The 133881-nt window shown below is 42.9% G+C and overlaps 1 protein-coding gene across 1 annotated transcript; it reads left to right on the top strand.

Annotated features, from left to right (window-relative positions):
- The first annotated feature begins 31406 nt into the window (after positions 1-31406).
- Positions 31407-115237, top strand: tmtc2b (transmembrane O-mannosyltransferase targeting cadherins 2b). The gene is made up of 12 exons (XM_076082242.1): positions 31407-31918; positions 69050-69626; positions 86567-87413; positions 89147-89261; positions 89723-89808; positions 91576-91760; positions 92724-92802; positions 96890-97011; positions 102391-102472; positions 103985-104099; positions 108812-108875; positions 115058-115237. The coding sequence occupies exons 1-12, from the start codon at positions 31836-31838 to the stop codon at positions 115235-115237; spliced, it is 2535 nt and encodes an 844-aa protein (XP_075938357.1). The 5' UTR covers positions 31407-31835.
- The last annotated feature ends 18644 nt before the right edge of the window (positions 115238-133881 follow it).

Below are 133881 nucleotides of genomic sequence, written 5' to 3'. Positions count from 1 at the left end.
GCATTAAGTTATTTTTCTGATTCAGCAACTGCCTGGCTAGCTAACGTTAGCTTGCTGATACCACCGTGTTTTCATGGTAACATTTAAGACTGTGTCCCTGCTCACTGCTGCTAGAAGACTAGAGCTGTTAGTAGCTATTTTGGGAGCTACTGTAGCTGTCATATCTGTCAACTTCTGGTTCTGCAGAGTGAAGCCAATGCGGAAGTGTCTTAAAACTTGCATTCTCTCTACTCACCAGCAGGGGGCGACTCCTCCGGTTGCAAAACTAAGTAAAAGACACCATAAAGCGGAGTATGCTTTAGGGCGGGCTCAATGTGTTTGACATGTCGCTGCCGCTACTGGAGCCGTATACAAAATACGATATACCAAATATGGTAACTTCTGTTCATTGGTTGCGAAAAAAAACAACATGAAACTTGAGGCTTCAAAACGACAGTTCACAAAGCAATGGGTGACGTCATCTCTCAGCCCCTTGCCCACCTTTTCTCAAAATGATGTAGGGTGGACTTATAGGCTCAGACCTGGGGGTGAAGTTACACTTCAACCTCATCATCTTTTCACTTTCAACCATAACTGATGGTAGCCAATCCTTTAAGCAACAAAGCTGATTCCAACCTGATTAACTGTAATCTGAAGGACCAGATTCCCTTTTAGACCTATAATAAAGTACTTTTTGTTTCATAAAAGAACACTTTAGCCTTGCAGAATCGTTTCCCCATTTACTTACCAAGTGTGAGGTTTGACAAATGTTGTCTGTTGTAAATTCACTTGGTCTGCCACATCTCTTACTTCAATGCAATATACATGATCTTGAGGTCTATCACGAACAAATTGTCAAGGGATTTGATAGGGTCCTCTTGAGGATGATCAGATCAAAATCATATTGCTAAAAGATAAAGTAAGAAACTTAAAGCGGTGAATAAGATGAAATAAAGTACATGTCAATATAGCATGCAGAGGATACCTCAAACTGCACTACACATCTTGAAATGGTTGTGAAGTTCCCCTACAGTCAGCAGTGTTTCAGATGTCTGTGTGCCGCAGCACGCGTTAATTGTTCAACAAACTCAGCATGTGACAGCCCTCTCTTTAGAACAGGGTGTTTGTGAGTAGAGTGTTAAAAATGTCTAATTTTTCTGTGTTCTAGAAAGAAAAATGAGAGGCTGCTCAGAAGTTCTGTAAAGTCTCAGCGTTTTCTAGAATGAATTCCTTCGCAACTTTTAGCCAAAATAAATAGTTCATAAGCCGCTCCAGTGCTCGGAATGAAAGAACGAACTGAGCTAGCAGGCATCACCTCTCTGTTGCTGTAAGAGCATTAGTGATGATAATCAAGTTCAATTATCTTCCAAGAAATCATGTGAGAAAAACAAGAAACAAACTGAAAAAGTTAGCAAATAGCTGAAAAAGAAAGTGGTGAAAGTTAGCGGAGAGTTAAAAAGAGAGTATTAGACTGACATTCAACAGGCTGCCAGATACACGACAACAAGGGAACGCTAATGTTGTCGTTTATTTGTTGGATGTGTAGATAAGTGACTGTTTGCCAACACATTAGCCATAGCAACTTAAAAGATGATAATTCAATGTCATTTTTACAGCTGGTTTCTGCTGGTCATCAAAAAACAATTATTGCAGTTTTTCTTTTTTAAATTAGTGAATTTAAAGGTGCTAAATTCAATATTTAGAGTATTAATATAACAGCATACTTTTTAGTGCACTGGTTAGCTCATGGCCGCCGCTCTGCACTGCGATTACAGCTGATAAAGCAGGCCCGACCCACTTTTAGCTCTGTCAGCCCTTTTGCCTTAGTTTGCACTGTTAGCTAATGTTCAATAATGTGATATTTTTCATTTGTATTTTGTGTATAAATTAAGCTGTAAAATCACAAGCAAAACAGTTCAAAGCTTTGTTTCTTGTGGTAGGCAGAGAACATTATCATGTGTAAATGATACCTTTATCAATCTTGCTTATTTCTGGAACAGTATCTTGCGGCCGAATCCAGGGAGGAATTAATAATGCAGTAGTTGTTGGACAAACAGTTATGATAGTGCTACAAACAGATGTGGGCTTTATTTTTGTGTTGAATTTTATTGAAATGGAAGTGCATGTTTCCCTACTTTCTGGAAGCCACATTATACAGTTCATACCTTGTACAGAATATTAAAGAGACTTCTTTTTCTCTTGGTTTACCTTGAACCGTGAATGTGCAATTGATTTGCTCACTTCCAAACATAATTTCATATCATATTATACGTTCCTGGAAGTGAATTTCATTACATCTGGCTGCAGAGAAACACATTTACTATCTCCTGTGAGAAATGCCACAGTGTAAATGGTTTCAAAGTTCTCTCAATAAGTTTAAATTCACCCTGAAACTCCACAGGATAAGAGTGTGGTGAGAACTGTATCCTCCTCAAGGGATCAGGGGGCTTCAGTTTAGAGCTACAGCTTCTTTTCCACAGCCAGGCTCCGACTGATACTTTCCACCGTGGCACTCCGTAAACCGGAGGGTGTAGCGCAAATAGCGCAGCAGCCTCAGAGGCTTTTAGCTGTCTGCAGGGGGTTAAAACAGCTTTGACTTCTATAAAGGCAGGTGATATGGTGAGTTATTGAGTGCATAGGTTGTGTATTAGTCACACCTGATCTGAGGACTCAATGCCATTTTATATCTTATATTTTTCCACAGAGTCATAAGGAATGTATCTAGACACTGTCGGATAAGACATGCAATAAGAGAGGTAGACACTGGACCTCCCACTGATAATCACTATGATGAATGGGCACTGCCTTCTCACTGGGTGGCACGTCTTGTAAATGTCTGGTCCGACCAGAAGGCAAATACCACAGAAGTACCAGCCACGTGTTTTGCCAGGCTCTCTGAAGGCCGCGGCATCAGTCAGACCGAGGGGCAGGCCAGAGAAGAAAGGTTCCACAACCTGAAGTACAGCAGGTTGTTATTTTAACCGTCCTGTGGGAGGGTTGAATACTTGGACCTCTGAGTGCAGGGCGACTTTCATGGGCCTGTCAGACGTGAATTAACGCAAGAATCACACTAGATTTTAGTAAATGTTGATTTAAAGCTGATGAAATGTCTTCCAAATTTTAATTAATGGATACGATTCCAGATAAAGCTGAATTTCATTGACGTTATTCATTTCTGCACTAGATTTGAATGACTTCCCAACTCATCTGTCATTCACAGGAGCAAGGCATTCTATGAAGTCAGTCTATTTTCCAGAGAGCTCTTCTCTGCACCAGAAACGCGAGTCATGATTTAGGATAGTGTCCTTTGGTCCAACGGAGAACCTTAAAGATAATTTGATATATAACAATTGGATATATTAACTTTTGGCTTCGGATGACAACCGTAAATGTCAACCAGTGAGCCATAACTCAAAGATGTTTTCTGGATGAGCTTAGCAGAAGTGGTATGTAGCCTGCAGTATTTTACAGATGAGAGCAGCGGTATTAATCCTGCTTAATGTGTCTGCTTTTTTGTCGCTATCGGAAGCCCTGAAGAAGTCTTGTTCTTGTCCTGTTGAATCTTTAGTGAGCCACTCTGCTGCCAACTCCGCACAATGTTACCAAGGGGCTTTTAGGGGTGGCAGATGATGGCACACTTTTACTTTGCAGACTTAAATGGGTCACTGATTGTGCTTGGATCGGGATCAGTTTCAGAATCTTTATTCAACAAACTACAATAAAGTGATGTGAATCTTTGTATTTCTTATCTCCACTATTGGGAAAGTTACTTAACTGAGATTTACTAACTAAAAAAAAGAATTCCATTACTTTACTAATTACTCAGCAGCATGATATGAACTAAGTAAGGGCTTATACCCGACAAGTTGTGTGCTCCATGATTGTAATGGATGAGGCAGGGGCTAAGAATTACAACTATTACCATTACAAACGTGGAAAGTACAACTTGTCGCACTGGAGTAAAAACGAGACATTGTTTGAGACATTAGCATAAGCAGTTCGGAGCTATATTAACCGACTATTAATAGCTAGCTTAACGTTAGCTCTGGTGACTAGACGCAACTATCCAGAAGTCTTCACAGTAACCACAGCTTCACTGCGAGAACGTGACTTCGTAAGAAGACACAACATGTAATTAAAACAGTTTTGTAGTTACACATTCTCCATCTTATGGTAGAGGCTAACTGCCTCCCCACACCTCCAGCCTCCAACAAGCTGCCTTACTGCCAAGCACTGTCCATCAGCGTTTCTCGGAGCAGTGTAAATATGTTTTACACCCTTGATAGAGGTCCATCCCTATGTTCCCAGGGTCCTCACTGTAAGAGATTGGCATGGGCAAATCTTCACAGTTTAAATAGCAAAATAATGAAGGGAGATGGCTTTTGTAAATGACGTTTGAATGATAAAAATCCATTCAACCACGCAGGAGATACAGAAGTATTAAATTTGTAGCCTAGGCCATAAGCTGTAGATGGGTGATTATTGCATGTAGATCCAGGGAAACAGACATTGAACATTTGAACTAGGAAGAAAAAAAAGAAACATTGTTGAGAACCCTCTGAAAAGTCTCCTTAATGTGTCATTTTAAGAGGATATTGAGCTGGGGAACAGGACCCTGAAAACGTAAAAACACTCCCCTGACAGCTTGCTAGCTAGCTAGCTAACTACATTGACGTAATGTCAGGGATCCTCTGTGGAAGTGCCGAAAAGTGGCAGGACAAAATATTCGGAGCGTAAAAATGTCTATTCATGCATGAAAGAGACTTATTCAAGTACTGCTGCAGTGAGAGATTAAGTGCTCCAGGAGTGGCTTGTTTACTTCAGTTAAAGCAATTTTCAAAGCGTAACACTTATATGGTTAGACCGTTCAGACTCAGGGGGTCTGGACTGTCTCAGGGTATTATATTCAAAGCAAAAAGGGATATATGGTGAGCGATATAGATCTTGGTCAACATTTTACAGTAAATTCAGAGTACAATTAAAGCTGAATGTTTGATGTATTTCACGCCCGTCAAAGTGGGAAGTGAAATGGGAGCTGTCACAACTCTCCATCTCAAACCCCAAAGTCACTTAGCTGCGATTCCAGTCTGCCCTGAAATAAGTCGAACCTTTCTGTAGCCCACAACACTGTAGCTGTTGCAGATGTTCCTATGAATAGACTGCGTGTGAAGTATATCCTGGTACTTGTTATGGATTATTTTACATTTCTCCTTCCAGTCAATTTGAAACAGTGTTGTGCGGACTCATGTGTTTTACAAAGACAAGGAGGTGTTCTGTGCACAATTACTGAGCCATCCTCGAAACAGTAACAAAGCACTTGAGACCATGACATAATATCAAGAGAAATGCACCCATTTTCCAATTAATGAGCCTTTTCGATTTTCTCAATTCAAGAATTATAGCGGTTGTTTTCCCTCCGTTACAGAATGTAATGTGAAGAGAATCTAATGCAATTAAGCTGGCAGGCAAACATTTTTTAAATATTGTGGTGTTTTGCATTCCATATGTGTATATCATTGATATCACATCCTCCGTTAGTGTTAAACAGGGATTTTTGACTCTGGTGATTAGACCCTGATTCAATTTGTGTAATAATCAATTCATATTCTGGACTCAAAATTCTGAGTCCATTTAACTGTAATATATCCACGCTGCATGGCGATGCAGCTGGCAAGGGTGTCCAGCAACTGCTAAATGAACCAGGTTGATGTATAACTGTGTAACAGAAATCATCTGTTGCTTATTTGACGTTCATGGTGTTCCGTGCTTTGAGTTTCACCGTCTGAAACCTGCTTCATGCCTTTACTCATATGTTCACACTATAGCCATACATATCACATTACATATTCTGAACATGCTGTACAGTCGACCTTGGAATAAAACATTTTAAATGAATGCAATAAATATCTGCAGGGGGAGAAATATGTGTAGCTATGCAGAGCACATACACATAAGATCCCTCCAAGTGATCTCCTGAAATGTAATCATTTTTAACCCATGATGGATGACATGTTCTCGACTTCAGTTTCTGCTCCTTAACTTTTGTTAATGGCAGAGTTGTGCTGGCCCCTCTCAGTATATTAATCATTTTTGAGTGTTGCTAGTACAGGGACCACTTTAGAACTGGTTTTAAACAAGCTCTAGTTCTGGCAGAGGAAGTTCAAATGCTGTGAAATAAACTGAGAGGAATGATAATCTGATGGCGGAGGAGTCGGTTTTTGGCTTCAATCAGCAGCCAATCTCACTGGAACGAAAAATTCTATAAACAAAAACTAAAATCTCAGCATCCACCATGAGTTTTTCTCAGCAAATCCAGATTTGCAGATGCCGGTAGTTTAATGGAAAGTTTGTGAACATGTTTGTTATACTGTACATTCCTCTTCGTCCATTCATTCATTTCATTCCCATAAACACCCAGAGACAATGGAAAAATCAGCAAAGTGTGTCTGGATGTTGAGATGTATTTCCTATTTCTTGAAATCCTTTTTCGTGCACATTTTCCACAGTGGAGTATACTGTTTATCATCAACCATCCTTCCCTAACATTCAAGAAATACTAATAGTTCATAGCTGAATTAATATCTTTGAAATTAATGAGATTATCTGACTTTTTTTCAAGCGTTTCTTTGTTTAAAGGCCGATTTGGTCGTCATTGGCCTCATTCTTGGTCATGATACTCACCTCCCAAAACATAACAAATAATAAATGTGATATTAATTATTGCCTTTACAAGAATTAACTGCCATTTCTTTATTTTTTTCCATATTTCAACAGCTGACTAAAGGACTACATTGCCTGGAAAATTGATTTTTGTTTCCTGCTTTGAAAGATAAAGTGATTGAGAAAGTGCGTCCATCTCCACATTGACGAAAACGGAGTAGTGTGGATGTAGCCTGAGTGTGCTGTTGACAGATGATCCGAGGGCCTCGGGCACTAGCAAATTAAAAGCTGTTTCTCTTTAATTGGCACAATTTAAATCCCCAATGGGGCAAAAGTAACCAACCCATCTTTCAACCTTTCAACCAAATTACTCCATCAATCACTTTATGACCACTGCTTTTTTTAGATGAAGATTACATCATTCTCATCGCCTCAATCATACAATGCACACATTGATCCAATAAATAAATTAAGAAGGCATTTGAAAACAAATGGTCTTTGGTGGCTGAACGGGGAGAGCGCAGCAGGTCACTTTGGTTTCGTTCTCGCCATATGTTTCCACTTTTTATTGTTTTGGTTTTGAAAAGCAAAGACCGCTGTCAGAAAAAAAAGATAAGAGCCATCAAGCTGAGCAAGAAACCATGAATCAAACCTCTTCTTTTCCAGCGTATGACGAAGTATTGTATGAATCTGCGCACCACATGGCCGATAAATTCTCGGACTGTACCTGGATGAAAAGGCTCGGCATGCATGTAGTCCCTGTTTGTTTTCTTTCTGGGTGGAGAGGGGTCAGCTAGATGAAGGATGCAGAATAAGATTTGTTGCCCAACTATCATGCAAATAACAACAAAAAAAGGACATTCTTTAATGCTTGCATACTTTTTTGATGGGAAGTTCTCGTTTTTGTTCTGCAGCACACAAACTAGTGTTTGTGGATTTGTTCCAGGCTCTCTGCTGTGTTATCGGCCTTAGATGTCCTCTGGGGAGTTTTTTTCTTTCTTTCTATGATGCCATGAGTTGTGCACATGGGTCACTGTTCTCAAAGAACATTAACATACAGTACAACATGGGAGCTAATTATCCCCCTGAGGATGTTGCATTGTCAGGACTCATTGCCAGCATTCAATTTGATTCTGCGTCACAGTAAACCAAAGTACAACTATCTGCTATTGCAGTCTGTTTATTGCATCAACAAGTCCTGAAAAAATACCAGATTGAGAACAAAAGTTATGTACAATGTTTGCCAGACTAAACATGCTTCTGCCATGTAGTGAACATTTAATTTATATTTGAAAGCCAGACATCAATCACACTGGAAGAATGTTTGGGATGCTTACAACTAGCTCAACATTACAGAATCCCTATTGATTTTTTTCATGCCAACCATCCTTACAGACACATAATTAAAGGCCTAACTTTGGTTAGTGGGAGCTTTGAATACAGGAAAATGTTCAAAAAGACTCCTCGCGGCTCTAAAAGGCGCATTAACTATTATTTCGAGAACATATACTCTTAAATTGGGGCTATTGTGTTGCAGCTACCATGCATGAGTTGATCATTAACTAAGTTTCGGGGGCTTAGAAGTTTGAAGCCAATGACTTTCAGATGGTAACGCTAAGGCGATGTGGCTTTTCATGAAGTCCCCGGAGAAGGGAATGTTTGGGCTGACTGTGACGCTCCTGTGGGCTCACCATGCATGTGTCAAGCAGTTGTTGTCTTACTCAAGGTTGTCATTACCATCCGAGTAGATCATTTTAAGTCTGACTGCACTTTGTTGTGACAGATTGTAAACGTCTGTGAACCCTGCTCCAGACATGGAGAATAGAAAGAGAGGAATGGTGACATGCAAAAAGAAGTTTCAGTTAAGAATGTGAATGTTTTTTTGTTACTCAGAGTGTAGATATGAGAAAAGATAAATATGTTGCTGAACAGAGCCTGATGATTTCAGATGTTTGTCACTGTCACAGTGACATATAGCTATCACTTTATCAATACACTCTCTGATAAACCAAGATCCGTAGGGTGTCTTTTACTTTGAGAAATGCTGTGGTTGCAGGTTTCCCTCAATTTAATGCTATAGACACACGTCTATTTGTCTATAGTGCTTTGCTTGAGAATAGATCAAAGAAAAAATAAAGTACTAATGAAATGGGCATTTTATTAATATAATGTATACAGTATATGAGTAATCTCTTTTTTTATGTATTGGATTCTTGTTTTTGTGGAAAGCATGCATTTTTAAAGTAGATTTATTATGACTGCCATATTTGAAGATGTAAATAAGTATATTTTTCATCTTTTATTTTTTAAATGTCCTGCTACAGTGATGAGGGTGGAATGCATCAAAGCAAAGGGGAAAATATGGATGCTTTCAAGTTTCCCTTATCTGTCATCTGTTTAAAGCTCAAAGCCATAGTCCAGTCTTATAATAGATCACATGTGAACTTTTTTTTTTCAATGTTTCATGGCTAAAGTTTACGATATGGGGACTGTTACGTGTAAACAGCAAGATAGATGACGAGAGTGGTTGATATGTGTTACATGTGGGTGTGTAGTAAAATAAAACTTGGCTCAGGAGACGCCCATTGGCTGAACTCTCCGACAAACAGACACACAGGGTGAGAAGGTAAATCATGTTTGGGAGTCTGCTTTGCTTTTCAAATCCTTCACATGAATGCAGTGTTCACATGCAGTGTGGAGCTGTGCACAAATGATCCCTAGCACAGTCCAGCTAAAAGGTTTTCTTTTGTTTAGTTTTTTTCTTTTCACTAAAGATATGGATGATTTCCTGGACGCCCGGCTTTCATCAGACTTTGAAACAAAAGATGTTTAGGAAAAAGAGAAGAAACACACTATAACCCCCCCCCCCCCCCCAATGCTGTTACTTTGCAACGGTTTGGTGTGAAATTAAATTATCCTAAACACAGGAAATTGTACCATTTGATCTAGATTAAATACACAGTTCTACTTGTGATGTATTGCACATACAGCTAATGAGCGAGGGGGTTAGTGATTATGAGTCATTGCTTTCTCTCATGTGCAATCATCTGAGCTCTGATCCGTTTGCCATACGCAGAGCGCCACGCCTCCAGACAGATTTTACTGTTGTACCAAATCTTATGTGACTGGCTGCAAAAATCCTCTGCTATAGTGAGCTTTCTCCTTCCTAAACTCCTAAATGACATCATTGAATTGCACCATTACAACTCAAGAGAAGCTACGTAAAGACTTAAGTTATGTGTAAATTGGTTTCTGAGAGACAAATGTAGCGCTGTCCAATCAAAAACAACCGGGAAGTCACAGTAGCATCTGTAGCTGTTACCTGACTACCAAACATTTGTTTTAGGGGGGCGCTAAAGGATATATTAAGGCTAACTGACAATCCTTTGTAAATTTAGGTGTGACTGTTTTATCCAAGGAGAAAGATTTGTGTTTTTGTTTTTCAGGCTTTTTAGAATGAGTGGGAAGTATCTCACCAAATACCGTTAGCTAACCGATTAGCTAATGGAATATATTCCATCATTTAGTCGAACAATATTGGCGTCACATTTTGTAATAGGAGATATATTGTGTCATGGTTGTAATTCCACATTTTTTAAGTTTACTTCATTATTAAACATTTAAACAACATTTCATTCAACATTTTATCAGGAGTCAGACCAGATGTGTCGACCATAGTCTATAGGCGCTTTGAAGACATTCTTGTCAAGATAAGACTAGCTCCTTTGCGCTTTCTCTACGAAAAAAAACCTTCTTTCTTTTTTTTTATTTCATGAAAATCTTCATATCAGCTTAAGTTTAACACACTCACGCTCAGAATTGAGAGCGAGTGACGGGAGGACTCACGTGTGTCGTAAGGCATATCTTTTCCCGCTGAGGTTGAAAGGGATTTGTCTATATCCCATCCAGACCTTCCTGCCACAACGGATCGACACTGACTTCTTTCTATGGATAACAGCATATAAGACATGTGGTTCACCCCCAAAATGTCACTGTTGAGTTAAAGCTCCTCCAAACAACTGCTTTTGAATTGCAAAGCAGACTCTTTTCGTATCACTCACTGACGCACACTGTCGTATCGAAAGTTAAAACTGCTGGCAGCAGCTCATTTTCTTTGTTGCTGTTTGCATCACTTGCTCACAATGCTGTCTGGTCAGTGTGTTAAAGGAAGGTGCGGCTCTGTGTTTATGACAGCAAACATCTGGCTTTAAAGCAAACACCTATCCACCATCAAAAAAATGCCTTAATTATCTTAATTGATTTTTTTGTGTAGATCATCGTTTTTTCCTTATACTCACATTTCTTCTCGTATAGTTAATTAAGCACTACATGGCGTGAGTTCATGACATACCTCCACAAATTGTAACTTTGTTTTGAAAGGTACGATATAAATAACATTATTATTAGTATTGTATATGTGTTTGTTTGTGGAAAAACATACATTTACCATTTACCTTTCTCTCAGGTAATCTAATGCATGGCTTACATTCTGGCACATACTTGTGTGGCAGCATATGGTACTTTTAACCCATTGGTACTTTTCCTCAGAGCATCCACATTGTGGCAGATCCATGGTACATAACCACAGGTTATGTGACACATTAGCACAGCATTTACTCTTAATGAGCCACAGTAAGTTTTATGACTCTAAACGGTCACAAATTAGCTAGCTAACGTTAGTTTCGTTAGCTACGAAACAGATAGACGTTGCAGGTGGAAAGTACAAGTTTGCTGACTCAAAGCCACGATGGCCTCTGGCCGTTCCGGTAACCCCACACCCAGTGTATCCATGGTTGATGAGTGCATGGGGAGCTGTGGGAGTGGGCTGTAATCGACTTGTCAAACGAGTGAGGGAAGAGATCAGGTCCTCAGAACTGTTCTGTATGGGGAGAAAATGCTGCGTGTCCTCGTGGGAGGCTACCACGCTGCATATCATTAATTAAACTGATATACCGGCCTTTTGAAAGACATAAACACAACTGCGAAAGCAGAAACCCTGCCTTTCATTGTGGAGGCTGAATTCGAATTATAATACTAGCGCTTGAGACAAATTGTCTGTGCATCCAAGCAAATCAAATCAGAAACACGTGAGCCCCCTATTGTAGATTATTTTGTGTGATTTAGCTTGTTTAGCAGAGGATGGTGTGTGGCTCTCTGTCAGCACTCTAGCAGATGTTCTTTGATTCCATGAAGTGATTATTAAAACATACGTTTCCACCAGGGTGTGGCGGCTGCTGTCAAAAATGTGTCTAATGAAACCGAGGATCTGGGTTGTTTTATTATTATTTATGTCATGAGGTTTATGTTTCCCACCGAGAACACATGATTATCTGCACCAACGGTTCTGAGGTATTGTAGCCCGGGGAAAGGAACAGCCACTTATTTTTCATTCATGCATCTTACGAGTTATTTCATGTCCCCAATTAACATCAACGTGTTATTGTCAGATACATTTCAGTTCAGCAGATGGGACAGATTCACCACTGGTGTTCATTCTTTATCTTTGTATGTACGCATTTCGATTCTTTATTCCTCAAGTCACTTATAAATGTCTTTTCTGGTGAAAGAAATCTAGGAGTAGCTGCTGTGATTTGACAGTTGTTTCCTTTTTTCGATGACGATTGGCTTTCACATAGACTGAAATAACATTTACTGGACGGATTGACACTAAACTTGGTACAGATATTCATAGTTCCCAGATGATGAATTGATCCCCTGACTTTACATCCATAAACTTCACATATATTGGATGTGTTGTCATGAATTTTGGTTCAGGCATTTATGAATTATGATAACTTTCGTGATCTTTTAACTTTTAATCTAGGGCCGTCATCGAAATCAAAATTCTAAATTATTTAAATTTTTTAATTATAATTCATACCTGCAAAATATGTGATTTTCCCATCTACCTCAACTGCACTTTGTGTTAAGCGCTAATTAGCGAATGTTAGTATGCTGACACACTGAAAGTAAAGGTTAAACACGGGTTCCAATAAACCTGCTATTCGTCAGCATTTTAGCATCAATTGTGTGTTTTCGCGGGCTGACAGCTCAAAGGGCCGCTGTGCCCAAGTGCAACCTCAAAGCCGCTTGCATGGCTGTAGACTGGGCATCTACATTAAAAGTGAGTCGTGAGCTGCGTGTAAGCACTTCTGAAGCGTTCTTCTGACTCCCACCTCTATTCGGCCATCTCTGTTGTCAAAACCAGCTTTATCTTTGCCAGCATAGCTCCGCCAGGCTGACTGGTATTAGAAATGTACTGAACAAAAGCCATTTTCCAGTAGGCTGTGGGAGGATTTTACAGGGAGTAAACAGCATTGTTTTTTCATGATTCTGTTGATTTCATTTCTGTCTACAGTGAAACCAACAAGTTCATAGCCACACTTGGGAGCCACACCTTGATCAATCATTAAACATACTGTGAATAAATTCACAACACACACACAGCAGGAGCGTGTTATGATTTACACAGCTGTGTTCTGTGGAGATAAGGCTTCACGGAACACGCCAGAGGTTAAGAAAAATGGATCGACTCAGAGCGTTAAAAAAACTCCACGGTGTCCTGGGGTGACGTGCATCCCACAAGCATGTCTCGGAGTCATTGTGGATACATTGATAAAATGGAAGTGTATCTGTTCCATAAGACAGGCGAGTGACGGACATCAAAAACACTATCATGAGCACAATGTCGCTCACAGTTATGGCCCTTTAAAGCACTTTCATGTGGATCAGCATAACCATCATAGGCTTTATCGTTTCTCATTTAGGTACAGTACATTCAGACCAGATTTTTTTTTGCAGGTCAGGTCAGATGTTTCTCAATATGTACAGTATCTATCCTTCACTTTTACGGCTGATGGTCTCATGGATTTCATTGTGTGGAATTTCCTGTAGGCTAACGCATTAAAGATGGCTAAGCTACAACAAATCAACTCCACAGCTGAAACTTTAATAGGCATAACTTTTCCATGTTACAAAGGCAGAATCGTGATTCATCAATTGCTGTGTCGACCAAATAAGGCTAAATATTCCTGTTGGAGAGATATATTGATGGCTCATGGTTGTGACAAGGCAAAACAGCCACCTGACATTTTTCTGAATACATAACGCTGCCGGACGCTTTTCCTGACTACAGCCTAAGTCACGGGGGAACGGCACACATCACAAGCGAACCCATTACGGTTGAAAGCTTGCTGTTCTGCAGGCCACTATGACAGTGCCTCTGATACTAAGGGAATTCACTCTGTCACATAATAAACACACTCACACCTGGGACATTGGTGTTTCCAAACCCGCTGTGAGTGAAGCTGAACCTCCTCTCGTGTATTGAAGTTCATACATTACCTCATAGGCTCTTAGAAGGACATTCGATTGCTGTGTGGGAGTATGAGTGTTGAGTTATGGACATGATGCAATGCCACAGAGAGGCGATGGCTCCCACATGGCCTCTGATTTAAAGTCCCTCCTCAGCCTGCTGCATTGTTTGCATGTCCTCGGGACTGGGTTCTTGGTCTGAATAGGAAAAAGTCGAGGTAGGTTGATTTCATCCCCCCCAAGGCTTGAATCTTGTGAATCCGTCCATCACAAATAATGACAACGGAGCTGTTATTGATTTTCAGTGTGTATGGTTCTTTCTGGGTAGATGTAACAGCACCACAATGGGTCACTACTATAGATGTATCTTTCTGTAGCGGCAATAAAGCCTGACAGAAAGGAACTTCTTTGCACAGTGCCGCAAAGCTTTCAAACACAGCTGAAATGTGTTTGTGTTTTCTCTTTACTTCGTACTCACGCACTGTACTTACTCACTACCGCTGTACTCAAGACAGCTCCTTTATACTTCTACTCCACTACATTTCAGGAGGAATTAGTTTAGTTGTAACTTAATTCATTTGAGAGCTTCAGTTACCATATCGTCATTATGACCTCTCACAACAAAGCAGTGTGAGGTTTGGGCTGCTTGTCACATTTCAGAAGTCTATGAGTTGTTCACGTGGTCTTATTTAAATGACCATTCACTGCCCAAAGAGGTCCAATCATCCATTATTTCCCAAAACAAGGCAGAAGTTCTATCAAAAAAATGTATACAAATTTGTTTACCAAAACTTGTTTTTTGCTTTTTCCCTCTCCCATTATTCATCCTATGATCCCCCAGTGTGACCCTTTGGAGGGGTCTTCACCCCCAGGTTGGGAACCACTGGACTAAACTACCTTGCTGTGTATCAAGAAAGTTAAAACTGGCTACCCGATCTTTGACCCGCTACAACTGTGACTACGCTACCTACAGTACACACTGATGCATCAGTATTAACAGCTGAATATTGTCATACATCAGCCTGCTCTCACTGCATATGAATGACGCAACAATACGTAAGTCATTTTGCATGCAATAAGAAGACCTTTCTTACTTTTCACAGTTAATTTGTACGCTATGTAGTCTATATTGAATATGCTATGCTCTACGTTTGTGATGGATTATCCTATTAAATTGTTAATAGTTTTGTTTTTCATACGCCTTCCCATGAAATTGGGTCTCAAATATAATATGTTAGTCGGAGAGACGAAACAAGTACTTTTACTTTATAATTTAAGTTTCTTGCCAAAACTTTACTATACTTAAGTAGGATTTCTCATGCAGAACCTTTACTTGTAGTGTGTTTACATTGCCGTATTGGTACTTTTACGGATGTGAAGGATCAGAATACTTCTTCCACCACTGCAAGCCGGGGAACACAGTGGAGCATAAAGAGCCACACGCACACACACACACACACACACACGGAGAAATAAAGGAGAGGTGATACATCAGTCAGTATAACATTCACAGTAATTACAGAACCCATTGTAAAGGCTTATTTACTGCAGAGAAGACATTCATCTTTACGTGTCCTTTGAAGGTCACTGCATCTGTTCTGTCTGCGAGATACAACCTCGTACCACAGGTGCTGAATCCTGATAGTTTTGTTTCAAATGCGGATCAGCTCACTTCAGATGGGTACCATTTTGTCAGTACATTAGCATATCATTTACATTCATTTACATCAGTGTTTGGTCATCATCCCCTGGGTCCCGTTGATCAATAGCACTCTATGAACAATACAAGCGAATAAATAAAAGGGAAAAGGTGCACCTGTCCATCAAATGTGTCACATGACCTGTTGCTTGATTTGAGTGAACAACATTAACATGCTGCCATTGTACAATTTTGTCTGTATTTTTGTGCTTTTCATTTTTGTCTTTTGAAGAGTGAGTTTATCCAAATTACAAAAAAGTCTCCATTTTGCCTACAGGCTATTTCTTAGATAGAAAGTAGTTCCAATGAATGAAAGCTGTCTGATTTACTGCTTTTATTAATTGTGGTAAACTTTAAAATGTGTGTTACCATTCAACATTATGGCAATCAGTAATGAAGGATATTGAAAAAGTTACATATGAAGGATATTGCAGTGTGATTGTTTTAATTCCTATATATTTTTCACTCTAATTATTTAATTGAACACTTAAATCTCTTTTAAAACAGGTTGTTCGAAATGTGTTATTTTATGAATTATATTGTATTGTAATACTTTTAATAAATAGGCTTGATTTCACTTGACTTTGTTTGTGGATTAATGTGTGAATTTCTACATTCTGGTAGAAACGCTAAACAGTTTCTCCAGTTGTGCAGTTACACCATAGAGACCATTGATGTTTACTCTTATTGTAGCTGTAATAGAGAGCGAAGAGGACGGGTGAAAGTGAACGCCGAATGTTTTGTCCTTCACTGAGCACTGCAAAAACATCAAGAAACAGCTTTTCGGTGCCAGCTCCAGCATCCCTACATCCACTGTGGGCACCTTCTGATGTTCATGTGTTAACACAGCTCTGCTTTCACATAAACTCCTGTCTTCGATAGGTTTTTTAAAAATGATTTATATGGCAGTTCAGAGGCTTTACTTTGAGCAACAGTCTAACATTCCTGCATGCTTTTCCATTTTGGTGTACCGCCAGGACCGGCACCTGTTGGCTTTACTTGAAAATATGAAACATTGGTCTGCGAAACCGTCAAAGTAAAATGCAGCTCGCTAGCAGGAGACTTTGAAACTGAGATAAGCGAATAGCTGCCTGACACACATCAAGATGCGCGTTACTCAAACCCAAAAGCCAGCGTCGAACCCAACTTACTGAGTCAAACTCTTCTTTGAAGCGTAGAAATGCGATGCTTGACTTTCCACTCTTAAGTCATCTCACCGTTTGCTGCACGAACCCTCCCCTCTGCTCCACTGTCTGCAGTGCACGTGCACGCATGTGTGCATTGTACATGTACCTTATAATGTAGAACGTCCACGTGTGTACACAGATGAGCCTATGTTTGTACAGTGAGATACACCGGAGTGATATCATTCTGAGTCTCTCGTACATGGGACTTGTGCGATTGAGGTCAATGCCTGTGAGAGGGAGTGTGAAGATGTGCTCCAGATGGCTGGATGGTGGAGATTTATGGACAAACGGTGGCTTTGTAATGTGAGTGTGTGGGACGGGGGAGAGATCTGAGACCTCAGCGCTGCTGCTTCCACACTGCGATGAGTCTGTCTCCAGGTTTTCTCTGCCTGGGACTCCTTGTGATTGTCCATCCCTAAGCTCTTCTCTGGGACACTGGGAGCAGGAGAAAGAAACACTTCTGGCAGTGATTATGAAGCTAGTGAGAAATAAATCCACCGTATTCTACAGCCTCGCTTCAGTTTTTGTGGAGTGAATTTTACTGTGTCACTGTGGAGCACTTTTTTCTCTGCAGTCCTAATTCATCCATCCAAAACACTACACCTGCATTCACTCTCATTCTCCTCACTACATTTCTCCTGCAGGAGGTGCTGTTTTCTATCTTCCAGAACAGTTCCTCCGCTATGTCCCTACCATGTGGACAAACCCCATAGTTATTATCATCAAAAGGACTTAGCCAGAGGCTAATTGGTTTCTCACCGGCCTCGGTTCACACTTTCTGGGAATGCCGCATATGGGTGGAGTGTGTTGAGTCCAGCCGGCCCGCCACTTCTAAAAGAGAGCGGCTGCATGAGGAGAAAAAGAAAAGAAGCCTTGATGAGATTAAGCGCTACAAGATGTTCGCATGTTGGTTTAAAGCCGAGAAGGAGAGAGAGAGAGAGAGAGAGGGCCACTTGGGGCATTGCATTGTCACACATCCTGTTGATTGTAGTGTTGTGCGCTCTCCCGCTCTCCGATACTCACACAAAGCATGCAGATATACAATGGCAACACTGTCTTCGTGTGAGTCTGGCGGTCGTAAACAATCTCCATCAATCTTCAGAGACATGAATAAAAGTATGAATATTGGAAGAGATGCACTTGACAACTTTTGCTGGAACCCTTTATTGGAAGTGGAAAGTGGGGAACTTGTTGCACAAATAGAGTGGAAAATGTGTCCGATTGGCTGTCAGAGGACATCTTTAACAACTTAAACACATTAGCTACCTGCTCCAAAGACATAAAACGTTTCCGAGTCATATTAGTACATGGCAGGATTTTCACATTCAGTCATGGTTTCAAAGCAAAGAGTCAAAGTCCAAAACAAATGCAGTCGGGTTAGCTAATTTATAGGCACGCATAGCAGCGCACTGCACACAACATTGACATATTGACACAGCCTGAGGCGAGGCTTTGTGTCCTGATTTGTGTCCCGCCAAAGCTTTCTAAAATAGCATGCGTTTCGTTTCACTATGCAAAAGCTCATTACCCCTCTTCCTTCCAGTAGAAAAAGGGGAACTACAGTAGAATGCCTTTTTTGTGCTTGTGTTATTGGCGTTATTGCATGCTGAGAGTGAAAATGACTGTTTTAGAGCATGAGGCTCAGACGCACACACTTACAGAAGGCCAGGGCAGCAACCACAGCTAACAGAGAGCTGGAAGCAGCAGTGATGAAAGGGCTTCTTTGCAAACACTATTCACTTATAGTATAAGGATTGCTATACTATTTATATAGCTTTGTAATGTAATCTCTCAACTTTCTTTATGTTTGCATTTATCCATTTCATTCCTATTATCTTTCTTTAATTGGAGGTAAAGGGTCCACATATTGTTGGCCAAATACTGTGTGTGTGTGTGTGTGTGTGTGCGTGTGTGTGCGTGTGTGTGTGTGCGTGTGTGTGTGTGTGTGTGTGTGTGTGTGTGTGTGTGTGTGTGTGTGTGTGTGCGTGCGTGTGTGTGCGTGTGTGTCTGTGTATGTACTGAAAAGTACATATTGTCCATTTTGACTTTGGGTAGAAGTGGAAAAAAGTTTTCCGTTTTTTGTCTTCATTAAAGTTTATCTTTTATTCTTCTTCCATTATGAAAACAATCTGTTAACCTGAACTTTGCGTAACCCACTCTAAATGATTACAGCAAGGACAGAACATTGCTTCGAAGATTTAATGTGTCATCATCAATGAAAAATTCAAGGCTGATCCACCCACTGATCATCATCATCATCATTAAGCTGATAATTCTTCCACGCATGCAAAGTCTGGAATTCACAGCCTGCCGTTAGTATTCACAGCATCAATCCAGTGATGAATTGGTGACACTCCGACTTTAACAGCAAACTAAACCTGGCCAATTTCAAATGGAAAAAACATTAACAATCTACCTGTAAAGGGCAGCTTACACTAAATGAGAATCAATATGACTGATGCTAGTTCAATCTAATCAGCTGTGTCTGCTTTGTTGCTATTGGCTTAATGGTTTAGGTTGCATTCATCACCACTGTGACCTTTGTTACTAATCCAAATCACAGCCTCCAGGGTAGCTCTCAGAAACACTGGAGAGAATGTGATTGTTAGATCTTGAAGTTCAGTTAACCTGTTCATGTTAAAGGGGTTTTTCCAACGATTTTGCATTGCACTAGCATAGAGTTGGGACAGAGAGACAGAAAAATGGTCTTGATATCCTGACTTTTTGCCAGGATATCAACCACCTGACAGGCAATCAATGGAACTTTCAAAAAAACACTTGGCAGGTGATTGGATGGACCATCTGTCAATCAAACTCTTACCGAAGCGAAAAACCTCCGCTCTGGCTTGCTGGACACAAACGCATTATTGAAGCCTGACAAGATAGATTTTTGTTTGATATGTGATCCACGATTATTCCCGTTTGATCTCGTGACATCGCGAGAATCCAGCTGCCGCGCAACGTAATACAATTTCCATAATGCAACAAAATAGTGTCTTTCGTTAAACCCTTGTGACATTATCAGAGTGCATTTTTTAACACAATTCATATGCCATCATATGCATCAGTGTGTACTTAACGAGAGACAAGCATCATCATAACAGAGGGCTTGAAAGCAAATTGTACATAGTGGCCAAACAGTGGAATTTCCATTTCTGGGTCGGTGACATGATGCCATGGGGCCCAATATGACTTGCATCGTAAACTTGCATTGGGAAAGAGACGTCTGTAACACAGCGGCAACATTTTTTTTGTTTTATAGAAAATCAACTTCCCAGTACGAACACATGAATAGGCCTTATTTAAATCATTAGACCCTACAAGTTGTAAAATGCACTACTAGCTGAATCCAGAGCTATTTTCCTTCCTCTGTTCAAGTCAATGAGTCCGTACGTAGCTGGACCGAGGGCTGGGAGGCACTAGTGGGCATGCTCTACGGGCCCCAGAGATGCAGATGGATTGCCAGAAGGACTGGGTATTTATATATATATATATATATGAATTTCATACTCGGAAGTCAAACTTTTTTTGCTTCATGCAACGGTAAAGCCTCCAGAGGACAAATGATAAAGAACTGTCAGAGGCTTAGAACATTTTATTGATCAACATATAGAGTTTTGACCCGACAAGGATGCATTGAAAATCTGTGCCTTTGAGTCTATAAGGGTGCTGGATGTAAGATCAGGACCTTTCCAGTGGTGTATTGTGAGAATGAAATCCACTGGACATACAGTTGAAGAGGGTATGTTGGGTCCATCTTAGTGGCAGGGAAATTCCCTGTGGGGAATTCCCCATTGTAACCTCAGTGGGCAATTCACCTAGGTGTCTCAAAATGTGCAATCAGGCTGCATGTTGATATTGTTGGCTGTAACCTTTAAAAGAAAGTTGCAGGGTGATGTTTGTGCGAACAAATCGCACATTTTATTGACCGCATTAAAACTCTTTAAATAAAATAAAAGGAACTGGAACCAGTTGATCTCTGTACATAAAAAGCTTAAATTCTTCCTTGAATCACTTCCAGATGTCCAGGACAGAAACAAAGTCAAACAAACACATAGACCTGCACAACCCAATCTCCTTCAAAATTGAAATGTTGCAGAAAATGTCCAAACATTATCAAGCCACTGTTTATCACCAGTCAAAATATTTCCCTCCACATCCTCCACATCTGTCCCCACCCATGTGTGCTGCGCCCGGCTGCGCTGTTGAAAGGATGTGCAGATTAAAGGGCCCGTTAGAGCCTCAGTGACACTGTATCCTATATCACAGGGGAGTGTGGTGGAATCGCAGAGCAAAGGGCCTGCGTAATCCTAGTTGACGATACAAACAGTTTGAAATATCTCGGGCGCCCGAAGCGCAGCGAGGACAAAAGACAATCATTATGCGTGTGGAGGAATTTCACTCACGGTCATTATTTGTGATATGAGGCTGCAGAGCTGCGGTATCAGAGCGCTCTCTGTAATTTCATATGGGAGTTGGAACCATTTTTCTCTGCTCATTATCTCCCAGGCTTTGGCGATGGTAGTCTGTGTATGGCCTGTTTACTACTTTAAATGCGCTCTCTCTCTCTTTTACAATGTTACTGACTGTCACTGATTCAGTGCTGATTAACAATAATGGGCTACTGCACTTATCACACCAGTATGCTGGAAGTATACTACAAAACAGTCTAATATCTGTTTCAGGGGCACATACAAAGCAGATTTTCATTTTTAAACACTGGGCTGGAGATGGACTGCTTGCCAGCTTTGGGCACTGGGAGTAATGGCAATCAGTGGCAAACAGCATCTGCTGCACCCCATTCTTTCCCCCTGAAAACCAGAAATTATAATGGTGGAAGATAGCCTTCAGTGAGTGCCATGTGATTCGCCAAAATAGCAAGGGACTGAGTTGGAAAACACGTTCTTAGTTTACTGAAAAAAAAATAGATTTTAACTGAATCACATGATATCGAGTCCAAGTGGGCTAGGCACGTTTCTGTCCATGCAACATTTAAATCCAATTGCATTACATTTGACGGAAAGTATGTAGAGGCTGCTTGTGGTATTCTGAGCGCTCGGGCTTTGTTTAGGATCTGTCATCTCTTTTCCTCGCATTTCGTGAGCTGGCAAACATGACTGCACTGAGAACCCCATGTGCTGTTGTCCTCGGCTTGTTTTACAAAATGCACCGTGGAACTCAGACTTGCCAGACAAGAAGACATCTTCAACGAATGCAAAAAGGCCTGGTTGCATCTTGTTACATCAAGGCTGATCTTTCAGCATTGATCTCATTTGCAGTCGCTCAAGATGCAAAGGTCACATTTCTTTTCATTCTGCTGTGTTAGAAGCCCAACACAATGCCACTGTGACTGAGATCTGTCACCATGGTCCACAAGAGCTAAGTTCTAGTGGAGCACGCTGTCGTGTCACTTCCATTCTGTTGAATTTGGCTCTGCTATTTCCTTTGATCATTGAGCAACAAATTTAAATGGTATTATGGTATTAAATGGAGTTATGTTTGATCAGGGTCCTGAGTAGTGGCCTTAATAACGTACATTCTTGCCAACAAGGAAAGGACAAAATCATTGCAATATGTCGCTAAATCCCAGAATTAAAGCAATGACACATGAAACTTATTAAGTATTTAGGAAAACAGCTGACTTTTGAACGGTTTCTGCTTGATGTGTTTTATCCCACTTGCTTGTCTCTGATGGCACTGGTCTCTGTTCTGTCATACGTGTAATGACATTATTACCAGTGTAAAAGATGTGGGTTCCCTCTGATGTATAATAACACATAATCACCTAGACCACATTATATGGACAAATTGCAGCCTGAGTGCAGTGTCTTTTAGCCCCCAAACAGAGTTGACTGTGTGTCTCCTCCATATCTCTCCAGTCTGAAACCCTGGTGTGTGGCTCCACTTCAACACTGAGGCACCATGTGAATATATTGGCTCTGAACACCACTGCAGCTGAGGGGGAAAAGAAAGCAGAAGGAGAACAAAGGGAAACTTTGGAGCCCGCTTGCTTGCTTTTCCTTGCTTTTGCGTGTTGTCCTCACCACTGAAACTGTTCCACTACGTAGAAAGCACGAGAGCGGCCCAACAACAATTTGTCAACTGAGTGTTGCGTCCCTAGAGAGAGCGGAAATGTAAGCCAGAGCGACAGCAAGAGCCGGAGAGCGGGCACAGAAAAAGAGAAAAGGCAAAGACGGAAGAAAGAAATAGTGCGAGAAGTGTGTTGGCAAAGGCGAGAGGGGGACGACATTTGTATGCAAGGCTTAACTTTGGCACATTAGCATTCAGTGACTAGTCACTCTCCACCATGTGCTCACCCCACTATAAATCAAACAGCATGTTTACTGCGTAGGAGCGCAACGACGGAGGAGTTATTGCTGATGCAATGCACACCATGAGAACACTCTGAGCGCTTCACATTTGATTTTGATTTTATGTGCAAAGCCTGCAGTCTAAGCTGGTTTCTCTATGCAAATTACATTCAGGAGAAGAACATCTTGATAAAAGTTGATTTGACTGAAAATTGGCATCCGACAGACAATAAAACCTCCTTTTTGCCAGCAACGACTTCCAGTAATTTATGCAATTCAATCAACTGTCTGGGAGTTCTCTGTGATAGCATCTATGGCTGCTCTTAGCAAATATCAACTCATTCACAAGTTTAACAGGATCTCACTGTTCGTCACGCAAGGCTCCCAGTCTGTCCCATTGTTCCTTTAATCCACTGAATGAATTCTAACGGAACATCGGAGAGTCACTGATCAGAGTTGGATGTCCAAAGTAGCATTAGCTGGCCTGAGGTGTGGTGAATGACTCTGATGTGCTAACTCAATAGAATACCTACGCCTGCAATAACCTTCTCTTGGGGTCGTGGAAAGAAGCTGTTATCACAACAAACTTTTCCAGACTTCAGCTACTTTAGCATGAGCAGTGTTTCTGGTCTAATATTTACTCTGTTTTTAGTCTCCACCAACCCTAACTGTGTCTGTATGCTGCTCGGTGTTGAGCAGATAGTGTACATTGGGTTTTTAGAGTTTTTCTTTTTATTGAAAACATCTGTGGATGAAAAAGGACACCATGAGAGCGGTGAGACTGAACCAAAACCGCGAAGTTGAGGGTCAGAAAATCTAAACTAAGAGCTGAAAGACGCATAAAACTCCATAAAGCTTTTGTAAAACCACACCGCTGTTTTCACTTAATTTGACTGACTAGACCTCCTCAGAAAGTTGTGGATGTGAAGAGACTTTGCAACTGTTATTGGGGAATTTGGCGACTTCGACCAACTTCAACCTGAGCAGAGGTCTAATCATACATGTGCAGGACCTTAAACACGTTTCAGAAATAAGAAATTGTCTTTCTCACAGTAGAAAAAGCACAGGTACAAATAATATGATAGTTGCATTCTATTTAGCTGCTTTAGTTTCAAGGTGCTGGTGTTGTGCATGCTTGCTCACTCTCACACCGTCATGGCTTACTGGGAGACGTCGTTAGTGTGATTAGTGACAACTGTGCTTTTTGTTATAACAAGCCAAAATGTCCGCTGTAAAAAAAACAGGCCTGCTGTAAAAGAATGTTACAAAAAATGTTTTTTTTTTCCTTGGTGGTAATTTTAGTAACTGGCAATTCATGTACATGTTCCCTCATTTCTTTCCTCTGGATGTCTATCTATGTCATCTTCAGAAAATACGGCTCCGTCAAACATCTGCCAAACTGCAGCTGAGCCAGGAGACCGGCGACCATGTAATTCTGTCTAACTCTGTCTCGAGACATGACATCAAAAAAATACACAATTCCTTAACATCAATGAAACCTTTATTTGTAGTCAGCCCTCCTCTGGTGTGCACTTACCAGAGGAGTGCAGGCCGAGAGCAAGAGGAGCAGGCGGAGGAGACCCGAGCTGACGTTTTAAAGGATCCCTGGACTCGGCTCTCCTCTCCAATCCTCTGCAGAACACATTAACTCCAGATCAGCTGCGGTTCTCATCAGAGACAGGCTGAGGACCAAATGTCGCACATCAAAAAACGACTGGGATGGGCGTATAAACACACACACACACTGGTTCATGTGTGTGTGTGTGCAAAACAGACGCACAGAACCTGTCTTTCTAGCACACACCGCATCGTATTCCAGTTCTTTGAACACACACTCACACAGCTATACAGCTCTGGGAATCCCAGCCTGCTCATGTTGCAGGAACAGATTCGGCGAGTGTTCATTAAAGCGGCTGTAAACATCATCTCATTGAACACATTCATGGTGTCTAGGAGAGAGATGCGCTAGCCCGTTGGGTCTCATTAAAATGATCGTTCATGATGCAGGTTGTTGCTAAAGATCAAGTTTTTACAGATAATCATCGTTTACTCTCATTTCGTGTATCACTTGAAATGTTCCTTTATTGCTTGTGTTTCAACAATCTCTCTGTTTTATTGCACTTATTCGTACAGCGAGGCACAATGTTATCGACTCTTCGAGCATAAAATGGGAAGTCTACTACCAAGAAAAGCCTCGCGTGTGACTGCATCCAATGTCTGCAGGATATGTTGAAGGAAAAACAAATCTTACTGCAGCAGAAAGGCGGTAAGATAACCGTCCCTTTGTCCATGAAGTGTCCTTCTAGTTGTTCTATAAAGGTTACACAAGGATCCAATGTGCAGGGGAGAGGCAGAGGTTAGGAATAACAGAGGTTTCAGCGATTGTCTCTGGAGTGGGTAGCTTGATTCATCCGTGGAAAGACCTTGCTCCGGGTAATTTCATTATGCAGATGACTATGAGTGCTCCTGTGTCCGTGACCACGCTGAAAAGGACACGGGCGGCGGGCGGCTGGCAGGAACACGTATGGGCTGGCAGAGTTATCCATGCACCACAGTGATCTCCTGATCACTTGCAGTTATCCCCTTTCCCTGATTTAACAGGGGGAAAATGGCATTCTGAAGAAAGAAAGCCACAGCATTCCTCTGACAATGCCTATGTCTGTATAGCATAAACAGATGGCAGTTCTTGGCTTTGCTGAGCCGCCGCTTAACTTTGGTCGAAGATCTATTGTTGTCATTTATTGCAGGCTGCTGCTGTGTTGGCATTTTTTATCCTGTGGAGACTTTGGCGCTCAATCAAAAAGAATTGGAAGGAACTGAGACCTTTGTTGCTAATGATAACAAAAATGAAAGTGGACATTTAATATAACGGGCTTCATACGACGCGTTGAAATGCACCATGGAAACTCTTCATTTTGTTGATGATTTGTTGGTTTTCTGTTCTTGGAGGCAGCTTTTATTGTTCTCTTTCCCTTCTTTCTTTGTGCCGTAAATAATCACCCTCTTCCCTCTTGCTATTAAATCGTAACCATTTCTGCCGCTGTGAAATGCGTGCACTGATCCTTCCGAGCTTCCCTTTGCATGTGATTGGTTAACTGCGCAAACGTACGCTGAATTCTCTCCTGCTTATCAGTTGAGGTGGCGGGTGATGTGTGGGTAAAATAAGGTGAAAAATCAAAGTCAGTCATCCATGGCTTACCCACTCCAGCTTGCTTTCATTTTGGGTTGATAGCAAGAATCCGCCTCAGAACTTGTGAGTTAAAATAGAAGAGACAGGGTTGGTTCCCTTCCACGCCAGAGATCAAGACTTTCCCTCTCTGCTTTGACTTGTGAGACAGATAGCAGCGTGGCTGCCGCCGCAGGGGGCATCGGGGCTCAAAAGCAAGATGCAGACTGTGCTGATGGACTCCTAAAAGGGTGGTGGTTACTTGAAGAGAAAAAAAAAGAAGCAGTGCAGCCATAGAACCTTGAACTGATTTTAGACAATATAAAATAATGGCTGCCCCCTCTTAGCCGATCAGTGGACTAATCAGTTGTTTTGGGCTTAGTTGACCAAGATTTATTATGTTGATTATCCGTTTTTTATGCTTAATAACTTATTTTTAAGAATCCTATCAACACAACATTCAAAGTGGTGCATCTGTGTGACATTTTTTGTGGGCGAAGCTCAGTTTTACCGATCTCTCGATTAAATCAACTAATCGATAGGTCGTATGAGTTGTAGTCAACAACGAATTTCTTTGGCAGACAGCCCTATAATAGCAAGCTGCAGTCGGGCGCTTCGATGACACAGTTGATTCTTTGATTTAATTGCTTTTTAAATTGGAAGTGTACTTCTCAACGCACCATCGCACACTGATGTGGGAAGATAAGCGTGTGAGAGTGCACATGTTGGCACGTTATCTCCATATATATTTAGAGGGACCAGGTTCAATCTAGTCTTCCTAACATCACACCACCAGGCACTTTGAATCTCCTTTCTCCCAACAGCAGAAGTCCAAAGTCTCGTCACAGTTAATGGACCTGCCACACGGACTCGCTTATTCTCTAATGAAAAAAGAGACAAATTATATTAATGGAAATGCCACAGCGTCCTGTTTGACGGACACATGCTTCTTCCACCTCCACTCGACCTGTCCATCAGCGCTACGTTTTCTCTGACTGCGTCATCAACTCCGAAGTGAAAAGTAATTTGCTGATGATGGTTTACTGCTGAGTAAGCTGCGTCGAGATGAATATTCGGAGCCTCAAACTAACGATCTTGTGTGTTTTTTTCCTGATTGCTGAAGTGTCTCTTTTGCAGTAGCCTACTGGTTGAAAAGCAGACGTATGAGCAGACTCTCATCACATCTCACTTGATATTCTGCTGAATGTCAGTCCCTCCGAATCGGCCACAAAGTCGATTAAGCCTCATGGCTTCGTGCGAAGCCGTATTTAAGAGAGCCTGCGTTAAGCATCACTTTCTGTTTTACCGCACTCGCGTTTCTTCTTCATTTTTTTTTTTTTTTTCACCCATGCAGAAGTGATTTGGCCCTCAGACGCGGGTCTGAACCTGTAATTATCTAACAGCCAGAGCAGTGTCCCTGTAATTCTTTTAAACCGTCTAGGATCCCAAGACATTCAGGGAGGTCTTCCTCTGTCACACACGTCAGGCTAAAGGCCCCCAGTGCCCCCTCTTCACCCACACACACACACACACACACACACACACACACACACACACACACGCACACACACACACACACGTGTTTTCACTTTGGTGGACACTTTATATGCGTGAAGCTGTGAACTTATCTCCATAAAGTACAGTCACCGGGATTCCTGCACACAGAAGCTCCAGTGTAAATACTTTTTACAATACTTTAATCTAAAGGATATATATTTAACACAGTTAACACAAGGATCCAGTAGAAAGTAGCGTAAAAAGTATTCAGATTGTTTAAGTAAAAGTAGCAATCGCACAATGTAAATACGATATATATTACAGCTTATGAATATCCTATTGTAAGTAAAAGTATTATTGTGCAGCAGAAAGGGTGTTATTATAATATTATATTTTTGCAAATGCATCAACATGTAGGCAGCATTTTAATGTAGTGGTTGGTCAAGGTGGACCTAATATTAAAAATAAGTACTTCACTTCATACATGATTATTGCCACATTGACTCCCACAGTTCAGACATATTCCACGACATTTATTTGACAGCTGTTGTTACTTTTTAGATTACGATTTTACAAAACAAATGATGAGCTTGTTGAGTATGATGATCATATGATATTTATGAACGATTAGCTGATTAATCAGTTTGTTAAATGACAGTAAAACACATCAGCTATCATAGCTGGATGAGTTTGATTTATTTTTCATTCAACATTTCATGGTTCCCGCCTCTCAAATGTCAGGATGTGCTGCTGACTGGAATGCATCTGACTTTTGTTTGGACAACAGCAGTGCAAATGCATCAGTAAGAATAATCTGATGAGATCATATTTAATAATATAACAGTGACAAAATCCATGTTGGCCTCCAGTACTTTCTACGCTTCAAGTACATTGTTCTAACATGACGTACTTTTACTTGAGTACAATTTTCAATGCAGGTGCATGTGGTATTTTTTACTTAAGTAAATCTGAATACTTCCTCCACGACTGATATGTTTTAAGCTCTCGACATGTTTTTAATGTGACGTGTAAAGTATAGGGCTGCAACAGACACTTATTTTCATTATTGATTATGTTCATTTTCGATCAAATAAAAAAAAATGATTCATTGCTTTATTGTTGTATGAAATGTACAAGAAAAACCACAACAAACGGCTAGATATATATATTTCACCATCACACATGACAAAGATAAGCACATTCTTACAAATGATTGTATGGAACCATCAAATATTTTGTTTGGAAAATCACTTAAATGAAGAATTGATTATCAGAAGAGTCGGCATTTTCTGTCAGTCAACTATAACTGAATGAATGCGGTGGAATAAAAAGTACAATATTTCCCTCAGAAATGGATTGGAGTAGAAATAAAGATACTCAAGCAAAGTACACATCCCTCTAAATGTTACTGTGGTGCAGTACTGGATTAAATGTACTTAGTTACTTGCCACCTCTGCCAGTGGTAGATAATAAAGTTATCAGCGAGACAGTGAGACAGTGTAGCACATGTGCACATGCTTTGAACCTGTAGGGTGGGGTCATTCATGTTTGGATATCTAATCAGTCCTCAGTGAGTTGTGGACCAGAAGCAAAAACCTTGTGCCGGTCGCTCTGATCAGTCTAATTAATTCCTGAAATCTGTTACGGCGTAGTGTCCTGCTGCTGTCCCGTGAAAGGCTGCATTGAGGTCTGCTCCGACAGATGGGGTCGGTCTATTGAAACAACTCTGAATCAATATGCAGTGGGCCAGGCTACATGCGTTCGTCTGTGGAGCACTTTTACAAAGATTCTTTTTCTTTTTCTCCTTTCTTTGTTTCTGTTCTCTTACCTCTTTGTGTGCAATGTGGAAGCGAGTCAAAGAACATTTCAACAGTCGTGAAGAGTGGAACACTTTGATTTTAATATGCGGTATATTGCTTTTGGAAATCCAAACTTTCCAAAGGATGTTCCTGCTGAAATTCACGAAACAAGACCCAATCTACAAAAGTATCGCAGGCCGACTAACCAGACAGCGAAGCTACACATAATGTAAATTAACACTCACTTTTGTTATTTTACTCCATCAGTGCTTTAAATGGGTAATTTTGGAACAATGAGAAAATCATTGTTTTGTTTTTTATTGAAGGACAATGGATGTAGTTTTACAACAGAGACTGCAGTATTAAGTATTTGAGTTGTACTGTCTCCCCACAGACATCATGCACTGTGAGCCCTCTACTGGTCACACGTCTCCTCATTGTGAGCCTGCTCACACCTAAAGCAATAAAAAGCAATTACTGGAATGACATTGACAAGACGTTTAGTAGCCAGCGTGATAAACATGTCACATATTCTTCACATCAACTAAAGGGAAAGTCCCCCCCCCCCCCCGTCCCCCCCTCATTATGATTTAATCAGACAACCAGTCTTTTTGATCAAGTGGTCTCTATACTCAGACAGAATCTAGTCGGTGGACTGATAGAAGTCCAGCGACAAAACTGATGATGATTTGATTGATTTTTAAAAACTTAAAACAGACTATTAAGTAGCTTTAGATAAACAATTGAGAATCTTCCACCTTTTTACAGATATGCCAAATCACATACAATGTTCTTTTCATATTTATTTTCTGCAGCTGTGATCATGTAGTTTATTGACCTATCAGTACTAGAATAAAAGTTGTTGGATTTACTAAAATTATTTTACAACACACTGCTTTTTTTGAGCAATGCTTTTGTATTTTACATAACCTCAGCACTTTTCTAATTCATATAATTCAATAAAGATCATTTCGATAATTACCTTAATTAGGGAGTAGGAGTGTACATACTAAACTATATCTTAATTCACTCATAAGACGGTGTTTGGTAAATTGGAAGAGGGACACCTCTGATGGAGATAATATTCCATTCATTAATAAGGTGGTAACCCTTAGGGAATAAAATGATAGTCAAATGAAATGAAATATTCATGATGATACTCTGAGAATTCATGGTACCCACCTGCAATAACTCCTAGATGTCCCAGAACGTCACTCTGAGGACCACCTCCCTATTATTGACTACTGTTAGTGGTAGGAAATGACCCTTACCAACGGGTCTCGGCATCATGTAGTGTGATTTATTCCCGTCTCCGGAGCAGGGGCAGTGCGCATGCGCTCAAGATCTCCCAACCACATGCGTTTGAATAACGCCTGCATCAATTTACCAGAGACACGAGGAGCAGGAGCGGAAGTGATGCAGATGTGTCTCAGTATTAAAGCATGAGATCGATTATGGAATGAGAGACCACTACTAGGAAAACAAATATATGTAGAAGCTATAATATAAATAACTTATATAAATAATCGTTTTGGCCAATTGCTGTTTTAGGTGAGAATAAAACAACATGACACACATCAACGACCAGATAATGCCGAAATGGATGATTTTTTGTCTCCAAAAAAAGGCTCCATATTATTTGTGTTGAAGCCTACAGTTAGCAGAACACTTCCTCGTGTATAATTTCTGATATGCACTTATATACGGTCTATTATTGCTCGTGAACGATAACGCTAGTCAGCGAGCTTTATTTTGTAAAGCCTAACCGGAAGTCGTAGGTGAGGTTGCGGGTGACTTGAGAGCGGTCCGTCCAGCATCGGCCGCTGAGCATCAGAGCGCTGATCCTCTCCTCTGTGTCGGGGAGGCGTGCAGCAGACGCTGTCAGGAGATCCACTGAACGCGCTGCTCGTGTTTTATTTTCTGCCCAACTCTCAGCCGGAGATATATAAAGCGCTCCAGCTCGGACCCAACATGGGTTAGAGAGGAAGCGACCTATGGATTAGCCACTTTGTGCACTTCGCCGAGGATGATGGGGGGGGGGGGGGGGAAGAGACTTGTTTTCGCTGAGACATCCTGACAAAGACGGGGACGGAACAGAGATCGGGATTTCGCTGCTCTCTCGCTTTGCATCGTTGTCCTCTTTTTGATTTTCCTGTTTTTGCATTTTTTAAAAATTTTATTTTATACATTTATTTTTTTCCCGCGTGTGTGCGAGGCAGAGAAATGTTTGCAGAATTGCTGTGCGGCGCCGTGGCTCTGGTCCTGTATGTCAACACTCTGGACGCCGATTTCTGCTACGATGACAGGTACTTGGGTGAATGAATGAATGACGTGCAGCTCCGGTGCCGCTAACGTCCCTTGTCTCCTGCTGCTGTCCTCACCTGTAACCGTTATCGATTCTGGATATGAATAAAGGGGCTTCATTCATCATGTTTGCAATAACTCCGAATGAGCAGTTGGCTATTTCACTGCAGCTGCAGCAGCAACACTGGCAGCTGACCCGTGTGAAGCTTTTTCATTAACACGAGCAGTCTGCCCTCAGGACAGTATCGATTCATCAATAGAGCAGGGTGCTTTGACGGCCCTGCTGGTCATCCTTACCCAAAGCTACAGTGTGTAAGAAACTTTTGAATCACTGTAGCATTCCTACAGACACGTGTGTGTGTTGGATCATGATCATACAGTATTTTCACACCCCCTGTCATATTCCTGCTATCTTTCCAGGACCACTATCTCGGATGAACACAGTGACACCAGGACTAAACAGGCAGTGTGCTCGGATGCCTCAGTGCAAAGTGTTGCAGCCTCCAGAGTTTTGGACTTGCTCTCAAGTCTTGAGTTGTGCTGAGGAAATAATTGATCTCTGGAGGACAAATGTGTCCGACAGTAGAAGTCCCCTTTCCCCCCTGAAAAACAGATCCGACTTTGCAGCCTTGCTGGAACTTTGAGCAAAGTATTTCTTTATTTGTATTTAGGAAATAGGGAGTAAGTCGTCACCCTGCACTTGGGAACCATCAGTTTGAGGAGGCGAGGGCGGTGCTCGGTTCAGCCCGCTGCTGTAACGCCGAGTAATGCATCACTCATAGCTGGCCATTTGGTATTTGGCTGAATGGTTGTCGGTGCCTCAGGCTCATTTATGCAGCATCCACGCTCTCATGTAGGTCAGACGCACCGTCGTAGTCCTGCCGCCCCCCCATGTTGCGTCTTGCTGTCGTTGTACATGTACACATTGTACACGGTTTGTGTGTGTGTGTGTATAACAGGTGCAGCCTTTCAAAGCACACCCAGAGGATACATCTTAGTGAGCTAACACTACATTAACACCCTCCACATCAACCGGTGGTGTATTTCCTTTACAGCCTAGCTCTGAACACTTCCTGCTCAACACGTCCCCAAAGGCCTTTAAAAAAAAAAAAAAAAAAAAAGATTTTGCTGAAAGTCTTGATAGGTTTCTTGTGTTAAAGTCGCTTGTGTCTTTGCACTTTGTGTTATGGTCAGGTGGTTCAGGGAGAGAGATGGTGTTCTGTGTCCATAAAGCTGTCAGGGAGTGGCCGTGCTGTGCAGAGGTGAGAGGCTATACCTACCGCTGCTGCTGCTGCTGCTGATGTCAGCCGCTGTGTGGCTGCTGGAGAGCCTCAAGCCTCCGAGCTTTAATGCAAGACAGAAAGCCTAATTGTTCTGTGAAGAGATGTTAAAACATAGTGTTATTTATTAACATTTGAGTTTTTTGGCCCAAGTTACTGCAGGCTTCCTATGAAACAGATGAGTCCTCCAGTCCAGGCTCTCTGACATGCTTTTTTTTATTGCGGCCTATATATCTCATCCGGCGCTATCTGTTTTTAACACCATGTGTTCGGTTCGGGCTTGCAATTAGCAGCCGTCTCCTGTCCCCCTTGGGCTCCACTGAGGGAGGGAGGGTTGCGACAGCGATAATATTGCGAGGGGGGAAAAGCAACCCTGGACACACAGACTGATCTAACTCTAATGCTGCATTCTCGTGGAGGAAATACTGAACGTGTGAGAGACGATAAATCAAACTGCACGCTTGCCATCACCCCAACGCCCTGCAGCTCGTATCGGCAGGATTTATTTTAACTGCGAGTCTGACGGTAATTTATGTTTTTCAAAGGACATCAGTAGTACAGAATGTAAAGGCCTCTAGCTCCAAAAACAACGACCGATAGGTGGATGTTTTCTTCGTTTTGCATTTAAAAGTGAAAGTAAACTCTTCTTCTGAGTGTTCACGATGAATAGCTGCAGAAGTATTAAATATGGGTATTTTGTCACAGTGCAACATTGATTCCTCTCCGTGAGAAGACGGATTGTGCTACTTTCTTTGTTGTTGCTCCTGGCTGTGAAACCGATGCATTGACTTAACTCGGCGAGTGATTAAAAGTTAGGATCCGAAAGTGTGGCGTGTGTGTGTTTGTTTTGGGTGCGTGTAAAAGGACTAAGAGCTACAGAGCCTCAGAAGAGACATCTGGGGATTTTGCAATCGATTGGCTGGTATAGTCTCGTACGGCGGCGGAATACTTAATGTCGCTTTCTCTTTGTGTATTCTTCTGGTGGTGAAAGGAGTGTTTGAGAAACATGAAACTGTTAAGGGCTTCTTATCACTAACTCGGCTGGTCACACATTCATTTGAGCAAACTGTGTAGGCCATGAGGAGGTCACAGTTAAAGGGGAAACAAGTTTACGCGTGTTACAAGAAATACCCTCCAAGATGTAAAAAAATGACAGCACGACAGTTTCTTGACTCTGCAGCCAGTCACAATCCCTCCCTGGATAAAAAAAAACTACAGCCTGAAAGAGTAACCAATCTCCCAGGGAGCTTTTCCTCCAGGACACACTCATCATTAACACATACACAGCTTTGACACCTGCGCCTGGAAAATGGGAATCGTACGTCATGCAGTTCATATCTCTGCTGCTATATAATCCACAGCTAGGGCCGAGTGAAGGAACGGGAGAGCCCAGATAAATGTCAGAGGAGAAATACTGCCGCAATAGTGTGTAAGACTGGCCGTGAGCCTGCACACCTGCGGCACAACAGCGAAAACCCGGTGAAGGCATCGGGGCGTTATTAGCTTGATTGCAGGTGGCGGAATTTATGTCACAGCCCCTTTTTAAAAGTTTCTCAATGATGAAGCTTCCTGTGCCTCAGGTTAACCGAGGGGAGCGCACGAGTAGTGAAGTTAAAAACAAAGAAAAGAAAAGGCGGCCACTCTTTCCATTGAACAGCAGAAAACATTGAGCTGTTTTCAAGGTATATTTCAGCCTGCCCACACACACACACACACACACTGGCTCTATGGATTATCGTTCCCTGTCAGGAGCTTTGACAGATGTGGTGAACTGCGCCCAGCCCCGGCGTGATGTCTTATGGTTTCGACTGTGTGAGGATGTGTGAAGGTCGCATCCTCCCTGGCCATGGCCGATGATTTATAACGCTCAGACAGTCGGTGAGAAGGCGAGCTGGCGCTTTCTGCTCCGTGGCCCCGAGAGCTTTATTTAGAGAAGTCGGGATCGGGGGCACAACCGAACGCTTCACGCTGATGCGGTTTGATGTGAGCTTCGAGTCGATGACGGCAAAGAAGCCACACAGCGCTCTGGGAAGTGACTCATGTTGCTTTAATGATCTACCAACCGGGTTACGGAGAAAACAACAACAGTAGGGGATCTTTATTAATGTATTTTGGTACTTTTTTTTCCATTTTCGCTTATTTTATTCCACTTTCTATCATAGCGGTTTCCTCAAAGATGCGCACACAAACAAAAGTAGGCCGGATACTTCGACTTATTGTCTAATGACAAGAAGGTCTTTGCAGAATCTTCATACAGGGCTCTGTGTGGTCCTGCCGGCCTGTTGACCTACCTGGCCTGACGTGGGCTCGGCCGCCGTCTGTGCCCATGGCCGCCTCCTCCTCCTCCTTGGCACTGTGTGTCAGTGCGCTGATCTGGAACCCTTCTCTCACGGCCTATACTGCAGGATGGGCTGTCTGCGGTCATGTTGAGGGCCCAAGGGCGGCAACCCAGCAGTTTGAGTATCTCTGCTTTTTTTCCCCTCCCAGTCAGGCTCTCTCTGTCTGCTCCCTGTAATTACCGTCCTGCCTGCAGAGAGGGACTCAAGACATGGTTTGGTAGACGTTCTCTCTCTCCCTCTCTCTCTCTCTCCCTCCCAAAACCCTTTAGTCCTCCAGCTCCCATCACCCAACGACTGCCTCCAGATGGTCCCGTTTGGTAAGCAGTTTAGGGTTTTTCTCCCTTCTGCAGTTTGAAGGGGAAGGTTTTGAAATGGAGGATGTCGTGTTTGCTTGTCGTTGCCAGGGTGGACACATCAAAGTGCCCAATGACACAGACGGTGCGTTACGGAGCCAGTGAAGAGGGCCTCATGGCAAAAGCACATGCAGCCATATTGTCATATGTCAAATTGTCAAATGGCAGTGAGTAGTATGAAAGGGCTCACTCATAGTAGACAAAGAAAAAGCTACGGAGAATTAGCTTTGTATCATCTTTCACCTAATTGGTTTTAAGACCAGCATGGTTCACTCTCACCTCTCTCATAGCGTTTTTAGGCCACAACAAGTAGCTGTTTTCAGTGAAAAAGCTCTAAGTACCCACTCGACACTACCTTCCCTGCACCAAACGCCTACTACTCCAAAGGAACGCTAATGTCGCTCTGTATCTGCTGGATGTGTTTAAACTGTTTGCTAACAAGTTAGCCTTAGCAACTAATAAGGTGATACTGTAGCTAGTGTTTGATAGCTTGGTTCTGCAAGCAAGTGGCTAATTGAATCAGGGTCTGCAGGTTAATTTAATATCAATTATCAAATACAAATACCAACAAATTATGAAAATGATTGATGATGGTGGTAGTGGCTATTTTCAAAGTGCAACGGATTTGTTGTCTTGAGGAGGAAGCTTTGGTGTTCCTGCATTTCCTTCCCTTAAATCACCCGGGAGTACGATCTGTTGGCAGGAGAGGAAGGAGGTGTGTGGGAGGCACCGTGCCCACCCTTGTTGGCGCACACACTTTCTCAGATAGAGTCTCTCAGATGAGGGGGAAGACGGTGTTTGTGATTTCTGACCAAAGTTTACAGATTAAACCCAAATTCCATGTGCCAAATTGAGACTGTTTCGCATACCATGCACATTAGCTGTTGACACGTGTCAACACACTTGTAGAGGTAAAAAGTTATTTTCATCCCAGTTCCCACTTTTTAATGTTTCTCTCAAGATGATTAAACGTCACAGAAACAATAACTGATCTCCTGCCATCGAGTCATTCACAGAAATGGATTCCTCTCTGTTAATGTGCCGCCACTGGGGCCATCTTTAGTTGAGCTCCAGCAGCCCGGAAAGATCAGCTCAGTGTCTAACCACAGACAGATCGGATCTTCTCTTTTCCTAAGCTCTCATCCTCCGACAGTTAGCCGATGAGGGTAGAAATTGTTATTTTCACCCTTGCCACCAATGCAAGACATTTAGGTCAATTGGAAACAGCTGACTAGATATGATGCTCCTTTTTCTCCCTCACTGTCATCAGACCCAGAATAGGGCTTCAATAGACTATATCTTGGTTGTTGAATTGTACCTCCCAAAGTTCATAAGACATTTTTGTACTGCGTTCCCTGTGATGAGGGCAGAACACTGAAATCCTGTTGCCTGACTGTGGACTTCCTTTTCCCTACCTTTACCTTTCCATTCTGGGTCGCCACAGGTTTCTCAGTGACTGTCAAAACAGTGAAATTAGCTCCTCAGACTCCTGCGTGGCCCAGAGTGGGGCCGCAGCCTCCACTGTGTGAGCTGAGTATTGGCGGGTGTGACTTTCTCCTACCAGCACCTCTCGATATGTCAAGGCTTGAGCATTATTATTTTTTTACACAAGAAACTGAGAAAATATGTTATATATATCTTGGCAATTATATAACTGCTGTACAGAAATGCTTCAGATATGTTTAAATAAACAATAAAAAAGACGAGGGAGGGATCTTATAGTAATGGGACACAAAGGAGGTGCTCCTAATGCGGAGGCATAATACTGTATAGATAGAGACACCAAAGAGCACTGAAGCTACACCGAAGTACAGCAATTATAGTCTTTATTATCACGGTTACATGATGCAACACGGCCTATGCATATTCATCCAAACAGCGACACTTTTACACTAACAAGGTTATTAGCCTCGCTAGCAGCATGGCTCTACGGCAGTTTCAGTAGGTCAGTTCAGCACTTTAGTCCAGACTGAAATATCTCACCAACTGATGGATTTCCATTAAGCTTTGTACAGACATTCATGGTCCCCATAGGATGAATACTACTTACTTTGACTTTTCCTCTAATGCCCTCATCAGGTAAAAATGTAACTTTTGCCAATAGTTTGGTTTATGGCCCAATACCTGCAGAAATAATGATATTACCAACACCTGAAAACTGTAAAGTGCCACCTTTTGGTCACGATTTTAAAGATACATAAATAAATGTTTGTTTATGTTATGCATTTAAGTAAAATCTCCTGGGACCCGCCAGTGGGTCCTGACCCAGTCTTTGGGAATGACTGATATGGTTTATATACACTATGCTGCAACTGAAAGACACGTTTTAAACAACTGCATTCAAATCTGATTAGCGTGTGAACAGAAGCAGGTTGAACAAAGTAGCACCACTAAGCCGCAGTTCAAGTTTTTCACCTCGTCACAGTAATCCTGAACGAGACTTTACAAAGGTAAACACACTACCGGACACCCGTAATCTCCAGGTCCAGAGGATTTCTAGACTCTGGTTTTGATTACCGGATAAAACTGCGATCGGCATTTGATGAAACTGAATATGTGCTGAATCACTCCGGTGATTGCCCGCTTCGGCTGATTGTCATTTGTGATACTCTACTGCTATTATAGGTTACTTTTCTCACTGTGGAATTGAGAGCTGCTCACCATGACCATGGTTTTATGAAAGCCCTCGCTGTGCTCCAGCCTGGCCAAGGCAAGCTGCTTCAAAGCTGCATTAATCAGGCTCTAATGCTTTATAATCACCCGACTGGTATGCGGTGGGATGAGAAATGTAGCCATATGTAGATGTCTGGTTGGCTGCCTGGTGGTGGATTGAAGCATTAGAGATAGTCTTCGCTGCCCTGCGCAAGACATTGACCGTAGTCCTATTTGGTATTCTCAGTGCTGCTTGCCTGGCCATTTAATTAAAAGCCAGCGGATTATCTCTTCTAATACATCATGCGGTTATAGCAGCACACACACATACAGTATACTGCACACAGACAGACAGACAGACAGACAATAATCGCCTTAAAATGGGAATGATGTTTAATACCGGACTGAATCATCCAATAAGAAAATCCCTCACATGGTCAGTATTGCGTCGCAGATGTTCAACACAGCTACTCAATAATGTGAGAACGGCGTTAAAGCTGCCAAGGAACGCACCAAGTCAAAATGATGGATCAAATGTGCCGTTGGACCAACCGAATGAGATTAGTGGGATTTATAATCGAATAACATGATGCATCTGGTGTGTTGAAAACAATGTTTTGATCGTGTGCAGTGATTGGTAAATGCTGGCTGTAGGTTATGCTCCCATCATTAGACGTGGGTCTCAAATGATTTGACTCTGCCAGGCTAAATTCTTAATGGGTCTAGACAACGGTTTGGATTTCGAGAGCTAATGCTGGCTGATGGCTCTTAAGCCGTGGCCACTCTCAGGCTCTTGGCCCTCTTCATATTAATGGGATTAACAGGACTGTGGATGAGAGGGGGCACGACGTGTAAGCAGAGAACCCCAAGCCATTAGAAACAAAAACTCCCCTGTCCCCCATATCCAACTGGGATGCTATAGTTCCCCCTTTTCAGTAAAGAAGACTACCCCTCTTCCCCGGGCCTCTCCATCTCGGTGGCCTTATTCTCTGACAAGGAGCACTGGCTCGTTTCGATAGGGTTATGACACAAGTTGGCCAGTTCGGGGGCAATGCTTTTGTCCATTGTGAGAAGAAGGGGGGCTGTGTGGTCCCTCTGTTCTCCCTGGACCCAATGAAGGAGGCCATTTGTCCCTAAATAGAAGGGAATTAAGCCCTGGTTGTGTTGCTCTGTTGTTTATGAAGGACAAAGAAGCAAGACCTCAGTGTTCCCTGTTTGGACAGAGCCGAAAACTGCTTGCGAACCAAACCTGTCAGAACCAATCAGGTGAACTGATTACGGTCGTACGCGCTCTGGTTGGGGTTTTCAAGTGGCGAGACAGAGGACGGAGGGCAAAGGACTCCCAGTTGGTGAGCTAACAGAGGCTTATTTGTGTTATGAATATGCCAGCTCAACTTGTTAGCTTTGGGTGGCATGGATGGAAAGATGATGCGCCGGTCAATGCACTCGGAGAAATGTGGCCCGACAAGTTTTTGGAGCTGGTTGCCAAGCTGGAAAGCAGCCATCAGCTTTTGGTTGCCAATGCTGCCAGAATGGTTGCCATATTCAATTTAGGATTGGAGTAATTAAATTGCTTTTTAATTAAAAGCCATATTTTATTCATGAAAAAGTGGAATCAAGAATGCTTCAACCTGTTTTACATAACCCAAAACCACTTGTTGGTGCTCTCACTGTGAAGGGTTTTGGTGTTTTTGAGAACGAATTTAACGGTTGTGAAGCTTTTGTGAAAAACCTGACTTGCCGCATTTATATTCATATGCGCAGTCGTGCACTGCTGCCTCTCAGTATTTGAGGTTGTTTCTCTTTTATTTAGCTGTTGACAGTACTGGCTTAAGGGTTAAATCAGTGCAACAGCAGCACTCACTCGCCTCTTTGGAAAATTCCCCACCGAGGGCTTTTGAGACTGTCCTCCCAAGAAGAACGACAGAAAAAGTTGTTTCAGCAAGTTCCCCCTTAACCATAACCATATTTTTAGTATTGTAACATGACAACGAAGCTCTCCTAACTGTAGTTTTTGTGCCACATCCTTCAACCATATTGTTGTCACATCATAATTTATTGATTTTCTTTTGATGCTGTCCTGCTGATATTGGGCATCACATCAGAAAACAACACAACTATGCGTCTTACTAAAGGGCAGTCACACGCAACGTATTTTGTCGCTTCATTTGAAGGACTTATTTGGACTTTATTTACCAAAGTAGCAGTGGCACCCAAACCAAATGGCTAACCGTGAATTTAATTATCGGGGCTACTGGTGCGGCGTGGCAATTGCTGCAGTTGAACCCAGTGGAAGAAACGTATAACTCAGACTTGTAGCGCTGTATAGCGGGCCATCACTGAATATACAGAATGTTGTGCTACATCTTCTATTAATTTGACAATAGCATCTGTTAGGACTGCTTCCCCTTTCTTCTGAGGTTCAGGTTCAGTCCTTAAAGGACACAAGTGTTGGAATGTCTCTGACTTGTGTTATTATTGTGGTTAAAGCGGTTTTCAAGTATGATTACAGTATCTGGTGTTTCCTAAGTGTGGTAAGTGAGTCAAATGCAGCACAGAAGGGCCTGTGGTCTGCACAGTTTAGCCACTGTGGCTAACCTGTTGCTCCCCTCAGGCTTGTAACACCGGGAACACAAGAAGACTTGTGCCCCTTGTGGCCTTTATTCTGATGCCGTGTGCTGTCTCAAGTCACGGAGTTGATGTCTCTATAGAGAGGGAACAATATTGTACACTTTAGGTGAGAGAAACAGGTGTGTTGTAGTACAGTTGTCTTTATTTGTGGACTTGTGAACAGGCTGACGGAGCAAACTGGAAGACTGAAATCTTGATAGGACCCACCTCCTCCCTCTCTCTCCCCCTCGCTTCCTACCTCTGACCAGACCACAGCCACGGAGGAAGCACATCTTTTTCACAAGCTGCCTCTAATTGATACTGTCGAGCCCTGGGAACCCAGTGTGTGGTTTTAATACCCTGCAAAATGCGTGCAAAGCACAACAGCCTGCAGTGTGCCACCCTCTGGGACACCACAGGTTATTTACAACCAGACGACCAGTCTGGCCCAGGTCTTCGCATAGTTTCATTTAAGTAAGTTAAAAAAAAAAAAATACCCACCGCACTTGGATGTGACCCTTGCCAAACCTTTCATCAAATAGCTACACTGAGAGAGGGTAAGAGTTGAATCCAATCCAGAGCTGTAATTTCAGCCTTAGGGGTCTTTTCCCTCAATGGCTGTGTGGGTTAAGAAAGATTGAAACCAGTTCTATCTGTAGGTTAAGTTCCTACTGTTGGTGCTGACTTGATGCTGCTGTCTCCGTTAGTACTTTTGCGTTTCCTTACCAGCTACACCTGCAGAGTTGTTAAAATCGAATGATTATATTTCTAGTTAGCGATGCAGAAGTAAGGCCCATACATTTTGTTGGTGTTTCGATACATTCATGTGGCTTTACCAAATCCAATCAAATGGGGTGTAAATTGACTAGTTCTAATGTAGCTTGTCATGGCTTGGTGAGACAGACGTGTCTGACATCTCTCCAGATGGAGAACAGCTTGTGTTGTATTGTGTTTCACAGACGGAGCCAACTCTCCCGTTCGCTCCCTTCTCTCTCTCTCTCTCTCTCTCTCTCTCTCTCTCTCTCTCTCTCTCTCTCTCTCTCTCTCTCTCTCCGTCACCATGAATAAAATCATGCTGGTGACAGATTGATGGAATCATGATGGTTTACGGGGTTGATTTCACTGGTTTATTTTGGCTGAGCGCTGACCCTCAGTATCTCTGGCCGCGGTGTTTCCCCTCATCTTTGACCTTCTGGCTGTTTTGCCAAGTGAGGTCTTCCTCTACGGCTGGAGACGGATACACACAATTGGAGTTTATTTTTGATCCGAGGAGGAAGTTTGGGTTTGGGAGAAAAGTGTGCGCAACTGTTTTGCCGTTACCAACCGCTGAGGTTTGAGGATCTGGAGAGAAGCGCTCTGACAGAATAACGAGACTCCTTTAAAGGCGCTCTCAAGAAAAATACATGTATAATCTGGGAGGGATTGAGGTTTTGCAACAAAAAAAAAAGGAAAGAGAAAAGAGCAGAGCTGGCAAGAACAAATGACTGATGGGGCATTATGGAATTAGATGGAAGGTCTGTTTAAGTGTGACTGTGAAGGCCTCGGGGCTGATCTCTTTCATTCTGCGGTGAGCACGTGTTGTCCTGACTGTGAACTCCGGCCGCTTTTGGGGTCTTACAACATCTACCTGATGAGATGTTAAGAGGGCTCAAAACCACACCGGATCCCCCAGGCGGCTCCTCCAAACGTGTCCGGCCTGTAGTAGACACATATCTCGATATCACATGGTAGAAACATCAGCGGCTGCTTTAATTACATAGCAGTTCAAGGGAAATCCGTCCACGGTCTTGCTGGCTCACAAGCTTTGTTTTCATACGTGTGAGTGACATGCCTGGGGTCCCCGATGAAGACCCTAACCTTCAGACACAAGAGGCTCACGACTGTTCAAACAAGCTGTCACTCAAGGCTTCTTTTTCTGCCAAAACAGTGTTGGCCTTAGCAAGTATTCTAGCCTCATGCTCAGGCTTAATGTTTGATTTTATGAAAACAAGCACCATTATCTTGGAAAAAAGACGCCGTGAGGAGAATGACACTTTTTCCCCCCAAGAAACTTCTTGAGGCGAGACGATTTCTGTGTGGGAAGGAGTGAAATGACGTTACCCTGCTGGCGTATTTCCATTGCTTGTGTAAAGAAAAAGACATCATCAGCACTAAACACGAGATTAAAGGACTTGCTCTCCCTGCCGCCGCTTCTCCTTTTAGCACTACCCAGTCTGAAACACTTGCTAATGCAGTGCGCCCGTCACTCCACTTGATTGATGGAGCTGATGACTCTCCCTCATGACAGCCGACGCAGAGCAGGCAGGCCTCGGGGGGGACCTGCCATGTGGGCTCGTACGTCCCCCGGGGACCCGGCCCTTTTGTTGGGAGACGATGGACCTTGATTGCCGCTGTGATTATGGCACCTCCTAAACCGCACGTCCCACAGCTCATATTCTCACTCTCCCCAGTAGCTCGCAAACTAACACCGGCAGCTCATTCAGAGGTTATTGATTTCTAGCCACGGAACAATCCACCACAGTTTCCCCGTGAGCATGCAGCTGGCAGGACCTTTATTAGGTGAATAAGAATTTCATTAATTTCTTCCTGCAGCCGTTGCAAAGCCCATTCATTCAATGAAATATGAATCAATACAGGACAATAAGAATGACTTGTGTGTCTATTGCCTGCAGTTTCACAGCAGTATACGTTTTTATGTAGAATATATTCTCTCTGGGTTAAGTTCAGTATTAAGACGTAGTAACATGCATGTGGCCAACAAGTACAGTTCAGATTTATGTGGGAGATGATGGTGCATCTCACACTCCACCGGTGGAGGCGTCATGTGGACGAGTGATGGATATAGGTTGTCACAATGAACAGATGAGTTGGCAGGACGCACGCTGGCATGTTTGCCTGCTCAATGAGCTTTTAATTTGTGGTAACAACATGACGTCAGTATATGAGATTCAGCATTGGAAATCAGAACATCTGACTTCTGTGGGAGAATAAAGGACATGTTTCTAAGATGCACCTGTTTTCAAGGTGATCTGAGCTGCACACAAAATGACTAATTGACTTTTTGGAAGAAAGGCACAGAAACGGTGTTCGTGGAACTTTTCATGCAAAGTATAGACATTACAAAATAAATGTTCAATAGAAGAGTGTTTGGCTGCATTTGGGAGAAAGCTCTTTGGCACAAGGCATAAGTGAAATTATCTTTTTGTCTGTTGTGCCAGTATTGTTAAACCCTTTGACTTATTTCAAGACAATTTGCAGTTGCATCCATGGCTACTTTATTAATATTTAACACGCATAATTATCCCTCAGTTCTCAGTTTGGCTTTGGTTACTAGTTTGCTGTGATTCAGCTGTGCTTGGTTTCCACAACCTGCTCAACGCAAGGCGAGGCCTCCTGTTGGTAGTTAGTCAAAAGTATGTTTTGGAAATGGAAATGGAAATGATGTGCACTTCCTCAGTCATTCCGATTTGTGTCTTGAGAGTCATACTGCGTAATACCAAAGCCTAATAGTTTTACAATACACCGTCTGACTGAGTATATTGTTGGAAAGGACAGTATGTGTAGCTTTGCCATAATCACATAATCATCATTATGAATGATCTCATGGCATTTAGACCAGCAAAGCTCACATCATGTCCAGTATCTGATCGATGGAGGTAATCGCTGAATGAAATATAGCTTATTACATCTTGGAAGCCATCGGTGGTCATGTTTTTCACAGTGTTGCATTTCCAGTGTTCAACCTAACCAATACGTCTCCATTCAAATGTCATCATTATGAGCAGGGGAATCCTTGGCCTGGGAATGAATGGCGGTGAGGGGGAACCTGAGCAGAGCTGAAGAAGATCCGCGGGTCCTTTTAACTGCAAAACAATCAAAAACGCAACCCCACAGATAATACTGTTATTAGCAAAGGTACCTAAAACAATTTAACAGATGGATACTGCATGTTTTTCTCATGCAAACAGCTGCATCCTCAAAGATTTAGAATGAATTAATTAATAAAACAAGAGGATTCTCCCAAAAGCTTTAATTACTTGCAGATTTGTCTGATTTTGGAGGCTTTCTGTGTAACCGTCAGTGGACTCCCAAGGGTGAGTCGGCTGCTGCAGACCAAGCCTATAGTCTAAACCAGATTACGAATTTAAACCTTTTAGTCCCCTGTCGAGAGGATGCTAAGCTTTACCTAATTTAGACCCATACCTTTATTTCTGCATGCAAAGTTAAACATAATGGTTACTAGATGATTCATGACTGAACTGAAAGCTATAAAAAGAAGAGCTTTGAAGGCGATGTGCATTTGATCTTGAGCAGAGAATTCGTGAAAAAAAGATTATTGAGATGAAAGTGCATCAAAACTGGTCAAACATCTTGATCTTATTGATCTTGGTTTTATCTCCAGCATTGCAGCTGGAGATAAAACCCAGTTCTCCCCCCAACGAGTGCGTGCACAATGTTTTCACCTCAGCACTTTTACACTTTCTGACAGCTCTAAACCTTGAAGCGAGAGGTCACTTGCATATTCATAAAGCTTGTGCCGTTGACTTGATGTCTGCCGGGGATGCTCAGCTCTAAACATTCTCACATGTCTGCAGATGATGCAGTGCGGTTGTTGCGTCGCTGAGGACAAACTGCAACAAAATAAGCGGCAGCTGCTCTCTACTTCTTCTACATCGCGGTGCTGTACATTGTGCGCCATAATGAGTCCAGAGTTGTAAGTCTCGGCACACTAAGTGAACACTCTCCGTGAAAACGCTGGATGCAGCATGACAATGCCCTGATGTAAAATGTGGAGCAGCTAGGACCTTTGACTTTGTTGATCCAATAGAGCCACTGTGATGCAAGTTTAGCTGTGTGCGGTGCAACCTTTGGCTGATCTATGAGTCCTTCTCCCTGCCAGCTTTGTGCAGTAGCCAACATCAGCTTTACTGGAACACTCGCCTTCGGCTATATCACACATTCAAATGTTGAGCGGCCTTCCTCATTTTCTTGCACTTTAAAAAAAAAAAATTTTAAGGAATACAAATGCTCTTTTGCTAAAGCCCTCATTAGCAAATACTCTGAAGGTCAACCACACTTTATTCCCAGAAAAATATAATATGAAATAACACCTGATGCCTTACGGTGTGCAAATGATGCAGGATAATGAGGCAATGCCAAATCAACATGTACTGACTCTTCTATAAATCAGTCATAGCTGGATCCAGTGCGATGGACAAACATCCTGGCATATCTCCAGCATCAGTCAACCGAAAAGCAGAAGTAAACACAGTTTCCTCATTCTGAATATGTCTGCTAGGATGGACAGCATGCACTTTCATTATTTTCAGCAGCTTCGGTTTGGGTTATTAGCTCCGTTGCGGATGTGTTTATGGCTGTTGGAGCTGTGTTTATTTGAGCAGGATTTAAGGCTGTTTATTTGGGACCAGCTTTTGCAGTGTACGGTAGGCCCAGTCAGATAATTGTGAGATGTATTAGCTGAATACAACACCAGCTCAGTGTTCAGCAGTGTTTACCTCAATAGTTTCGGTACAGCTAAAACATCTGCTACCTTTACGGAACACCATGAAATTATTATGCCTGGTTTAGAATGCACAGAAAGCACCTGCTGATTTTTCCCTGAATGCTGTCTGATTGTGAGGAACTGCACGTGTGGCTGACTTAGTGCAGAGTAATTATCCTGCTGCTTTTTTAACCCAGCTTGCTCTGTAAAAAGACAAAAATATGTGCAACATCAGGCATTTTTTCTTCATGTTACATTCCAAGCATCCACATTAATGTCTTACTTTTGCATCCATTGAAGTCATAAACATGATCCACATTATCTTTGTAAGCGTTTATAGTCATATCCCTGATCCTTGTGATATGGTCACAAATATACCCTTTTATTTACCTCATTAAACAGCTGAGCACTATAGTTTCTAGTAAAAGTTACCTAAACACGAGTGAATAAGGCCCTTTTTGGTGACTACTTTCAGTCGAGGATTAATACGCATATGTGCTGCCCTAGCGAGCGTAAACGCCAGCTGGACGATGTACATGTAATTGAAACTGAACTAAAGTGCCGAGTCGATACTAATGGTGATGATGGAACATGTCACCCAGTGCAACGGTGTGGCTCATTTACGTGTTTTTAATAGCGTTTGGACAACAACAGCATTCTATGGCACAGAGAAGGAATCTATATCTGGCTTTGACTACACAGACGGTACTTGTCAGCTGCATCAATTCATTATTGGTTCTGGTCTGTTGGTGGGATTTGGGAGAACAATAGATAGCGTTGCCAGCCTCGTTCTGAGATGAGATATTATGAACTGTAAAAAGTATTTTGTCAGCCAGCACTGGTGGAGCTTCATGGGTTTGAATGACTCAAGCATAGAGCAGTATCGGCTGGTATAGCATAGTGTTTTGCCCCAAAACCAGGGGCCGGTGGTAACCAGCATTAGACTGGTAATTGATTTGTTTCAGACCCTCTACTGGCCTGCTGAAATGAGATGACAAGTACAGTCCTGAGGCGTAGCTGCGTGGGGAGCGAGGGATGGGGGGGAGAGAGGTCCATGACCCACAGGGAGATCAATACTACATGATGAGGTCGTGGAAATGGTGCCGCAGCCTTTTGTTCTCATCCAGGCCTTGGCTATAAACCAACCATTTTGCCACACTACTCTTGTGATGTTATTAGAAGAAAAAAAAAAACATATCTAAGTGACACAGGCCATTTGTTTTTACTGGCCATATGTTTGACCATGTGGGTTTTCCACGCTGCAGGCAGAGAATAGTTCTTTTTAACTGCCTATCATTGTAAGCGATATCAAGGACATAAAATGCAATGTGGATCCCAGATAAAAGGCTCTTGGTATCCCATAGTCCCACTACAAAGGAATGGACACGTCACTCACTTACTTATGCTGTGTTTCGTGTTTCAAATCCCATATTAGAAGACGTTGCAAAGATTAATAACCACAGTTCTGCTCTTTTGGAAAAAGATGAGCTCACGTCTTTGGGATGTGGGCTTGATTGCAGCGTACAATACCTGCCTGATGTGTGGGGGAAATGGTCTCCATTAATCCCACAAAATACTGGCATTTGCTCGGGGCAAGGCCTAAATAATTTGTTGGTATAACGTGAATAATGCAATCGGAGGACACTACTGCAGAGATGATGTGAGCCTGTTTCTTCTTCCTGGGTTGTGGATCCGACTTTGAAACCAGCTGTAGTGCTTCATCCATCTGTTTGCATTTACAGTGTACAATCCATGCAGTGCAGCATTTGGCGGCTATCGCCTTCCCAACTTAGCTTGTCCCCAGCCAAAAGAGGGAATAGGTCAATTGCAAGTACACCTTTCGAGTCATAAAAATCCATATACAAGTATTTTTCTTTGGGGTTTAGAGAGAATTCCTTGCCCTCAGGAAAGACGGCTGAAGGGTTGGAGGGAATAATAGCTCACTTTGCACCTCGTAAAAAAACCTGTGAGCACACCTCGAGTGCTGCTGCTGCTGAAGGCCTCTCACTGAAAGTCCCATGCTTGCAGCCCTCACAGCAGTCCCTGAGGTTAATAGAAGTGATGGGGAGTGCAGTGGAGAGGATGATATCTGCCTTCACACCACTGACGTTTGTGCTTAGCCCTCTTCCCACCATCCCTCACCATAAACCACCAAGTGTCGTACAAGAATGACAGGGCATCATGAATACCTTCTTGGCTTCACTTCTTTTTTTAAAGTTGAGCAGCTTTTTTCCCCCTGCTGGCTCCTCTGGACGGCCACAGCTTCCAGTCGACACTCCAAAGTGCTGATAGTGTGTTTCTTTGCCACTAGATGCAAGAGTCTGGCCTGAACCCTTGGATGTGTGCACGGTGTGGCGTTTTAACCCAGTTTGCGTGACTTGAATTTTTAATACCTGCTAAGCTCCAGGAATGCACTCTGTGGCGCTGGCATAACAGGCATGGCAGAGAGCGGGGGGTCTCCATTGCATCCACTACTTTTGGGCAACGATAGGAGACTGAGCTAGAAGTGAACTGCAGTGGATGAATTATAAGGGGATGAACGGACGGATGAGCGCTTTGTTTCGTCCTCACTCTCAACAGATTGTACCTGCTGTATTGGCCCTAGCTGTGTGGTTGGAGTCATTTTATTACACTGGCGGAAATAGTTGTCGGAGGACAATAGTCATATTGATTATCTGTGCTCTGATGAACAAAACCAAGAAACTATATTTGATTATTTGTACTGAAACATAAAAGACCACAACTAGCACAGATTTATGAGCTCTGATGGCAGGGGCTTGGTGTTATTGTCATGAAGCAGTTCAGTCATTTTATTGGTTAATTGATTAGCAAACATGTTGAAAGCTAACCTTTTTAAACATAGAGCAATTTATCAAGCAACAAGACTAAGAGTCTACAGCCATGCTAGCAACTCTGTGAAGCTGTCATTAGCAGCAGTGCTTTGAGCTAAATGCTAATGTCAGTGTGCTAACATGCTCACAGTGACAATGCTAATAATTTTATGATATCATTAATCAAAGTCACCTTAATCTCAGTTTAGCCCGTTAGCATGCCAGCGTTTGCTAACCAGCAAAGTGTTGAGGCTGAAGGGCTATAGTTTTGCTTGCTTAATGGCAAAGGGTGGAAAGTTAGGGGAATCACTAAAGTCTCATGCATTAATCATCGAGGGACTTTAAATATTTGAAGCACTTATCATTGCAATCCATCCAGTCGTAGATCAGGGGAGCAGACAAATCTGTTGTCGGAGTCATCCACTGGGGACCATGCATGTCTGTACAAAATGTCATAGCAACCCACAGATTTGTTATACTTCAGTCTGGACCAAAGTGGCAGACGACCAAGAAACATTGCCATCCGTCGAGCCAAACCGCTAGCGTGGCTAATAAAATATTGTAATATTTTTTAAGATAAATGTATTGCTCTGCAGCTGAGCCATAAATAATCAAAAGCTGAAGGGGAGATGGACTAGGGTATGCAGTACGTAGCCAAAAATGTTTGACTGAACCGTAATTCTGGATTGTATATGGCTCACTAGGTAGGAGTCTGAAATGAGTCCTGACTGCACTCTTAATTCACTGACTTCTTCTCGGTCAAACAGGGCGGTAAATCTCTCCTCTGAGAAGGCCCGTCCTCCTCTGAACTCTGTTATCTGGGATCCGACATGCTAGCAGGTTCATGTAATTAAAGCCCACTGCTTTGCTCACATCTGCATGCAGCTGTGTCTCACATGAGCCGTCTCTGTCTCTCTTTCGCCTCAATACGTTTTGGCCTCCCTTGTGTCCCTCGTTCGCTCATAATTAAGCACATCAGTGAATTGAGGGCTCACTGGTGCTGATTTGTTTCGGGGGTACGCTGGAGATGACGCTGTGTCTCACGCTCATGCACGGATATGTAAACACAAACCCACGGCAACCCATGCAGCTCTTCTGAGGCTGATTGGACCGATGGCCTAGTATTTGGAGAGCACCTGAGCTGAGCGTAGTGAGACTGCGTCACAAAGAGCCCGTTGAGACGTCACAAGCAGCAGGTGTTCTTGAAGAATTCATGTCACATTATGACTGTTTTTTAAGGACAAAGCTGTGTTTATTTAGGTGAATTATTTTTTGTAGTTTGTGTGAATTTCATTATTTACCTTTTCAGTGTTTTGGTGGAATTCACCTGGTTTCTGTAATTTCTTTTGCTGATTGCACTTCTTAAGCGGAGGCTTGAATCACCATGTTTTATGATGTTCTGCATTTAGCTCCTTACAAATCAATTGCTCTGATGCTTTTTAGCCGTGCTAACCTCATGACTCTGGATATCGAAGTCCGTCGGTCCACCACTGAAATAACGCAACAACGATTGGATAATTTGCTTTTAATTTGGTACAGAAACTCAGCTTCTCCTCAGGCTGAAAGGTAATCATTTTTTTATGATCGTTTCACTTTTCATCATCTTTATGATCTTTTTTATCACTTTAGTTTATGAACAAATACCAGCAAAACTGCTGACATTACGATCAGCCTCAGCTGTACTTTGTGTTTATTACTAATAAACAATGTTAGCATGCTAACATGCTAAGATGGTGAAGATGGTAAATGTTATACCTGTTTAGCATAAACACCTTATGCATTATGTTTGCTTTTGTTGACTATCATAAGCTACTACATTAGGTGGTTGGTAGTTTATTAATTTCCACAGTAGTCTTGAATATTTCCTCATTACTAATCTTCCACTGTGAGTCACAGGATTGCAAATCGAGGCCAATGTAATTCATCGCCACTTCGCTGTTTTGGTCATCGCCACAGAACTAGTGAGAAGCTGAACACACCTTCTGTCAACATGTAATTCTTTTGAGATTATGGCTTCCCTGCTCCTTCATGAGGAAATTGGGTTGACACAGTGAAATTCTTTCCATTTAAGCAGCCTTAATACTTAATGCTGTTTTGTCTGCCCCTGGGGCCCGCTGAGTGCGCTTTGCACTTTTCTGGGCTGGCACAGATTCTCATTACCTCTGGAAAAACTTCCTGTGTTCATGTGAAACAGTGTAACCTGATACCCCGAGACTCTAAATTGTTTGCGGGAGACACGATCTGGTGGAGGCGACGCTAGCTCCCAAGACGAGTCGCACGAATAGAAAACGGTAGAGCAGGCGATGTAAAGAAACAGCGTGTGCTTGTTTAACACCTATAAATACCTGAGGCGAGGTAAGCATTATCTGTTCGCTCTAGTGAGAGGAATTAGGGGTAATTAAAGAAGACAAAGGGGCTTGCAGAGTGATGCTATCTCAGCTATTTTTATTTGGCTATGTGCTCTTTCTTACATGGTAATGTCTTTAAATCCTGTGGGGTACGGCATGACTTATGGTGGTAAAAAAAAAAAAAAAACTGACATCTTTAGAAGTTATGTCTTTGGCTTATAGATTTCTGTCTGATGGATGTGTTCCCACACAGTCTTACAGTTACTGTAGTGCTGGAAACCAGTAAACGCTGACAACATATACTCCATCAGAAGAACGGGATCGCAAAATGTCTACAAGACGTCATCTGTTTTGTGCTGGAGGACGTTGTTTCTTATTCCCCGGCGAGATGATCTATTTTCACTGGCAACTTTCCACACCGGAGCCACCTGAAGAGCAAATCAAATACCAACCCGCTGGATAATGATTATTTGAGTCTTTCAGGACTGTTGATAGTGATTGCCTCTGGGTTCATTGGAACGCGGCTCAAATTCTGCAATGCGTGTTGTTCGGGGCTGTGTGTGTGTGTGTGTGTGTAAACGCTTGTGTGTGTGTGTGTGTGTGCCTTTTTTATGAGCTTGTCTGAGTGATTTCCCAGTGAGAGTGCGTTTAACAGCCAGATTCCTCCAAGATGAGTCTGACTGTTTGATAGAAAAGCCCCATGGCGGCCTCCCAGTATCCAGCCTAATGAGCATCAAGTCTAACAGGTGGTCTATCAGAGCACTGAGTACAAGAGGAATTAGGCTGTTTGCATTTAAGTTGCTTTATTTCATACCGGTAGTGCTACTCTTTTCTCCATCCAGAGAGGAAATGGAATTCTAAACACTTTCCTTGGATCAGCGATTGGCAGCCTGAGATCCTCTGTGGTTTGTGGTTGTAAATTACCAAACAGTTTCAGAAAAGCTGTGAGTTCGTCCCCGTTGATTGAATGGTTTCAGGATGATGACGTCACAGTGTCTGACTTGTACGGTGAAAAAGCTGCTTTGTTTTATGATCCTGAACTTATAAAACGGGGGCACAATTTAAACAGCTGGAATGAAAATAGCTGTAATATAGTGTTAATTGTTTCCAGTTGCACTTCCAGTTTATGTTATATGCACTACATGGGTTTATTATATACTTTGTGAAAATTATTCGCATGATATTAAGCAGTAGTTGACTAACGGAATTATTCCGAAACCCAGTGGTCTATAAGTGAAGCCTGGACATTATTAGCAGCCATCCATTGTAGTTTTATGTACATTTTTTTAAACTTTTAATGGCAATTTTACTAACACACAGAAAGCTGAATTCTACAACCAGACTAGGTTCCCTTGCTGTTGCCTTTTACTGTTAATGAAAGTCACAATAATATAACTATATTTTTGAAGTGCTTAACCAGCTGAGTTTACAAAGTAATTTTATCTGCTAGCAACGTGGGCGTGCCAATGTTGGTCGATCCATCACTTTGGTGCAGAGTGAAATGCAACGGGGTTTATGTACAGACGTTCCTGTTCCCCAGAGGATGAATCCTAATGTCTTCCGAAATCCCCTGACTTATTTCTGGCACCACTACAACTTGTAGTTGTGAATGTAACATCTAGTGCCATCAACAGGTCGACATTTCAATTTGTCCGATACACAAAATACTTTGTGTTTAGTGCTAATAAGCAAACGTTAGCGTGCTAACACACTAAACTAAGACGGTGAACATGGTAAACATTATACCTGCTGAACATTAGCATGGCATCATTGCGGGTGAGCATGTGTGCATACTGGTGTTAACACTTGGTTCATAGCTTCACTGAACATTAGAAAAGGTGCTTGCCTTTCTCTCCAGTACATGTCCACGACTAAAAGACATAAGACAGATAATGTTATTTTCTACCATTTGACACAGGGCAACATCTTGTTTACATTTTTATTTATTTCGGTTTTTTCTTGCTGAATTCATTAAGTTTCTAGAATTACAAATCTTGAAAGGATATGAGAAACATGACAAGAGGTTTAGCTCTACTTCCAGCTGTATTTGCTGCTTTGTGAAATGTCTCGGTCACGATGAATCATTTTATTGTTCATTAGCCTTCAAAGTCTACTGATTCATCTGCTTTATGTGCAACTGTGTTTTTTAGGGTTTTTTTCAGCAAGGTTCTTATCTCAAATTACACTCATTGCACAGTATTAATTGGGTTTAGTTAGGTTAATTACTTATATCATACTTATATCTAATCATAATAGGATCTATTTTTATGCTAATTACTCAGCCAGAAGAAAAGATAAATATGGTCGAGAAAAAATATCACGTCATCTGTCATTAATGCTAATGTGTCTTCTACTTTTTTTTTTTTGCTGCTACAACTTTTTTGTTTCCCCTTTTTATTGATTTATATTAGTATCTGTGTTGTACTCCCTCCACTGGATTACCAATATACAGTATTTTGGAAACAAAGCAGCATTGTTTAGCATGACCCCCCCCCCCCCTGCTTTGCTGCTGCAGCTGACTTTTAATGCAATCTGATTTAAAAGCTTGTGAATAATTCCTGTGGGGTTGTGGTTTGTAGGTCATTGTGCCATTATGGTGTGTTCCTGGTCCGTCTGAGGGAATATACATACATGCATGTGTGAGTGTGTGTTGGTGGGGGAGGGGGAGCGAGTCAGGGAGGCTTCTCTCCTGCTTGTCTGGTTGAAGCATCCTAGCTTCTCTCTCACTACTGTAGATGGTCACAGACTGAACCCATCCTCCCCCCTCAGGCTTCCCCCACAAATCCCTTCCTCTGGGCAACAAATGGGATTATGGGAAAAATAGACAAATCTGCGTGTTTACTTATGCAAAGTGTCTGCAACACAAGCCCCTGACAGCCTGATCTTGGAAAGCAAAAAAAAAAATCAGGGACATTTAATTCAATTTTTTTTATTCCTTAATCATCCAAAACTGCACTTTTTCTATTTAATGCTTTCTGTGCAGAGCAAAGAAAGAAAGCGCTGCATTTCCAATCTGAGGGCCTTTTGTTTTCTTTATTTGGGAGACTTGAGAAGGAACGGCTTGTAAGGGGCCACCTGCGATAACAAATTACTCCCCAGTGTGTAGTCTTTGATTTTTTAATATACTGCATATGCCTGAGGGTTATCCCTGAAATATAGCTAGAGGTGTCGCGAGATGAAAAATACGACTTTGCGAAGGGCTTCCCAGCCAGTCGCATTCAGTAGCACATACCAGAAAGGACAGTTTGGTACCTGGACAAATGCTTGGAGAGCAACTTTTTCACCTCCGAATGGTATTTCTGGCCCGGCTCAACTCCAAACATCTTTGATCTCCTCCCCTTCGGTTTATATCTGGACGTCGTGTCTTTATCTGCCGGCGAGGTGGGAGTGGAGTGACGGTGAGTGGAGAAGGCTGAACGAGGATGAACTTATCACCTTCTCTTCGGGTGAAGGATTTCACCATAGCTGGCTCTGTTTCACGTGTTTAAATGTTCCTGTCTTGATGGTGTGATACGGCGTATATCTCAGGATATTTCAGTCCGGGGAGAAATAAGCCAAGGGATTTTCTGCAGTGAAGGTTTGCACGCCGGAGTGGCTGGAAGCAGATAGAATAAAAGCTTCTTGGCAGTGATCGCGTTATGGTTCCACCTCAGACTTCCCTAGACGTTCGGAAATTAGCCTTTATGTTTGCACATTCTGTAAAACGATTCTTTCCTTCGCCACATTTGGCCCGGCGATGAAAAGAGCGTGTGATATTCTTTGTTGGCCGATATTTATCTTAGAAGGAAGAGCTTTGATTGTTGCGCCACAGGAAGAACATGTGGTTGTTAGTCTTTGTGTTGCACAGCGCCGGACTGTGCTTGACTCATTTCCAGACTCGATCCCAGATGCTGGACCTGGGTGGTCACACCCATCGCGATGTTGCACAATGTCTGTTTGCTGCCTCTTGTTTGCTAACCAACCGTTGTCTCTGCGTGTCCAGGGGTCTTGGAAAAATCAGCCCCGCCCATCAGAGGCGTTTCACTGGTTGACCAAACCCTTTAACAGGCAAAGCCACTCAACTGTCATAGAGATGTTTCCTTTACAGATGTTCTGATGATAGTCTCATCAGCTCTCACCACCTCCGTGTTCACAATGTGAGCCAGATGGGGTTGCTCTCTTCTGAGGGTGGAGCTGGTCCGGCAGCATGGATGTTGGGACACCCTGTGTTATCATACTGGCCAGAATATAAAACGATTTTTGATTATAAGACATCCCCGCTTTTCCAACTCATATTTTTGACGATTAGACTCCTCTTGGAAGTTTCCCTGAGATATTGTAAAACACTGTTTAAATACCTCCTTTAAGCAGAACCTAAATCTGTATTTGTAGGTGTGTCCTTGTCTGTAAGACGAACTATAAACAGACTTGAAGAAACTAACTAGCAACAGTGCGTAAACGTCCTCAAATATAATATGAACCCACCTTTTTAAAACAAGGAGAGCATGAAAATCTGTTTGCTGCTAATGGCCGATGTCCTTGAAAGGTTCCGACGTGGGGACTTTTCTCAGCCTGCCAGGCTTCTCGCGCAAGGTTCAGTTTGGCTTCTCTCTCGGCTCTCTGTAAACAATAAATGGCCCTCTGGTGACTTGTTGATCTTGTTACTCACAGTGTGATCGCACGGTTAGACTGACTTGTTCATTTTATCACTTAAAAGATACCACGGGAGCAGCCTGGATTCCCCCCCCCCCCTAAAGAAATCTTGCTTTGACAGCTGCGTAACATTAACTATCATATTTCACAACAGTGAGACACGCCACTCTGTCCGGGAGCGAAAAGCATATTCTGTGTTGCAGCTCATTCAACCTTATCTGAGCTGATTTCTAAACATGGCCCGTTGCGTGGAAACAAGAGGCACTGTTCAGCTTCTCGAGCACATGGCGGCCGCTCCCAGGCATCCATCACAGGCTGTAACGAGCTGCAGAGTGCCGTGTGAAACGTGCGTGTTTATGTGCCGTACGTGCTCGGCACTGACAGATATGCAGTGACAGTTGTGAGATATGGCCTGCTGGACATCCAGGACGGGGATCGTGGAGTCTGATGAGTGGCATCTCTCTGAACCCTCCTCCTTCTCATCTGCTGTTAGCAACGGATAATGCAGCTCTAAAGCCTCTTGTGTAAGGGATCTGGTCACCGAAGACGGGGGCGGAAGGAGTACAGGGAATGACGTAAGTGTCCTCCCGTTCTCCCTTCCTTTCTCCCCCCCCGATCTCCGATCTTGAGCTCTCGGGAGGTCAGCGGAAGCAGAGCCACTGACCCTAATTCCTTAAGGAAAGGTTTCCTGAGAAAAGTCGCCGCCTGCTCCCCCGCTCCCTTTTGGCGGCTGACCTGGAAAAGGCGCAAAAGGCGGCTGACGCAGAAGGAGGCTGCGTGTTTGTAGAGGCTTCAGACAAGGCCCTGGAGGGCCTGAACTGCCTCCCTGGCTTTTTTTTTGATCTGATGAAGGACACGGCTCCATCTGTTTCCTGCTCCCGAGGGCTGCGGCTGCGGCATTCGCATCGGATGAAGACAAATGAACAAACGGGAAGGATGAGTCACAGCTTTTTTCCCCCGTGTTATGACAATGACTTCTGCTTGAGTGCCTGAGCCTGGAAATATTGGCATGTTTGTTAAATGACTGCGATGCTGGTCAGGGATCAGGTGTCATGATAAGCAGATGAGCACAAACAGTAGACGGTTCCGCTGACAACGTTTCGGTCTCTAGCTGTTTACCAATTCAACATCGGCACGTTTACTCGGCAAGCTTCCATTGTTCGCTCCGTCAATAAACAAGCCAACTCAAGATGTAGGACATAAATGCTCGTTGTGCTCTCCACAGGAAGCCAGTGTCTCCCCTTCATCCACCACCACACTCAAACCCACCAGTCTCCTTTCTCTGTGCTCTGTCCTCTTGTCTGTCTTCCTCCAGCACCTGTCAGCTCCATTGTCCTCTCCTGAAGACGAGTAAACCCATCCAGGCATGCTCCTGCGACCTTTTTCAATGGCTCTCTCCCAACGGGGCCGGCGCCTTTTGTTCCTGGAGCCTTTTTTTACCAGGTTTCGGGGGCAATCAGCGAGGGGGCATCCGTCTTCCCATTGAGGGAGGCGTGGTGCTTGCTGGTTGCCATAATGGACCACACATGGTCGTGCTCCAGCGGCTCACCAAGACCCACGGCCTCGGTGCGTGGGCACAGGCCCCCGGCTCCGCATCCTCTCCCTCCAGCCGGCCCATAAAGCACTCTTCTTCTCAGCCTTTTGTCAGGGCCCTTTTCACTTAGCCTGAGCTCTGCCTTTGTCCTCCTATCTGGGGGCCCAGTGCCTCAGCATCCACTCCCTCAGCTTTGTTCACTCCACCTACAATATGCCACCAACAAGTATTCCAGAAATGCAATGAATGCAAGTCTTTCTGTCAGTGTGAATGTGCCTAAGTAAAGACCGAGAAAGGGTCTTTTTTGATTTCATGTTGCTCAGGAGGATTCGCTGACGATTTGGGCAGTTTATTGGGCTGATGATGTAGATAAATTCATTGGGGGGGGGGGGGGTCCTTGCATTCTTTCCCTATTGTTAGAGAAAACAAAAACGAGATTTTTTCTTTTAATTAATTAACATTTTTACTATATGAGGTGTTTACGTGGTACAGTGTTATTAGTGAATTAAAGCCTCATGTATGGTTTTAATGGCAGTGAAGTCAGCAATACAGAGCAGACCTCAGTCCCAGGAGTCCCCAACGGTTGAGTTACCTCCATCACAGACCACATGAATCTCAGAAAGGGCTATTTTGATCAGACCTGTAGACATATTTATCATACTTGACCGAATTACAGAGCCAAAAAAACAGGCGTCAGAAGTCTGGATAGCACACTAAAAACGTAATATATGTCCCTCTGTCTCCACGTCCACCAACGGGTCTGACTTTGCATCAATAAATCTTTATATGTGAGGCTTATTAAGTTTCCTTTTTATCTGTAGAGTGGAGCTTTTTGATGTTTGACACACATGTCAGTGAGGTTTCTTTCTTCTCCCTTTCATTATACTGGAGGCCTCGCTAATTTAGAAAACTTCTGTCAAGGCCCGTGGTGATGGTACCACCCTGACACTTTATTAACATGGGGCATGTCGGATGGTAATGATGCAAATTTAATGAAATCCCCATCCTTCTTTGACTCGGATTTCAAAGTAACTATTTTAAACTATAAAAGGGATGTCATTTTATATACCTCATGGATTCATTCGGCTCTGGTTTACCAGACGGATGGCATTGATTTGTTGGTGCTGCTATGCTGCGTTCACAGACCTGCAAGGCCGATGCGTAACGTTCAGTTGTTAATGCCGGTCCGCTCAAGTAATAAGTCCTCTGCACCACATGGTCCTTTGTTGTTTTGCTGCTAACCAGGAATACAGTATGGGGAAACATCAAAGGGAAACCGCTACCTCTTGGGTAACATTACCAGAGGCCTTGAATTATAATTTTTTCCCCCTGTTTCACTCATTCAGGTCAGCGTACTGCCTGTAGTATTTAAAATAGTTATTTCAGTCCAAGTTTTTGAGGTATCGCTGGGTTGAAAAGTTTCCATCTGCAGAGCCGGCTTGGATTCATGATATCTATCTGACCCGTGTAAAATTTTCAACCGTCTTTACTGAGCGTCATTTTATTGCCACTAAATCTCTGTAACATCAGATCTCAGCCGTGCCAAACTTTTACAACCCCTCATCAAAAAAATACGAGCTCCAAAACACTGAGGCCCAGTGTGCTGCCCATGCTTCCACATTCGTAGCAGGAATTTTAAACAATGTTTTTGCTACTCACAGCACCGGCTAAATTTGAAATGTCAACGTGCGCTCAGTTATCACCACCTGGGACTGTTTCTCACCTTCAACACCAGCCTCTCAGGGAAATATTGAAATTGAGCTGCTCTCCCTGTGGAGTCACATGACCGTGATCATTTGGGCCGGCCAGTTAGGAACGAGAAAACAAGCAGCTGTCTGTTTAACAACCAGGACTGCCCTCAGGACCCAGAAACTATGGATTTGCCGCTGTTGTGTGATACCTGCTCTCAGACGAGGAGACTCGACCAAACACATCGATCGCCGCCCACATTATCCAATTGATTCTGTTCACCTCATCCCACAGTAATTCAAAGCTGATGCTACAGCCTCATCAACATATATACAGTTCATCTGAATGTTGTTATTATTTGATTTCTTGCATTGTGTATATTGTACAATGTGGCAAATCCAATAGTGCTGACTGTTGCAGTACATGTTGTGTCTTAGTTCGGAATTCAATTCAGCTCCACAATGGGAACTGAAGGAAATTGCCTCCATCTCTGAGTCAATAACAGTCAGAGATTAGCTCGGGGGAAGTCTTTTGTGGTGCAGTGACGGGGATGACAATACAATAGAGAGACGACATGAAGACGCAGGAGGAAACATAACTTAATACAGCAGGTTTTCCATTTGTGTCCATTTCAGGGCACAAAGACTTATTGGATGCAATACGAGCTGAGTAAAATGTCTGATTTGTACGCAATTGTTTCAGATTGGTGGTGTAATTTTTCCTTCCCTTTGTCATCAGTTGACTTTGCTGAATACTTGAATATTCTGTTCATACCATATATGTTACAGCTGGGTTGAACAGTTTTGCACTCGTCTGAAATGGAGAGCAAAGAGTTTGCGTGACGTAAAAGAGCGGCTGTGTGTGAAGATAGCGAGCACTTAAAAAGCTTTCTGGCAATTATTCGAACAGATGGAATCAACTTCTGTGTTTACGTGTGTTGATTTATGTATTTCAGAGATTCTACACTTTCTAAATGGAAAACTAGGCGAGAAAATCCAGAGTCTGTGAAGAGCACTGGTTTACGGAGGAGGTGCGGTTTTGTGTGATTTGGCGGCCATAAACTTTCACATGCGTAAATGAGCTCCTTTGCAAAAATATAAATTGACACCATGTGGAAGGCGAGGCATTTAAAAACACGTAAGAGGCTATTTGGTTTCCTCTTGGACATGTTTATAGGTTCACAAGTCAGTGTCTCACGCAAGGATATTTAAGGTTCTTTCACTTTAATAGTGGGCTCACTGTTACTCTCCTTTTTTTGGTTCGTCTGTTCAAAGTTCAACTTTTTCAGTTGCACATTTAAACACTGTTTTTAAACAGGGTTATTCTAAAGTAAAGATGATCTTTCATCTCATTTCGTAACATATAAGCATCAACCCCCTAAAGCCTTGTTTTCCGGTTCCAGTTTAAGCTAAAATAAATGCCTGATTAGCATCGCGCCTTAGCTTGATTTCCTCCCTGTGTACCAGCTCACATTGGCCTTGACTATCTGAGATCAAGCAAAAGGTAATGAGGCAGCAATATCGGCTATCGGAGGTGCATCAGTCCAGTCTGTCACGGAAAAACCTCGCTGATCCCAGAGGGAGCACCGACCCCCCCCCCCCCCCCCCTTCCCGTCCTTCCACTGTCGACCACCACACACCCACGTGGCTGTCGATGGGGGCCCTCGATCTCTGTGTGAGCAGACTACATGTGCCTTCAATTAGGGCCTGGAACTGGAGCCCAAATGGGAGAACGAAGAAAAAAAAGCCGTGTGAGAACACTGGCCTGTTGTGATAGCATCTAATGAGATCACTCAGAGCTGCATCCTTGAACGCTGCCATTCATTAATGTAATGATTCTTTGTGTATGCGCGCGTGTCCCAATTCATCCAAGGGAGCTTTCATGCTGTGTTGTGGTTGCTGCCTTGTGGTGAGCAGAGAGAAGCAACAATGAGCCTGCATTAGAGGTTTATAAGTAGCTAATGGCGGGAGGATCTGAGCAAAGTAATCAATTGATCTCTTTCTCCTGGTCTCCATCTGCCTCTCTCCTGTGCCGTTAGTGCCTGTAGCTCTCATACTTGTTTGTTTGATTGATTGCACAGGGCTTTCTAGAAAATGGCCTCTAATCGCACCGCCTGCAGGAAGACCAGCTCCCGGAGTCCTCCTGCACTCCGGCAGCATCTTCATATTTAAACAGAAGAGCCTCCAAAGCTGTGAGGAGAACTGGGACGACACACAGCTGTTTCAAATGCTGCAGATATAAGATGGTCGGGCCACTAAAGATGTCTTCTCCTTTCTGCACCACTGGTATTCTCAAAGGCTCTTCCTGTACTTAAGCCCCCCCCCCCCCATGCAATAAACATCAGTGAGCGGAGGCCTCTGCGTTGACTTGCCATGATTCAGGCTCATCCTTCAGGGCTGCTGTGCCTCGTAAAGCCCCTCCATGCAGAAAGGTTTGGGAAGAAGGACGGCAAAATGTTGGCCGGGCAATCCTGTTCGCTCATTCGTTGACCTCTGGCTCGCGAAAAAGATGTTTCCATCCCACTCTGCTGGTCCTCTCTATCTGGCGAGGGTCTCGCTGAAGCGCGCCGTGGGTCAACATCTTCCGAGCCCAAATCCGAACACTGCCCAGTGGTTGGCCAGGCCGGATGGGTCTTGCGTGCTACATGGCCATAAGCCCAGGAAGGGTGGCCTCCCCCTGCATTGATCTCTGACTCCATGTGGAAGAGAAGCACTCTAAACAGGAGAGGAGGAACAAATCAAACACTTTTATTACCACATGGCTGAAAAGGTCAGAGCGTGACAAAAGCCCTCCTGTTGTGAGGAGGAGTGCTGTGGAGTGGCCCCCTCCGAGCAGAGCCTGGGTGACCGCCGCGGCATTAGCCATGGGTCAGGCTGCGGGGAAACACGGGAGGTACAACTAGCTGGAGAACAAAGACCGTGTTCTTCATTCTTGTTGAGCTGTGACGCTCATTTAATAAGAACCTGTGTGGTTACATTTTCCACTTAAGTGTTTAAGCGGATAAAAAGACACTGAGAAATGAAATCAATCAATTTGGTGACCATTATTTGACCATTTTGAGAAATTCAACAAATAGTAAACAGTTAAGAATATTTAAGTTTGTAAGAAATGTAGTGCTATGTTATTGTAATAAAGCGTTCTCAAGCGATTACTTTTCATCCTTATTTAATAGCATTTTTAGCTTTTATTAGGAATTATCAAAAGGGGATACATACAGTGCCTACATCAGTCTGCGTGTCGGATGTTCCCCTCTTTTACTTCAGACTGAGATATCTCAAAAAACGTTTGGATTAATTGCTTCGAAAGCATACAGGCGCGTACTGCGTGCATCATTATGTGCAAGTGCAGGGGTTCCATTTAAATTTCACCTAACTCTTGTGATAAACATTTGATGAAAAGTTCTGAACTCTGACTGCTCACCACACTTTCCCAACGAGGCAGCCTGTTGAAGATAGAAGTATAGTGACGGATACAAAGACAGAAGAGAAGAGAAGAGTTAGTGCATGAGAAAGAGGTGCGTGCGTGCGTGCGTGCGTGCGTGCGTGCGTGCGTGCGTGCGTGCGTGCGTGCGTGGCCTACAGGAGTGACCAGCAGCCCTGCACATGCTGACAGATTTACTGGATACAATAATCGGAGTGTATCACCCTGCTGTGCGGTGCACATGCAGCTCCTGTAATTGGCTCTTACACCTGGAATGGCCCATAAACATCAGATAACTTTACACTTCGACATTTAGGTGATTTGCTCACAACACTCCTGGTTTGGACAGTGATCAACAGGCTTTTCTCAAAGTTTGCTTTAACATGGGGAGCCGCAATAACGTTGTTGAAATATAGTTTGGGATTTTTGTATCCTTGTTATTTCAGTGTTGGTGAGTTGTTTTGATGTCTGGTTGGTCAGGAAGTAATGGAAACAGACTTCCAGACAGCTCCATCAAAGAGAGCAGTGGCCCGAAGGCCTTTTTGCTGGACATCAGAGGTTTGAGCAGGACTCATTCGTGCCCCTGGCAACTTTACACCATGCGATTCAATGCCGGGCTGCCAGGATTCTGCCAGCCCGGGGGTTGGCTGGATAGAAGTGTGGCTCGCTGGTTGGTTGGTTCGCTGGCTGGCTGGTTAGCTCTCGGGGATCAGCATTCAGGTCGTGCCCTACTGTGCCCATCCCGCGCAGCACAAAAGGCTGATCAGGGATGCTAGACAGCAGGCACGGGCATTCACCGAGCTAATGCACACCGCGGTGCTGGACGGGCCTGCCCCGCTCCAGACTCCGAGTCTCAGTGTCGCAGTGTTTGCTTGTCTACTGTGCCTTGAAATGGAGCGAGTGTGTATGACTGTGCCAGTGGAGCAATGCAAATACCCTCCCAGAGGGGAAGACTTATTCCACTTAGTTAGGGAACGCTGCTGGATGAATTGGACACGGTGTTGCATGTTGCACTCTGAACGAAACACTTTGATCCTTTTTTTTTTACTCTTTCGAGTCTTTAGTGAGATCCCTTGTTGTGCATTTTATGTGGCAGCAGGTTTGCAATATGGTAATGAATGTTACAAAAACAGACACTCAACACTTTTACAAAAATTCTTGATTGAATGGATGAGTTACAACCTGAAAAAAAAGGTGCACGCATACACAATTTGGCATGTTTAACAAAGTGTATTTTCCTTTTGTAAAAGTCGGCAGAATGCAGGAAACAAAGTCTCTGAAATTACTTTTTTTTTTTTTTTTTCAGAGATCCTGCTTTGTTTTCGAAATTGTTGAGGTCTCAAAATTGCCAGTTACGCCTCATCACGTTACACCACATCATACTGTATAAACATCCTAATTTAAAAGAAGCAGGTAGAGGAAAACCTGCTACTGTGCACACACAAAGGATCTGTATACAACGCAGCAATGACGAATAGATTTTGAGGAATATTTAAGGAAGGAATTGTTCCATTAGGAGAACACAGAGTAAATTCAGTGTAGATCCACAATTAATTAATGACCTTTATCCTGATTGTCCATCGCAACGAGCTCATCCGTCTTTACTCTGCTGCCTTTCATCAATTACAATGATGGAGGGGAGGCGTCACACAGCCGGGGATAATATTGTAACAGCCTCCGCTTCATTTGCTCGAAGGAAAGGTGAAGAGGACAGCTTGGTTTGTTTTCCTTGTACTGTAAATGAATATAATATTGGTTAGTTTGACAGGAAAAAAAGTACAACTGTTATATTTCTCACTCAGACATTTGCAGAACAGGTTATATTAAGGTCAGTAAATTAAGATGTAATAGCATGAGATATTTCCTCTGCCTAACAAATTCAAATTGTAAAAAAAAATATGCTCTTCGACGTTTCCTTGAGGCCGTTTCCTTTTATTAATAGCTTTTATTATAGGCTTACTAATCACATGTCAAAAGGAGGAAAGCAGCAATTCATTCTTGACAATAGGGATTTTACGGCGGCCTCAGTGGTGGTGTGTTGGCTACAGTGAGCGACCCCACAACCACTTTCTCTCTTTGTCCTCTCTAGCCTCCCTCGTCTTTCATTCACTGCTTCCCCTCTTGTTCAAGCTAGGATGTCAAAACATTCAGGGACACTGTGCTACTGGAGTTATTAATCACATTTTAGCCGAAAAATGCAGAAACGGATAGTTTTGATCACAAGCCTAAAAATAATTTGGACTTTTTCTCCATGTTGAATGGGACCCAGGTGCTTTTTTTTCCTCCCTGCCTGAGCTAGTCTTAGAATGTTAACGCTTGATTACATTTTATCTTGCTTGGCGTCCATTGCCGTTGGCTGGTGGGACTCGTCCATCTCCCCCAGCTTTAGCAGGCTATTAGTAACAATGCCCCAAAATAGTCATGTTTCACTTTCTCTCATTTGACAAATTATCAACCCATCATTGTGCATTTCATCTTCATCACCCTCTGCATTAATCATTTATGTTTTAAAATGAGCTTATTGAGAGTTGGGTTGAACACAAGTAATCACAGCAGAATTATTTATCTTTCATTTCCTGAAAAGACAATACTTTGTTAAATGAGCTGTTACAATTTTGTTAAGACGTTATTTTAACCGTATTTGCTTTTGTGTTGTGAAACTTTTCAGTAAAGAAAACCGATTGAATAAATGCTCTTAGGCAAAGGAAAAAACTTTTTTTCCTTTATTAGGTACCATATAAGTGCGGTGGAGGTATGCCATTAATGGTCGGCTAGCATGCCCATGGGAATAGACATTAGACAAAAGAGCTTGCCGGAAACACTGAGTGGACTCCCCCGGTGTCTCTGTGGGCAGTCTAAAAATACTACTGTGCCTCTTTCAGATATTGAAGCCGGGCGGAGACACATAGTTGGCAGACCTTCGATCACTTTCTCCCAAACTCCCACCAGAGTTGATTTTCTTTTCATACGCTGTCACAAATGGAAATCTTCATATGGCGTGTGTGTGTGTTTTAAAGGGCTGACTTTCTCCTCAGCGTTTCAATATCCATAACAAGCTCGTCTGGTACCACTGTGTGATTTGCGGATAGACGCCCCCAGCATATGCATTCTTTGTTGAGAATAGTTTGCCTATTCTTTTGGAAGGATTTACGAAATGTGTTATTCTGCTCATGGGTCCATTTCACTCACAGCCTCGTCTCAAATTCATGGAGTAGTAGTATAGGGGAGAATCCTGAAGACAATGTCCTCTGTTTTCAATCTCCGTTCTAATATCCCGTCTCATCTCCTGCGTGTGTGTGCACCCACCGCATGGACGCCGATCAATCTCCAATTTTAGATCGCCTCTTCTTTTCCGTGGGATCCTGTCGTCTTTGCGTTGCTCTCCACCCTGCTGGTGCGTTCACATTATACATGAAACTGTTCCAGGAGGTGAAGAGGTTAGCTCGCTCACGTGATTATTCCTCATCTTAGGAGATAAGGAGGTAGCAGGGAGCATTTTTCATGGAAATGCTTTTGAACTCCGCAAAAAGGGTTCAAGGTACGCCCACTCAGGAAATTGTTTTACTCTGGCTTTATGATTACACGGTCGACGGCTGTGGGTGAGCAATTGTCCCTCATTAGAGGCTCATTTATGCAAATACTGAATTTCATAGAGTATTAAAAGCAAGGCTTTTTTTTAAAGCAGTTTAAAAACAGTAGGAGGAATGGGAGGTTGTCAGTGTGCTTGTGTTAGAGTAAAAGTGACTTAGTCAGGCCTTTGATAGGAGCAACAGACACCATGTTGCCTTTGTTTTCTCTGTACACATGTCTAGGGTCTCTGGGTTCACCACAGTTATTCCAGTCAGTGGTATTGTCTACAGTGTAATGCATAGGCACAGAAGGCTAACTTAGCATTATGCTCCTTGCAATTGTGATTTTGGGCGATACAAAAATACATTGAATTTAATTGAATATTCCATACCTACATAAGTACATAAGCCTTTACTTTAGTTTGTGATTCCACCCCTGCAGTTTCAGTCCACATTGTGACAGATTGAGATCCAGACGAGTTGTGGAGGAATAGAGGCCGGCAGCAAGAGGTAGATGTTTTTCAGGGGCTCCTCTCTTGTTAGCGGCCACACGATTCCCCTCGCTCCCCAGGGAGTCGGCGTACGGGTGCGCGGTCGGGGGAGGAATGTGCTCCCAGGCTGGAAAAGGTTTGCAGTGCACAGAGAGGTCCTCCTCGCCTCCGGCTCTGCTGAGAAATGGGCCCGGCCCGAGCCGCAGAAACTCAATCCACCTCTCCTGGCCCCTTAGCTGGGTCCGATGACAGTGATCGAGGCCTGCAGTGGATTAATGATTTGCCATAGATTGGGGAAGACTGCCCACGACTCGTTGGACTACGACGCAAATGTGTTAATTCAGTTGTGGTTGTTTCCCATTCAACCGCTCTGAGCCGTTGTCGCAGAGCGATTAAGAGGTTGCACTTGTCTCCAAAATGGCTTTTGAGATGTAATTGAACCATAATGCTTCTTATGTGAGCATCTTGTAGCGCAATGAAGATCTCACTTGACAAATGGGCCAGAGAAAACAAACCCGGCATATCTGAGTCATGAAGTGGAGAGTTGGGCTCTTAATAAGCCGGGCTGGTGGAGAGCTGGAGCCTCCGTCAGTCTGACCAGAGACCCTGTAGAGAAACCAAATCATCTGTGCGCTGACAGCCAAGGCATTTCTATTATATCCCAGCTGATTATTTCTATGCCTCTTCCAACATCCCGAGGCCAGGCAGTATTTATTTCCCTTAGCTGCTTTTTAAGTTTTGTCTTTTTTCATTTTCCTCACATTTACGTTATTTTATACACGGATACAAATACTGATTGTCCTTCTTGTCTGTGACTCCCTCCCACCTTTTCTGCACCCGTCTCTCTTTGCCGTGAGGACACATTACGATCTGGCGCACTTGGCTTCTTATCACGTGTCATGTCCTTTTAATTACACCTCTGCGCTGCTATAGCCCACGACCTTGTCTCTGCAGAGGCTCATTCTGTTGCCCTCAAATCATCAGCGTGCCCCCCCCCCCCCCCCCCCCAGTTTAACGGCCTGACGCCTCAGATCATGGCGGAAAAGACGGGAATAACATTTAACATTTAGGGACTCCTGTAGGGAGAAACGTGCCTTCTCTTTTGCCCCTCCCTTGACCCCTGTTGTCCGTCCCCCTCAGCCACTGACACGCACAGCTTGTGGCTGATGTAGCGGCATTAGGTTAGGTCACGCAGGTTCATCCCTGACAGAGAGGAGGTCAAACTGGCCCCTTACTTAGTGGCCATGCCTGCCAAGAAAGCCTGGTAGTACACATGTTTAAAATGTTTTCAACCATGGACGTAGAGCTCTGTTTTGCACCACTGCTGCTTCGTCCCCAGACAGACTCTGAGCTGCCATGTCGATTGTCACCACAGGTCACCTTCTCTCCAAGCTGCATTTTGCCAACATGGCGTTCCCCTTATTGCGTGTCAGTTTTTGTTTGGGGCTCAGGGTGTGGTGCTCTTACTTAAGCCCCACAGATTCCCCAGCTGTAAGAGCTGTAACAGCCGCGGTGGCAAAGCTGCCCAGAGCTTGAAGCTCACCCTCTGATTTTCTGTTAGTCAACGCCACATGACCACACTCTGGGAGTAAAGCTGTGAGCAAATGCAAAGTTTCATTTCGCAGAAAATTGTATTTTGTGCTTAGTCCGCACTGGTGAAGAATAGCTATACGTACATCCTCCTCGGGGGAATCAGCAGTGCGTTGCCAGTGGAAATACTGTATACCCTAAACACTGTATTCACACGTAGCATTTTATTGAATGTGGCAGGGCGGTGGTGGCCAGGCAGTGAAGCAGTGTGACAGTAATTGAATTGACATAAATTCAGCAAAGTATCCAAGATTCCTTTTCTAACCGTTTTCTTTTTTTATTCTCTTTCCAGCCGTGCAATCAAGACCAATCAGGATCTGCTTCCAGAGACCCCTTGGACAAATATCTTCTACGATGACTTTTGGGGCACCTTACTCACACACAGTGGCAGCCACAAGTCCTACAGGCCCCTCTGCACCCTCTCCTTCCGCCTCAACCATGCTGTGGGTGGGCTGGAGCCCTGGGGTTACCACCTGGTTAACGTGGCCCTCCACGGGGCCGTGACGGGCCTGTTTACCTCCCTGGCTCGCCTGCTGCTCGGAGGAGGCCTGTGGAGCCTGCTCGCCGGCCTGCTCTTCGCCTCTCACCCCATCCACACCGAGGCGGTGGCGGGCGTCGTGGGCCGGGCCGACGAAGGGGCCGCCCTGTTCTTCTTGCTGTCGCTGCTGTGCTACATGCGTCACTGCGAGCTGCGCGGCCACGCCGGGCCCTGGCGACTCGTGGCCTGGTTCCTGGGCAGCCTGGGCTGCGCTGCGTGCAGCATGCTGTGGAAGGAGCTCGGGGTGACCGTCCTGGCTGTGTCGGCGCTGTACGACGTCTGCGTTTTCCACAAGCTCAAGCTGCGACAGGTCATCATGCTCCTCTACAAGGTAAACAGTTTGCTCTCGCCCCCCCCCCCCGTGGTGCTGCTTTTTCCACTTCTATCATTTCCTGCAGCCGCTCCTCTGGCTCGCAAGAATATGACAAACGGCATTGGAAAATTGTGTATATATAGGTGTGTGTGCGCCTGTGTGCGCGCTATATGTGTTTGCTTTTCATCACAATATGATTTGAAAAACATTTGTGAGTGTATGCACAGATGTCAGATTATTGTGTTTCCCATCAAATGCAAGGAAGCACATGTTGAGACAGGAAAGCGACCAGAACAGAGAGAACAAACAATAGGTCATCTGAGAGGAATCTCATTGATCATTATCATCATGAAAAACCATTATAGCAGTCGGTAGGAAGGAGTTCATTGCTTGAATTTAAAAACACGTAATCTTAATCTATTCAGCCTCAGGACTAAATGCAAAACCCACATGTATATGTGTGTTTCTTTGCCTACATTTGCTCGTATATTCACATTACACACTGCAAAAGACAGCGAAAACCAGCTGAGATGGCAAAAAGTGATGGCCATTTTATATTTTCTTGTTGCTTTTGAAGCATTCAGCTATTAAGAAGCCTTTGTTTCCCCCAACAGCTCCTGTCACAAGTATTTACTGTTTGCTGTCTAGTCAATATGACATCCACACTCTCTACCCATCAAAACAAATTCAACAAGACGTGTGCACCAACGTGACAAAAGGGCTCCAGAGCAGCCAATGGCTATCCGGCACGCCCCAGCAAAGAACAACACTTTGAGAGATGTTGTGTGGCAAGTGGGTTGGGGGGGGTCGGAGGGGTCGGAGGGGTCGGAGAGAATAGAGGCTAAAACCAAGAGGGACACACACGGAGAAGGAAACAAAGAGAAAATGGTTTAATTGAAGAGCAAATCCTGTCCGTCCCTTTCATTGCTCAGCATAGTGAGGAAGTGAAGAGCGAGGTCTTCTCCACGCTGTCCTCTCTTGATTCAAGCCTCATCTGACTCCCTGTGTCCTCTGGAGCTAGGCCCCTCCATTGCTGCAGGCAGACAGGCCTTTTAATGGCTTGTCAGGCATGGCTAGACTAAAGAGGAAACAGGGCCAAAAGGGCCGAGGGAGATGATGCCTCATAGCTGACAGTTTTTCAACCTTTTGATCGAAATTCCACAAAGTTTGCTGATCCAAATGTTTTTTTGGGGGGGAAAAACAGACTGGCAAGATAGTTATACTTCTGGCACGGGGCAAGCCGTACAGTTTTCTTTCATGGCTTGCCATCATGGTTAACTGAATTGGCAAGTTCAGTTTCAGTAAAATAAGTGAAGCAACTAGAAACTACATGAAAGCAAGATTCAAAAGTCTCAATGTCTCTTGAAGGAATGTTTTGCAGTTGCATGTGGAATGTTACTGGCAGGTTTGGTCAATAATAATAAGTAAAGTCTTTGTCCTAACTGTTTGTTCGATGACCGATTATAAGGCAGGAGCTGTGAGTATAGAGGGACAGACTGGTGACTGAGTCAACCGTTTAGATTCTTGTGAACTTGTAAGCTACGGCGAAAAGATTTCGTCCCTCCAAAGTAATTTGTTCGATGAACAATATCGATGATTTAATTGTTAATGTGGATGCATTGCAAAAAAAAAAAAAAAGAAGTATGAAGGTGAACCTTCACCAAACCCCTGAATGTGTCAGTCTTACTTTAACAAAATGTTCAATTTAGCACAACATAGAAGGCTGCAGGTATGTTTCCAACACTGCAAACTGCAACCGTCCAATATCTATATTTGCACACTTAAATCTTAAAGAAAAAGGAAAAAGCCAATATCGCGTTCAACAAGTTTGAAGTGAAATTGGCCACACTCCCTGGTGTAATGACACATTCAAACTAACACACTAGATAGAGTCCAGGGGAAGAGGAAGAGGAGAACTCACAATGGGTTTCTGTACTTTACAAAGACAAATATGGAACTGCGTGGTTTGTCGGGCACTTTTGGAAACGCTCTGCAAAACAGATAACTGTTTTTGTCTCTGTGGAGAGAAGGCGGTAAAGCAGCTGGAAGAGAGACTGCCGTATATGGCACCATATTATACAATTGTCATTATCCTAGCGTGTCATTTACTCGCACCACAGACGACATAAAAGGCAGCACAAACTGTCATCATCACGTCAGTCATGTTTACTTGGGAGGTTTCTTGCTCTGTGATCATAGGTCCGTATGTATGAGTGGCGAGACCTTGATCTGTCATCGTCACGGTAAACAGTCCTCATCGGCAGCGTGCGCATTCGTCCCCCTTTTGTCCCCGTTGAGGGAGGCGGTCACTTTGACTGATGATAAGCAGAGGGAGTTATTCCTTCAGGGCGGTGTTGAGCCTTCGGCCGCCTGCATAAACAATTAGTTGTGTGCGGAGCTGATCACGGTGAAAATAAATGCAGTTCCCTCCCTTTAAGTTGGGGTTTGAGATCCATCGGGTGCTGATAAACGTGGTCACCCGAACTGTCGTTTATGAATGGGAAAGCGGCATAAGAGGGAGACGCATGAAAGCCATGTCCAGCCTTTCCTTTGTTTGAGAACATAAAACCCATTGTTCAGCCGGACGAATGAGCCCGGCTTGTTGCATGACTTGACGGGCCACAGTGGGGGGGCCCGGCGCTACGTTTTATCACCGAGCTCTCCACTCAGCCGCAGCCGTTTGACATTTAACGTTGGAAACGGTGAAATGGGGGCCTGCTTATCTGATCGTGGCGCAGAGTCAATTACATTACAGTTTTATGTCTGCTGCAAATCTCCCGTTGTGCCATTACGGCTTCTGTGTGCGGGTTTGAAGGTTGTGTAGGCAGGCGAGAGTGGGAGCTTCACTGTAATTCCATGTCGGTTCATAACTCATTTTATCAAGACTTTTAAGTATATAGGCTCTCTGCATGCAAATCTGAGGGAAGAGGTAATGCATGGATATTATCTGGATTTATTGGTCATATGTTGCATAATGGATCTTGGAACAGGAGAAGCACTCGGTACAATTAATCATATGCAAAAATCAACCAAGGAAATAATAGCTTTTAAAGAGCAAAATCAAAGGTTACATGCTGTATTAGGTCAGAATATATTGCCACTGTGAATGGACTATAATTTCTTTGTGTACTGTGCGTGTGTCTCTCTACTTGCAGGCTTTTGTCTGTGTGATGCCGGCTCCAGAGCTGACATGGATCCAATTATTCCATTCATCAAATTTAATAGTCTCCGGGTAATACAGTATAAAGTTCTGAAAAGGATTAGACAAATGCATGTCAACTTTAATTACACAATGCATTCAGCGTAACAGCTAATACGAGGTTAGGACTGCTTCTGCTCTTGTTCATGTTAGTGGTACAGGATCCGCTCTGGCTAGAAGAATTAAAGAGCGGCGGCGAGAGGGAAACAATAGTGCCTGGACAGTAATTGAATAAGCACACGTTGGGTTTTACGGGTGGCGCTGGAGTCAAAGCTCTTGGCATCCTCTGACATCTCTGGGGAAAGCTTTTATTAAGAGATCTGGTGCAACCTTTGCATGCACGAATAACCTTTCTAAGAAAAACATAATGCCCTTTAGATGAATCCATGTCACCCATCTGCACTTTTAGATGATGTTTTTATGAATATATATACACACAAAACACCTGGTTCTTACAGAACCTGCCTGCACTAGCTTGCAACTTAACTTTGTATGACCTATAATCTCCTATATACCTTTCAACAGTCATTACCCGCTTCCTTTTTCCTTCCTCCAGTCATTAGCCTGAGCCCACCAGCACATATAGTGCTGATAACCAGTGTAAGTCTACAGCTACAGCCACTTATTTCGAAGACATGTGCTGTCTTCAAATGTGGGGGAAAAAAGCATTATTAAATTGTTTACTGGGTTCTTATGCATCGAGCTACTCCCAAGCAATGAGTTTACGGCGCACAAATGTGACATAGTTGGCGATCGTGAGGGTGCGGTGTTACCACGATTAATGTGGAAAAACGTGCTTTTTACGAGACCGTTTCCTGCACAGTAATAGCCTCATTTTCATTAAGAGATACTGAAACACAATTAGAGCTCCTAACTTAGTATAGGAAGGAATGCTTTTTAATAAGAACTCGCCGTCCTGAGGACTGAGCTGTTCTTTCTTTGTTAGTTTCCCATTCAAATAAATGTTTGGACAGTTGAAGACAGTTTACTTTGCCTGAACACAGACTCTAGCAAAAACAAGACCAACGTTAACATTTTCACTCCAGCTTGACTCCTTTTCTTTTATTTAGTCATGAGCATCCATTCTTCTTCTGTTTGACAGTGCTGCCCACATAATGCTACTCTCCGTGTCCATATGTTTACCCAGAGAGAGAAAATGTCAGTGAGTTCCTTTCACACTGCAGAGACAATGCTGGGAACATGCAGGAGCCGTATGACACGCAGTCCCCAACGGGGCTGACACGTCTTACATGACGATGACGAGTACAACCCTTTGGAAACACAATGCAGAAATCTGATGCTTTGAAAAGTGCAAACTGGACACAGAGGAATAATATCTCGGTGATGTAACTTCAAGGCTGTACATCAATCAGTACACAGGGGCTCAGATGTGTCTTCAGAGAAGCTCGTGGTGTTCCTCTGTGATCGCTCTTTGTTCACGTCCGGTGACGCTGCCGCTGGAAAATGATTTCCAAAATCTGGGACAGGACCCAGCTGGCCCTTGGTGAATGTCAAGCTTACACAGTTTATCTTTTCACACCTCCCATTTTCTGTTCACACTTTGGCTATTAGTGCAAGGTCACTGCTTTTGACGTGTGTGTGTGTTTGTGTGTGTGTGTGTGTGTGTGTGTCTGTGTTATGTGTCTGGAGGGAGAGAGAGCTCAGGTGTCGTGGAGCTGGTGAGGCCGGCGAGTTCTGAACTCAGGGAGGGAAGATGTGAGAAGTGAGTTCCCTCGGAACATATGTATGTGTGCCAGGTTACACTCCAAGGTGTGTGTGTGTGAGTGTGTGAGAGATATACACCCTGCATACGAAATATGACGCCCATACATACCCTTGCTGTGTATTAGATGAGGTGAAAGGAAACACAGCCCAGACAATACATTCTTACCTGGGGCTCCACAGATGCTCCTCCGTGCTCTAATGGCTCCCATCACTGTGTGATGGATTGGGCCTGGTGGGCTCAGCTTGTGCCCCCTGCCCTCACCCACCTGCCTCTCTCACGGGGATACACACCACCGCTTCTGGTTTGGACATGGAAATGGGTGGGAGGCATGCATAATGGAACGACACTCGTAGGAAAACAAAAAGGTCATGCAGGTCGATGTTTAGGTTGTATAACTTTAAGGAATAGTAAGCAGTTTGCTACTATAGAATGGAAACAGGGGGGAATAGCTAGCCTGGTGTCTTGCAGTCACTGTGAGCTTGAAAAGAAACCAGAAGAGACTGTACGGCACAAAACTACGTGTTTTTCATTCTTAGGTTATTGTTCGGATAAAACAAAAGAGATATGACTTATTTATTGAGCTTTAGAGTCACTGGTATGCAGATGTTGGTACCTTTGGACTGGGCAGGGGTTAGCTGTTCCCCCCCCCCCGGTTTCCAGTCTTTATGCTAAGCTAACCATGTCAAGCCTCAGCTGCACATTTAGCAGACAGTCGTTCGAGTTTTACCGATCTCCTCATCTTACACAAAATGTCAAACTACTCCGTTAAATATGTTTTTTGAAACTCACTTCACGTCTCTCATTCTGAAGAACATCGCGTACAGAAGCAGGGCCATAGTGAAGACGTTCCAAACACCGATGATTGGGCAGGTCTTCCGACCCCTGAATGTCTACGCTGTGGGGTAAAATGAGGCAAGTGCAACACGCGGTGATAGAAAGTGACTTGAGCTGGGTTTTGCTTCAGCCGACCGCTCATCACGTCTAAGTGAACCTGACAGGCAGGGTGCCGGCGACAGCCAGCACAGTGACCCTGCACTTTGCCTGCTGTGAGACGATGGAAGCGGAGAGAAAGGATGAAAAATCCCTGAAACAAAGCCTCACGTCGGTATCGGAAACAAATCGTGAAATACAGCACGAGGCCTGAATATATGTAACACGGTGCCCCTTGTTTCGCTTCTCGCTGTAAATGATTGTATACCCCGTTCTTTTTATAGCCAGCGTGTCTGTGAATCTATAGTGGCATGTTATGTAAGATCTCGGTCCAGGAAAGGAACGTCCCACAGCACCGCTGTCCTGCAGCATCGGGGTTGTCTTAATGGAGACACGTATATAGATTTGCTGGGTTTCCCGGAATCGTTAAGCTTTCACAAGGGATAATTCACCCAGATATTACAGCAAATAACACACTCACGGTGGAGAAAATCCCCTCATTTTAATTACTGAGACATGCTTCCGGTGTGTTTTTTTTTATTCTTTAGTCTTGATCCGCATTGGACCTACTCTTCTGGTGGTAGGAACAGCTACTGGAACAGCTGAAAGCCGTATGACAGCTTTACAGAACTCTTGGGAATTCTCTCATGCTCGTTGTTTGTATTTTTAGTACAGTAAATATGTCTTTTAGGAATTCTTTTCAAAGCAAACAACCAGACAGCCAATAAACTATAAACTGCCAGCAAAAACTTCCTGATTGATAAGAGAACTGAAGTCGTTCACATGTGGAATGGGCAAACTGCCACTTTCAACAAACAGAGGGAAGGGAACCAAACGAAGGGCCAAATGCATCGTCTCATCGCGTCCTGTATTCACGAAAGGCTCCTGAAGGCAGACCGCTCCAGCCTATTACCTGAATAGGTCGAGTCCCAGCAGAAATCCCCCCTCGTGCGTGCTGCTACAAAGGACCACTGCGTTTTCCAGCAGAGGTCCTGTCATCACCGTGGGCGCTCCCAGCTCAGAGGGCGAGAACTGAGGAGGGATGGTCTATGTGCGAAAGAGACGCTGCAAGAATGTGTTGAAGAGGAGGGACATTAATGGATGAGGGTCCAAGGGACAGAGACAGAGAGAGAGAGAGAGTCTGCTGTAGACTTTTTCAGTGTGATCACATGATCCATGATCCCATGGCCTGTTAGTCACCGGATGCTCTATTTTGGGATATACAGACGGGAATAGGTTCTACTCTGAGCACCCTTATCGCTACTTTTTACTGATTTATTTGTGCCAACATTAAGTCTTTGTTGAAGTGTAGTGTATTCAGTGTTGAGGTGTGTCACTTACAGTGCTGTAAACCTTAACATAAATCAGTATTGTTGGGTTCAATAAAATGTTATGTTGAAGAGGTGTAAAAAATTGGGAAAATATATTTATATATTTGTTTTTGCTACATGAAAATGGTGATTCAAAAGAGTAAATATACTGATTCTAGGCCTGTAATATTAATTTATGTTAGTTTTGGTATTGACTTCGGTCATGTTCCCCATCTGTGTTCAATATGCATTCACGAGGAACACCTCTCGAGTACAACCCAAGAATTCAATAAAGGCAAGTTGCTGTGACAAAAAAAAAGTCCCATGATGTAGTCTTAAAGAAGACACATTCAGGACACGGTCCAGGAATTATTGAAAGTCAGCAACCACTTTGGTGTCCTCTGGCTGGTCGGGACAGGTTGTGCTGTATTTAATGGCTGTTTTATCCACTATATCCAGACATGATGTTATGATCAAGAATGTGTTTCTTCTTTGAGATGAACACAAAGACGCCATTGTGAATTTTCCCAAATTATTTTTTTCCAAAATTATCTTCCAGTCAAAATTCTCAACTTGTCCATTTCTTTTTTTCTTTTTTTTCTCCAATTTCTCAACCCATAGGGCAAGCGAGCCATGAAAGACAGAGTGCTGCTTTCCAGCCATGTCCCCCTCATTTCTGCTCCTACAGTGCTTTTTAATTGTTTTCAAATGCCTTCTTGTTTTGCTGCTGAGTTGCAGTTTTTTGTCTTTAAACATCCAGTCGACCGTGTGGACTAAATAGACTCTGGCCCACGCCCAACTCTAATTTCTCCTCTGACACATTGGAGCGATTATCACAGCAGTAAAGCAAAGCCACACGGGACGATCTACCGGTTGTAAACATGGATGCCAAATTGTGGAAAGAATCCTCAATAGGATCTGTAAAAGGAAATTCAGTAGTACTGAGAGTCGTTATACGTGATCAAGTCTTGGTTTTGTGAGCAATAACATATTAACTTAGCCCATAATATAACTAATATTTTACCTCAGGATTAATAATTAATTAACATCCTGGCTGTGAAAACCCGTCACCGTCTTGTCACAGAAGGATTGAGTGTTCCTCAGCAAGGAGACATGCAGGTGCTTGATTTCTGCACCAGCACATCTGGGAGATTCTCCTCCCGATCCCCAGATTCATTGGTAATCTCGGAGCGTACCGGTGTAGAATTGAGTTATCATGCCCTTGTGGGAGTTCAAGTCTGCATGGAGACATGTGGAGGCACAGTGCCCTTTTGGTATTCTAAGATAATTCTACCTGCTGGATATTCTGTGAAAGCGTCATGTTTTTAATTGGATTCAGGATCAAGAACAGCATCATCCGTAGGTGCGTATTCTCTTCATTTCTGTCTGAAGAGGTAGTGTACAGTGGGGGTTTTGGAGCATTTTTGCACAATGAGAAAGGTGAGAGTGAAACAAAACAGTAAAGTGAGGTGTCGGACACTTTAACAATGAAGCTGTAACTCTCTTTAAAGCTCTGTAAAGCTGAGCGAAGCTAGGATGTGAGAATCATTACAAATGAACCCTTTCACATCGTAACATTGTTTTGGCATTGTTATAGTAAAAATATGGATTCCAGCAGCTTTGCAGCCTTGTGGCTGTAGTCTGGTTTCACACAGAGACACTCCCTCTGTCTTTAGATTGCTTTTCAATTATCCGTGAAAAAACATTCAAGGTTCCAATGGTAAAAAATTTGGAACGCTATCATGTGATGATGAATCTCGAACCTGACTGCTTTATGGTTGTTTCTGCAGTTTGTCATTATCCCACACACCACAAGTCATCTTTTTTTTTTAACATTTCCCCGAGTCCCTATCGTGCTTGTTACTAGCCAGTACAAACATCAACAAAAAAGCTCATGCTGTCACTGAGACGTGGTGGTCAACGTAATGTGACACACCAGAGAGCTATTTTCAAAAAGTGGTTCAGAGGAAATATGCAATCGGAGCAATTTTGCTACTTCCAGCTTCTGACATTTCTCTTGACAGTTCATCCGCTTAGCTTTGGACTCCGGCTTTGTGCGTCTCATTCATGCATGCTCCGCAGTAGCTTACCGCCTCTCTAAAACCCTGCAATACAAAGGCTCTGATCTCCCAAATGCACAGTAATGACTGTGAATCCATGCATGGACAGGACTAATCTAGTTTGGTTACAAACTGGCAAAATGCTTCAGAAAAGCTACAGAGTCCGTGAGCAGCATGGAGCATAAAGCGCATCTAACCCTAACTCACATTTCATCCCCCCTCCGTAGAGCAGTAGTGGTCACACAGTCTAGTTGGCCCTCTCAGTACAAATAAATATGTGGAACGAAAGACCCGATATAAGGAACACTCGGTTTATTTTTCAAACCATTACTGTGGTTTCACTCAATAAATACGTCTTATGAAATGTTAAGGGGTTTTGAGTTGACTTTGGTTTTCCCATTGTCATCATGTCCTTATTGTTTGGTCTGCCTTTTCCCGAATGTGACAGTTTGTATTGAGTGCTAATGAAGATGGATTTAGAGCGCTTTCATCTTCGGGACTTTCCGGTTCCTCTGCTAAATCACAATGCATGACCTTGATTGAGGCTGTGTGACCTGGCAAACGCACTTTGAAAAATAACAGAAAACAAAATGGCACAGGCTCAAGTTGGTGCTTGAGTTGAACTTGGATAGGGCAAACTGTTGTGACATTCGGAAACAATATAGTGCGAAGTTTCGTTGCTTTTCCGTACATTTGATCAACTCAAGTTCTCAGCAACCGCTGAGAACTTGGCAAAGTGTAAGAATTTCCATTGATGAGCTGTTTATGTTCCTTGCCTCAGGCCCTCCTTCATCTTCCTCCTGCCTACCTATAACACACTTCTCCATTTAAACTCAACCAGAAGTTTGGATTCCATCCCCTGAAGAGGCACCCTCTGGTTGACAGAATGAGATATGTTTTTTCCTGTGCCGTTATAAATCTATAGATGCCTGATTGCCACTGATGACAAAATAAATGTACTCTGATTGTGGCATCAGGAGAGGGAGACCCTTTCTGACCCCTAAACAAGGATCATCTGGCTTCCAGCATGAAGCGAAGAACATTTTGCAGCGTGATTGGGACATCTTAAATAAGTGTGCGTCAAAGTGAGACGGGGTGAGACGAGCTGGAATGTCGAGTGAAGGTTTTAAAAAGAAATGTATCCCGTGTTGGTTCAATGATTATGGTTAATAAAAGCTGACCAAGAGAGCATGAGCTGGCGTGTTTTTACGACGTCTTGGTCTGAAATTTTCTTGATTCAATTTATTTGCTTTCACCACGCACGTTTGAATCCCAACTCTTTTTTTTTTTTTTTTTCACAGTACGCCTTTGGAGAGATGTTGCTCTTTTTCACATTGAGCACAGAGCACAGAAACGTAACCTGTCAATGGCTTTCATCCAGCACCGCATAATGTTGCGCGTTGCCCTTCTCGCTCTCTTTCCCACTTTCTCCGACCTCCCTGTAGTCCCACACCAATATCCCCCTCACCACTGGAAACCGCATGTTTTTAATTTCTCTTTATCTTTAATGTTTTACAGTCAATAAAAGTCTGTTTCTTACCTCCAACGGATTCCTTCATTGGCCTTTTTTTTTCCGGGGCTTTGCTGTTTCTGAGGCAGATCCTCTCCCTCTCCCATCTTTGTGCTCCGCCTATCTGCCAGACCAGCTGACTCTGTGGGTTTTCTGATGGGTTCACACGGGTTAAAAGCTTTGATCATGAGCAGTGTGAGGCAGGTCCGCTGTGGGGTTCGACTCCGTGACCTTTCGCACCATGCGGACCGCGACCCAGCAGTTGTCCTCTTGCCTTTAAGTAAACTATATACTCCACCCACACGCAGTCATTTAGAGAAGGTTATCTATCCTAAAGTGATGACAGCAAAGATGTAGCTTATCTTAGCTACATGACAAATTGAGGAATGTGAACTTATAACGTGTGCCTTGAGATGACTCAAGGTCTGATTTGCTCATTGCCTCTGTTTATAAAGCAGATTGTGAAAAGAAAACCCCCCAAAAAACAGACACTTCTTGGGTGTTCGCAAACTCTCTGAGTCAAGTGAGTGAACCTGTTGCCTTTTAGCTTTAAATTCATCAAAACTCTGTGTTACTTATTCAAATGATTTACACATTTTGGGAAATGCACTTATTCACTTACTTGCCTAGTGTTAGTTAGCTTAACCTAGCTAGAGACTCCACTCGCCCAGCCAAGAAATAACCCCATAAAACCACTTGTTTTTACACTTCATATTTTGCACAGATTAAACAAACGAGATATAGCGTGTTCAATTATGAGCTTTAGGCATGTTGGTCGGCTGATTTTCTTACATTCTTAAAGAGCCAGGCTAGCTGTTTACCCCGTGTCTTTATGCTAAGCTAAGCTAACTGGCCGCTGGCTTTGGTTTCATTACCATCGTACTCCTCTCATCTAACCCACAAAAAACACAGAAAAGTGCATTTTTCAGTCTTTATATTGAGCCAGAAATGTTACCCAATTTATTTCTGTTACATAAATGGCTGTGAAATGGGCCGAAACTAAATGGGGCATGCTTACACGTTCTGTGCGTGGGAGTAAATTGTCAGGCATCAGCTTAATCACATTTTGAAAACATGAGCCAGCTGTTGGTAATCCATAACATGTTGTTAGGAAGTGCAATAGTCGGGTTCTTATCTTGTCTTGCCTGCTAACAATCAGGATTTTACAACCAACGGTTCTTTACTGTCTCATAGGAGGGGATCACAACAGCTGTAGCTGATAAGGAGAAAAGATAGGTGGTGCGTTTGTGCTTCATCCACCACAAGCTCGATTAGCTGGTCCAGCGGTCAAGGAACAAGGACATGGAGTGTATATCCATCCATCAAACCCGTAGAAAGATTTATGCAGAATGTTTAAAGGGGATCCGGTGTTCATATCAAATTTGAGCTTTCTGTATGTGTGAGTGTGAAGGCTTTGAAGGTGGTTATTCTCTCTGATTGGTACCCGGAGCTCATTTTCACTTCCATTACAAGTCCATCAATGTGAAGCCGGATCTTGATGAAAAGCCCTCTGCAGACAATTGATCTGGGTAATGATGAAGAGGAGGGGATAGGTCAGACATGCCACTTCTTCTTCCACAGGATTCTCTCTCGGAGCTCGCTGGAGTGTGAGCCAGTCACGGCGCTTCAGTTTGATGGGCTAGTTAGATGTGTCGTGTGATGGATTGTTCTTAAAATGGTATGGTGTGCATCAGCCAATTATGCAAAAAAAAAAGCCCGTGTGTAGAGAATAGAGCACTTTCTCCAAAATAATTCATGAATTTTCTCTCTCAGCTCTTTTGTACTTTATTTTCCAGCAAACCTTTTTTCACATCACTCGAGCGGATGTAAAAAAAAAAAAAAAAAAGAGAAGAAGAAAAAGAAACGGTTTAGATCAAGTTTTCATTTCAGTCAATTCAACTTAATGTCTATTGGGGGGAAAAGGCAGGCACAGGCACGAATAGGGATTCCGTAATTGGCCTGTTTTGCATTTCATCTCTAAGGATATTTTATTCACATGCCTGGCTTATAAAAGCTAAATTGTTTCAATTCTGGACTGATTGCGCCTGAAACACAAAAGGGAAGGAAAAAAAAAAACACCCTCCTCAAGCCTCCTACGGGGTTGTGCTAAACCACTTATTTCAAACTAAACTGGATTATAGACAAAAGACAGAGCTGGAATCCCCTTGGTTCCCCCTTCATAAGAGAGCTACAGCGACCAGGGAGCCGTTGCCCGGCTGGTAATTGAACTTGTGCTTTTGAATGGTAGACATTTTAACCGCAGGCGTATTAGGGAGGATGCACATGTTTGTTCATTCAAGAGATAATAGACATGAGGTTCATGTTGTCGCAGCAGTAATGTGTCCTCCAGATCATCTCCAGAGCACGTCCTGTTTGCTTGCTGCCTGTATACGTCTTTGCGTTCACATTTATTGTCCTTAGAAAGTCACAGCAGTTGGAAAAGTAGGCCAAGAGGAGGAGCAGGGGGGGGGGGGGGTTACAAATGTGTGCTGAGGTGCAATCAAAGCATTGTTTTGTTTTTTTTGTTCTCAATACCACCCATAGACATCATTCTGCATGGAGAAAGGGGGAATCTGAATGTGGAAGTGCAGCACAAGAATGTAAATGGAACACCGGCTCAGCCCTCAGCATCGACACGTGGATGTGGTTAAGGTGGTGGTGTCCCAGCGTGCGCTGCGTCTGGGAAGAGTCAGGATGACATATATTTTTGTCTCGGGGGGGGGGGGGGGGGGCCGTGCCAGGTTGTCGACAGCACTTTTAAGAGGTGTGTACACAAAGACATGAAACACACATGCCACCTCATTGTCCTTCGGACGGTGGTCTCGTTGCAGCAGGAGCAAAGCTGCTCTGCAGAATCGAAGGTATACTGCACGGATCGGCCATGAACGGCAAATAAATTGGCTCATTGAATGTTGTCTGAATCGCACCCAATTTTGGATGACCTGTTTGCTCTAAAAATAGAGGAAGCTTTTATTCCACTCCTCTAGAGTGCTCTAAGATAACTTTGAGGGGGTGTCTCATGAGCAGGCGCGTCGGCCAGAGAGGCGACTTGAGAGGATTATAGAAGAGCCTCATAAATCCAAGCTGGATCTCACTGAAGCAGTGATTGAGATGCATTAACCCTGCTCAGCAAGCCTCGCTGGCAAGGTCTGCACAAAGTACAGCCCCCTGGGCCTCACAGACCACATCAGCCTCCTTCATTTCTTTTGAAGAATGTATGCTCACCTGCTTAGACCTCCATTTTTGCCACTCCAGTGATTTTAGGGATTGATTGAAACCTGGTGTTTGAGATTTGAAGAGGATAATCTGCACCCATCCATCCGTACCAAGAGTTCATATGGAGTTCGGATGACAGATTTTCAGTGTGGGCTGCACTTTGTACAGTTATACATTTGAATATATTTGGGATAATAATATGCCACTGATATTCTTGGAGTATCACATCAGTTTGTTTCAAACTTTTTTTCTTGTTTTGTTAAAGTTTAATTCAATAGGCTGTATTATTTTAGACATCATGACATATGAACGGGACATCTAGCTGGAGAGAAGACAAATCGAGACGATAGCATCTTGTAAAGCATTGAAGGAGTGGGACATTTTGTGGGTAAAGTGTGTTGCGGATAGTTAGATAAGTAGATTGACACCACTCTCAGGATGAATACGACGCTACAGCTAGCCGCCGGTAGCTCTTAGCACCAATGATGAAAACGGGGAAACGGCTAGCTTGGCTCTGTCGAAAAAACACATTTCACCATTATATCCAAAACATACAGAAGGGCATTCTCTTGACTTGTATAACAGGATCTATGTCATCCTGTCTTCATGGATGCATTCATATTGGTTCAAGCCGGCCTCAGCGGTCCGTCCCACAATCAGCAGGAACATAGATGCTGCATTATTTTGTGTCACCGTATGCTAATTAGAATGATCCATAGCCATGCTGTTATTCTTCAGGAAATGGGGCTTGTTTATTTTATTTTATGCTAGACCATTTCAATATAATTTGCATCGTGATGCGTGTGCCTTCTGTTCTAGCCTTCACTTGAACTGGCACAGTTTCAGTCGGTCACATTGAATTCTCACGAGACAAAACTCCACTTTTCTCTTATTTTTGGAACCTTGCAACCAAGTTATCAGTTGTATCTGAATATAGCAACATATGTTAGTACCTTTCCTGTTTTTAATCTTTAATAATAGCATTGAGATCATTGCAATTATTTGTTATTGACTCCATTGTTTTGTATTCAGTTGCTTAGCTGTGGTCTTCTGTTTTTATGCTGGAGCATCCGTTTTCACAGTGGGTTTCTAGCTAAAGTAGATTAATTACGGCTTGAAATGTTAAAATAGTTCACCGTTCACAGAGCCTTGATGTTCATTTTCTTACTTTAATAATCTTGAACTCTGTCTGATAACATTTCTCATAATTCTAGCCTTCTATTGATTCCTACTCTATAAGACACATTACTTTACTTTCTCCTGTCCTCCCATTGCATTCATAGCGAGCTGACTAACACCTTTGGCTCATATTCATGAGACATGGTGATGTGGATTGAAACAATGACCTTTTGTTGCCAAGCAACCATATAACTTCCTCAGCAGTGGCTGATCATCATGACATACTGCACTCTGGGTTGTTGTCAGGCCACCACCGAAGGGTTTGACAACGTTGACCTTATACATGTAGTTTTTTTTTTTTCACGTTTCTGATATTTTCAAAAAATACTATGAATATTGAATGCAAATATTCAGCACCACAGTGTTGTGCTTCAACCACACAAGTGCACCTGGTGCTCTGCCGAGCACTTCAGAGGTCGGTATGACCGAGACGAGGAGTTCTGCTTTCACTCGTCAGAATACACACTGAACATACAAAGGTGTTGTGTTTGATTGCATTGTATGTAACCGGCTGTTGTGTTCACCTCCTCCGCTGCACTACAGCACATATTGTAATGAGCTGTCATGGTGTTGTCACGGTGTCGTCTCCTGTGTTTCCAGTGTCCTTTCCTGTTGAGCTGCAGCTCGTGATCATTAGCAGACAACAAAGCGTTGGCCCTGTAGTCAGATGTCCCCTGAGGTTATTGAAGCATCTCTTCACAGATGCAATCTGCAAATAACAATGGACAGGCAAGGGGATCAATAGTACACCCCCAGAGCAGTGGTGATATGAAGAGTATGATCACAGATGAGACATGTTTGTGCCCTTTGGTATGTAGAGATGAAGAGGGATCACATCCACTGGAATAAAAGTAATGTGGGGTTAGCCTGTGTTGCCTCGGGTTTAATTCTAAGTAATGAAAAGCCATTTGTCTGAGAAGAAATCGAGGACTGTGATGCCCTGAGATTTAGATTTAGACGCCTGCGACTAATGGAACCACCTATTGCTGCATAGTTCATGTAGGACACTGCGGGACACGAGTGGACATTACTGTGCGTGTGCTCCAGCTGCTGATTTGAGAAAAAGCGAGAGAAAAAATTAATTTGGATTTCCAACATGAGCATAATACGAAAGGTCATTTGGTCCTAACTTGACAAAATACTTGGAAACATGCTTGTGGGGAAATATGTCCAGTAATTTTTCAATGCTTTGACGGCAAAGTATTAAACAACCAAACACACTGTATATATTTCATAGGCATTCCAACACAGCATTTGGAAAAGTGTTTAATATCGAGTCTGTACTATGATGAATAGTTGTGTTTGTTTTGATATGTCTATGGAGGCCATGGAGGAAAATAATGTGTGCATGAATGGAAAATTCTGGTGCAGAGTCATCTTATTCATAAAAAAAAATTGATTAATTGACATGTTCTGGCTTAAATGAAAAGTCAGTGTGCAGTTTTTCCCTCTTGGATGAAGCGCAGCAGCCAAAACAGAACAAAAAAGAAATGTATCAAAGCCACTCTATTTAATCAACACTTTCTAAATTGTCTTGGACACTCATTTTGTTCCAGATGGCAGCTGATTATGCAGCTGTACCATTGCAGCTATTTTATTTTCTTGAGAGTCGAAGTAAATCAGGCTTTCCTTTCATCAATTTCCAATCCATAGCCCCGGTTCATAGTAAACGTAAAGGTCCAAGAGTCATAAATATTACAACCACCCAGAAAGCTAGGTTTAGCTTGATGCTTCCACATGTGCAGTATATTTTCTGCAACAGTCGTTCCTCTCCTATCCTGTGGACTGAGGGTTTGATCACTGTTTCTGTGTTTTCTTTGTCCTTTAGAGAAAGAACGTCCACCTGCTGCTCAATGTGTTTTTGCTGGCAGCCTGGGGAGCCGTCCTGTTGGCCGGCCGCTTCTACTGGATGGGTAACAAACCCCCCAACTTCTCCAACTCTGACAACCCGGCAGCCGACTCCCCCTCTCTCCTCACCAGGACGCTAACCTTTTCCTACCTGCCCGCCGCCAACTCGTGGCTTCTCCTTTGCCCGAACATGCTCAGCTTCGATTGGTCAATGGACGCCCTGCCTTTGATCAGGAGCCTTGCCGATTGGAGGAACATTCACACTGTAGTCTTCTACCTTGGGTTGCTCTCGCTGGCTGGGTTCAGCCTGTGGACGCACCAGGCGGCTAAAGGCAAGGAGACCAATGGCAAAGCGCATCATTACACCAATGGCAGAAATGGGAACAGCAATGGGCACAGTTACCAACATAACAATCATGAACATTTGAACAATTCCCACACAGACGCTCACATTAATAGTGCCCAGAATGGTACCAAAAAGCACTATGAGAGCAGGACTCCACTGCCCACCACTGAAAATGTCGTGGTGTTCTCGCTAGGCCTGTTGGCTATCCCTTTCCTCCCTGCCACGAACTTGTTTTTCTACGTGGGGTTTGTGATAGCAGAGAGAGTACTGTACATCCCCAGCATGGGCTTTTGCTTGCTGGTGGCGGTGGGGATGAGGTCTCTGTACGTCCGTCTGCGACGCAGGTCCTCCAGGGCGCTGTTGGTGTACTGCAGCGCTGCCGTCGTCCTTCTTTTCGGTGTCAAAACTGTTCTGAGGAACCGGGACTGGCAGAACGAGGAGATGCTCTACAAGTCTGGGATTTATGTCAATCCTGCTAAAGGTAAGGAGGCCCTTTCATTCAAATCAGCACGCACGAAGGTGCAACCGCTCTCGCATGTGCACGTACACACTTTTTTATGCACTTTTATACACATTCCAGCACCAAAAAACCTCTTTCACCCAACATATTTTGTTGAATAGTGAGCGAGCTCTTAGGCACAGTTTTGAATTTGATAATGTGTGCTGCTGTCTCTCTACTACTGCCGCCCTGAATAATTCAAAGTCAAGCTGCTTCAAAATGTCTTCTCTTCGTCACTCAGCCTTACCACAGAATATACAAGTGCTCACAAGGCAGTGCCCAAAAAACCAAATGAGACTGGAGTACTACTCGAGGCTTCTTTCTTGATTTTACTTTTCCAAGGCCTACAACAGAGTTGTACCTCTTTATCATACATCTTCTTATACCCAGCATGTGATCTGTTTAATGACACCAGATGACCCGTTTAACTCGGCAGGACGAAATCACCCGTCTCCTATTGGCACCTGTAACAGAGGAGGAAATATTCAGTAGCCTCCACATTCGGAGGTCATCGGACACAGATTTCTATCCGAAGCAAAGTTCTCAGAGCTGCTGAGGAGGGGCAGCAGGGCAGCAGGGCAGGGTACTCGCAAGGCAACAGCGGGACATGTTGTGTTAGCTAATTTCCCTCTCAGATTCTGAGCGGAGCTGAGGCGTGACAGCTGTTTGTTTTGGCAGGCCATCAAGCCCGAACAGAGCAGCAGCAATGTCCCAAACTCACATTCGTTATTGCTAATATGAGAGTTGAACAGAACCCAACCTCAAACACGCACACACTCGTTGGATTGTTGTGAACTGTGAAATGTCCGGGTGCACAAAGCTTTTCCTGTGAAAGACACTTCACGAGTTCATCTGTGCACAACTGAAGCGCAGTGGAACGAAGGACGCTTGGGTTGTTTTTCTGCTTTTCTCTGTTTATGCTGAATATTCGTCTGGGATTCCGTGGATGTTTGGATTTTCAACAACTAAATACTGTAAATACGTTGCTTAAGGGCACACTGTATATTTTAGCACTTTAAATGCATGTCAACAAAAGCAGAAAGAGCCAAGATGTTATCTTCTTTATTCAACAACACTTTGTGGAGATGAAAGAAGAAACCGTATAATATAACACCATTGATGCACAATGACGTCATTAGGCCTATTTATCTATTTTAATGATTGTTTTTTACACCTTTCATTCTGTTGAATCATAGTTACTCAAGTTGAGTTTGTGCACACTATAAAGTAACCTTAAAAACAGATCAAAGAGGATGTTATGTTACATACCCATTGACATTGGCTTCTATTTTACATCCATTGATTCTTTTTTCTGCTCCCCTATACATTTATTTTCACACTCCATGGTCTCTGCACAAGCTCTTAGCAACTTTATTTCACCTGCCAGTTGCTGAACTCTGCCATTCAGACCCTAATGCCATTCGCTGTGCAATAGCTCTGTGGTGGTCTTCTTTTCATGCCCACCGACGTAGGATTGACTGGTGCTTTTGGCTCAAACCTCCCCCGACTGTCTCTGCCCATAAGGTCTTTCTCTTTAGAGGTTAAAAAAAACACTGAACTCGTGAAAATGATTACCTGCCACAGAAACGTCCTCTCCTGATGCTTTTAAATCGAAAAAGCTTTTAAAGATTGTGAAAAACAAGTTATTTCAGAAGGTTGCCACAAATGTTCTGTTTCACTCTGTGTGATTAACCTTTTCTATTGTAACCTGTCAGCATGGGGCAACCTTGGAAATGTCCTGAAGAGCCAGGGCGAGATGGAGGAGGCTGAGCAGGCGTACAGAAATGCCCTCTATTACCGCAGCAACATGGCTGACATGCTGTATAACCTGTGAGTTAGTGTTTCATCATACTGCTGTGTTGTACTTTATATTATCCGTAATGCTCACGTTCGTTCGCCTCTGCTGAGTTTCTTTGTGTCTCCGCTCCTGGCCGGTTGAATGACTTGGGAGCGTGCGAACAAATGGACACGTTCTCATTTTACATGCCTGGGTCCATTGATCAGAGCAGTTCTCTCAGAGGAAGTGCCGTCTTGTCTTGTATTCCCCGGAGGGCTGTCTGTCTGACAGGGTTATTAATGACGCTGTCTTAGCCTGAGGGCCAAACACAAAACATCCACAGCCAACACTCAATGTGTGCTCAAGTGTCTGCGGTTTGTTGAGATCTAAATCTTCCTCTTCACTTGTATCAGCTGCTTTTTTTACAGAGGCCTCTTAACTTTCAAACATCTCCTCCTTTGAGTTCTTTAAAGCTCTAAACTGCTTGTACCGTCTTTCCTTTTGTCTGTTTCAGCGGTTTGCTGCTACAGGAGAGCAACAAGTTCTCAGAGGCACTCCACTACTATAAGCTGGCCATTGGGAGCCGGCCAACTCTGGCTTGTAAGTACAGCTCTTTATTTATTTTTTTTATTGACAATCTCCAGCTCTCGTGGTTGCGGCTGCGCTGTGTCCAGGCAACAGGGAACAACGGCCGTGGCTATGTGAAGGGAGAGGAGTAGGTGGCAAAGGGCAGTGAGTGTGCGACTGAGTTCAACATTCAACACAGCCGTCTGACTGCCTTTCAAAGCCAAGCCGTGTCAACAGACCAAGCAACTGCATGATGTCATTTAATATGAATTCAGGCCATTACTCTCTAATTTCACTTCTATGTTCTCCCAGTTTTGAGCGCGTCTCCCTCTTCATCTCCTTCCTGTGAGAATGTCCCCCTGCTTTTTGCTGGAGTTACGTTTTTCATACGCTGCAGGTTGATTAGAACAAATCGCTCACAATCTTACCTGAGCATGCAATAAATGAGCTCCCCGTTGTTCCAGGTGTCAGTCAATGACAGGTGAACAGAGAATCTTAAAACGTCTCCTTCTTTCTTCCCCGGATTAATTATCCACCTAATCAAGATCGCGGTAAGACGAGAACATTTCCATTCAGCGTGCAATTATCCAATCTGTTATAGCCGATAACGAGCTTAATTAGTTACCTCGAGCAGCAGACATGTTGGAGGCAGGATGTTAATGTGACGGTTAAAAGCGTTTCTCAAGGTTGAACCATTACTCGCTGACTAATTGGGAGCCAACTAGTGAAAACTGTAGCGTTATTTTATTGAATATTCAGAGCGAGGCTGTTTTTGTGATAAAGTGCTATTGATTTGTGACACATTTGTTGCGTACAGAAAATCAGTTTAAAAGAGCAAATTCCTAATTTCTTTTGTCAATCCGTTGTGTTTCTTATCTGTTCTGCTTTCATTGCAAATCCATGCAATGGAAAAAAAAAAAGCCCATTTATCTCGACCATCTAATGCAACGCCATGTAGCAACGATGAGACTGTGAGGTGCGAGGATGTGGAAATACAACAATGTGAGCTTTTAAGATAACAAATCCCAAAGACAGAAGAGGAAGAAGACCACTTGTTTGATCGGAGGAAAAAAAGGCTGTTTGGTTCTACACCCTATAGAAGAGCCCTCCAGATTGATCTTCTGTATCAAGTTAATTTATTCCAGCAAGTTAATTTATTCCAGCAAGTTAATTTATTCCAACAACCAGACTTGACAGGGAGTTGTTTAGAGAGGCAGGTCCACAGAGATTAATTACTCTCCCGCTGCGTATTGATTATTAGTGTCTGACCACTCAAGGAAAAAGTTTAACAAGCATCCAAAGTATCACAGGATGCAGCGCAAAGGCCAAATATACAGTGAAGCATTAGAAAGAGCAACAGTGGTTTATTGTTCCACCTCAGATGTGGAATGTAGAAATAGCCATTACTCATCTTTTCAGCACCATTGATCTGTGAGGATTCAGGTCAGTGAGAGACACTTCTGAGAAGGAAATGACCATTTGGGGGAAATGGTTATATTGTTAGATTTGGCGGAACAGGTTCGTCTCTTTGAGGAAGCTCTCAATAAGTCCAAGCAGCAAGGTTTCTACTTAATTAACTGAATCCTACTTAATAAACACAGAAATATTGTGTCGTTAAATCAACGGTACAAAAAAATGCACCACACATGGAGGAGGTTGGGCGTTGTGGAGGAAGCTGCAGCAGTGAAAGTTGTAGGCATGAAGTCAGGTTTACAGTGCACGCCTCCGTGAATCTGGTTGAACGTTACCGGTGCTCAGCCAGAACTCACGCTATTGTCCATGTTTTGTTTTTCCCAACAGCGGCCTACTTGAACACAGGCATCATCCTGATGAATCAGGGTCGCCTAGATGAGTCCAAGCGCACCTTCCTGACCTGCGCCGACATCCCCGATGAAAACCTGAAGGACCCCCACGCCCACAAGAGCTCAGTCACCAGCTGCTTGTACAACCTGGGCAAGCTGCTCCACGAACAGGGACGCCAGGAGGTAAACACCTATTTCACATTTGTATATGTCAAAATATTTCAGCGTGCTGGGCACTTTCTTGGCAGGCGTAGTGCTGTTGACGGGACTGTGATCATTTGAAGTAACGGTTTACGACAGAGATATACACATGTCACACCTAGCTATGTGCTGAGTTACACTCATTTCCTTAACTTACATATTTATTTTCAGTAAGTTCAGATAGGACGAGTCAGTCAATATATATGTTGTCTAACAAACCTTTACATGCTGGGAAATGTGAAACCAGAGTGAATTGAGATAAGATGCAGGCTTTTGCCCGAGGAGCTTTTGGGACACTGAGAAAATGCTCAGTTTTAAATGGACATGATCCAGAATTGCTTGTGTCACAGGGGACGCAGAGTTTTGCGCAGACAATCCTCGGGCTGTTTCTACTAATGAACTCTCTTTCATGCCTCTAAAGACCTACAGTGCTGGCTAAAGTAACCGTTTTTCCAACGCTGCACATTTATACTGTACATAAGCACCGATTCAATCAGCACAACTGCAGATTCAATAAGGGCTTTCATAAATTGTTGGCATGCCGGAGGAAGAGAGCAGTCCCACTTCCTCCGGTCTTTAACCGCAACATTTGCTTCAGCAATAAAGCAGCTCCAGCTCCTTCTACCATTTAAATTCGGAGGGAGTCTGAGGTGAATCGCTGGATCTACGCGCTATACATCCCAGAGTCAAATGTGTGACGCCGCTCTAGTCGTCTTAACAGCCGTGACTCTGCGGATAGACCCTTTCTGCTCGACTCTGTATGAAGCAGCCTCCCGGCGACCCCCAATTCCACGCTGTGTATTCACAGTGTCAGGGCCCCCGGCTGCAGGGGAGGGATGACTAGTTACCACCGCGCCAGTTCCTCTGGCTGGGTCTCTCCGTTCTAATGCAAACATCCCCCACCTTCTCTTTTTTTATTTTTTGTGTTATTTGTTTCATTCACAGGAGGCCCTCACAGTGTTTAAAGAAGCAATACAGAAAATGCCAAGACAATTTGCACCACAGAGCCTCTACAACATGATGGGTAAGAGCTGCTTTTGTTTTACAATAACAAGCATAAAAGCTGTCGTTTTTAAGTCCACGAAATATAACAGTCAGCGGTATTTAGGAGTCAAGGTTTATTTTGGAGTATTATGGAACAATTGGCTGCTGTACCTCGTTCATTTTTGTTTGACTTTGTTGTGCTAGGTCCCTTAAACAAATAACTATTTATTTTCTTCCGGACAGGCAGGGTTTTAACTGAGCCAGACTTTTAATTAGCATTAATGGATTACTAATTACAAGTAAGACCACTGCTTACAGCCCCATTAGCTGTTTTACACTTGCAGCTTTGAATGTGGGGTAGCATTAGGCTCACTAACACCCACTGTGGAGCAGGGATCTTCCACACTTTTGGGAATTTGCCGCAAAAACGCAAGTTAAAATCAGTTGGATAAGTTAACACAAAACCAATAGAATGGTTGTCGTTGTTTGTGATTCTAGATTTTTGTCCGTTAATGATTCAATATTCTCAAGAAGTCAAACACTCGTCACACAAGTGCTGTGAGAAGTCAGAAGATGTTAACCCCGGGTTCACATTCCCAGTTGTAAACATGAAACCTGGGGCTTAGCTTAAGCCCTTTCTTATTAGATATGAAGATGAAAACTAGGTTAAGCTCACTAGATTTCTGCAGCCTAGAGTTTAGGTTAAGCCAGTGGCGGGCCGTGCATTTTATACCTGGGCCTTCACTGCTGTCCTGCAGTTGAACCACCTAACCTCATGATGACGCCACAGCTACGGTTATTATTTGTTTGTTTGTTAAATGAAGCTCAACACCTATAAATACGCTAACTGCAGAGTGCAGATACATGAATACGCGCACGGGATGCTGCGTCATTAACGGACAATGCATTAAAAAAAACTGCCGAGCTAAAACACGCATTCCACCACTGATTCATTCAAATATTATTCACATCAGAGGGAACGATATACACCATAGACACATTAACACAGTAGTAACGCTACGATCACTCCCTCCAGGAAATACACAAAACCGTAGTTCTTGTTACTGACGGATTTATTCGTCTCTCAACACCGAGAGGGAAAATGAGTCCACTTGGAAACACATGAATCTTCAAAGATGATCACTAAACACTTGAACTTAAACTTAACTTTAACACTTTGCGCGGACTATATAGACTTCTGCCGCTTCACGTGTCTTCTTGTTGCTGTGTACCGACTAAATGTGTCCCCAGAGCAACATTGGACGTAACAATAGTTCCTATCACATATAAAACCAAACAAAAATCCATCTTCATAAAAACAAGTTGTACAAATAATAATATATAAACAGTCATATTAAAGCTACTGCAGATGTAAAAACAAATGCAGTTCACTTACCAAAGCTGCTGTTCACTATTTAAAGACAAAGTCCATCCTCCTTTCTTTGTTTCGGTTGTTCAGTACATCCGTGCGTTTTAGTTCCAGTAAGAAGTCCTTCTCGATTCATGGACGCCAGTGAAGACAGTCGAGCCTCCCCAGTTGTATTTCTTGAATACGTTTTAATGCGTTTGGGATTGTCACCGCCCAACATGTCAGGCTAGCCCACTGACCAATCACGTACTTGTAGGCCAGCTAGCAGGCTCTGGCACGTCAAAGAATACGCCCAACATGTCAAACTAAAGATCTGATTGGTTGAAGACTATGACAATCAACAATATCGTCCCCATTCACTTAAACTGCTCAGGGATTCACCTGTGAGTCTGCAGGCCTCGGGCCTCTGTTCTTACCTAGAGACACAGAGGTGAAATCTGATTGGATAAAAGCTCTACTTAAAACAAGCTGCACTGGAAGCAGAGCAACTGAGGAAGACAGTAGCTGTGCAATGAGAACATAAGATAATGGGGAAAAATATTACAATACATGTAGTGTATTTATGAAACATTATTAAATTATAAAATAGATATAACTTTGTGATTCTGTTTAGGCCAGCAGAGAAGGCCTTGCACTGGGTTAAGCCCAGGGAGAAAGTTTCAATGAGTGCTAGAATAAAGTAGATTGTCAAAAAAAATCAGACATCAAACAAACAACCATTTATATCAGTGAAGTCGTTCTTTAAGAAATCTAACCCGACTTAATGCAGCTAAACTGCGTTTTGAGACGGTAGTCAGCTTCATAATATCATGTTAAACAGAGTTAATTTGCTTTTCACTGTAATAGAACAAGCCAGCTTGTTCTATTACAGCTGTAGAACAGCTGCTTTCAGGCTCATATCTGCTTTCTCCTTGCTTTTTTAACTTTTTTTTTTCTCTCTCTCTCTGTCTCCCTCCTGCTTTGTTTCTCTCTCACTCACACACATGCAGCTGCTTACACGCACACACACACACACACACTCACACACTATCTGTTATCCAGACTTGGTAGTGCCACAGGTTTGCTTATATGTTGGCAAAATGCATTTTGACAGAGCTGGCGAGATTATGTCAAAATGTTGTTGAAAGCTCCAGTCAGCGTTAAGGAGCAGCGCTGCGTCTGTAATGGCGGCGCTGAGCCAGAGATCTGTGATTTCTGCAGCATAGCCTTGTTTCCTCGCTGAACTGATTTGTGCATTTGGCACACCTGCTCATACATGTCTCCAGCTTTCGCTCGCTGCGCTGCTCTCATGCTGTTTGTCAGATGCCAGGCAGCAGAAGCTTTCATCAGAGGCAGACCTGGGTGGTAATCTGCACCCTGCTGGTCTCGCTCCAACACTCTCTGGTGGGGCCGAGGAATGTTCCACTCCGAGGGGCTGCTTTTCAGCTCCTCGGATTCAATGTCACTTCTAATTGCACGTTGATGTTTGTGCTAATCTCATACAGACGGCTTGCTGCCGCGAGCGCGAGGCAAGTCATTTTGCCACGTTTAAACCCACAAACTAATGAAGCGGTCGTGTCAAAACAGGCATGTACATCCATTAGTTTAGCTCGGTGCCTTGGGTTGCTGGTAAATCTATTTTTAGTATAAATATCACGTTGGAGCGGGGGGGGGGGGGGGGCAAACTGGCTATTGGAAGCTTAAAAATAAATCTCTATTTTACGACAATACGGAGATCCTCTCTAATCCATTCCGTTGCTCTATTTGATGTTAGCTGGTGACAAGGACATTTGCGATAATGTGTTCCAACACTCAAATCTGAAACATAAGGCTGTGCTGATGGATATCATCTTGAAAATATATTCTCATGTATCGCTTTACATCTCAAGGGGGGAGGTGGATACACACTTGTGTGTTAAGAGGTATTAATACACAGCGGTATTGCTCATTCGCAGGGAAAGGGGAATGTGTGTTTTCAAACCATTAAAAAGGTCCCAGAGTTGTGATTAGGCGTGGGACACCTGTTGCTTATCACAGTTTCCTATCAGGGAAGAGATTAGACCTAATCCTCTCAGAATTAAAGTGTCGGTCCACTCTAGTCCAAACAACTTGTCTAATCATGTTATAGTGAAATTTTACCACAACTGGTGTACATTCAGTTTCTTTCCCTAAATGTGTTACGATGTTGATTTTAACTGTGTTGTGTTCAATCACCAGCCGCTGTTGTCACATTCCTGCAGTCATACACGTGTTGTTGGATGGCTATGAAAGAGAGGGTATTGTTTTTTCAGGTGCAGGCAGAGGGTCAGATGGGTGGGGGAGGTATCCCATGATGTCTGACAGATCAGGGAGAGTGAGGGAGTGTGTTATAGGCCCAGTGTATTCTCCCATAGTTTTTAACGTACACACTGAACTTTGCTCATTTCACTTTTTAGGAAATAAAAACCCTGACGGCGACTTGAGGTATTCATTACTGACTGGGTATCAAAGATTTGCTTTTGTGAAAGACAGAAAGTAGTACATTTATTTTTGCATTGTGGCACTCTAAAGCAAAGGCATCTGCATTCTTTCCGTTTAGTGCCAGGCATCATGCAAGTAAACTATAATAATTTGATTTGTAATTTGTAATTTGATGAAAATAAAACATGGGGTTGAGAGGCCCTCTGGGTTGAGCTTTGGTCTCGCTGCTGCGTCGCTCAGCTGAACAATGGGAAGATGTGTGATGTCTTAACCTCTCGACAGCTTGACCCCTGACTGGACGCTCACTTTGCTCCCACAGGAGAGGCCTACATTAGACTGAACAAGCTGACCGAGGCTGAACACTGGTACAGAGAATCCCTGCGAGCCAAGCCGGACCACATTCCTGCACATCTCACCTATGGCAAACTACTGGCTATGACGGTGAGACTTTACATTTCGTCCTCGCTCGTTCTACCTTTGAGGCGAGACACTTTTTTCCCTTTGAAAGAAGAAATTACATATTCTTTTTCTCATGGATATTTTTGCCGGCTGACTGTATCAAAGCGGTGACGTTGTCTCAACTTTTTGTTTCCCTGAACCGGTTCTCATTCTCTGCCTGTGCTCACTCTCCTTTTTATTACATTCTCTTTCATCTCCCCTGGCTTTTCATCAGCCCTCTCCAGCTCTTTACTGATAGTTCCTAATGTCCTTCTCAAGTCTCTACAGTTAATCAATAGTGTGTGGGTGAGAGAGAGGGAAACGATTGGAAGATAGTGGGCATGAGAGAGACGGTTGTCACGTTGTGTTTCTCAAGATGCTCCTGTCTAAGCTGGGAATAGGACTTCCTGATTAAAAACATTGTCCTAGCAGCCTGTTTTTTTGGTCCTTGTAATTTGTTACTATAGGATTTTAAAGAAGTAGCTCCAAAAGCTGCATTCACAACTTTGAACCAACAGCTAAACAGCTTTCCAAGACGGAGATAATATCCTGTCGGGGTCGCACAGCTGACCTGTGTTTCAATAACCAAAGAAAGTGCCGTCTATGCGGGAAAGTCTCGGGGGCAGAAACGGTTTCCAGTGTCGCCGGGTTTACGAGGAGGTGGTCACGTGGTCGGGTCATACAGTCATCCGTTAAAGATCGCAGCTAGATAGGCGTATTTGGAGTAGATGCTGACCGAGGGGAGCAGTTAGAGCTGAGAGAGACCGTCGGAAGAGAAATAAACAAAGTAGAAGAAGAGTTGCACAGATGGTCAAAAGAAGGGTGGAGGCCCTTCTCTTCAGCTCGTACTCCTCTCTCACACAGTCTGGGCCCTAATGAAGAGACGTCAATGTGTTCGATAGCCTGCGGCAGGAGCTGGAATTCCACAGAGAGGCTAGAGTCTTCCTGGCCCCGTCCCTTTTCATTTCCCTTATGGAAACACAGTCTTCTTTTTATTTGTCGTCTTTCCAAAATGATGAGTTTTGTGTTTCACAACTGATATGCGTGGAAGAATTTTGCTCGCACATCGGTTACCGAAACTGGCTGGAAAATCCAAGATTTAACAATTTTTGTCAGTTTTTGTATCGGAGCTTTATTTTAAGCCCATAGGAAGGAATAGTGTGACTTTTTGGGAAATATGCCTGTTTTCTTTCCTGCCGAGAGCTCGATGAGAAGATTAATAGCGCTCTCGTATCTGCACATCAAATATGAAGCTACGGCCAGCAGCTGGTTAGCTCTTAGCTTAAGGATTGGCTCTGTCTACAACAAAAAGCCACCCACAAGACTACTTCTTGGCAAGGATTGGCAAGTGACTTCTGGCTATAACACGTAAAAATATATGCTTAAAAAAAAGACATTTAGGGAAATGCACTTGTTCTTGTGATTAAAAAGTGTGACATTTCGTTTTGTTGCGGAGAGTTGGATGAAGCTTGATACCACTCATGTCTATACAGTAAATATGAAGCTACCACCAGCAACATGAGCCTAGCTTAGCATTAAGACTGGCAAGAAGAGAAAACAATTAAACTGTCTCTGTCCAGCAAAAAGTTCACTTATTAACATGTTAAATCTTGGTTATTAAATCCACACAAAGGTGTAAACAAATAGGCAGGTCTTCTTATCTTTGGAGAGTCTTACAGTCTTTATGCTAAGCTAAGCTAAGCTGCACATACAGGAGAGTGGTATAAATTGTTTCATCCAACTAATTTCATCTAATTTGATAATTGTGTAGATTCTTCCTCATGTGTGTCATAAATGTGTGGCTCAATTGTTTCATTACATCGTGTATCCTCTGTGAAGAAGTCTTGCTGTTGTAGTGCAGATCATTGTGTTTAAATGAAATAGAGCTCCAGCACTAGATTGATGTTCCCATCCGTAGACAGACTAATGGTCAGCTTGAAGAATAGTTCAGCTGACACCACAGACAAAAGTCGCTTGTTAAGCTGACGTGAGTTCCGCTCTGTATACAAAAGCCATCGGATATCAAAGACTATCTGAAACCCAACGCTGTCAGTGAGGACAGTCAACAGGAACAACACACTTCTTTAGAGGGGAGTGTTCAGACTCGGTGAAGTGGACTCAGGGAAGGCTGCATTGGGCCGTTAAGAGAAACTCATTTCATATAAGAAAGTGTTATTGATTTTGGAGGAAAGTAGAGCTCAAACCTGCAGGGATGAATCTCTGTAAATCTCCGAGCGTGATGAATGGTGAGCCCTCGTGATTCTGTGAGTGCAAATAATGCCAAAGGAACTTAGTTGTTTGCACAAGCTTAAGAGCCTCTTTATCCATGAGAAAAATATGGATAATATATTCTCTTCCTGCTGTAGCTATGGCCTCTGTGCCTGATGACAACATCATTTAAGTGTGATCAAGACCAGCGCAGGATGTTGACCAGCCCAACAGCCCCCTCTCCTTTCTACCCCTATACCTCCACACTCATTGTGGCACCACTGTGAGTGATGAAGAAACTTTAGATACTGTCAGGGTTTTGTTTTTGAGGTTCAGATCCCTCGTGGGGGAGGTGGAGAGACTTCGAGATGGGGCTTGGCAGCAGGGTCAGAGAAGGGTGAGGGGAGGACGGTGGAGCTGAACTGGTCACAGAGAGTAACAAGTTGCTGTGATTTGTGGATGAGGGGAGGAAGGGAGAGTTAATAACCCAGATCAGTATCGCCCTCCCCCCTGCTTCGCTGACCCCTCCACACCTCCGCTGACACCCCGGAGATCAGGATGTGATTCGGGCTCTCGTCACAAACCCACAGAGTCAGAGATGGACACGGCCGTCCCTGATGCTTGCAATATTGGTTTCAGTCATCTACTTGTCATTTCCTCAGCTAATACGATGCAGGCGTCATTCATAATCACCTCGGCGTCCGCAGAGCCCCGGCTGCATCTGCAGTTTATCTGATGTTATCAGGAGGTTTGAGGGTGTTAGGCACGCACCAATATCCTCAGCATGTGTGTGACAGAAGGGAGGATATTGTATCCACACAACGAGCTGACTAGAATGAGAAGTGGATATATTTAATGGAAAGTGTGGTTTGAAGGGTGGCTGGTATTTTGTTATTGACTTCCCATGTTATTTTTGTGTTTTCCACCCCCCCCCCCCCCCCCCCCCAAGCTAGTGGTGCTTTTAATTAAAAAAAGAGGGAGGGTCAAGTCAAGAGATGTGGAAAATACCTGATGGGTAGGACCACATTCAAGACCAGACCCAACTTCAATATATTCTTTTTATTATGTGCAACACATTGGCTATACATGTTTTACTTTTTCCCAAATGATATCTTTGCTGCAACGAACAACACACACTGTATGGACATGGAGGTTTGGCACAGTCAGAGAAAGAAGGAGAGACATTTCAGCTAAATTACGTTTGAACCCGATCCAAGCAGAAAACAGCTGCAGAAAACGCAAAAGTTAATTTCTCTCCCTGTCCCACGCAGTTTTTTTTATCCCTTTTAGATGATAAGTGGTGGAGTAATTAACTCACATTGGGTTGGAAGCATTGGAGTGATTGACGTTGCTGAGAAAAACAATAACAAGACAATTGAGCATCAGTGCTGGTTGGGTTTCATGATTTTTCATGGAGACACAGTTCAGCCAAATGCGTTGTAATCCAATAATTTGAAGATGAAATACAATGCAGTTGGCTGTGTTTTAAAAAAAACAACGATACAACAGCAACTGTAACAAATTGCCTCTCTAGGGATTAATAAAAACTGCAATAGGATGAGAATAGAGCAACTTGTTACTTTTTGAGGTCCTAACTGCCATATATCTTACTCTGGGCATGATATCCATTAATATACTTAGACGTGTCATTGTATAAATCCGCAGACCACTTACAACTGCTCAACTCATGTCAATGTGTGAAAGCTTTATTCTGAGGTTTAATAAACAGACGAAGGCCTCTGTTATTGTAAAACCAGCTGGCCCTCAAACTTACACATTCCTACATCTGTGAATACGAGTATAAAAATACACAGAGAGGACAATTTTCAGCCTGGAACTGTGATCGCTACTTGGACACCATCAACTCTACTAAACATATACTTAGCCCAGGCTTGATTTTCCGCAGCATCAAGGGAAGCCCCACTCATATATTTACATTGGAAAATTATGCATTTGTTGATTCTACAGCCCACTGAAAAGGTATACGCTGGACTAAGTGTATGTCATTCTTGCTACTCTGCACTGATTGGATTTGAGCCCATTCTTTCGATTTGACTAAACTGAAGCATTTGCTGTATTTCACGCTGAGTTTATATCCATTATTTCTCCTGGTTTATGCAATCTTTTTTTAATCCTCCATCATTTTTGACGATTTTGAATTTTCCCTCAAGCGTTTAAAGGACTTGACACAACTCCAATTTAGCAATATACTTCATGTTTTATTCATGCGAAGGCATCCTCTTGTAGTGAAACACACACTAATGGCTGCATTGTCAATGCTACAACATCAGCCTTTAGAGATGAGTGTGCATTGTTAATTGTTGATCAGATGGTATCTGGTGCCCTACTGAGAGCAGGGATGTGTCAAAGTCCCAGCTGGCACCACGATTGGCCAGCTGCTCTGTTCCATTTGAGCTATGATTGGTTACGTGTCACAGTCTGAAGGACCTGAGGGAGCTCTGCAGCTCCTCAGGGCTTCAGTGATGCTTCTCTTCATCATGCTATGCTCACCCTCCCTGTATGGATTCTTTTATCCATCTAAAAGCTGGTGCAACACACAGATAAAAAAAAAAACAGTGTGTGTGTGTGTGTGTGTGTGTGTGTGTGTGTGTGTGTGTGTGTGTGTGTGTGTGTGTGTGTGTGTGTGTGTGTGTGTGTGTGTGTGTGTGTGTGTGTGTGTGTGTGTGTGTGTGTGTGTGTGTGTGTGTGTGTGTGCGCCATGCACCTCTGTATGCTTGTGTGAACCTAAAGATCCCTATAAATACTGTATATGATCACCCTCAACCCCTTCCTCTCCTCTCGCTCCATTTCCACCCGCTGCCCTCTGCCTTGCTTCATAGCACTCAGGCCACACACTGGCAATCTGTGGTCATGCTCTGGAAGGGTTATTTGCACGGATAAAAGTGTGTAATGAATGAGCCTCTTCTGCTGTGCCAAGCCTGACAGCGTGCACTTTGACAGGACGACACATGAGCTTGAAAGAAAAACACTTGCGGTCCGTGTGTTTCATGTCCATTTATCAAGATTTATTGTGAAAGTAGGTCTGCGGCTTGGAGAGGGACATTAGCTATACTGAAAGATATTTTTGCTGTTGAGTGCAGCATTTTTATTATGATGAGTAGTTTTGAGGAGCAGTTGAAACAATAATGACGCCGTTTCATTCGTCCCTCTCAGGGGCAGAAAACAGAAGCGGAGAGGTACTTCCTGAAGGCCATCCAACTCGATCCTGCAAAAGGCAACTGCTACATGCATTATGGTAAGTATCGAGTTTTTTTGTTTTTTTCTACCTTTAATTTGTCATATCCTGTCTTTATCTTTAAATCCTCAAATATATTTTTTGTCAATTCAACACATGCATGATGCACTTGAGCACAAAGGCAGGAACTTCCACAGCCTGGCGGGTTGTTGGCTGACCCCTTTGCCATCTCTTCCCCTAATCAGTCACTGTGTCAGTCTGTGGTCAGCAGTAGATCCCATCGGTAGAGGATGATTTCCTCAGATTGTTCTCTTTGATTTGATGAAAGTGTGCAACGTGACAATTTCAGCATCTCTCTTAGCTTACATTATTTCCATACGACTTGAAGTTGCAGCGTTACCTCTTTTTTTTAAATTGAATTACTGCAATAGTAATATTGATTTTGAATAAGCCGACGAGTTAAATACTTCCGTCATTTAAAACCTTGTCTGTCTGAAACAGCATTTTACGATGAACTGAAGTGTGAGCTCGCTGTGGTTGCACCAGCTTGCATGTGACATTTAAAGCCATCAATACACCAGGTGGATGGTGGATTTTTGCATTTTCCCAAAGTACTTTATTATGTCTAAGTTGTCCCCTTTAAAGGTTAATGACTCATGCAATTGATGAATGATTAAAGGTGGAGCGTCCCCATGATGCAAACTGATTTCTTATTGGCTCAGACACAAACCATCCATTTATTACAGTACCTTATTCTGATCAGGACTGGCTGCTGGAAGTTGTGTTTTTGATAGTTGCTGACCAGAAAAACCCAAAAGCTCAAGTTCCCCACTGTACTGTACTGGATCTTCCAATATTCCCATAAAAGCCCCGCTGTTACATGATGAACAAAGGATTACAGTATCAAAGTCTGTAGACATAGCTTTGTAAAATACAAAAAAATGTCTTATTACTCATAGATTGGCTTTGATATATCATAAACCCTCCATAACTGCAGAGGTGTTTGTAACCTGGAGCTGTTTCACCCTCTGAAGACTCACTTTACATCCGTCTCTCACCTTAGGCCTGTACTCATGGCTTCAGTTTCATCCGCAGTTATTAAGGAAAATATGCTTAGGTTCACACAGTGGTTTAGCCTCCTGGTACAGTAGTGGGGCTAACCAAAGTCAACAGGGTATTAATTCCTCTCTAAACCTGGCCCCGACCAAGCGGTCCGACCTCTGTTCAGAGCCCTGTCGGGCTTCCACGATCCCGGCTCATTCTGCGGGTCCACAGAGGTCGACTCCAAACGCAGCCGCACCTGTAATAAGGCACAAACCTTCCGCCAGGAACAGTTTCATCTTAAAGAAACAGATCTATCAAGGTCGGCTAACCCTGAACAAATGAGTCTGAGAGATGGCCGAAGAGTGATGGTATGTTGCACTCATATCTAGTATCGGCGTGTTATTTCAGGGGCAGACCAGGCTGTGGCTCTACCAGGGCCAAAGGCAACACTTGTGTATCCCTCTGTGCCTCCGTGGGGATCCCTCAGCGTTTTTTTAACAGTAGTGCTGTTCTCTCCTGCCGTTCCAGGTCAGTTTTTGTTGGAAGAGTCGCGGCTGCTGGAGGCCGCAGAGATGGCAGAGAAAGCCGCACGCCTCGACAGCAGGGAGTTCGACGTGGTGTTCAGTGCAGCCCACATGCTCAGGTGAGTGTTTGATTGGAATGATTCTGTAAAGACACTGCATGTACTGTAATTCATTCTTTGTCGATGAGACGGCTCGGGCCACAGTTTTCCATGGTTGAGTAGAAAGGCGGCTGTGTGTGTGTGTGAGAGAGGGAGGTCTACTGTCTGCACGGTTTATCCAGGGGGCTTACACTGCTCCTCAGCCAGTATGATTTACTTGGCTGTACTTTGTAATCCTCTTTTCTCGCCGCACCGCCAGCCGGAGAGAGCTGCTGGTTTGTCTTTGCATGCTGTGCAGCTATGTTTCCTCACGTGCTCGCTCTCACTCTCGCTGTACCCCTCTCTCACTCCCGTCTCACTCTTTCCCCCGCTCGCCCTGGCTCATGCTCGAAAGTCAGCGTCCAAATCAGCGCAAGGCTCAGCTGATGAGCCTCAGCGGCAAAGCTTCAGCAGCCCCACAAGCTGTTGTGTTTCTGAACCAAAGCCGTGAGTGGAAGTTTGTAAATACAGCGATGTGCCAACTTCCAGTCTGCTGCCCCACTGACTGAATAAACCTACAGAATGACGACCCTGTGTAGAGATTTCCTCCTTTAAACACATCAAAGGCCACTTAAGGCTTTTTTAATTACTACTGCCAACAAGTAACGGTTATCTTTTAAGGAATAGTATGACATTTTGGGACATATGCATATTCTCTTTCTTGCAGAGTTAGGTGGGAAATTTGACACCGCTCTCAAACTTTCCAACTTTTATGTGGATGTCCAATCAGTGCTGACGGCAAATATAGTCTTCTGAAGCAATAAACCCCCAGTGCGTGCTATATTGTGAGAGAAAGCTGATTTCTCCTGCAGAGAAGCCGTGCCGGCTGTGCCTACATGTACCAGGACGCATTGCGTGCAAGTGGCGAGTTTGCACACGTCTCATAAATAAACATTTTTACACCGAACAAATAAATGCTTAACTGCCTTGTTAACACATTGTAAAACACTTCAAATTGGACTGAAAAAAGAAAAAAATCACCAAAACTATTAGTCTGTTAGTCTTTCCACTATTCCAACAATCAGCAACTCTGAAATACATCCTTAATTCACAGAATAAGATGTGAAGATATGCCGGCGCTACACGCTGTTTGTCTCTGCCGTCCGGCTGCCAGCTGAGCTGCGGCCCGTTGGCGACTCTCACTCCATCTTTGCTGGCAAATTACAGCCAATTTAGGCAACGTTAAACGATGGAACGATTTGAATATTGCATGAACACTCTGAAGTTGGAATCGATGATGATCTTTTTCTACTCATTCCATTGATATCGCATGGCAATAAGCAGCTGCCTGTAAAACCTAATGTGTCATGTTTACACTTCTCGATCTTGGTTCAGATTAAACAAATGAGATATAACATGTTAATTAGAGAGCTTTAAAGGTGCTGGTGGGTGGCTTCATATTTAGGATACAGTCAAGAGTGCTACTTTATCAATCTTCACAAGCGTTTACTAAAATGTCAAACTATTCCTTGAAGACCATGAACCCATGTCTTGAATCAACATTGTTCCTCGGCTGCTTCATGCATGGCTGCCCCCCCCCCCCCCTCCCAAGAGTCCTCACCAGCAACAGCTTTCTGCATCGAGAGCCTCTTCCATGGCCCAGACCCCTGGCAGCTAAAAGGAGCTTCAAGCAATGCTCGGGCTGAACTATTCTCTGCCTGCTTGGCATGGGGTCCCACTCCTCCACAGCTCATGTTCTTTATGTGTTTGTCTTGGAAGCAAACACGGAAAGGCCCTCGGTCGGTGGGGACACGAGTGAATCTACGCGGGGGAAGGGAAGAGATTAAAAGGAGAGGCAGGCGCTCTCAGACGTACAAATGTCTTTTATTGCTCTCCCGGGCCGCTCGGTCTTTTGACCATTCCAAACTAATAATTTCCTTCTACCTCCTTTGAACAACGTTTTTTCTTTTTTCTTGTTTATAGTTTGAATGTTGGTCAGAAAAGGCCGATTAGTGGTGAGGCAAATGGGGATGTGTTTATACTTCCCTTTAATGTGTCAAATGTCAGTGAAAGCCAAGAAATGACACCGTGACATCATATAGTAATGTTAAATCTGTATATTCACAGACAGCCGGGGGGGGGGAAATGAATCTCTGAAAGACAAACTCAAGCAGGTTATGCACTCATAGTTCACATCCTGGATTCTTATCCAAACCACATGTCTTACATAATAATATAATCGACCATATCTAAAAGATTACTGTATGTTACTGCCACGTCATGATGTCAGATATGCCAATTTGTGCATTTTTAGCCGTCCCAATTTCCAAAAAAGTGTATAAATTGCTAACCTCATAATGGTAATAAAAGGATTACATTGGTAGCCAGTTACATTACCCTACACATACAGGACTACCGTTAGGGAGGAGGTCTGTGTTCAGTGTAGCATTCTAACTAAAATAAAAAAATATAACTCTGCACTCGAAACAGATGGGACGGCTGCGGTTTAAGCACAAATATCTGGCTGTTGTTGAAAATCTGTCATTAGTATCTAACAATGTCACGCTTCTAAGCAGTACGGTCAGTGCTCTGATTTGTGCATGTCTGGGGTTAATAGACCATCTCTACATAACAAGACGTCAGGGTGAAAAGATGAGTGTTAAGTTGCTAATTTGAAATATGGTCAAGAGTTCTTTTCTTCGCAGATTTTTTTCATTTTTATTCCTGCTCCATTTCCCGTCCTCTTCCTTATTCCCGTGCTCGTGCAGCCTTACACTCTCTCTTGCTCGGGTTTAAAGCCGGGCAGTGGTTTACATACTTGGCCTCCATTGTCTGCCCTGTGAGAACCCGCAGACAGCCCCAGGAGGTCCCGCTGCCCCTTTGGCTCATGGTGTGGCAGCTCTCCAGTTCTCCTCTGATAATGTGATAATGATATTATACAATTACATGTTTTTTTTCTTTTTTTTCTCAGAAGGTTGCACCTTCTAAATATTATACTGGCAAACAAACATATGGTTGTGGTTGGACATGAAACCCACATTTATAATCTCGGGACAAATTCAGTAACTCGCCTGGAATGGAATTTTTTGGACCAGAGCTGGAAAAACAAAGAGCGGCGGCATGTTCGTCTGTATTTCTGAAGTATGCAACATGATAACATGCAGGATAACTTCTTCAAGATCAATGTTACACAAAAGACATTTGCGTCATGTCAGGGATCGCCGTGTCAGTTGGTCCACCACATTGCTTACAGACTCAAATTTCTCAGCAACTATCTGAATAATTACCATGGAACAGCCGTTCGTGGTTTCCAGAGGCTGAATCCTACACTGACTTTGGTGATTCCCAGCATGTTAGCCTTGTCATTGTGAGCATGTTAGCATGCTGCTGGAAGCATTTAGCCCTAAAACACTCTCACGTTGTGGCTTTTATTTCTCACTTAGCATAATAACTGTGCTCTCCTGTTTAAAGATACAGGCCCATCACTGGTGTTAGAGCATCAAGGTGCTTTTATTGGTCGCCATTGGTTTTAAATGTCAGTTTCTAGGTTCACCACTTGACTCACAGCTCTTGGTAAATTAAAAAGTAATTATTTCTGTCAATATATTTAACTTTTAAGTAAGAAAATATGTTATATCTTACTGAAGAAATGATCAATGTCTACTCATTGATCAGTGATGAATAGTAAAAAATATTAGAATAAAAAAACGTTAGAACACATTTGACAGTGTCTTTAAAACCGAACATAAATACTATGCATTTACTTTGGCCACTGATCTGTTAATCCTAAAATAAAAGCGTTGCCTTTTATCTGGAACCACGTGGATGATGATCCTTTAATAGACCCCGACAGCCTAAATGAAACTGTGGTTCCAACGGCCTCGCGTCCTTTGATCATTACGACTTGAGGGGCTCCACGGCCAGCCGTCGTTGACTCTCTCCTTGGCTTCGTCAAAGTTAAATTGTTTGCAATGAGACAATTGTTACCATCGGTGAAAAGCATGCAGCTGTGGACCACGGAGGTGATTTCTGAAATACCAGAGCATTAATAACAGGAAAGGCCTCGTGGCAGAGGAGCCACAGGTTTCTGTATAACAGTAGGCAGAGCAGGGGGCTTATGAAAGAAGGTAAAGAAGCATAAATACAGGACATCCTGTCTTGACTGCAGGTTCTATGTCCTCAGGAACAAAATATTTCTGGTTCCAGGGACTCATGCCGATAAGCCATCTGCCCCAGAAATCCTTTTTGTCGCAGTGTGGCTTATGCAGCGTGTTTTGGTGCATCTGCGCCATCGACTCTGCTGTCCAGGTTGTTATGATAGTATGATTAAATGACTTTGTGTTTCCACACTGTTTGCATTCCTCCAGTGTCTCAGTATCCAGCCAGCATGTCAAACCACCATCTCCCCCACCAGCTTCAACAGAAATGTACAGTGAATATTGCCGATCGGACTCTGTTTGTTAATGAGTTCTCTTGAAGTTCCCAATAAGCCAAACGTCCCGAACATCGATGTTCAATTAAAGCAGAAAGTGCTTGCTGTGCGCTGCTCAGCACAGATGTTATCAAGTGAAAGATGCTATTGAAGGAGAGCAGGCGATTGGATTGGCTTTCCTCATCCCTCGTCGTGCTCTTCCCTCCTGTTATTTTCTCAGTGACCCCTGAGTGCCAGTAAACATGCAGGGTTCGAGGCCTCATCCGAAGCCAGGAGCAATAAAGATGAGTAATGACCGCCTCTCTCTGTTTTCCCTTTGCAGACAAGCCAGCCTAAACGAGGCCGCCGAGAAGTATTACGGACAAGCAGCGAGCCTGAGACCCAATGTGAGTAAAACCGCAGCTAATCATCCCCATTACTATTTACCCTGATGGACACTGTGCAATCACAGTCTGGGTGGCTTTCCAATATTATTACTGCCCGGTCTGCCTTGTCACAACGGCCTTCATTGTCAGTGAGGTTTTTGCTAAGCTCAGAGGTTTGTTTGTGTAGCATCCATCACCGGCTTCAAAGGGGCAGGCCAGGGTAAGTAGATTGAAAAGAATAATGACAACAACACTCAGTCAGGGGACTCTGACATCTTGAAAATTAATGGGGTCCAAGTCTTTGAGAGCTTTGGCAGGAGGGGTCGAGTTGTTTAGGTGAGGGCCGCAGAGGGAGCAAAATGTGTTTGCCATGTGGTCGGCCTGTTTGTTCCCGTGTCATGATTAGAAGAAATCACTTCAGGATTAATGATCTGAATATATATATGGACAATGTTGTAGTTGAGTTCTGCAAGCGTACAAACCCCAGTATAATATATACAAACAAAAAGATAAATGAAAAGTTGAGTATAACAAAGGGATAGAATATTTCCACTGAAACCATGAAATTGAGCTGCTATCACATCTCTGTTGTTCTTAGCGTCAATGTAGCGTATTTTTAACATTTAACTAACCCCAGATGCATTTTTTCAAACATGAATGATGTAAGACAACCATAAGTTTACGGTGAATTGTGTGAGTGTTTCCACAGAGTATCTGTTAATAAATAGCACAAACTCCTCTTTGTGCTGCTCGCTTTCTTTCTCCGTTTGGAAATCTTAAAGGATATTTTCTTAAAAACTTGTAAATCACCTTGAGAACGAGTGGAGTGGATGTGAGGAAACAGAGCGGGCCATTGAGAAGAGCCAATATCGTGCCGCCACCTGATGGATATGCACTTCTGTAAAAACGTGCGGAGGATGTTTGTGTTCCTGACGGTTCTATTTCCAGATCCGTGCAATTTTCTCATGACTGTTTCTTGGCATCTGTAATTGTACAAACACGCATTAGATGGCCACATCCACACTCAGGGGCACTTTTTTTGCCCCTACTTGGTCCCTTTAGCTTGGATGCCTTTTGTCATATGTATTGCTTATAGCTGAATTTAGCATCTTCATCCATCTCCTTTACCATGATCCTTTGTTCTCTCCGATGTAACTTGACTTGCGCCATGTACCCTGTCCATCTTCATTTGTTGTGTCTTGACTCTTCACTCTCCAAAAGCACTGGTGTTTTATATTAAGCACATATTTTTGCTTGCTCTGAGTGAGAGGACAATTGGAAGGATTTACCCCCTAAATCCGACAATTCCTTCCATCGAGACGAGCTAAATCCCAGCGGATGCTTGGTTTGCTTTGGCCGTTCTCTGCACCCTATGACATGTAGATATTCTTAACCCAAATGTCAATCTTAAATCATTATTATCGGGTCATTCTCACAGCCTTCCCAGCATATGTTTCTTTATGGTCTAGGGCTAAAATGCTCCACATCTGGCCATGCCTCTGCTGCTACATGCCAGTTTTGGGAACGGTAGGCAGGCAGAGACGTTGCAGAGCAGCAGGAAATGAGGAAAAAAATGAAAGCTTTTGACAAGGGAACGTTTAGCAGAGAGTTGCAAGTGTTGCAAGGGTGAGGAAGAATGCAGGAGTGGAGTTATAAATCACAAAAGTCTTCGCTATATAAAAGTAGGGGTAGAAAGGCTTGGCTGAGGAATGGTGGGAGCCTACAGGGGAGAGTGGGGAAGGAAACTTAACTCAGGAATTGATAAGTCCCGCATGGGCGGAGAAGAAAAGATCTTTTGAGCTGCACTGAGAGGAAAACCAGGAGTCGGTTAACTTTCTATCCAGGGATCAGAAGCCCATTTCAGAATTGTGGGCACACATCTTCACTGACCTCGCATTCATCCAAAACATACTCTTTTCTTGACAAACTTTATCTTGTTAAAAGCTTGCTCCCCATTGGCTTTTCAAACTGTCTATTGTATCGATTAGTTGGGTTCATGCACGCACTGTGATAACGTCTCAGTGGGGGGGGGGGCAGTAAACCAGCCAGCTAACATGATGAATAACAGGAAATGACGCAGACTCCTTTGTCTCTGGAGTAAACACTTTTTTTTTTTTTTTATTGCACAGGCAGAGACTAATGATATAGCGGTAAAAAGTGCGGCGGCAAACGCAAGATTACAGGTTCTAATTTAAAAACAAATGTAGCGGAGAGAAACTCCCTTCCGTCTGTTCCCTACTCTCGATGGACCAATGAAGCCCGTTCCTGGTAAAACAATCTTACAACTAACGCTTGATAAAGCTAAACTGCAAAACGGTGTCAAAAACAGAAGGAAGGCACCGGGTCCGTCACACTTTTAATCAACCTGATTTGTCGGACTGAGTTAACAGACACAAATCAGTCGGTGGCAGCAGATTTAGTCGACGCTAATTGGCTGAAATTAGGGTCGAGACACTGACTATAGCTTAACATTAAAGAGTTTTTGGAATATTTCATGCAGGTTCTGTCAGAGACAGTCAAATGGAAATCCTTCCTTCCCAACAGTAACTTGAGCAATATTTGATCAACCAGAGTGATGAAATTACCCCGATCTTCCAGTGATGTTGCACATTTAAGGGCTAGCGCACTAGTGTTTTCTTTAACTCCGCCTCCTAGCTGCGAGGGCTCATTCAAATATACGGCAGTACCAAAATAACTCTGGATATCTGCATTTTACAACTTTTAGGACCCAATGATATAATAATAAGGGTTATTTAAGTGTTCGTACTGGGAAGTTGATTTCTCTAAAAATTCTAAAACAGCCGCGGACTTACAGACATCTCTTTCCCAATGTAAGTCTATGGGGAAAAGTCTTTTTGGGCCCAATGGCAACAAGTTACTGACCTGGAAGTTATAATTCCACTGTTTGGCCAATGCAAACATTTGCTTCAAAGCGCGTTTCTCTTCCTGGGGGGTTGAATAAAATCCTCCAACAAATCCTCCAACTTTTCTTTACAGACATTTCTCCTAAAAAGACCCTCATACTAATATAATAATAATCTATAGCATCATTTATTTTCTTATTAATTTATTATGATCAATAATAAGTTAATCATAACTTCAGAAAGCAAACCTACGCCCCTGACTGAGGATAAGTGATAATTGGAATTCACCTCACACTGGATCCTCACCAACGCCACAAAATGACATTAACACCAGAGTTCCACATTTTCACCTACTTGTCACATATGTTGTGGGTACAGTAATAGTGTGTGGCCCCTCGACTGTCACTTCCAACTATGTCCATATGTATAAACAGTTATATATTTTGGCTAGCATCATTCTGAGTTGTAAAAAGCCCTGAACTTGCAAATAGATCCCTCAGCGTTGTTTTGTGGTTTGACCTTCCAATGGTGAGTCAAACTGAAGGTAATTTACTGCACAAACAGCCCTAGAATTACCTCCACTATTAAAGTCAGGAACTCTGGCTTCTCCTGTGAACAATAATTGAAACACAGAGAAAATGTTGTTATGCTAGGGGATTATTGTAATTGCTCAATATGCAGCGAATTTAGTGAACTGGTATCTAGTAACTTTCTAATATGTGCCAGCCTTTACTTTGGCCGAGGCGTTGGTAGCATGTTTTATATGTGTGCTGTGGGAAACTGGACAACGGGATTATTCTCTTTGATTTATTCACCAATTTAAGTCTCCTATGAGAAAAGCAGCACGATTGGACATATTGTTCCCATTGAAATTCTCATGCATGGAGCATCACTCATCCAAGCTTTACACTGGAAAAACAGAGTTGTGAGACAAGAGTGGAACAGTCCGGCAAAGGACACAAAAGGTTCACACAACCTGCAGAGAGGACAAAGCAAGACAAATGGCCGTGTGATGCGAGTCTGTGTTTGGTAACCTCTCTGAAAAGGTTCTCTACGCATGGATAACTAAACCATAGATATGCAGAGAATGAACTGGTCATCTTTGGCTTTTTAAATTTGATCAAAGTTTTTGTATCGTATGTTTTATTTTATAGAAATAAAACATTAGCTGAATTGGATCTGAATCTCTTTTTTTAATAAGTCATGCCGCTACGCTTTTTTAGATGTTTTTTTTTTTTTACTTCTGTGTATTTTTGCCATCTAGTAGCTTTGGTCACCACTGATGCATCGCAACACATATTGGATGGATTGCCATGAAATTTGTACAGATATTCATGGTTGATCAGCCATGGTGCTTCCTGTAGCTTCACTAGATCAAAAATGTCACCTATCGTGTGGGATAGCTCAAATCTAACGGATGAATTGAATATTTGTTACAGACAATAATGGTTCCAAGAGAGTAAATCCGAATAACTTTAGTGACGCCATGACTTGTTCTTTAGCGTCACCATAAGGTTCACATTTGTAGTTTAGAGTGAAAAAAGCCTCGACCACTATTGAATGGATTGCCATGAAATCTGGAACACACTTTCATGTTCCACTTATGAATCGTCATAACTACTGAACAGTCTCCAGCGCCTTCATCTAGTCCCAATTTTTCATTTGTCCAACTTTGATGTACAGCGAAATGCCTGCACGACTACTGACATTCCCATCAACCTCAGCTGGACTCCTTTGTTGAGCTCATTAGCAAATGTTAGCGTGCTAAAACACTGAACTAAGATGGTGAATATTGTCAACATTGCCTGCTAATCATCAGCATGTTGACATCGTCACTGTGACGTTGCCATTAAGCTCAAAGCACCACCTCACGCAGCCACTGGCACGCTATAGACTTACAGTCTTGTGGGTAAAGTCTTACTGTTATTCTGCAGCACTGCTGTTGTTTTGAATGGTTCACATTTCCACGCGTTTCTCCTAACGTTCCACACATTTCTCATAACATTTCTAGAAAAACACTATTCTCTCGCGCAGGACTGTTGCTCTAGGAATTACTCTTGATTATTTAATAGGCCATGAGAAAGAAATGAAGGCTTAGGCTTGTGATGGAGCACTCGGTATATGTCAAGATGCCATAATCATGTGCCAGTCCATGTGACAATGATGTCTAGGCAGACAATTATAAGAAAAGCTCACAAAACTCTGCAATTACAGCACCGTTTTTGCGAAGACTGTTTTTATTTGAACATTCCTTATTTCCGAGAAATGGCAATTACAGACATTACAATCGTCTCGAGCAGTAAAACAGTAGCCTTGCTACAGGATTAGACATCTTTTCCACACTTCTAACTAAAATGGAGATCAGATGTGGGCCCCTCCCTTGGCCTAGATACTTCAACGGTCTTGCCGTGATTGCACCCTGGACACTTTTCCTGTACTTATGTCCTCGTGACTCACCCGCCCGTCGCACTGCCCCTTGCAATTTGGTGTGTATTCATTCTAGACCCACTTCAAAGCGGTGGTTGATCCCTCCGACATCTGTGGCCCCAGACAAGACGGAGGAACACACAAAGCAGCCTGGTTACCAAACTCCAAACACTGCACCGCAGTCTGTGTGATCTGACAAACGTACCAACAACGTGTTAGGGTCTGCTGAAAAAATGTTCTTTTACAGTGACTGTTTTATTTAAAAGGAGAAAATAACTGTTTATACTATAACTTCTTGTCGTCATCGACTGTCATTTTTCACTGGTCTTGTTATAAGATTGATATTTTATAGTGTTTAAAGCTTTAAGTTTCAGAAATACCATCTGGTCAATGCTTGTATGTGTGGATACCCCCGAAGTGTGAATGGTTATACTTAATTTGCATTATTCATCTTATCCATTCATGCCCTATGATGTTGTAAAAAGTTAAATTTTTCATTAAATGAATTCTCTAAACACACCATTAGTGGCGAGTAAATAAGCCTTATTATCCCCAAGTCCGCTCACTCTCGCCATCTCTCAGAAGATGACTCACTGCGTTTGTACTCTGTGTGCCTGCTCTGTCTCTTTATTTTCTTTGTTGATAGTGCAATACAAGTGAGCAACGTGAAACAAACATATGACACAGCACAAGACCAGCCAAACTAGCTCGAATGCAAACTAGACTCAAACTTACTGAAACAGGAGAGTAAGCAACCATATGGGCAGCAACAGTAACAACAACAAGAACAAAAAGGCTAAAAACAAAAAAGCAAACAAAAGATAATAAGGATTTGATTTTGAAACTACCCCGAGCTGTTGCTACTTATGAAACTGATCTTGTCCTAAAATGTCCAATACTCTTTTCTTTTAGTATCCTGCCGCCTTGATGAACCTGGGGGCGATCCTCCACCTCAATGGGAAGCTGCAAGAAGCTGAAGCCAATTACCTCCGAGCACTTCAACTCAAACCGGACGACAACATCACCCAGTCCAACCTGCGTAAGCTGTGGAACATAATGGAGAAACAGGGCCTGCGGACCATGAGCCCCTGAGCTCACCCTGCCCGCCTACCTGCCCATCTGTACGCCAGACCTGGGGGGGGGGGGAAAGGACGGCCTGCACGCTGCTCATTCCCTCTTCTCATCCAGGAAAGATGGAAGAGACTCAGGGAGGATGTTTGCTCAGAGAGGCCATGACTGTGCCGCACAGCCCTTCTAATAAATCCTGAGCTCTGCATACACCTCAGGCCAGCAGCTTTTCCTCTGAAGCATTGCTCACAGTTTGGCAGGCGCTGCGCGGTATTTGGACTCTTTAGAACTTTCTTCAAATTAGTGCTCTCACAGGAACCACTTCGTCGTTTGTTTGTTTTTTTTCTTTTACACCTAGAGCACTTGGACTTGAAGTAAGACCATACAGTGGGTACATCCTTCAACATTTGTGATGAATTTAAGGGTTTTTTTTTTCAATAAAAGAATTGTGGTTCAGAGATTTTAAATTTCCCCCAGAGCAGTGTGAGATAAGATATTAAATGAAACATCTCAGACCGCTGCACTGAGGGCATTTTCCATCACGTTTTATTAAAGTTCTTTGTTTGATCTCATTTTCCATCTTGATAATGAAGAAAAGAGGCAAAATGAGGAATAGGATATACCATCCAACGTCACCAAAACAGGTTTAAATCCCTAAAAACTCACCAATTACCACCAATCGCTTTGTTTCCCTCATGGGATTACTCACACGTCACCATGAAGATGTGAAAATTAGCACCATCACTTCAAACCATTTTGTAGCAGATGTCCTAGTATTTGGTGAAAACTTGAAAAAGGGAATTTAATTTGGTAGCGAGTAAAGCACAACAATAGCCTCTAGAAGCTCCACCAAGGCTGGACTTTTTGCCAAATACAGTATGTTTTGGCAAGAAAACTGTGACTCTGTTCACAATGGAATGCCTTATAATAAAAGGTGTGAATCTCCTGAAGCATACAGGTGGCAATTCTACCACTTACTGCCTCTTGTTCTGCACTGGCAAGGAAGCCAAGTCACCATGGTAACTCGTTTTTTTCGGCAACAGTAAAGAGCTACGAGTGGAAATAAAGAGGCCGGTGCAGTAGTTCGGTACACGTCTGAAGTTCTTACAAACGAGCGTGAGGAGCTGAAGCTGATGAGTTATTCTAACCAAATACAGAAGCTATGCCGATGCACACCTTTTCATCACTGAACAGCACACAGACGTAGCACGTCTTGAGGGAAATGTTTTAATGCGTATGTTTTTTGTTGGAATAAAATTAATTTCATTGTGTTTGTATAAATGAATTCTAATATATACCTGCATTGTCTGCAGTATACAGAGAAAACCTTGCAGCATAAAAGTAGCCGGACTTGAAGTGGAATCTCAAGATACTGAGAAAGTTTGGTCCGTTACATGAAGTATTTCCCATATTGTCAAAACTCAGTCTTAAAGTCTCATTTTGTATATAATCAGTGTTATTAACATCTACTTGTTTGTTGTTGTTGTCAGCATAAAGTAAGTGAAACGGCACCTTGCGGGAAGTAAGAATATGTACAGTATTTGTTATCACTTGTTTGTCGTCGGCCACAAACCTGGTGAGCTTTCCGTGTCCTTAGTCTAAATATTGATAGGTATTGCTGTGTGTGTTACATTAGCAACAGAACCAGCTGGCACTGTGTTTTTACATGCAACATGAAGGAAGTTAGCGAATGTGGTCATTCCTGAGAAAAATCTCCAAATACAGTTGAGTGGCTCATTATTGGTGGATACAGAGTAACGCCTACAGTTGAGGATAGAGATGTTGAATATATATACGTCGCGTGTTGCAGTCACACTGTTCTGTTTTTGACTGTGATGGTCACCAGTGATATGTTCGGTAAGATGATCACGGTTCACGTTCACCTCACACACCCCTTTGTCAAAGAGCTCGCTAAGTTCTCCCGTGTACATAAAGTGTTTATGAACAAACTGATAATTATTGCTTGAGTGAAGATGTAAAAAAAAAAAAAAAAAGTGTTTCACTCCGTGTCTCTGCTCAGGGATCTCAAGCGGTGGGTTATTGCAGAAACTTGTTCACAGAGCGTTTACTAAATTAAAGATTTATTTTTGGAAGTTGTCGTATTTGTATAAATTATCGAGATTTGTAGCCTTTTTCTCCTTTTTGTAATATAAAGATGAACAATGTGCCAGAAAAGACTTTTTTGTTTTCTTTCTTCACAATGTTGCTTCTTTTCCCACAATAAATTGATTGTGTTCTCCTTTTGTTCTGGGTCCTGTGCAGCTGCTTTTTTACAGATTGTTAACATTCACCGCCATACTGAAACACCCATTCCCTTCACACTCTGTGGCAACGTGTACAGTACTAAGTCAGATGTCCTTTGTATTCATGTGGGCTAGCACACTTAATGGGGCGGTCTTGCATGCTGTGGAACAGGTTTTACAGGGCATTTAATGTTCCCCCCTGCAAACTTGCTAAAATTTGTCATAAAATCAACTCAAATGAATCTCCTTCCTCCTCTTTGATCTTTTAACAACAGAAGACACATAAATAATCCCATATGGAAGGGGTAGCACAGTGTCTACATATGGCTGGTGTGTTTTGATTACGACTGCCCCCACAATTCAAACCCCAGCTGACAAGCAAAAGACCCTTCCCTGAGAACGAAGCAGTCTGCCTTGTGATGTTTCTCACATGTCTACATGGAAGGTAGCTCACTATGGTTCCCGGCTTTCCTTATTGGACTGGAATGCACAGGGGCTGTCTAGTCCAGTTTGAATCTTCTTCTCATAACACAGGTGCGCCTCACTTATCTTGACAAATAATGAAATAGTGAAGCTTTGTTGGATTGTGGAGTCACGCTACGAAGGCAATGCACTTTCATTTCTCGCATTTGGCCTTCTTCCCATATGTTGTTAAGTAGACCGCTGACTTTGAAATGATATCACACTGCACGTGGCAGTTGCCACAGCAGCAGAGGATACTGTTTTAGGCATTATCCAAAAATCTTGCCAAAGAGAGAGAGAGAGAAAGCGAGCACGCATTGGCGATCCAGAGAAGAGAGAGGAAGCATTTGGGCAGACAGAGAGGTGAAACTTAATTCATATCTGATTATTAGTTAATGAACTAGACTGCAGACCTGAGTCCCAAAGAGAAGCCGGGTGATGTCTGTCTCATGATGGGTCGATCACCGGTCAAAAATGTGTTGAGTATACTCTCATCATACGTCTTTTATCTGAACTCTTTCTGCGCAAGTCTAGCTATGATATGTAACTGCAGCCATTACTCACATGCTAGCTTTCCTAAAATGAACTCAGCATGTTGAGCTTATGGGTTTATTTGGATCTCAATGCCAGTGGCCTAAACAAATAGTAATGTTTCCAGGATTCTTTTCCCCCAGGTTCTTTCGTCCTCATTTGCCTTTAGAACTCTCAACACTTTGTTTTTGGGTGTTTATGCAAGCATATCATTTCGTCACTTCTTATTTGTACCGCACAGCTCAAATTAGAGTGGTAATGATGAATCAAGTCAAGGGTCCTTTCCCATTGACACCATCATTATGTGCAGCAGAGAGCCTGCTAATGAAATCATCTGAAGAAATACAATTTGACCCAAAGAGATAAAGTAGTGGTTCAAGTTAATATTTTATCGTGAAAGATACATTTCTTTCACAATAGATCAGAAAAGTGACGAGTTAGTGAGATGAGAAAATACACATCTCATTCAACTTGATTTCCTGTTCTGATATTAAAATATTCACATTTGATAAAGCCTGGATTCCCTGTGACCAGCACCTCACGCATCCAGAAGAGTCCAAACTGGTTGAAAGAAATTTGTCTTTTTATGCTCTGATCTGAGAAATCTGCCCGCTGTTACCAAGCAGATATTTTGTGGTATGTGCTGATGAACTATCACCCCTTTGATCTGAAGTGCGTGAGCCAGCTTCTGGCGAGTGGACGGCTGTGCGTGATGCTGAGAAGTCTTCCCCTCTGGACCCAATATCCACTGTTATTACTAGATAGAAGAAGCATTAGGATGAGACTGCTTCATATTATTGAAGTGTTTTGATGTCCAGAAAGGAAATTGTCTTTCTTTGGCGTTATGTTGCTATGCAATATCTACTACTAGCCCAATGTTACAGAAGCTAATTCTTTTAAATACAAAGTGTTCATTAGAACATTGCAAAGTTCACAAGGAGGTGGATTCTTGAGCCTTTTCTTGTGTCAGATTTCTCAGTATATTGTAGGTAAATCTCCCATTGCCATATTCAATCCCCACTGTAATATGTGGTAACACAGGACATTAATATTCTCCTCACATACTTTGGGGAACTCAATTGTATATGCATATACATTATGCATATACTAATGGCATTAAAGAGTCATGATAAGAGCTTAACACAGTCCAAGCACCTTCTCATGAATCCCGGCCACACTAAGTTTAGGCAACAGATTCATCAAAATGACACTGTCACATCATTTGCTTTCAGGACTACTTATACATGTAGATATGCAGTGTAATAGCGCCCGACTTAGATTTTGATATTATCATTGAAATGAGTGTGTGTGTGTGTGCGTGCATGTGTTTGTAGAGTGAGAGAGAGAGAGAGAGAGAGAGAGAGAGAGAGAGCGCTCTGGCACACCACAGGAAATGAACACATTGGGCGGTTTGCTGTCATCCGTGCCATAAATCTTTTCTTCAACACTACAGCATTCTATATTTGGTTTTTAGCCGCCACACCAACTTACTGACAAGAGTACATAGTGTAATATGCGTTTGGGTTTGAAAGGTTTGAAACTAAAGTTGCTGATGCATGCGATTCCCAGAACTCAAATTAAGAGTTTCAGTGCCAATGCTCTCCCAAATGTCAGCAGAGACATGTAGGAATCCTCTAAAACCCATTATTTGGCTCTGACTAATTGTTGGTCGAAGGACTACTCTGTTTTATATCCGACTTTATTCCCATGTATACCAGCTACTACCACAGTCATGTGTGTGATCTTGTCTGGGCGGTCACGTGTGCTTGTGCAGGTGTACAACGTTAGCATGAAAAAGGAGTCAGAGACACAAGCCAGATCCCCATCTCCCCAACATGGCCACCCCTGAGGATTTACAGAGCGCTATTAACAGCCAAACTCTTGAGACCTTCTGAACACACAGTTTTGTGGTTTTCTTGGGGCAGCTGGGAGCTATACACATCTCAGGAAATGGCTCCATTTTTTTTTTTTTTACGTCTATACCGACAGAATGTACTTTGTCTTTCTTCTGCCCTGTAGAGAGAGTACTGCAGTGGTCTCTGAGCGTGTGTGTATGCAAGATTGTGCATATGCCGTATGTGTGTATGGTAGCCGGAGAGGGGACGCAGGTGCGGCCTGTGCGTAACGCGGCGTCAGGATTGATTAGTTCCAGAGACAGAGACAAGATGTGAAGATCCAGCAGCATACTGTCAAAACATCAGGCTCCTCTCCAGACAGCTGGATTTTCATTCAGACCATCACATGGACAGAATGCAGGCTAAGGGGTGACGGACTCTCTAGGACACTATTTACAGGGAAGTTGTGTGCAATCCAGTTTAGCCTCTTTTGGGCAATACTTTCTGCCGCCAGAAGATCAATGACTTGCAAGAGAACATTAGAGAAGAATTATTCATTTGACCTACAGAGAGGTGATTCCAGTTGATTTAACACACACTGACAACCATAAAGGAGGTCCTCTGCTGTATGAGCAGCAACGCGGGTGAGCAGATTGCACATTTGAATGTACAACTTGGTTTTCTCAAACTACTTAAACATGTGTGGTTCATTTTTTATGCTGTCTCGACAGCAAATTTATCAGATTTACCATGTTTATTCCAACGTATGTATGTTAGCTGTGAGCTGCAAACGCACCAACTGTGTGTGTGGGACTGTGTCTGTGTTCAGCTAATTTTCTCACTGAACTCACCAAAAGCGATTATTTCCCTCCAGTCTCTCGCCTCTATCGTATTTTTATGAAGCAAATTCATGAAGCCGTGAAAATATGTTCCAATAATTAATTCAAGTTGAAACATTTTCAACTCATATCTTCGCTGTAGCTTCACATCAATGTGTGACACACTGGACAGTTTTGAGTCCAATCGCCAATGATTCACAGGACAGGAAACTTCTTTCGATTTCTTTAGAAAAGTGTCTGTTTTCCTCAATCAGACACGGAAAAATGCATTTTTTGTTGAGCAGCTCAAGACTCATAGAAATACAGGTATGCAACCTGTGAGGATGGTTCAGTAGATATTTAGAGGTTTATTGACTTATAACATTCTAATTGCATTTTTCTGATATCATTGAAAATACTGGCTTTTACTGATAGTCAGCATAATCTCCAGATTTAGTACCGCCCCCTCTCTATTTGCACTGTGTTTCATTACGCTGCATATATTGTTAAATAGGTGAGTGTTGCAGTGTGTTGTGCTCTTTCAGCCACCATAATACAATTCAATAAGTACTCTACTCCCCTAGTTCTGGGAGAAACTTATTTCAGCTGGTCGACCAGATGATGCAGGAATATCGATGTGTTTCTTACTTACTGATTCAGCCTCCACCTGTTTTAGCTCCGCTCTGTTTGTATGCACCTTGGTTCCACTTAGTACCCACCGGTGGATTATTTGCATCTTATTTATCATGTGTCGTGTTTTTCACACCGTTCCGCCGTGTTGCTGCAGCAGGCTCCTCCCAAGAGGAGACGTCTACCGCCAAGTCAGATTTTATTGTCATCCCCACTGGCCATGTTATGTAAGTCTTTCTGACAGAGCCGAATTAACCCACACCCACGTCACAACAATCATTTCTGTCATCGGTCTTGAAAAAATAGGTAATGTGGTCCAAACAGAAAGGATGAGAGAAATGCGTATATGCGATGGAGACATGGCTGGAAACAGTTATTGTATGGAAAATTCAGTGAGGAACATCAGCGTCACATCGGTGTCCACAATTCCAATCTGCATTTGTTTCATGAACGCAACCGATTTTTTTATCAGAACCTCCATTATGGCACCAGTGGCTGGGAGATTTATGACGCAAGCTGCAGAGCCTCTACATCTGGGCAGGTTTCCCATCTGTCCGGTCCTCTGTCCATGTTGATGGAGTACAGAATGCCAATGACTATCAGTTTCCATCAGGAGAGGCTAACATGAAGGCAGGATGACTGAAATCAATAAAGCATCTAGAATTTGCAGAAAAGCTTTCTTTATTACATCTCATTTGGAAACCATCTCATATGTTGCATTCCACCTGATGACCTTTGACTTCATCCGAGCGTGGTAGAGAGTGGAGGCTGAGTGTACGTCAGAAGAAATATGAATTATGGTTCGTGGACAGCTGATTCGTCTCAAAATCCCTTCACACACAGTGACTGTTGGAGTCCGTCTAGCTTATTGTTACAGGAAGTTGTATATGCTGCAGTAGATTTGACTCTCTTCCAACTTTAAAGCACACTCTGTATATTGTATTTCTCAGTTTTAGCTCATACACTGTGGGTTCATGAGCCATGCTGACCAGTGGATGCAGGCTACTCTGCTCCCCTTCTTTGCTGTATTCAACCATCTGCTGCAGAACATTTCTAAACACTCAATCAACACATTCTTGACAGCTGCTGCCATGTATTTCAAGTAGCCACATCCATGCTCTTGTTGGTAATCATGTAAATGTACTAATCTCGCTCCATAAGAGCGTATCAGAAACCTGGATGGCAGCGCGTCTGGCTGTTTAAAAATACACTTTCTACTGAGGGCTCTTTGACAGTTTAATTCTCTGCCCAGGCCAGTTTCCATTGAACATGAGCATACTGCAGTGGAGCTCTTCTCACATATAGAATGACTATTGCTGTGCGAGCTGACTAGAGCCTGTATATGTGGTTTGACCAAGATCCGTCACACCTTATACTCTTATACCCTTACCACAGATAGATAGCCTGGTGAGCGCACACATATTGATTCACACAGTTAGATGAATTTTCAGAGTATGTGTCTCAGTTTCTCAGCCTTCACTCATGATTAAACTCATTATCTTGCAAAAGGGATCTCTTGCTAGTTTTTTGTAAGAGTGCCATCAGTCAGCTCTTTCTTGGTCGGGACCCCCCCCCCCCCCTGCAAGCAGAGATGTCCGGCTTGTTATTTATCCTTAGCGCTGCAGGAATGGCTGATTAAGTTCCTCGGAGACCCATTAGAGCAGGCAACCTGTCCCTCTCAGCCACTGCCACCATCCATCATGCAAATCTAGAACAGGAACACCGTGCTCAGCTCTACCTCAGTCTGCTTTACTATACCCTCATGTCAAAAAACAGTAAAAAGTCTGCTGCTAACAACTCTGGACACTTCCTTTAAAAAAACTCCCATAATAACAGAAATGGGACACCGATGGGTGAGCGTAGAAGGAGCAACAGGTCTCGTATCAGTTGGGTTTGGTTAGCCAGGTTTGACACCCCCCCATCCCCCTTGGTCCTGCTCCATATCGCTTCACCCTGCGGTAGCTGACCCCAGGTAGCTGGGTCTTGGACAGACAGCAGGCTGCTGTGTGTTTTTCTACCCTCGACTCTGGTAAAGGAGGTAATTTGCAAATAGGCTTGAGGACGCTCAGCACCAGGGTTTGAGCCTAGAGGCCCCCTGACAGGTCCGATACAAATTCCAATGGAAAATCTCTCAAAGCTGCGGTTTGGACATCTACCAGTGGGCCTGACTGAGCTCCAGAAGAATCCTGGGGCTGTTTATTCTGATAAAAGCAGTATGTTACCCCCTTTTTGATAATTTTGGGAAAATGAAATTAAAGTTTACGATGAGAACACTAATCCTTTGACATCAAGAGAATAAAAAGGCATCCGAAGCAATGAAATGCAGTTATGCTATTTATTGCTTTTACAGCTAAAATCAGTCTTCCATGCATTCGTTTTTACCATCAACATTTTTTCTCTTGGACTCAGCTCATATGACATACTCTTGATAATGCTTTTGGATCTGGCCCCTCTGAGGTATGAGCATGCACAATCCATTTCATGCAAGAAAATTCTAGCTGATGAATTAGAATAGCGGTTTTAGCTTGTTGCAATGATGAAGTGTTTGTTTGGCTGAAATACATTCAGTGCTGTTGAAATAATTAACAGGCTCGACCACATTGCAAATCTGTGTTTTTCATCTGTTTAAGCAACCTGAATGCAGCCTCACACACATGTGGAGTGTCTCCGCTCACACGCAAACGTGTCTCCTGTCGAAAAAAAATCCCCTTTTTTCCTCTTAAGGCAAAGTTGCAATTCAGCTCTTTTTCAAACAATGCCGATAGCCCCATTACATGCCTGATTATAATTGATGCCTTTGATTGTGTCAAGCTCTGCCATACACTGCCACGCTGCTAGCTTGAGGCCACAGACCATCGTCATGCGAGGAGAAATCTCAAAAAACAGCACGCACAACTGCTTCTGTTGTGTATCATAAACCAGAGAGTGGAGAAAACGAACAAAGTCTCCATTGAGACCAGCAGCAGAAATGTTGTTCATTTACCGCAGCGTGTAAGACTAATGAGGAAAAGCCTTGTAAACACCACCCCCAGGTTTGTGACAAATGTATGCAGTATAATGGATGTGTGCATAACAGTCTGAATTGTAATCCTAAAGCAAAATGTGAGGTACATTTTCAACGTATTTCCAAACAAAGCACACATATTGAATGGGTTATTCCTCTCAAATAAAAAAACTGACTTACTTTATATCAGATTCAAGCATTGTTTTGTGGGGAGTTTGATTCTGCTGCTGTACTGATTACATATTGTTCTGTCACCAACCCAGAGGTGCCGAACGGTAACCGCTTTTCGTCCATCATATAATCTGTCAACTGAGTGGATTTGGCGTGTTATTCCACTCGACTGGGAAGAGCAAAAAAAGAGCTCTGGAAGTAATCAGAAGATGTTTATAAATTTGGCAAAACGATATTCACTTAATGTTGAGTATGAAATGGAACTAAGGCGGGTGGTTAACTGCTTGCGATCGCAGCCATTAGGCTGTCAGTTTTAACCAAGTCATATTTCTTCATTAGCTTAAACCAGTGTTTCACTGGGCTTTGAAGGCTTTTAATGATGAGTCTTGGCGAATATGTGCACCATGACCAGCCTCAGTCTTTATTACCAGCCATGACAACTTGTGGCTGGTGTTGTTTTCACCTTTTGACTGTGTGTGTGTGTGTGTGTGTGTGTGTGTGTGTGTGTGTGTGTGTGTGTTATCACAGCAAAATGTGGTCCTGCGAGACAGCGACTGTAGCAGCAACTACTACAGAAGCCATTTCGAGTACTTTGTAATTTATAAGTCTGTGGCCAGATTTTGTCATCTCGATAGCGTCACAAAAGTTTACAGTGTGTAGTTGAGATCAAAATAAAGGTTGGTTTTGAAGATGGCTGTAGTGGGGCAGGAAATATACTTTATGGCCACTTTAGGCCCTTAGCTAAATTTGACGTTCCAGCTGTTGTGATCCCATCGTAAGATGGTCTCTAGTTTGAACAGTCTTGGAAATGTAAGCATTTACTTTTGTGTGGATTTGTGTTTGATTCTTTGTTTTTGGAAATCCTCTGTTTGTGTGTTGTGCACAGAACCCTCTGCTAGCTTGCTTACAGTTATCTGGAGTGCTGTTTCTGCGGCTTTTATATTTGTTAGTTGTAGGAAATCATTTCTGCCTTTTTAGCAGACGGGATGCAAAATGTTAAGGTTTAATACACAGTCACTGAAACTCTGTGTAGATGATGTTGTTGTTTTTTTGCTAATGTTCTTCATCAGAACTCTTCGGCATTTTCTCATCCAAAAGACTTATTACGTTTCTATTATTTTGACATTTAAGCTGCAACATGCATTACAGGAGAGAATGTACACTGGTACTTTTGACAAAGCAAACTATTTTCTGTTATTTCCTAGGACATAGGACATTTCCGAGGACAGCACAAGTTTTAAAAAGTGAAGAAGGATAATTATAAAGGTAAAGTTAAATGTTTAATTTTTCACTTCACAACCATTGGAAGTTATTTTTTCAACATCTTTACAAAGGGAGAAAATAAAGCCTTTGGGTAACAGGACCACCCACGTTTTATCTAGAATGAAATGAAGTATAAAGAAACAAATGGAATCAGATTTACACTGATCACTCAGTAAACTAAGGTTAAATATCAAGCTGAATACAGATCCTATTAAGTGTCCGCTGATTGGCTGTTTGTCCAAGCAGATGTGAGTGTGTGAGCTGGGAATGTTCAGGAAATTCATTAGAGGGATTTAGATTAATTCAACCTCCCCAAGGGCACATACAGCCAAATCATTACTGGTCACACAGATGGGAGTGGATTTCCTCTCGATTTGCAAAATAAACAGAGAAATTACCTGGTTCAGGTCACACAAGAGGTCAGATATGACTTGTGTTAAACCTCCATTATTGCCTTCCGTTCTGAGTTGTGAAGATACAATTTGAATTAGAGATGCTTTAATCACTCTATTTTTTTCTCTGCATAGTTTGTACACAAAATAAGTTCTGTTTTCTGTTTTCAACCACTCAACAGGGTCTTGAAAACAAGACTGAATGCTGCTTTAATATGAGTCTTACAGGAGCCGATTAGTTTCAGACCTTCTGACAGCTGGGCCTAAATTGAAAACTTTGGATTGGATGTTTTTTGACTCAAAAGAAAGAAATTGGTTCAGCTCATACATAAATTACATTCAACCCAAAGGGCTCTGTTAGTTAGAAACATACAGTAACTGTTTGGACCTCAGCGGGATCCACTCAGCTTGTCCACTGCAACGAACCAGCCTTAGGAAAGAAGCATAATGTGTTAATAACAGCAATGTGTATCAAAGATGGTTCTTTTTAGGCTCTCTGTTCCCATATAGTGCCACACACACACACCACACTATCTTTGAGATCAAAATGCAAGTTGTGGTGTAGCCTCTTACAGGTATTGTCATACTTTTACATTGAAATTCAACATTGAGCTGTCACTTGGTCTCGAGCAAGCACAAAGTCTTTGCAGCACCACACTTAATCAAAAAGTGCATCAAGACTGCTGCTACTGTGGATACTGCATGTATCCTTAATGGTGTGTTTGCCTGCTGAATTTAAAAGCAGTGAAATTCAGAGTGATCCTTTCTTAATTCATTTGAACTTTTTTTCTTCAAATGCGCCAAAACATGCGGCACCTGGACAAAGAGTTTCATTGTGGGAGTGCTGCTTTGTAATGACCCCAGGTATGGTTTGACTCACAGAGCAGCTCTTTGTGTGATCGACACCTGGAGGAAATAGCGAGGAAGGATGGAGGCGGTGCAGAGGCAGGACTGCTCCGTGGTTCAAAGACTCCACTTCTCCCTCTTTTTCTGTATGATTTACTGTGTGATTCATGTCCCTGCTTGGACTGAATGAGCTGCTGGACGATATGTAAACAATAATTATATGAAACTGCACTGGTCACTCCAATCAATTAAGATTATATCGATAAGAAATCAAAGCTATGGCATCACAGGCATCCAACAATCTTTTTCTGACTTAAGTCCCACTCTGTTTGCCAGACCTCTGACCGGACAACAATGTCCAGTGAACTGCGAAGTGCTTAAAATGTTTCCCTGCAATTACACGTTTACCACAATTTCCTGGAATTCCCAGGAGGTCATAAATCACTGTTGGGTCAGTCAACTAAACACTTGTGTTAATACAACATCAACAGCAAATGACCCTTCAAATGAACATCTGGGGGCCATATTGGGCACACTCCCCTATTAGATCTCAGCGCAGGAGACCACATGTGAAAGGTGCTGGTGATTGACAACTGAATAAACAAAAAGGTACAGGTGCGTGAAAGAAAAAGCTGGGAGCAGGGTGACCTGACTGTCTCAAGGGTTTTATTTTAATAGTTGATGAAACAAAGAATAGACAGACTTGTTTGTGTCGCTTGCCCTTCTGCCTGTTAGTTGAGGGATTTGATGTGGTGACTTTTGGTTCACCCCCCAGTTTTGTAACCTTAGAGCTTCCACCAGTACCACACAGTACAGTCAGCCAACTCACTGGGAATGAAGAATATGTTCAGAGATTAAATTTAGCATCCAGGCTCTGATCTCCTCACGCCCCATAAGGGCACACCAAGATCCACGCAGCAGGGATTCTGGAGTGACGATAATGATTAACGTAGACTTAAATCCTAGAGGTGTTGTGGGATGCTAGGGTGGGTGGGACTGCACTGATTTATTTTCTTAAGGGCCGAATTTAGATTTAAAAGGCGTAAAGGGAGAAAAATGCAGTTATTCATGTACTGAAAGTTTGCTAGATAAACAGTTTCTCGCTTTTATACTTTTGGAGATATTTATCAAAGTACAGTATGTTGAAATAAGTCATAATGATATTTTGATGGGGAAATCCAGCAGGACGAGGCGAGGCAGGCAGACGGGGAAACCGGGAACAAGACGGGGAAACCGGGTGGGTAGACATGGCAATGATATGGCAAGGAGTGACTGAGAGGCAGGGGTTTCTATAGTGGCTGGATAGAGGCAGGTGAGGGGAGTTGTGCTGATGAGGAGGGAGTGCTTGATTAGTGAACAGAGGCAGGTGAAGGGAGTGAGGCTGATGATGAGGGAAGCAGACAGGTGCACTGAATGAGCTGATCGGTGAGTGAGGTGAGTGAGAAATAAAGAGACAGGAGAGAAGTGGCAGAGCTGTGACAGTTGCATACTATATGGTATATTTATGACATTTGCATGAAATACTATACCATGATATGTGTATATGACCTTTTAATGACAATTTTATGACAAAGTGTAATATTATATTTATTTTATTTGTTCATGAAATTGTGACGGCATTCTGTTCTATCCTCTTTTATGACACTTTAATGACATACTGTACTATGATTTCTTTTGGCATATTATAAAACAATAAGTCTGTTGATAAACGGTTGTACAATAACATTTTTATAACCTTTTTATGGCATACTATGCTTATATTTCTTATGACATTTTAACAGCTATGACTTTTTTAACACTTTTTATGGCATATTTTTAAAAAGGTTTGGCATACTAAATTATCATACGAGACACTATGTTATATGTTTATGACATACTATACTTGGCATTTTATGGCAAACCATACTAATACATTTTGTATGGCGACATCCTATTATGACATTGTAATGCCATACACAACTATGAGATTTCATACTTTGACTTTATTATGACATTTATTCATGTGATATTTTATGGCATACTTTATTACTACATTATTGATGGCATGTTCATAGTATGACTGTTTTTTGAATACAACAAATACTACTGCTACAATAACAATTACGGCTCATACTACGACAACAACTACAGCTGCAACAACTTAAATTATTATTATAAATTTGGTAACAGAGTTAACAAATAATAAATTGAATATAATTTTATAATACATGCATGTCCAGGTAAGCAAGTGGTATTGATACATACTATGTAACTGCCCTGGTTCCATTCTACATTTTCTGCAATCAAAGGAAAATGGCTAAAATGCCGGATGAATGTCTTTAAAAAACAAATATAAAAATCTGAAATAATCAAGTATAAAGAGGATGATTTGCTTTACTGGTGTTTCATCTCCCTGTTAGTTGGTCCAGCATCGATCTCGTCTTGGATGCAGCTGAGATGCTGCTGACGAGCCTCCCTGTGCTTCTCTAGCTCCTCCTCCTGTGTACAGCTGGTGTGTTCTTCAGCTCCACCTCTCCTGACCTAGATGTCCTCGTCTCTATCCAGTCTGCTGCTCCAACCACAAAACCTTGAGTCTTTTCTTAACAAAGAAGACAAATGAGCTCCTTAAATGGGCTGCATTTTCACATTCAGGTATTCTGAAATTCTGGACATCAGAGACAATGATATACTCGGGAAATGTAAATCACTGAATGAAGTCTGAATGTCAGTGTCTACCTCAGACCAGTTTCTATGAAGTTCTTAACGAAGCTCAAGAGGACACTACATTTAAAAAGTGTTTAAGTGTGCTTTCAATATTTAACAACATCAAACACAACGCAGCTGGTAATGATAAAACATGTGTTACCTCAGAGCTGTAGCAGAGAGATGTTGTATCAGTTGGTCTGTATAACGCTCCTCTTCTACCCAGATGTCATCCACTGAGACCGCATATCTACAATTGTGTGACAAATAAAAGCACCTGTCACATTAAAGACACACCTTTTGCTGCTATACCACGAATAAACAGTTGTGTGTTTTTGCACATCATGACTGTTTGATCCAGATAAAAGCAGCCGTCGACCAATAACTGGGCAAAACAGCTTAAACAGGCTGTGCGAGTTACAGACAATAAATTATTTCCAAAAAGTGAGTCTGAAGACATCACTTGCATTCATTTTATGACAAATGTCATAAAAGTAGTTTGGGGGGGTTTAGTCATTGCTAACATTTCTGTTTATTTTCTGCTGAGCTGCTGGCTGGCTGTTTGAATGACAGCACTTGAGGAGGGACGAGGGAGAGTTGGAAGGGGACTTAAAGCTTGAGCGGGTGCTGCTTCTCCTGTCTTTGTTTTTGTATAACGTTAGTTTCGCACTGTAAAACTGTGAGGGCTCCAATACTGCCTTCTGAAAAAGTGGAAGGGACATGTCCCCGTGTACCCCTTGCAAATGATGCTGTTGCACTTGAGTCAGCATCAGTTGGGGCTGAAGACTTCAAGTTTGAAAATAACAAAAATTTGGTGATGTGGCGCTAGAAAGAAGTGAGCTTACCAGACTTTAGACTGTAGCCCTCTCATCAGCTCTACTTCGAGTCTACATAAGCCGCTATTAGCATACCACACTCCAATCTCGAGTTGCATTGTGGGTAACGTAGGCAGAGGAAAGAATAATGATAATGCATGGAATAAAAAGGCATGTCTCTAGTTCTAATACACTGATTTTGATCTCTTTTTGTTTTATTTCTGTCAAGACAATGTTATATTTGTCATAATATTGTTATATTGTTATACAGTTTTGCAGAATCATACAAGTTTTGTTTGAGAGTAACAATGGACTCAAGTTGATTGCCTGAACTCACAGACCTTGTTCTGTAAACATCATGCACTGTATGTGAATGGTATGTGTCCATATTGTTTGCTTTTGTGGAAACAAAACACTGCAATCAGTAAAACATGATCCAAACCATCTTATGTTCACAATCCAACTCAAATGGTTCACATTTAGTAAAAAAGATTATGGTGTAAATCTGTATGGTAAACACAAACATTCTGCAGCGCCTGCTGCCTCTGTGATTGGCACGTGAGCTCAAGGGCGGAGAAGTTGGGCAGATGAAGGAAAGACAGACTGGCTGAAGGTAAGAGAGAAAGAGGTTGCTTTTTCATTCATTTAATGACATGTTGAATGACTTTTTCTGATATTGTTTTTAAGGTTTGCTCTATAACTTCCATCTACTTACACCTTCAGCACGAAGCCAGAATGGCTCGCTGCTGGTGTGCGGACCTATCCAAGATGATTATAGATTTTCACCATGTAATCATCTCTTCTAATCACAAGATAGGCCTCTCTACTTTAGGCATCATACTTAAACGCAATTACATTTACTTTCTGGCCAAATGTTGAATCTTTGAGAGCTTGTTTATACACAAGAAATGTGAGCTCGGGTTGTGTTTATGTATTGTAGAGGCTTTACATTTTGCCAAATAGACGAGTGTTCTGCGTGCAGGGCAGGGAGGTAAACATTGCTCCAGGATGGCGGTGATTTTGGGACTGCTGTTGACAAGAAGGACGAAGGTAAAAACAGAAAGCATCTTATTTTAAAAGGTTAAACACATTTGAGTGGAATGATCCTCTGAGGATATTTGGAAGCAAACACGTTTTTTTTCCCCAACCCAAGCATTGAGTCTTAGATCTAGATACTTTCACACAAGTACTTTTTATTATCGTATACTTTCTGACAAAAAGTGTGGCAACCTCCCGGTCTTAAAGTGAAGCCAATGCTGAAGTGCCTTAAATGTGCGTTCAGCAGGGGGCGACTCTTCTGGTTGCAAAAGAAGTTTGATTATATGGAAGTCTGTGAAAAAAGTAGTACAAGTACACATTGTAAACATAATGTTATGGTCTCAATCGTCAAGTCTTTTTCAATGCAGCATGATGTTCTTTTAGCAAATTATGGTTCCATTTACAGTCAAATGGATGATAACGCATGGTATGCTTTAGGGCGTGGCTACCTTGTGATTAATCAAATCTTTCATTAATCAAATATATTAATTCTAAGTCAGTTAACTCTTCGCCTACCATAACACCCTTGTTTGCACTACTAACTGATTTAATCAAGAATCTGATGCTTCACCATCTGTTTTCTACCATGACCGTCCCGTCCCTGGATGGCTCCTTTCACTGCTCATCATTAAAGGTTGACATGGGGAGGAAAAAACATATCTGGTTTTATAATCAGCTTGGACAGATGTCCACGGCTTTGTACCAAGAAAGAAAAGCATTTGAGAAATAAATGCAGCTTATCACTTAAAAGGCTCCCACTGGGCAGGATGCTCCATTTGTTATAAACATGGAAAAGTAGAACTGATTTTCATTGTTGAGAAGCACTCATCCATCATGCCATGGTATGACACTGGAGACAGTGGCCAAATATGCTGATGTGATGGATCTTCCTCTTGATACTTGCCAGGGTGGTGAGTGTATTAGTGAGTGGATCAGCTACTTTTAAACACAGTTTATTTTTATGTGTCTCTGTGGCGAACGTTGCTTAGTAGTGGAGTAAAACTTCCAAATAAGAGTGATATTCACTGGTTGAAAAAAAAAAAATTGATGTCAACACATAAAAAATTGGGGTAGTGATATTAACCTGACACACTTTAGATAGAAAAAATGTGTTTTGGCAATGTTTTAATGAACTTGTTTGCTGTTTTCTGCATTTAACCGAGCACTGAAACACTTCATAATAGTAAAATTACAACATCTGTATCTTCCATTGACCTTGTCTCCTTAAAAGCACGAGCCACTTGCGTGACTGTGTCTTGTCACACCAACAATCCACTCCAGTTTCTTCCTTCAAATTCTGAGCAATACATTTAGTAATTTAATGCTCAAAACATGTGACGCTACATGTTGACTCTAAAACATTGAATTCATCTGGTGAAGGAGATACCTAATATAATATTGATTACCTTTTTAATCTTTGGCTCGCTGTTGCAAGCACATTTGTTTCACAAGGACCTTTTCAAAATGAATTGAAAATGATTGCCATAATGATAAGTATGGTGAGGTTCCAATCTATACCACAGCATATAAACTCAACATAAAATACAATTGCTGTGAAGCAGAATAATGTGATATTAAATATTCATATTAAGTTATAGTAAATACTGCCAACTATTTCCCCTTTCAACAAGGGTGTGCTGTGGCTGAAGCACCACAAATTCAAAATTCCAAAGTGCCTGTAATGTAGGCTATTACAGCTTAGAAGGTATATTAACACATTGATGCAAAACAAACCAGACCGTTGAAAGAATTCATACTATCTATTAAGCATTGAACATTTACAGAAATGACGGATTCAACCAAACTATGCAGTGTGTTGGCTCTTTACCTGACAAAAATTAAAAACAAATTTAATCTTTAAAAACAGCTTATTGAACACAATCATAGCATTTCTAGACATTTTTCAGGGATCTTTCTTTTCTCACACAAACCTGGGTG

This window comes from Anarhichas minor, unplaced genomic scaffold, assembly GCF_050575085.1.
Source record: "Anarhichas minor isolate MPS153535 unplaced genomic scaffold, ASM5057508v1 ptg000090l, whole genome shotgun sequence".
NCBI classification, from domain to species: domain Eukaryota; kingdom Metazoa; phylum Chordata; class Actinopteri; order Perciformes; family Anarhichadidae; genus Anarhichas; species Anarhichas minor.
Note: the sequence above shows the minus strand (reverse complement) of the source record. Positions and strands in the feature narration are given on the sequence as shown.

Bases quoted from the DNA above. Each gene is read 5' to 3' on its own strand.
- tmtc2b (XM_076082242.1), top strand. From the start codon at position 31,836: ATGTTTGCAGAATTGCTGTGCGGCGCCGTGGCTCTGGTCCTGTATGTC. The intron at 97,012-102,390 runs GTGAGACTTTAC...CGTCCCTCTCAG, and splicing joins GCAAACTACTGGCTATGACG to GGGCAGAAAACAGAAGCGGA. The intron at 102,473-103,984 runs GTAAGTATCGAG...CTGCCGTTCCAG, and splicing joins CAACTGCTACATGCATTATG to GTCAGTTTTTGTTGGAAGAG.